The 144,179-nt window shown below is 46.6% G+C and overlaps 6 protein-coding genes and 1 long non-coding RNA gene across 15 annotated transcripts in view; 5 read left to right on the top strand and 2 right to left on the bottom strand.

Annotated features, from left to right (window-relative positions):
* Positions 1–34,345: 34,345 nt before the first annotated feature.
* Positions 34,346–98,539, top strand: LOC121599400 (putative protein kinase C delta type homolog). 5 transcript variants are annotated; one of them, XM_041927209.1, is made up of 16 exons: positions 34,346–34,463; positions 67,194–67,716; positions 67,786–68,141; positions 68,286–68,422; positions 69,579–69,664; positions 69,745–69,874; positions 82,009–82,110; positions 84,459–84,656; positions 89,169–89,305; positions 89,378–89,551; positions 91,323–91,477; positions 91,576–91,723; positions 91,794–91,973; positions 92,060–92,206; positions 93,268–93,413; positions 94,837–98,539. In XM_041927209.1, exons 2-16 carry the CDS (start codon positions 67,621–67,623, stop codon positions 94,925–94,927), a joined length of 2,283 nt encoding a protein of 760 aa, XP_041783143.1. In that variant the 5' UTR covers positions 34,346–34,463; positions 67,194–67,620; the 3' UTR covers positions 94,928–98,539. The 5 variants fall into 5 exon arrangements, with proteins under 5 accessions (XP_041783143.1, XP_041783137.1, XP_041783150.1 ...); XM_041927203.1 differs by lacking the exon at positions 34,346–34,463 and adding an exon at positions 40,984–41,539; XM_041927216.1 differs by lacking the exon at positions 34,346–34,463 and adding an exon at positions 41,152–41,539 and having other exon boundaries at positions 68,307–68,422.
* Positions 69,123–69,858, bottom strand: LOC121599430. The gene is made up of 3 exons (XR_006005674.1): positions 69,776–69,858; positions 69,370–69,587; positions 69,123–69,291 (listed from the first exon to the last, which is right to left on the bottom strand). It is a non-coding gene; the product is annotated as an uncharacterized LOC121599430 (long non-coding RNA).
* A 3,327-nt stretch (positions 98,540–101,866) lies between the features above and the next one.
* On the top strand, positions 101,867–103,219 carry LOC121596552 (hydroxyacylglutathione hydrolase, mitochondrial). Of its 2 annotated transcripts, XM_041921613.1 has the most exons (3): positions 101,867–102,003; positions 102,175–102,224; positions 102,289–103,219. In XM_041921613.1, exon 3 carries the CDS (start codon positions 102,339–102,341, stop codon positions 103,134–103,136), a length of 798 nt encoding a protein of 265 aa, XP_041777547.1. In that variant the 5' UTR covers positions 101,867–102,003; positions 102,175–102,224; positions 102,289–102,338; the 3' UTR covers positions 103,137–103,219. The 2 variants fall into 2 exon arrangements, with proteins under 2 accessions (XP_041777547.1, XP_041777538.1); XM_041921604.1 differs by having other exon boundaries at positions 101,867–102,224.
* A 17,809-nt stretch (positions 103,220–121,028) lies between these two features.
* Positions 121,029–131,953, top strand: LOC121598080 (uncharacterized protein K02A2.6-like). Of its 4 annotated transcripts, none has more exons than XM_041924645.1 (5): positions 121,029–121,390; positions 123,457–123,508; positions 129,192–130,004; positions 130,113–130,261; positions 130,984–131,953. In XM_041924645.1, the coding sequence occupies exons 1-4, from the start codon at positions 121,379–121,381 to the stop codon at positions 130,136–130,138; spliced, it is 903 nt and encodes a 300-aa protein (XP_041780579.1). In that variant the 5' UTR covers positions 121,029–121,378; the 3' UTR covers positions 130,139–130,261; positions 130,984–131,953. The 4 variants fall into 4 exon arrangements, with proteins under 4 accessions (XP_041780579.1, XP_041780562.1, XP_041780571.1 ...); XM_041924628.1 differs by lacking the exons at positions 130,113–130,261; positions 130,984–131,953 and adding exons at positions 127,340–128,301; positions 128,441–128,609 and having other exon boundaries at positions 129,192–129,275; XM_041924637.1 differs by having other exon boundaries at positions 130,113–131,953.
* Positions 131,954–133,943: 1,990 nt separating this feature from the next.
* Positions 133,944–134,915, top strand: LOC121594908 (5-hydroxyisourate hydrolase). Its single transcript, XM_041918738.1, has 2 exons — positions 133,944–134,660; positions 134,747–134,915. The coding sequence occupies exons 1-2, from the start codon at positions 134,217–134,219 to the stop codon at positions 134,834–134,836; spliced, it is 534 nt and encodes a 177-aa protein (XP_041774672.1). The 5' UTR covers positions 133,944–134,216; the 3' UTR covers positions 134,837–134,915.
* LOC121594904 (prostaglandin reductase 1-like) lies at positions 134,895–136,203 on the bottom strand. The gene is made up of 2 exons (XM_041918723.1): positions 135,983–136,203; positions 134,895–135,902 (listed from the first exon to the last, which is right to left on the bottom strand). The coding sequence occupies exons 1-2, from the start codon at positions 136,086–136,088 to the stop codon at positions 135,007–135,009; spliced, it is 1,002 nt and encodes a 333-aa protein (XP_041774657.1). The 5' UTR covers positions 136,089–136,203; the 3' UTR covers positions 134,895–135,006.
* Positions 136,204–138,182: 1,979 nt separating this feature from the next.
* The window catches only part of LOC121597621, a 7,644-nt gene continuing 1,647 nt past the window's right edge, over positions 138,183–144,179 (top strand). Inside the window, exons 1-5 of the mRNA XM_041923513.1 lie at positions 138,183–139,614; positions 139,705–140,892; positions 142,380–142,531; positions 142,609–142,825; positions 142,906–144,179. The exon at positions 142,906–144,179 is cut by the window's right edge and continues 1,647 nt beyond it. Coding sequence (XP_041779447.1) covers positions 139,318–139,614; positions 139,705–140,892; positions 142,380–142,531; positions 142,609–142,825; positions 142,906–144,179 — 3,128 coding nt within the window. The 5' untranslated portion in view covers positions 138,183–139,317. The remainder of the gene's footprint in view (positions 139,615–139,704; positions 140,893–142,379; positions 142,532–142,608; positions 142,826–142,905) is intronic.

Here is a 144,179-nt window from a genome sequence, read left to right as displayed (position 1 = left end):
TAAGTAGATGTGAAATAGTATTTTGCACAACTCATACATTCACTGTTTTTATTTATCTCTTATGGATTATCCGCAAATCGCGAAAAACGACTGTCCATATAGTTGTGGTAGGCGCTGTTTTTTGACCCTTATGTGGTTTTTAACTGAGAATCACTCCAGTTAACGAATTTCCACTTTAAAAAACTCCAGTAAAACACATCCAGTTAGCGGTCACCTACTGTATAGTGTTTTGCATCCAGCTATGGAGCGCTCAGTTGTAACGCTGTACAAATTAAATTGAGATGTGTTAAAAAAGAACCAAGTGATGATTTATTTATTAATTTATTTATTTGTACCCATATTCGTCTTGCTTGATGAATCCGAATAAATAAATGAATAAATTTAAAATTATTTTTTTGAAAATCTTTTCACTTACTTTGGTGTGTTTCGGACAGTAGTGCGATATACAAACCATTTTTTTAATTTCCTATATTAAAAAATACAGTTACAGATATAGTACAATTTATTCTCTTAAAAGTCATTTAACCTCAAAAAATAAAATTAAACTTTTTTAAACTCGTTAAAAATCAATTTCTGTAAAACCTTTCTTAATGCATTCGTTAGTACAATAAATTTAATTATTGAAGTGCCTTTATAGTTATGACATAACCCCAAATTGATTTTTCCCAATAAGCTATTTAATAACGGTTTTAAAAATTTTAATAAAAAAAAATTTGTATGTAAATATATTTAATAGTACAGCGCCTACCACAACTATATGTACAGTCGTTTTTCACGATTTGCGGATAATCCATAAGATATAGATAAAAACAGTGAATGTATGAGCTGTGCAGAATATTATTTTACATATTCGTATATTTTTTGTAAAAATTTTTAACACGTCTTTACACGAAAAACTTATGACGAAAAAACAAATTTATGGTCTTACCATAACTATAAAGATACTTCGAAAAACAGGTTTTATGTGCTAACTAACGCATTTAAAAATCGTTCAAAAATATCAATAACATATCCCAGAAAGGTTTTAAAGAAATATATTTTTGGACGATTTTTAAAAGTGTTTTTATAACTTACTTTAAGGTTTTATAAGTTTGATAAGAGTAATTACCAAAATGTATTTTTAAATATAAAAAAAATCAAACCTAATAAAATAAAAAAAAATCGCCTGTAATGATTGTTTTAAAAATGCAAATGCGTTAGTTCGCACATAAAACCTGTTTTTCGAAGTGTCTTTATTATTATGGTACGACCATAAATTTGTTTTTTCTTCATAAGTCGTGTAAAAACGTGTAAAAAAAATAAAAAAAAATAAACGAAGATGTAAAATTGTATTTTGCACAACTCACACATTCACTGTTTTCATGTATCTCATCTGAATTTTCTTTTAATCTCGAAACACGACTGTCCATATAGTTGTGGTAGGCGGTGTATGGAATTTGACAGTTGGCGACAGAAATCATGTCAACAATCCATACAAAATCATATGCAAAACTAGCCTCAGATTTTCAGTCTAGATTATTTCAGTCTAAAAATATGTAATAATGAGTCTAATAATTTTGGGTCATTAAAAGTATAGAGACCTAGCCCATTTTCCTGTAATCTCCTGCGTTTAAAACTAAGAAGGGCATTGCATGAGTATGTTGTCCTGAAAATTTTAGCTTCTCACTTAATACTCCTTTGTAAGTTATAATAATAGTTATAAATAAGAACAGTTTTTCCTCGTGTTTTACTCTTTTGCTTGAGTGATTATTGCGTGGTTCGAGCTTATGACTTTACCACCGGACCACCCAACGGGTGATATATATATATTGTTTCCCTGACGGACTGAAATTTTGGCTTGTTGGCTGCAAATAGAAAACGGAAGTATAATAGTTGTTGCGATGTTGCTTCTCAGATCAGATGCACAGGGTACAAGGTACGAGAGCGATAAGAGCGTTACTGTTGACTAACGATCGTTCAATCTCTTTTGTTCAGAGTTCATGCAGATTCTGGAATATTTTTTATATCTCTCTGTCTCTCTCCCTACCCCCTGCCACGTTGCTACGACGATGTACAGAAGCGACGATGTTCAAGAAGAGCGCAAAACCGCGTCACTGCTTCAAACGGCTTAACGTGCAATGTGTAAAAAAGATTGATCTATGAACTTTACCGCGTGTAACTTCATCTCCAGCAACCCACACGCAGGGCCTGGTTGACTGTCGTGCTATGGAGTGAAGAAAATGCAGGGTTTTTGTCACACCAGCTAAGCACCACGAGCACATGTTTTCAATACATGACAAAAATGCTTTAACTCGAACGGGTTGTTATTCGTAGCTAGAACATACATTCGTCGTGGATGGATGACAATGTTGAAAAAGACTTTTTTGGGAATCTAAAATTAAATTAAGTTTGGTAGAAAATCCCTGCAATTCCTCTCAGCTCAGTCAGTCTCAATGTTAAGTTCATTCGTGTCGATCAGGATGACGATCAGGGGTCTTCTCTACCCACTACTATTGTAGTGTCAATGAAAAATAATATGTACAATAATACCTTAACGATTCAAACACAACAATGGAGCAATAATTTCTAAACTTTAATTTAAAAAATCTGCTTTCTGATTTAACAAAGCTCGCTCCAACAGGCACACTACAAACGGCTTCGCTTAACTTAAGTCGCTTAACCAATGTTTATGCAACTTTTCCGATTTTGTTTTTGCAGTATTCGTACCATTTATTGCTCACAGAGAGAAGCAGATTTTTGTTCCCATCAATCCAACCGTTGTATGCTGACGAAGCCGCCAAACACTCCGTCACTGCAAGCGGGGCTGCCCATAAAATCAAATTACACGTAACGCATGCATCCGATATTTTATGTGTTTTAATTTCCTTTTCAGTGATTTGCTGTCGCGGATGCGAACACGCAACCGCTTCGGCACGACGCAGCTCGCTTGCAGCGCACGGCACACAAAGGTATCGTCCGTGCTCGAGCCGTGCATAGCCATAAACGTTGCAATTATCTTTTTTCATGTTTTGTAGTGATTGATTTATTGGCCAGCTATTTTTTGAAGCAAGCATTGTAAAGCCGTAGTTGTTCGTTTAATTTAATCCTTGGGTGGCTGGGGAGAAGATTTCAATGCAAGAAAAGTTGAAAACACCAATTCCGAGGCCCAATAAAGAGTGTTAAGGTGGGTTGAACATTGTTCAACTGTAACTAAACATTTGACGTTCAGCTGAATTGTGGATTCTTTTCCGATCTTCTCAGTTTTCAAGCTATCAAGATAAATTATTGACGAATACCTATTTTTTCAGGTAAAGCCAAACAAAGAGACAAAACTGCATGAAGCAAACGGATCAGCCTAAGGGTATTAATGAAGATTGAAGAATGTTCAGCTAGGCATCAGTACATCAATTGGCCATCAAATGTTTACTTACAGTCGAACAATATTCAAAAAAGACCCCAAAATACTTTACTTGGGCTCGAATACTGTGTAAGTTTTTTTTCGTATTTCGTTTTCGATGTGACTTCAGCAACTTGAATGAGCAACGATTCTTCGGTAGTTTTAATAACAATAGTTTCTATTTTCGTGTCAATGCTTGCGACATCGCTGAGACGCAATAAACTGCCTTTATTGCGCATTACGATCACCTTCAGAAGGGCAAAGCTGCTTCTTACCTTTCAAGGTTTCTCAACCCAGCCGATTCGTAGCAATAAACATGGCTAGCTGAAATTGACAGTTAATTTATCATTTACTTAACAAACGTATTACTTTTTTTGATTGAAGAAGAGATAAATAAATGAATAAATAGCAGGATAGTCAGTCTACGTAAGGCGGCACGGTTGATTTTAGGGCTTGAACCCATGACGGGCATGTTGTTAAGTCGTACGAATTGACGATTGTTCCACAATAGCTTGTTTTCCATGTCGTTCAGGCCGTCAAGACGCAAAAAACTGACTCAATTGCGTATTACGATCACCTTCCCAAAGGCAAAGCTGCTTCTCATCTATCAGGGTTTCTCAACCCAATCCAACACGATAGGAAAATGATACAAATCCATCGAATTCAGTGTTGAAATGGGGATTTACGGTGCAGAAATGGAGGTTCCAATGTTTAACTTTTATTGGAAAAAATCCCATGTGGCGCCGATAGGCTTAAAGTATGTATAAATAACCTTTAAAAGAAAATAAAGCAGCTGAGCAGGGTGAGCAGGACCAAACACTCTCATCTCACCTCAGTGAGATGAGCGTGAAGGGCACTCAAATTATGCGCGAAAGCGAAAGAGCATGAGTGCCGTAAAAGGGGAAAGCTCTTCCCCTCATTGCCACTCAGAGAGGCCGACGAGGGCACACGCGCGCCCCTCCACTCTCTTATATACTCAAGAGGCCATGTTTGTTTCTCGCTCTGTTTCTCTTTCACACGCACGGCATTGCCGTGCCAACCGGTTGAAACGGCACGATCGAGCAATGGCCGCATGATGGCATTTATCTTCCATCGCGCAAAAGTGCGTGCAACGAAGCGAGCCAACCGTCTATGCTGTCGGCCACATTTCACCCACACACATGCAGCCGTATACGTATACGGTCGTAAAATGGTCGCAATATTATGCTCTCTCGCGAGAGAAACGGGCTCGCGAGAGAGCGCGGCCGAGCGTGTACGAGTCAAAAACACATCCACCTCCTTCACATACCTTACCCCTTATAACCCTTTCCCTAGGTTTCAATGATAGTCGCTGAATCACCGTTTGTTGGCTCAAGGTCTGTTCTCCAAAGAGGTTTGTTCGGCAAAACGTCAATTTTCGCAAATGCTTGCTTAGTGAATTTCTAATGTACGACATATTGTACCATATTTTTTACTATATCGTGGTTATTTTCGCTGGTTGATGAAGAAAATGATGTGAATTTAATTCTGGTCTGGTACTGCAAGGACTGTGAGGCCTGTCATTTAATGTTGTGCATTAGCGTTACAACCGTTGTCGTGTTTTCCGAGCACATGCGATTCCAAAATCTTAATGTGAAAGATCTGCGTTGTGCAATCAAAGACTAATTGTTTGAGAATGTTGTTGCAAGAAAGAAAACAAAAGGAACGTGCAAAAAGCGTGAAACAAACTACCAACAGCCAGCCAATCGATTGCGCAAAACCGTACAGCAAAACGAAACAGGAACCAAGTGTTACAGGCCTTCCCTTGTACGGAGCGTACCCTTTTTTCCCCCCCACAACATAACAAAACAAACTGTCTCTGGAGAAAATGGACAAACAAAAACGCAAAACCAGTCTTCGCGAAGAAATGTGGTACATTCCCCAGTTCGACACGGGACATCACGACTTTTATGGTTAATCTGCCAGTCAGGAGTTGATGATATTTTACCGCGGTGTTGGTTTTGTGCCTTTTTCTCTGTGCCCTTTTGCCAGTTTTTTATTTTGGATTTTGTGGTTTGTTGTTGTTTTTTTTTTGTTTTTTTGTTTTTGGTAAATAAATCCCAAGTAAACGACAGACGTTTTATACAATGAATTAATTGCTTCCATGTACGGGATCTTTACCTGGCAGCAAGCAGCACGAGACCATGTGAAGGCAGGACCGGGAATTAACGTGAATAACGTGTTAACAAACACAAATTAAGCCTATGGCATCTATAAAAAAAAACAAGAAGAAAACTTGGCAAATCAGAGGATAGTTAACGGGCCCAATGGATAACATTTTACGCGCTATTTCCTTCCAAGGTGGGAGCGTTGGTTTTGTCATAATGGCTTATTCATCATAAGACGATTGCGTTATTTGCCTTAAGCAAGAGGTGTGACTGCTTTTTGTGGGGATTTCTTTTTTTTTTTTTAATGGCCCACTCATCGTAAGGCGATTGTGTCGTTTGACTCACAGCAGCGGGTGTGATGATGATAATGTTCATAATGATGTTGCGGTGCTTGATTTTTATGCTCCGGTGGGAAGGTGTGAATCGATTACTTGTCTGTTTTATGGCCCTCCTTATTCGGCAGATTGCTTGTTGTGGCGTAATCACTATTTAATTAAACCCTAATTGATGAGCTGATTGAATAATTGCTTGTATTTGGGATTGGGATGATGTAGAAACTAGTGATGTGAGATCAGCTCCGGATTCGTTCAAATGATCCAAGCTCCCCGAAAGTTTCCTTTAATTGCTTAATATATTACGTTGCTCTATAAACCAATATCAACCCTCGATTTTAAAAGTTTTAAAAGTTTTCAATTTTAAAAACTCTATGTTTAGTTTGTTTGTTTGATGCTTCTTTTAATTTTTTGACCAGTTATGTATATATGTATCTACCATGTGATGTTTAGGATGGGAGTATATACTTTTTTCTCTTCATAATAGCTTGCCGATACATCAACAAAGCACAATAACGCAGTAAAATTCACCGCCCGCGGGCCACCGGTGTGATGAACAGACATGTAGGTGCTTAAGACCGCATACTACGCTTTATTGCCATGCCGATAGACTAACCACCCGCTGGCTTCGTTGGCGTAAGCGACGAACCGGGCGAGTAGCGCACGCGACCAATGCAGACAAAAGAGCCATTCTATAAAAATCTATTTAAACTATTTATCAAATCAATAAACCAATAAACAAACATCGGTTACGGAAATAATAAAAAAAAATTATTATTGACCGGTGTTTAGGATGGGAGCAGTGCTAATGTTTGCTTTATGGCTTGACTGTTTCGATTTCATTGAGATTAGGTAACGATAGTTTGATGGTCAATCTGTCTATTGTGGTTTTTTGAGTACAAAAATTATTCATCAAACGCTTCTAGATGCACCCGTAAGGTTTTCAACATATTTGGCTGATCGAGTGATTTGACTCCAGTGACGGGTTTTTTTTATTAAAAAAAATATAATAAATGGTGGTCTTGGGAGTAGTCAATAATCGCAATAGATCAACACAGGCTGGCTTGAAAAAATTAAACGAATCAAAATTTAAACATGCATGCCTTAAACATGCATGTTTAATGCATGCAACATTAAACATGCCTTTTACAAGAAGGTTTCAAGAACCAAATAGAAAATCCACCAAACAGTAAAGACATTCCATAATTTTATACTTGCTTAGCGCCAATAAGAACTGAATTAGAATTTAAATGATTGATATAAAAATAATCCATCCAGAGAAATTTACAAACAAACAAAAGATTCGCCTCCCCTGCCACACATTCAATCCAAAATAAACCAGCACTAAAATGGAACAGGATATGGCGTAAGATTAACATCAAAATGAATTTAAAACAACGAAGCTATTATTGTCTTTTCATTTGACGAAAAAATAGTGCCAGAAGAAATGAAATAAAAATTCGGAATGAAAACCAACCCGTACTGTGAGAAATGTGGAATTATCAAAGAACACCGTTAAATAAGTAAAACTATTAGTTTCAAATCTCCGTTTTCTCCGATATTTGTCGAAACTAACATTTATGTACCCGTATCATCTAACAAACTTATTCGACACGTACGTAAAAAGCAACCGAGACCCTTAAGATACATCAAATCGAATGCAAACTCGGTCGTATTATGTTTATATTAAATTATAAGTATTAACAAAATTTTCCGACTCCGATTCCGGCAAAATCAAACAGTTCCACTCGGTGCCGTCCGAAGCCTATAGAGCCGTCTAGTCATTCGGAACCGCTGGAGTCAACGGTTGTCGCACGCAGCGGCTAGTCTGCAATCAGAAATGGCTCCGGTAAAGGCTTCAGTCGGCTCCGAATGGCTCCAAATGGATCTGCACGGCTCCTTAGTACCTTAGTATGTTACATCTTTGATGTTCGATTGGAGCCACCTCCGTTTTTTCATAATCATGCCGCCATAAATTCAGTTAATATCCAATATGTACGTCTTATCGAAAGCGTTTGTAGCCAAGTTGAAATTATTTGCATCCCACATTCTACAAGACGAATTATTGTACTTTCCAACCTCCCCAAAAATCCAAACCAAAATGAAATGATTACGCTTATGATAAAAGATTTTAGATTAAGGATTAAAATAAACGAAATGGCGAGGCCCTGGAGTACATAGCTTATTAATAGGTTAGCTCACACAGTCCATACCGTAATTTGCGAATAATTTCCCTTCAAGTGTCAAAACAATATTTGCCAAGCTTTTTGGGTCAGCGCCGCATAACATTATCGTAATTTATCAAAATTATTCATAAAAAACAGGTTCTTGTTAAAAGAAATTAATACACCCCCAGAACATCTGGAAACGATTCTAGATTTGAAGCGACGAGTGCAAAAAGACAATTTGTTTGACAATAATGATCTAAAACAGTATTCTATATGAACATTGGGGTATATTTTTATTCTGCACTTTGCAGCCCACGAATTACTGAAAATTTGTATTTTCAGCCCTCTGATGAAATGAGTTTGACACAGCTGGTTCTAAATAAAGAATTTGTAGCCATTATCCAACTATCTTGAAGATACTTCTGGCCAAGCCATGCCCTATCTATCGATCAGGGAAAATTAAGAGCGCACTCGGCAAGCGACAAGACTAGCGGTGTTCAGATTGCGCTTTATTTCGCATGGAAGTCATTCAAAGACTACTTATTATGTTGTTTATCTGCACTTTACAAGTAAATGATGCTTAAAACACATATTAACACCTTAGATTGCGAAAATAACAGCGAGAAACCCAATTTGTTTACTTGTAACGACCAAAAGGACTGTTGGAAACAAAGCATGTTCGTGGTACAGCGCCTACCACAACTATATGTACAGTCGTTTTTCACGATTTGCGGAAAATCCATAAGAGATAGATGAAAACAGTGAATGTATGAGTTGTGCGTAATACTATTTTTCATCTTCATATATTTTTTGTAAAAAAATTTAACACGTTTTTACACGACTTATGACGAAAAACAAATGTATGGTCTTACCATAATTATAAAGATACTTCGAAAAACAGGTTTTATGTGCTAACTAATGCATTTAAAAATCGTTCAATAATATAAATAACACATTCCAGAAAGGTTTTAAAGAAATACATGTTTGGACGATTTTTAAAAAGTGTTTTTATAACTTATTTTGAGGTTTTATAAGTTTTATAAGAGTAATTATAAAAATATATTTTTTTAAATATTAAAAAAATAACAAAAATTTTTTGCCTGTAATGATTGCTTGGAAAATGCAAACCAAAGTATGTAAAAAGATTTTCAAATATATTTTTCAATTGCCTTATCAGAGCCTTATCAGTTTTGTGAACAACTTTTCCGAACTGATCCGAGCAAACAAAAGCGACAACAAAAACCTCAACAGCGAATTTTTACCAGAATCGAAATATTTGCTGCTGTTACATAAATAGTTGAGGAATGTAATCCTTAAAAAATTTAAAAAATATACAAAGATGTGAAATAATATTCTGCACAACTCACTACATTCATTGTTTTTATCTATCTCTTATGGATTTTCCGCAAATCGCGAAAAACGACTGTCCATATAGTTGTGATTGGCGCTGTATAGCTAGAATTGGAAGATTTACCCCAGTCAAAGACGAATTATATAAGACTCCAACATTTCAAAAGCTTATCAAACCATATAAGAATAATTTTACCAAAGCAAAAAAAAATATTTATTTTAAAAGCAACGGTACAGAGAAAATCGAGTTGAAAAGCATAATTTATTCAACAGTAAGTGAAATAGATTTAAGCTAGTAAATGCCATACCTTTGTTATAAGTGTCAAAACACTGTTCTTGGTACGGGCAATGAGACCAGCAATTGGGCCAACTATTTTTCTCCTGGGCTGACTGTGTTCTCCCTGGCACGTGTCCGAAGCGAGCGAAACAGACAGCAAACGATAGCGAATAAAGGATCGTAAAAGCTGACTCACCGCCCATGCGAAACCGTTGCCGCGGCCACGTACGGGAGGATCGCACAAGCAAACCAACGCAAACGGCTGATGTCATCGATTTCGTTTGAAGCAACTCGGGCCAATAACAGAATTCAAAAAAAAATGTTTCGTTGTTTTTTAGAACATTGTTTTTATTTATCGAACATCGAATATATAATGGATTAGTATAAAAATGTAAAATTACAAACAATTGGTGTTAGTAGAATCGTTGAAATGCTTCATGTGCAATCATTGCAATACAAAAAATAGTTGAGTGAATAAACTTTGAAATGTATATAAAAAAAAATTGAATGTTAATTGAATCAATGGTGAAAAGCAAATGGAGTAAGCATAGCCGGCATCGTACATCGTCGTGCCCTGGGCCGCGCAATACATTGATAATTACAGCTGTGCGCGTGTGGGCGCGTCGTCCTTCTCAGTCCTTCTCAACCGGCGCACTGGCTCGTCTCTCGCCGCAGCCCTAGCGACGGGCGGAACCGCGCAGCGCACGGTAGGTGCGGCCAGCCAGCAGCTGCAGCCGCTGCCAGGCGCTCGGGCGACGGTGTCTCCGCTGGCCCGGGTAGCTTACGTGCGTTACCTCCCGGCCGACGCACAGCTGGGATGGGACGGGCCGCTTCATCACCATGCAGACAGTCCAGTGGCCGCTCAGGATGCCCACGAACGAGGTCCCGGTGCCCCAGACGTTCCGGCCGATGCTGTACACCACGCCGTACGGCTCGATCGCGTGCAGCACCTGGTCCACGGTGACCAGCTCGGACAGGTCGTACAGGGTGACGTCGGTCGGCTGGTCGACGAGCGTGAGGGTGATGCGGCGGTCGCCCGCCTCGAGCGGCGGGTAGCGGTGCCGGTTGGTGTGGTTCGCGACCAGGCGCTGCGCCTCGATCCAGGTGCTCAGCCGCACGTACAGCTGGTGGTTGTTCGTGTTCCACTGCATCCGCTCGACCTTCTCGGGCGGCAGGTCCAGATGCTCCTGCACGAACTGCACCATCTCCGGCAGGCTCATCTCGCGCCGCAGAAAGCCAAAGTCGGCCCGGACGGTGTTGATGCGCACGCGGCCCTTCGTCACGTAGTGCGTCTCGTCGGCAAGCATGGTTCGTCGCACGAAGGAAAACCGTCACCGGTCCAAACACTCTCTTGCGCACAGGCGCAACTGGTACAATCACCACAGTGCAAATCCACAAAGTCACACGACGGAGCTTCCTGCAGCCTGGGCCGCTTGTGCAATGGGCTGAAGAACGTTTCACTCGCGCTGGCGGCAGAACAGTACACACGAGAATGGCAGCTCGATCGCTACTGACGTCGCCCTTGGTAAGCAGCCTCGAGCGAACCCGCGAACGATGCCTTGCTGGTGAAGGAGCACGGAGAGCGGCCAGCAAACCGGCGGGCGTAAGAGTGATGCGTGCGCTTGCGCGAGGAACCATTCAGAAGAAGAAAAAAACACAATCACAACGATTCAGCAATCAAGCAGTGCCCGACCGAAACGAAAGACTGCTCGGGAAGGATTTTACATACATTTTATTCCAGGCTCTGTGTATGTGTGTGCTTTGTTCGGTTTTGTGCAGCGGTTATGCTCACGCCAGAGCTTGAAACTTGGAGCAGAACATCAGACTACTTCTTTGTTTCAAACTATGTAAAAGCTAATATTACTGTTGATCCGTTTTACGAGCACGATGCAGAACGCAGCAACTGCCCGCACAATGACTCATTGCAAAGCTGTCGATCCGTTCGAAGCTGTGGTTTTTGATGCATCCCTTTGTTTGATGCGTGACTCAATGTGTGGAAAATGTCAATCATTATGCTACCCGCGGTAGCTATGCGCCCACGTGCAAGGCTTATGTAAGAATTGTTTTTGCTGAAAGCAGCTTATATATATTCAAATGCGCATTTGCTTGCATTTACTAGCAGTTGTTGGAAAAGTCACAATCATAAGCAACAACCAAGCAGCGGTGCATTCCAGAGCCGCCTAGCGAGCATTTTGACACCATACTCTTCACTTATTAGTATTGCTCCGCCCATACCACTACCACGCACTCCCTGCGGCAGTTACGGCAACGCGGCCACATCACACAGCCGCCACTATCAAAGCAGCGCGCCAGCAGCGATTACGCGGGCCAATTACGGCCTCAGCATCCAAATTAGACACTGGGAGGGCAAGGGTGTGAAGGCCAATGCAGCCAGCGAAGAAGGAAGGAATGAAGAAAACCAAAGAACAACGCCCCCATGGTGCTGTAAAGCGAAGCGGAGAGCGGACGAAAACGCATCACATTGCTTCTCGCTTGATCCTTCCTTTGCTGTGGCGTTTCGTACGGTGCAAGTGGTTTTTGGGGGTTTGCGCTTTGGTGCAGCCTTCTGTTGTTGCCGCACCATCGTGCTGACATTGGACGGGGTGTGCCAGCAGGCGGCGAGGAAGCCGAACGCGAAGAAAGCAAGAAAGCAGAAACACCCATGATTGCGGTGTCCCCGGGCGTGTCAAATGATTCGCCTGTTTGAGGTGCTAACAGCCTGTCATTAGGATTGATGCGATCGAGATGGCAAATGATTGTTCTATTGCAGTGAAGACACAGTGCAATTTGTGGGGTGTAGTTCGTTTGGCTCGGTCTCAGAGTTTCGCAGTATAATTTTGGCGATATTGAATAGCCTAGAGATGCGCGCCAGAGGAGAGCGGTTTTTTAGGACAGCGCAATTCTCAAGTGTAAAGTAAATCCAAGAGGCATATTAAGTGATATTGATAACCAGAGCACATACCGATCCTGGTACTCTTCTCAAACCCATGTCTTGGGTCTCTTACATAACTCGTTCCCAATCTGACACTTGTTCCAGGACTTATAGGTTAAAATCATTAAGTTACACAACATCTGTAACTGATCCATATCCCATATCCATATCCAGGAACCCATACAAGCCCTTCATTTGATCCCACACACATACTGATTCTGAAATTGATGATCCAATTTGCACATTGATTTTGTGAATGATTTCGCCGCCAATTCTGGAAAAGATCCTGGAACCTAAATTGGATCTGGATAGCTCCCGAAACCACAATTCTTGAAATTGATTTCTGCAAAACACTGTAATTTATGCTCCTGCAAAAAGCTAAGGTCGTTATCTTGACAAATCTCAGAGAAATATTAATGTAGGGTAATCCTCTGCTAAATGACCTCGTAGCTTCCGAATCACGACCAAAATGGTGTAGAGAAAAAAGGTTTCTTACGTTTCCTACTAATTCCTATTCCTAACCCTTATTTATACTACTACTTTTCGCGCCAAAATTCACCCTACGTTGTCCTATTGGCCAAAAGTATTTATCTTAAACATATCTTATCTGGCTATTAGTTTATATCCCTATCCTATTGTGTCCTTTTTCCTTATATCCTATCCGTATCCAGCTAATGCATTTTTTATCTAATTTACATGCTATAATTATTCCTATCCTTCCACTCATTCTATCATACTACAAACGATTGCTACCATAATTGATTATTCCTAGTATTATACCAATTGACTTATATTCGTTTACTCTACAGTGGTGTTGAAATAGACTAGTTACAGTGTTCAGTCGTTAGCGTATTAGTGATGTTAGTGTAGAACTCCAATTCAAAAACCAAATGGCTTTGCTTAGATTTTTCAGATTTTCTGGATATCGATATCATTTTGTGCATCATCCTAGCCAAGTAATTTCCATAACACTATATGCGGACGGTATTCCGATGCTGTTACATGGCCTTAAAGAACTGCCCCGAATGCCTCGTAGTGGACGCACATGTATGGTGTAATAAACATAATAAAATAAAAATAAGTCCCCGATTTGGCATTTCACAAGAGAGAAGATCTTCTTTTCTGGCGAGCATTGGAAGCAGTTTTCCTGCCTTGCTTTACTTCCTGCTTTGAGCGCTGCGCTGTTTCCTTTCGAATTGCCTTTTGCAGCGTTTTCTGCCAAAAATAAAAACTCTTCTTTCCCTTCCCTTCAGCTCGGTAGGACAGGAAGGTAGGCATTTGCTGTGGGCCTTTTTTTAACAATTCTTTCGTATGTCTTCTTCAACACCGATGAGGTTCGCTAAGTATTTACACGCAATTTATTATTGCAGTGCGAATAACGCTTTATTAAAACGCACCGTTAACGTTTTCATCAAATGTGTAAAGGTTTCTGGAAATAATTATTGATCATTATTGTTACACCTTTGGAGAGTTCTCGCTCCTTCGCGAGGCTGGCGGACAAACATGGTACAAACCTCGTACGAAAGGTTCGATTGCTGGGCAACCGAACGCTTGCAGCCAACGAAACTGAGATTTCATCACAATTGTAGTTTTGCGAGACCTTTACTGTGACCCTTTGTCACCGTTAGACCGTTGTGGGGCGTGCGTTCGAAAAGGGCTGAAGGAAGAGCAAACGAGCGATGCTGGCATTCGGCGGGGGTGGCTGGGACAATGGCTAGCATTAGCATGACATCATGCACTCCCATCCCACCACCAATACCATTCAAATTGTCCCACCACGCAAGCAGCAAAGCGCCCTCAAGCGAGTATATACTGCGAAGAGTCCGAGATGGTTGCAAACACAGAAAAATAATATACCACATAAAGCTCGTCGTTTGAGGCACTACTACTCGTTTTTCGCGCGTGTGTGTGTGTGTACTCCGTATACTCCGGAGAGTGAGACGGAGTGAACCATCCGGTCATCTGCCCCCCTCCATCCCTGCAAATGTTTGGCTCTAACGCTTTGAACGGGGAACACTTGCGCCGGGAGAGGACGAAACGCGTCGCTTGTCTTTGTATACAATACTGAAACACATACAGAAATAGAGGGAGAGAGAGAGAGAGAGCGACATAGAAAGAGCAGTACTATTCGGGTGCTGAGTGTTGGCTACCCCTTGTCGTACACAATACGGGGCAGGATGTACGTGTCTGAAAGGGGGAGGAAGCAGGGAGGGGAGAGCCTGGCAAGCTATTCTTTTGTCGCCGTTTGCCGTTAGTCAGATTCTGACAGTATAAGCATGTGCATCCAGCCAGACCATTTGGACGACCCGGAGCTGTTCTTGCTGGGCCCAGAGGCCCCGCTTTGGCCGCCGGTCGAGGAGGACCATCCGGGCGCGGACCATGATTCGGACGAGAACAACGAGTCGTCGGTTGAATCGTCGCAGGAGGGCGAGGCACTGCTGATGCAGGGCGCGGGCGAGCAGGACCGCGAGATGGAGGAGCAGATGGTGGAGCCGGCCGAGGCGGAGCAGCAATCGGGCGCCGGGCCGTCGGTTGAGCCGGGACCGGGAGAGCATGGGCAGGACCAGATGATGCCAGAGCCGGCACCGGAAGCGGCTGGAGCCGGGTCGCAGCCGGGCACAATTGTGTCCGGGGCCGGGGGCAGTGTGCCACCGCTAGACATTGGTCCGTACGAAATCATGCAGCTTTCGAGCCTGGTCGACTACCTGCTGGAGCAGTTGGAGGATCCGGACGTTCAGAGCTTCTACAAAACCCGGCACGACTTCATACTGCTCAGATACGTCAACAAGGAGTGCAGCGCGCTTGAAGCTTACACCATGCTGATGGATCTGCAGCACGAGACGTTGCAGCTGTGAGCACCTGGGAGCGGTGTGTGGTAGCGACCGGACGCAACTGTGAAGCAACTGTGCTACCATGTGCAAAGAAAAGCACCAATAAATCGATCGCTCGCTTTAAACGACAATTTTAGAGTGTTTGTTAATCTTTTCTATCCGAAAGCTGTGCAGTTCTACCAAATCAAGACACGGGTAGGTTTTGCTTCCTCTTTCTTTGTCTTTTTCGGCTTCGGTGTTCTAGTTGAGGAATTTTGGTGAGGAATGATGATAACAACGGATCTTTCTGAAGATCGGCTCAATTCTGGTTCAATTAAATTAGGTGATCCGGATCATTTGACTAGTCATTCCATCGTTCATTATCTTCTCAAACTGTGAGTCAAAGCTGATTCTGTCGTATGTTTTCTCTCTCTCTCTCTATCTCTCTTTCTCTCTCTCTCTCTCTCTTTCTCTCTCTCTCTTTCTCTCTCTTCCTCGCTGTTTTAATCCTACTACTAATCGTTTTTTTCTGAGGCTGGCTAAGGCAAAGTACGAGACGAGTTGCAGCGTGCAATGTGTTAACGAGCGCTCGAATGAGAGAGCCATAAATGCGTACTTGCGTCATCATCCTCATCACCGACGAGTGAATTATACAATTGCCAAAGCTGCATCCACACGGAAAGTGCGAAAGGGTGTGTATTGCAACCCATTTTCAGGGTCAAAATGAACAAAATCGTGATGTACGGGATGTAGCTGTTTGATTACTCCTGACACCTTATATTCGATTACAAACAAAGACAGCCTGGTGCACGGGTATTCGCAATGATAAAACTAGATAAAATAAAAAGGATTTATCAAAGGAATAAATGCCTGAATAAAATAAAAAGGATTTATCAAAGGAATAAATGCCTGAATAAAATAAAAAGGATTTATCAAAGGAATAAATGCCTGAATGGAAAAAGGAAGAGGTTTGGCTACTAAGGTGAACTGTTATGTTACTCACGGTCGAGGTGTAAGAGGATCACTTACTTCTAGAGCAGCTGCAGCAGACTATTGCACTCGGGAGCTGGATGAGACTTCCGACCGACTCTCTGTCCGATTTTTAAAGCTACTAATTAATTTGAGTAGGTGACAGAGATGCGCAAAAAAATAATAAAGGTCCCGTGTTCTTTGAAGTGTACGCCGAAATTCTTCAATTCGAAACCCAATTCAATCCAGCATCTGATGACAACCTCTTAAAAGACTTAAGATCAAAATCAAACTTACACCTGTATAGACACAGGTACATTACTTATTTTGGTTCAGGAACTGATCATGATCTCATACCGATTCTGATACCAATCCTGAACCCATACCTGTCCTGGAACTGATCATGATTGGGTCCTAGAACTGTTCATCAAACCAATTCGGTTCTGGAACTGATCTTAACACGTTGACTGCCCTGTTACCCGTATCAGGATGACGGATTATATTTCTCTTCTGCTTTGAATTTGATACTCAATGATTTCTTTTGAAACGAATGAACTAGGAATGCAAGAACGTGAAAAACATGTGCTACGCCGCTTATCGCAATGAAACAAGAAATTGTCGCTCTCATCGCTCTCTCGTCATGCGCTATGTGCTCACTCAAAACACTGGGAGAGAGCGAGGAAGACATCGTGTTAAAGCCATTCCGGTCCTAGAACCGATCATGGATACACACCGGTCCTAGAACCGATCATGAACCCACACCGGTTCTGGAATCGCTATTGAACTCATACCGGTCCGGAGACCGTTAGTGAACCCTCAACGATCCTGGATCTGATCATGAACAGATATCGGTCCTTGAACTGCTCATCAACTCATACCGGTCCAGAAACTGATTATGAATCCATACCGGTTCTGGAACTGCTCTTAAACCTACAATGAATAATAGAGATCCTTGAAAAGATCATGAACCCAAACCTGTCCAGGAACCGATCATGGACCCATAACGATCCTGGAACTGATCATCAACTCATTCCGGTATTGGAACTGATTTTGAACCCACACCGGTCCTGGAATCGATCATGAAACCATACAGGTCCTGGAACTGCTCTTGCATCCATACCGGTCCAGCAACCGATCATGGACCTAAACCGGTCCTAGAATCGATCATGAACCCATACCGGTTCTGGAACTGATCATAAACTCATACCGGTCTTGGAACTGATCATGAATCCATACCGGTCCTGGAACTGATTATGAACCTATACCGATCCTGGAACTATACCTTAGTCCATTCCGGCGCTGGAGTCGCTCTTCAACCCATACGGGTCCTGGAGCTGATGATGATCTCATACCGGTCCTAGTACTGATTATGAATGTATACCGATCCTGGAATCGTACCTCAGTCCATTCCGGTCCTGGAACTGATTATGAACACATACCAGTCTTGGAATTGATCAAGAACCCATACCGGTCCTGACACGATCATGAAGCCATATTGCTCCTGGAACCTATCATGAACTCGTACCGCTCCTGTAATTATTACTGAACCTATACCGGTCCTTGAGCCGCTCACGAACCCATACCGGTCCTGAAATACCCATACCGTTCCTGGAACTGTACCTGGACCTGTTACGGATTCGATCTTGGTCTGGAACCGACAGTTTAGGCAGAAAAAGCGATTACGGGTTGACGAATCCGATGAATCATAGGAGAGTTTTCTCAATCAGTCAAATATCGTTTCCAATAAAAATAAAGTTTATTATTGATACTCTATTAGTACTGCTTTATTGAAAAAAAACGCCATTCTTGTCACTACGCAAAAAGGCAGAGCACAAAAAAAACACAAACGGATACAATTGGCATCCCGTACGAAGTGCTGACGACAGGCGACGAGACGCTACTTGTTCACTTTGTGAGCAAGTAACGGGACCGGCGAAGAAGCACCAGCTTAGCTTAACACTTAAATTTAGTTTTGATGGCACTGAAGGTACACACATACAGCCCCATCTGCCCACCCGTTCCGGTCACGATTAAAATATATGGGCGGTGGCAGCTGCGGTGGCATCGGCACCATCGGCGACATCGGCGACATCCGCGGCATCGGCGGTATCGGCGGTGGCATCTGGGGCGGCATCGCCAGCATCGGTGGCATGAGCGCCAACGGCGGCATCGGCGGCATAGGCGACATCGGTGGCATCGGTGAAAGCGGCGACATCGGCGGTGACAACAGCGGTGGCATCGGCGTCATCGGTGGCATCTGCGGCAACGGTGGTATCGGCGGTGGCATCTGGGACGACATGGGGGACATCGGTGACATCGGCGCCGGGTCCGACAGCGGCTGGTACAGCGCATGTGGAGCCTGATTGAAGCTATATCCGCCAGCAGCATCAGCAACAGGTGCCTGCAGCATTCCTGCAGGCAGTTGCGGCGGCGTGGACGTCATCGGCGCGCCACTGCTACCGAACTCGCTCACGAAGGTAAACTCTGTCCCGAAGGGATCGCACATTAACATCGGCATGCCGGCCGGTTGCTCGGTTGCCGGCGTGTTGTAGGCTGCACCGGCTGCCATTGGCGGGTAGCCGTTGGCCTCATTAGGATCCGGCACTACGCTTGCGTTGCGTTCTGCTTCCGAAATTTCGATACTTTCCAGCAGTGCGCCAAGGTCCGGGAAGTCATGATGCCAAGGGCCGTACAACTCCCCGGTTATGTCCGGGCTCACACTGTTAACGTCCTGCACACAGCATTCGGTCACGTTAAACGATGGTTGTATCCCGCCGTCCACCTCGTCCATGTTCGTCTCCAAATGCGCCCGTTTTGCTGTAGAGCTTCGAACACTTTAAACAGTTTACGCACCAGGGAGGAGAAGTCCAAAAAGTATCGTAAAACACAACTTGGCGTATTCACTTAGCGCCTGACCGGGATACCACTGTACCGCTAGATGATTACCCGTTGATAGCTAGTCGTAGAATGCACGGGGCGTTCCCTACCATGGACCGCTTTACATCATTCACGGTGTTCCTTCTCTGTCGGTATCAACGCCATACTCCGCTAGACTTCACTTGTCCACACAGTTGTGTCTGTTCTACCCTCGCTCGGGTTGCACTCTGCATTACTTTCTACACATGTATTGGTTGCCATGGAGAGACCGTCATCCGTCACACCAAAATCAGTGAGTGCTATCACGACCTCGGATCGGCTCACCCATACCTCTTTATTGAAGTTCATACAGCTTCCGTGGCGTTGATATCACCGTCCACCGCATCCTATCCCAGTGATGTCAAACTCGTATTGAGTTGCGGCTTGAGTATTTCAATACTTGATCTATTTACAAAAAAAAAAAATTAAAATTTAAAAGTAACTTTACCCAACACTCAGAAGGATATGGTGATTGAGGAGAATATTTGTCGTTATTTCAAATGGTTTAAAAAAATTTATGATTAGATGCCCACATGTCCATATGAATGTTTCTTTCGTCATTTTGTTAGCAAAAAAATATTAATGAGTTTTAGTTTTTTGGTCTCTCCTACACCCACTGCACGAACATTATCACTACCGTTTTTCTTGTCTTATCCGCGGGCCGTATGTTTGACACGCCTGTCATAGACGAATGCCATGGATGAACTGCTGAACGCACGGGAATAGCGTGACCCGAAGCATCGACACTAGAAGCTTGCCGAGACTCCATCTCGGGTAGATCCTGGTGATAGCTGCTCCATCGGGTATGGCACATTTTATGCTAGCTCAGCAGAAAATGTGTTCTGCGATTTGTCGCTGTGCAGAACCGCGGGAGAGTGCTACGACGATCTTGCGGTGTGGTTCTTGCAACAGGAAGTAAACGTCTGCTTTGCTTCCGTTTAGCTCGAACTACACCCAATGCGTGTAAAAAAAACTTTATATAAAATTCTATTCTATCTATGTATTCTTTATGAATTGTTGGTTAATTTAAATAAAAACCAGACATTCAAAAACAAATCCAAAACTGTGCAAAGGTCGAAGACGCAAGACAGTGAAGGGATAAAAGGCTCACACCAGCGGTGTCAAACTCATTTGACCATGCGGATCAACATGCGACTGCAAATAGTAGCACGGGCCGCAGACCAGTTTTTAAATGATACTAGGTAATTTGGCCCGGTTACAGGGTAATGCAAGATAATTTCTGGGGTATATAACAACCTAAGAATGCGTGCAACAGATTTTTTAAAAGACAACGCCAATTCCATGTTGTTTTTTGAATTCCATGTTGTTCTTAAATGAGTTTCCTTTAAGTAATCTACCAAAAAAGGTCAAAATTCGCCTATCCAACTGAGTCTACAGTCGCTATACAGTTTTTCAATCAATATTTTCATCACTCAAATTAATATATTTTTTACGGTCAAATTTTGTAAGAAATCATCATTAAGGATGTGATTCTTGCTGCTTATATGAAAACAGCTTCAAAACTAAGTGCTATATATATTATACCAAGTTTTTGAGGTATCTTTGTTTACCAACACTATAGTAACACAATACGACGACTTTAGGAACCATACCACCATTATAAATACAATGAAGTCATCACAAAAATATTCTTTTTTGTATATTTGTTGAGTTTGATGGTAAAAATTGTGATTGCGAAAATATAACATGTTCCAATTGTTCTTTGTTAAAATGTTCACTTTCTGACACTTTAAATCTATTAAAGCACATATGTAGCCGTACACATTGCACCACTATCGCTACATTTACCCTACCGGTACTGAAATTGTATATATACCGGTATAATGGCTCCAAAAACCGTACCGGCACACATAACGGTCCTGAAACTGATCCTGACCCCATGCAGATCCTGCAACATACCTCTCCGCAAAATACTTCCTGTGAAAACCTTTCGGTACTGGAAGTGAACTCCATACTGATCCTTCAACTGATTAAGAGTCCATATCAGTCATGGAACAGATCCTGATTCTGGGCCCTGATACTGCTTTTTTATGTTTCGAGACCTGAATAGTACCTGTATGTGACGCACTAATGAAACCATCCAGTCCAGTTTTATTATTTTTATTTCTTGTTGGATCGAGGGATCCCACGGTACTATCGTCAACTAGGTCATCTTAACAACATGCCCATCCCATGGACCGTCACCCTAAGCAAGGATTGACTATCCGGCTAAGTGGTAATAAGTATCGAAAGCCTGTATAGGCCGGCATGACCCGCTACTCCTTAAAGAAGGTTATTTGTTTCCGTCACTTTTTGTGTGAATGTTTTTCCTACGTTTTCATAAAACCGGATTTACATTGGCGGCCACCTAAAGTATGCCACCTATATTTTGACGTTGAGACTTGCTGGACAGTTCTTTGGACCACTTTTTGGAAAACTTAACTTTACACGTCGTAGACGATATTCTTTAGCTATGCTTCGACCAAAAATTATGTCCATGTATAGCAAAATCTCAAAAGTCCACGGAAAAACGTTCAATTATTAAATTCTGACTGTTATATGTAGCATTCTTCTCCATACCTTTCAAAACACTAAAAACTAAGTCGGCGTTGCGTTTTCTGTAGTTAGTGTGGTTGCCATTGTATGGATGTAAACTAAGCAAAAAACATCCAAGCTACCGCTGGAAAGTAACGCTGATCAGCCTTTACTAGAATTTCATAATAGAGATTATATGATACAATAATTAGATCGTTATCAGTTCTATTGATTCCATTTTGGGATAACAGTTACGTTACTATGGTGAAAAATTTGATATAAAATAATGAAGAAAAAAATTAAACAAAACTGTAGCAGATTATTTTCAGTTTGCCATTGTCCTTGGATAATTTCAAAACGTGCATAGTTCTGAGTCATTACTGTAAACATTGTAATTGTAAACAGGTAGGAACAGTGAATTCTTACTTTTAATGCTGTCCAAAGTCCATTACTACAGGTCGGTTCGTCCAGTCCCGTCAAGACAAATCTTCATTGGACAGTCGGGGAGTGCAAGCTGTCATACAAGTCCTTAGCAACCGTTACTCCCTTCCTTCCTATCTCCATAGAAATACCTTTTAATTATGGCAACTGAAAACAGCGCTATAAGCTCACATGTAGCCTATCTCGTCTCCTTAGTGCTGCCTCATGGAAAGCTTGAAATTATTCGTCCTAACATCCTATTAAAAATAATACGCGTTTGTGCTGACAGCTCTGATTTCAGCTGATTTCTAAACGTTTTGCAAAATTTGAATGTTCTTAGCTGCAATATATGCCAATATGCCAAAATAGTGTTTCATGCCGCAGGTCTGACAATTGGTAAAAAAAACCACAACGAAGATGGAATTCTCTTCCTAGTTTAGGAGTCCAGAATTGACTTACATGTACTGTGGAAGCAGAAATGTGTTCCAGTAATATCTTTCAAAAGAGTCATCCGTGAGCCTTTGTAAGTCTCTTAAGTCAGTAGGTTAATAATACATCTTGCTGTAGATTTTTAAGCAGCGTATAAAAAAACGGCTTTAGAGACAAGGTTGTGCTCGGTGTCCCCTTCCAGCTCCAGCCCAAGTAATCGGCTTAGACTCTCTGGATGATCCACCTATGATTGTTCGTTCATTAATAATAATACATCTTGCTGTAGATTTTTAAGCAGCGTATAAAAAAACGGCTTTAGAGACAAGGTTGTACTCGGTGTCCCCTTCCAGCTCCAGCCCCAAGTAATCGGCTTAGACTCTCTGGATGATCCACCTATGATTGTTCGCTCACTTAGTGTACCTGCAATTCATGCTGTGCATTAATTATCAACAATCATGTGTGAAATAATGCATTAATGTTCAATCAACGTATCATTCATTCATACCCTCAGCGTAGCACAGACACCACACACAAGTATGGCATTCAAAGGCGCTCAAACCCGAACGAAGCTTCGCCACTTTTAGCACCAGACAACCCAGACCAAAGCGAACCTTGGTTGTACGCAAGCAGAATGGTACGGAGCTTTTGCTTTTCCGCCGATGCGCAAAAGCAATTCCGGGGGCAGATGCCACACACATGCATAGTCACATAGTACGTTGGTGGGTTTGTTTTTGTCCCCGCTTGCATACATATATCGGGATCGAAGAAGAGAGAACGAGAAAGAAAAGGGTATTATAAAAAAGCGAAACACACACACACACAGTGCACATGTCCCATTGTCGCATCGGACCCGGTCGCCCGAATTCATTCATTAATTTCACCCCCCCAAACAGTCAACAGCCCATTCACCTTTAGCGGGCAACGCGCGCGCGTGACGTTCGGCCGTGCCGGCGGGGGAAATAAATTTTGGTAACCCCAATTTTCTGTGGGTTTGAGAAAAATTTAATGCCCCTGCCACCGTGCCCCCCTGCTTCCGTCGTCGGTCACGACACTTTTTCGAGAAATATTCGTGGCAGCAAAATTCAAACTCAAAAAAATAAAATAAAAACACAGAACCAAACTGTCTCTCGCGTATTGGTTTGCTCTCGCAGCAGGGAAAAACACATACACATGTTTATGAAGAAGAAAAAAACTGCACGCATTTAAACATCTCCAACCGGTCCGCGACAAATATAATTTTGCTCCACATTTGCTCTCGGCACGGTCGATGTTTGTTTGTTTTTTTTTTACAAGAAATTTGAACCGCCAAAGTGAAGCAGAGAGCGCGTAGGAAGAGATGGAAAATCTGCCCCAAATGTGCGTTGGCTGTATGTGGGTGTGAGTGTGTGTGTGTGTGCTTGTGCGTATTTTCATAGTTTCATAGACTCGTGAAAATTAGAGAATCTGCGAGAAGACTGAGCGAGCGCAGAAAAGATCGAGAGAGAGAGCGGCTGTGCATTGAGAGCGAAATGTGCGGTAGGGACAAATGTTAAGATCGAGAACGAGGTTGGAAGAGATATTATGATTATTTTTAGCTTGCGATCTACATTCAACACTAGCGATGGGAAAACACACACACACACACCCGCCTAGTCGCATGTTCGGAAGATGGGTTAATTTGCCCAGCGCGACTGTCTGTACGGGAAATTCCACACTGCTGCCGTTGCCGTTGGATCATGCAAAACGAAACAGAAAGCGGAAAAAACTGACCCCGTCCCACTGCATACTGCTGGAGAGAAAATCGTCCAGCGCTGGAGGGAAAACTAAACCGACAAACCAACCGCGTAGAAGCCAACTGACCTACCTCACGCACCTTTTCACGGAGCATTGTGTTGAGCCCTGGTAGCATAGGCGGCGGATTCTGCACACTACTTAATAAGGCAATTCAAACGCCTCTAGTGCATATCGCATATATAACAGGGCTTGCTTTAGATCTTACGTCCACCGAGTGCAAGCACAGTTTAAAAATCATCCTAAAGCCTTTTGGGGATATGCTGATAAACGTCGCAAATCTAATGATATCCCTTCTCATCTGACTCTTGGCAATCTCTCTGCATCCGGTACTGACGGCTGCTGCAACCTTCTAGCTGAACATTTTTCAAGGGTGTGTGTGCTGAATCAATCAAAACCAAAGCATCAATCTCTAATAGCACTCATAACGACAACGACAGTAATCTAAACGTACACCTTAGCACAGTTTTACAAGCAATAACAAATCTGAAACAGTCATATAATCCGGGTCCAGATGGCATTCCAGCAGCAGTATATAAGTAATGCAACACTGTGCTTGGTTCTCTCCTATTAAAACTGTACCGTATATCCATTAATTCATGTTCATTCCCGGACACATGGAAATTAGCTCATATTACTCCTATCGCTAAGAAAGGTAATCGTGCAAACGCTACCAATTATCGTGGAATCAGCATCCTCTGTGCAAGCTCCAAAATATTTGAATCTATAGTTCACTCCCATATCCTCTTTATTGCAAGAAACTGCATTATACCTCAGCAGCACGGTTTCTTTCCTAAACGTTCTACCTTGACAAACCTTATTTCCTTGACTTCCGCTATCACCTCTAGTTTAGACATCGGTTCTCAGGTTGATATCATTTATACTGACTTTAAACCAGCCTTTGACCGTATTCCTCACCCTATCCTTCTTGCGAAGCTATCCAAAATGGGTTTCATTTACTCACACATTCGTTGGCTTGATTCGTTTCTCTGCAATCGCTCTTTTCGTGTTAAACTAAACTCCTGTTTTTCCAAATCCTTTTCATCCAAATCGGGAGTGCCTCAAGGTAGCGTGTTGAGTCCTTTATTGTTCGTTTTATTTATCAATGATGTTAGCTCTGTCATTCCACACGATTGTTTTCTTTGTTATGCAGATGACGTAAAGATTTTTAAATCTATACCGTCTGTTGATGACTGCGTATCGCTCCAAAACACCCTCAACCGATTTGCATCATGGTGCTCATCGCACCAGCTAGTTCTATGCCCCGAAAAAAGTCAGGTCATGTCCTTCAGTCGTTCACGTTGTCCCGTTACGATTGCTTATAACTTCGAGGGTATAGCAACAAATCGTGTACTCTCGGTAAAAGATCTTGGTGTAACTTTCGATAGCAGGTTATCATTCCTCGATCACATTGACGTTACCGTTAATAAGGCTCGTAAAACAATCGGTATGATAAATCGTTTTTCAATCCGCATAACCGACCCTCTGCGTTTAAAAGCGTTATATTGTTCGTTAGTAAGACCGATTTTGGAATACTGTGTTGTTGTTTGGTGTCCCAGCTCATTTACATCGATTGACCGCATGGAAAGAGTGCCCTCCTGCTCCTTATACTCGGTATATTGTCAGCACAATGCCCGGCTACACGTCAGATACCCTACCGGATTATGAGCAAAGATGCCATCTGTTGGGTCTGGACTCATTGGAGAAACGCCGTCACATTTCCCAAATAATGTTTGTTGCCTCGCTCTTATCTAATGCTGTGGATTCACATATCATTCTTTCATCCCTGCATTTCTATGTTGCAATTCGTTCCTTACGCCCTCCTGCTCCTTTATTTGTTCCAAATCGACGCACTTCAGTTGGTTTAACTGACCCTTTATTACGTGCTGTGAGATTGTTTAATTCGTGCGCACACCTGTTTGACCATCACCTCTCCTTACCATCCTTCCGAACCATCCTCCGAGCAAATATTTTATAAGTTTAGTTGATAGGTATGTTGTTAAGAATTCAATTCGGACAGCAGCTATGTAAATAAATTTTGTTTGCATTTTCCCAAAAAAAACGACTGACTTTAAAATGGGCAGCGAAGAAAACATGAAATACTACACAATTTACCCACTTATAAATCATCGCTCTTCCCCCTGTAAATCAGTCGCTCTTTCCTCCCCCGTTTTAGTCGTGTTCGGCTGAGAATCAAAGAAACTGATTTTTCGCTGCTCTAGAACTGGTTCGGAGTGTGCGTTGCAGGTGTTGCTCATGCTTGCATCACACCAAACTATAATAAACTGACCTACCCGAACCCCCGCTCCCGGCGTGTCCCCCCCCTCCCCCCCTTTGGTGCAAGAACAAAAATAGTCAGAAACCGTGCAGTCGTTGCAGCTTCACTAGCGCTGTGCGGCCGGAACAATAAAAATAACCTCTCCGCCTCCAGCAAACCGTACATCATACGGACCGCTTCTTTGACTGCTTGCAAGACGTGCTGCACCAAACACAGCCGGCAGCATGAGCACATGAAACCGATTCGCGGTGCTACTCGCTAGCGAACAGGGGAAAGTCTAGCTTTGAGCCATGTTCTGTCAGACATGCTCCTGGACCGCCGCAATCTGCCCGGTTCGATTGCAGCGTGGTGTAGCATTTCACTTTCCTCCAGCTGCATACCGCGCGTTTTGTTGCAGCACGGTGCAAGTGCGCGTCTCGCCAAACTAACCTTGCTGACACTATTAGCCCAAGAATTGCGCAGAATTGCCGAGAACAGACGGAACCGGCTGCCAGCAAATGGGATTGTTTTCCACTTGCAACGATAGCCTCATTTGCAACCAGATAAACACATTCCCCAGGCGAGAGCTAGTTGATATGCATTGGCACCGTTGCACCTCTAGGTGCTGCGGAATGGATGAGCAGCAGCCCGCGCGGATGGAACGCGACCGCCGCGACGAAGAATCGCGAGAAACAAAGCAATTAGGATAATTTTGCTTTTAAATAATATTCAGCAGCGGGGCGAAGGTGAGCAGACCCCAGCCGATCGCCTGGGGCACCCCGTGGGTAAAAAAGGGGTACAACTTAATATTCCTTTTGCCGATGGAACTAAACGAACCATTACATTACCATTGTAATGAGTTTTTAGTTGCGGTTGAGGTTATCGGGCAAATTATGGCCTGCATACACAAACACTTTTTCACCTCTAAATCAAGCCAAACATTGACATCTTAAAGCACCTGAGCAAAGACCAACCAATCCTCCGTGCAAATTAAAAATATGTAAGGAAATAAGTTTTTTGTTGTTGTCAGCAGCTACCAGGCTGGGTTTGTTGGGGACATATCCACCAACAACCAAATTTTTACTCTACGGCAAATCTTCCAGAAGTGCCAAGAGCTCCAACGCACTACCTGTTCATCGACTTCAAGGCGGCATATCATGACATCATAGACCGGAATTAGCTATGGAGCATCATGCAGCGGTAACACTTCCCTGGGAAGTTGATCCGGCTGTTAGAGTCCACCATGCTCAAGGTGCAGTGCAAAGTGAGAGTATCGAAATCTAAATCAAGGTCGGACGAACTCTCCTGTCTGCTTTTCAACATCCCCCTGGCAGGTGTCATTCGAGGCGCGGGGCTAGACAACAAAATTCATGGCACGATATTCTACCGGTCTCTCCAATTTCTTGGGCTCACGGATGACATCGCCATCATCGGCAGGACAACAGCGAAGGTTTATGGGGCGTACTCAAACGCGAGACAGCAAGAATTGGATTGAGAATCAATGCGATGAAGACGAAGTACCTGCTTACCGGAGGCTCAAACCGTATAGCAGTGTATTAGTTGACGGCGACAATCTCGAGGAGCTCTGCTATCTCGGGACGGTCGTTACTTCGAACATCAGCATTGAAATCCGGACACCCATTGTGTATTGTGGAAATCTGTGCATACTATGGGCTTCACCGACTGCTGAGATCCAGAAGATTTGGAGATCGCACGTAATGTGAGATATATCATGGAGAAGACTGGTAGAATACGCTGGCAGGGGCATTTTATGAGGATGCCGGACTCATGCCTCACTAAGAAGATGTTCCACAGCGATCCCCAGATCAGCACGAGGCACAGGGGAGCACAGCGAACTCGATGACTGGATCAGGTGAAGCGAGACCTACCGGAGATCGGCTGTCTGCATAGATGGGAGGCAGCAGCCAGGGACTGAGCATCCTAGAGGATGATTGTTGCCCGGCTCATGTCACATCGATGTGCTCTATCGTGAGCAGGTCAACAGGAGAAATAAGATAAGGTAAGGAAATAATTTTCCGAAAAATATGAAAATTACTAACTGAGATCTTAAATAATTCCTTAAATAAGTATATTAAATGAATTACAACATCTTAACAATGAATTGAGAATTATTAATTATAACAATTGTTTTCAATTACGTCTGAATTGTTTTGAGCTATGTTTGGATTTTGCAGCAGCTGCGCAAATTTCATTGCAGCACATCGTTTATGCAGCGACCGCTCGACGTTCCCCACGATTCTCTACAGAACAGAAATCGGCTGTAAAAGCAATAATTTCGTTTCGTTCTACGTTTAACCCAACTGAAAACATGTGTTGAACACCCATATTCACAAGATGAATAACATTTCATGGATGCATTAAACCACGGATGATTTCTAATCACTAAAGACAATTGTGAAGGTGTACCGGTGGGCTTATTGACAGATGTGTCGTGGTCTACGCATCAGAATCGATTTCCAATCGAACCGTTCCCCTGTGGCAAAGAGTGTGGAAGGGAAATGAGGACTGAATGACTTCGTAGGTCCATTACAACTGTTTACGTAAAAAAATAGTGTGCAGGTTTGTTAAGCCACATAGCCTCATGAATTTTAAATATGTTACCCATATGGCCCGAACAGAACTTCCAAAAACTGTCCCAGCAGACGGTGACGCAAAAATTGTGTTGCATAGAATTGTTTTTTTTTTTTAACTTTCTCTCTCTCTGTAACATTTCCGTTCCTGTTTGTGGTGAACCAGAAGTCTGAGGTTGATTTTGTGAGTGTTATGTCTAGCACAGTCGGGTTTTTACTTTCCTGTGCAGATATGGCATGCATATTTACTTTTCAGTAATGACATTGCTTGTGTTACAGAAGGGGTGACTGATCTTCTGGCGCGACAGAATGGGAGCATAAAAGCAAATGCACCAAACCTTGAGCCGAAATGCCTTGCTGGTCGAAAACATTCATCAAGGAGCAATCAATGACGTTTATTGCATCCAGGGTCAATGTTCACATCAAAATGCATGCGTGGCAAATTAGCAACGCTCAAAATTTCAATTACATCTCGAACGAACGCAAAAGAGACAATATAAAACCGGCAAACAAAGGCGCGCGGCAGACAGACACATCGCCGCATTGCTTTGCCTGCCCACGTGCATCTCGCACCGTGTTTACGCAACGTGAATGCGTGTCGTGGTTTTATGCATCCTGTTATGCTTGCGTCGAGACGAGATCGTTTGAAGCGGGCTGATGCAGCGGGCGTTGCCGGAAGGCAACCATAAGTTCCAGGTTCCATCACTGAATGCAAATCGGTCACATCTTGCGACCAGACTTTCGCAGCGCTTGCAGACGCTGCATTACTTCTGCGTGAAGGTTCCCTAAAGATAATTGTTGCAATAAGTAGGGCCTGGGCAACGGTTTCCTTTTGCCCTGTCTATGAGTTGGCGTGCTGAAGTATTTACCTCTCCAGTGCGAGAGCTATTCACCCTTGCCTTTGCCGGGCATTGTCCTCATCTTACGCAAGCGTCGTACTGCCGGAAGGCACTGTTTACCGTACGGGACCCAGGAACACATCCATACAAATGAGGTCACACATGGTTCCAGTTTGATGAGTTTTACCAGTTTCTTTTCTTTCTTTTTTTCTATCTCTCTCTCTCTCTCTGAAACACCGAAGGTGATGTCTAGCCACGTCCGAGATAACCCAAAAACCTTGAGCCACCCTCGTAACAATTGCCAGCCTAATGGCACGGGAAGGGTTACCCATCTGTCCGAGCCGGCCAACGCAATCAAGGGAAGATATGTTATGCCCGCACACTGATGGCCCGCACCGGGGTGTTATGATTTATGCCCGAACCTCCTTGTCCATTGTGCGCCCAAAAGACGCAGCACCGGATCATAAAAGTGAAATCCAGCTCCGGCACATCATCGCGCGGATGCTGACCGGGACGTTACGTAGCGAACAGTCCGCTTCGACCGCTTCGATCGGTCCGGCTTCGACTGGCTTCCCTTTTCAATGCCATTTTGTCGCGTTTTTCCTTTCAAATTGTATTCGTACGATGTTACAGGCCGCGGTTCAATTAAAATTAAAATTTGCCGCTCTGCCCAAACGTTTCTTCTCGCCGCCAACAGGGGCTGGGGGATGATGCGGCAATAAAAATATCAAATCAAACTATCAAGCACTCGCAAGGCGCAAGGCCCGATACCGACGCAAGGCGGACGATGCTGATGACGAGACACTCCGTGAGGCTGTTTCTGTGAGTGTGTGTGTGTGTGTGTGTATGTGTATGTTACCATGACCCTGAACCCGATTGCACACTCACCGAACCGAGTCCCATCGAAATTGCTAGAACCGTTAGAACAGAATGGAAGGGCGCAAACGACCGTTTGAAAACTGGTGTCGGAAGCGAACTTTGCCGAAAGGATCAGCACAAACGCTCTGCAGTCTTGTGGTGGCCCGGTCGGACGAATCAGTGACGATGAGGTTCCTGGGAGGAAGGCACGGAAGCAAACGAAAAAGAAGTACACCTTCATGGCAGTGTTGTTATCGCGAGTGCGGGATATACGGTGGACGGTCTGTGATCTCAGTGACATGGTGCAAACGTGGTTGCAACAATCGTGGAGCAAGCAACGTAATTAGTTTAGTTTAGCTTACGAGTAAGCACATTTGGTCAATGATCTAGTAGTATGATAAGACAAAGACCACAAACATTTTGTCGTCAGCAAAGCTAATAAGACATTAGGTTTGAACTCTCGCATGGCTTCAGGCTCTAAAAGTGTCTGTACTAGTGATGACTCCGTTCCGACTCTGGCTATTGTTAAATTCCGCCCGGAGTCGGAGTCGTTTGGAGTCGCCCGGAGTCGTTCGAAATCGTTCGGAGTAGCCCAGAGTCGTACAGAGCTGGAGTCGCCAGGAGTTGGAGTCTTTCGGAGTCAGATAGATCGAAGTCGACTGGAATTGGAGTCGATCGGAGTTGCGTGCACTTCGTATACAGGCCTATGTTTCCAAGGCCGACTCCGGCGATTCCGGACGACTTCGACTCCAACTGATTCCGGATGACTCCGAACGACTCCAAACGACTCTGAACGACTCCTGACGACACCGGATGACACCGGACGACTCGGAAGACTCCGGATGACTCCGGACGACTCCGTTGCGACTCGGACTATTGTTAAGTTCCGCCCGGAGTCGGAGTCGGTTGGAGTCGCCCAGAGTCGTCCGGAGTCGTTCGAAGTCGTGCAGAGTTGGAGTCGCCAGGAGTTGGAGTCCTTCGGAGTCAGATATATCGAAGTCGACCAGAATTGGAGTCGATCGGAGTTGCGTGCACTTCGTATACAGGCCTATGTTTCCAAGGCCGACTCCGGCGATTCCGGACGACTTCGACTCCAACTGATTCCGGATGACTCCGAACGACTCCAAACGACTCTGAACGACTCCTGACGACACCGGATGACACCGGACGACTCGGAAGACTCCGGATGACTCCGGACCACTCCGTTGCGACTCGGGCTATTGTTAAGTTCCGCCCGGAGTCGGAGTCGGTTGGAGTCGCCCAGAGTCGTTCGGAGTCGTACAGAGTTGGAGTCGCCAGGAGTTGGAGTCCTTCGGAGTCAGATAGATCGAAGCCGACTGGAATTGGAGTCGATCGGAGTCAACTAGGCGCGTGCAGTTCGTATACAGACATATGTTTCGAAAGCCGACTCCGGCTGACTCCGGACTACTTCGATTTCAAGTGATTCCGGACGACTCCGAACGACTCTATACGACTCCGGACGACTCCAAACGACTCCGGACGACTCCAAACGACTCCGGACGACTCCGGACGACTCCGGACGACTCCAAACGACTCCGGACGACTCCGGACGACTCCAAACGACTCCGGACGACTCCGGACGACTATGAGCGATTCCGAACGACTCCGGATAATGCTAGGAGGACCTACCTTCCGGGGTCGATTCCGAAATTATCACAGTCACGTGGGAGTCGACTCCGGATTTTTGTCTACTTTACCTATCACTAGTCTGTACTGCTGCTGGGACTCCGCTAGTTATCAATTCAAGCCATGCAAAAGCATGAGAGCATACAAACGAATTTCTCTCGGAACGCAGTCCACAGATTCTTCCATGGCCTGTCTCATCGCAGAGTTATTAACTAATAAAATCGATGTTCCTTCACTACTGTCCAATGCTCCGTTGTATGTTTCGTCCCATTGTCTCCATGTCAGACTGATTTTAATCCCTCGCCGGCGTGTGAGTTCTTGAAGAAGTATTACAATCTGCTTAACTATAATCTTCCTTTATCCCGCTCTCCTTCTTGACTCTTCCTGTTGTATTCTCTGCTCACATATTTCCCATCCGTCCTACCCTCTAATGTTCAAGAAAGAAGTTGTATAACCCATTGAGGCACAAAACGGATAATAAAATAATATTCATAACAATAACATCTGGTCGTCAACCCGACGAAGTTCAGAAGGAGTTTACCCATTATAAAATTGGGTTTTACGAGTAAACTGCATTTTCAAACGAGATCGTTTGCCCAAGTTTCAAGGTCAGTGTGCTCAAAGTCCACCACATATGTCGGCGGTGGTCCCAGTGACGCAGACGTTTAAAAATTTCTTCACTAAGATATCGCTGGAAATATCTTGGAAAAGTAAATCACACTCCTTCTTGGTTTTTGTTTTGTTTTATATTCTTTTCACTGTTCACAGTCGGGCTAAAGGCATGTTCAGCATGAATTAATTTCCAATTCGCATAATCTATGTAAGCCGGTCGTTGGACCCATAAAACGGGTTTCATTGCCGCAGGATCTAAATAGCATGCCCCAGCATGGGTGCAACTGTCGTACACAATCTCGTTGGCTCGGTTCTTTGTGTCAATGTTGGCCAATACCCTTAATGATTCGCCTCACTCATTGCAACAGCTCCGCGGACTCTCCTCCCCACTGCGTGACACCCCACCTGATCGGCTGCAAAACTGCCCTCAGCATCAACAAACCTTTTTTTAACGATCGTCTTCGTCGTCGTCGTCGTCGGCGGCAGTTTGTTTGTTTAAACCTCCCGACGCGTACTATTGTGCGTGTTGGAAAACTCGCCCTCCACCGCCTTCCCGCTGCGCCGCACACATTCCCGTGTTTGGCAGACAGCGCGAGTGCGATTTCGGCCAGTTGGTACCATACGGTCACCCCGTTGTTTGCTCTGGGTGCTGCGCGCTGCTGGTGCCGGAGCGCTCGCGAAGCGCTCTCTGGCCCCACGGGCAGTCTCGTTCATCTTGGGCGGCTCTCAGCGACGCCAACAAAATTGGGACACCACACATTCCCACATTCTCGGGCCGTGGCCTGGGGCGGGCGGGGGCAGCAGGCTGCGTGTATCTGTGCGCGATCATCTACATCCCCGAGCTGCGGCCGAGTAAACACGGGCCACAGAAACGCCACACACGGCGCGGCCAGACCACGCACACTGTTACTCTCGCACGCGCGCACACAGCGACACCGGGCCGTGTCGATGCGATGCCCGCCAACCGACCAGCGGACCGTGGTGGGTGCGGTCGGCGGAGCAACGGCTGGGAAGGGGGGGGGGGGGGTTGGAAAATTGGTTCGCAACGAATGGAAAAAAAATCCCGCTCGCCGTTGGTGCGGGACCACCACTAGGGGGCCGCCCTGGCCACGTTGGTCAGTTGCCGTTCGAGCGCGCGTTCGCGATCGCGTGAAAGTCCGTATCTCGCGCGCACGTATCGTGAATTTATATTTATTTTATTTTATTTTATTTTTTTGCCAAAAACCATCCCGCCTCGCCCCGCGTACTGGTAACGTGAAAAAGTTTGCTCCCACCCCCCCCCCCCCGCCCCCTAGGACACCTACCCAACCCTACCCGCTCCTTCTTTCCCCATCCAGTCCCAGTCCGCCCGTTGTTGCTTCATTAGATTTTCCCTGCGCGTCGCGTTGACGTCGCCCTTCGCTGTGGTCGAACGCCTACAAGAATTATTGTGTTTCTCTCGTACTTATGTGTGTGTGTGTGTCTTTGTGAATGTAGCTGTGTATGTGTAAGGTGCTCGTGTGTATGTGTACAGTGAAAAACGCCACACACAACAGCAGAAAAGTCTAATGACCACAACAAAGAAAGAATTGCCACGCCACGGTACAACGGATTGGCGATCGTCGCGTTTCTAGCCTTGTCGCGACTCGCTATTTGAGTGTGGGTGGGTGTGTATGTGTGTTGCTGAATAGCCCGTGTAGGTGATGTGATTATGCTGGTGTGTTTTTTTTTTTCTTCCTTCGGTCCACAACAACAACAAAAAAGGCCCTAATAAAACATCTATTCCACATTTTCTTTTGGGTTGGTTCTTCAACCCTAAAGCCAACGGATCTCCGAAATGTGCAGTCCTAGCTAGTGAGCATAATGGTCAGGCACTATCAAAATGTGGAGCCACCGTACTGCGGTGTGGTAACCGCTGGAACCAACCTTGGGACGCACGCGGGACGTTTGGTGCATCCATCCCAAGGACTTTGAATGTACGCGCGTTCTGCTGGTGCTGGAGTCATCGCATGTTCCTTTGTCTGATGTCTTTTCCTTGCTATTACGTTGCTTATTGGTTCCCGATTGGTAGCCTGCTCGCTTAACGAGCCGTGAAGTGTTGACTTCCAAAAAACTGAAACGACCACGGCAAGCGAAAAGTATCCAAGTTCTTCCTTTTTGTTTCTCAATTGCATGTTGCTTCACGCGCACCTTTGTCCCACAGCGTCCTGGAACACCTTCAGCAGCGTCTGGATCTGGGTCTGGAAGAGGCAAGGATACGATTGTAGCTGGACTCGGAAGCGACGACAACTTCCACTCGAATCCAGCGTTCCGAAACCGAAAACTATTGGAAATTAATGAGTAAATTAAGGGGAGAGGCAAAGGCAAAAACCTCTTCACTCAGTCACGAGGCGACTGTGCGTGTATGCGTAGCTTGTGTGTGTGTGTGTGTTGGGTGGCCCTTTGCGGTGCGCACTGTTCGATCGTACCCGAAATCAATGTCTCGAATGGATAATTTTAGTTCGATTCCGATGCCTCCCTCCAAGGGTGACGGGATGGGGCACGGAAAGGGGAGGGAGAGCGGGGGGTTGAGGGTGATGATATGGGGTGCCGCGTGCGCGCGCGCACACACACACACACACTCCCGCCTGGCGAGGAAGAGCAAGAAGCAGTGGACGGACACGGTGCTGACCGAGCGGCGGGAAAAACTCGACACGGACACGGGAAGGGCGCGGGAGGGTTTGCGCTCGTTCTTTATCTTTCAGTAATAACAGGGTTTCAGGGTTGGGGGAGGGTAGGAGGAGGATTGCGTGCACGGTTTGGAGTTGGCCAAACGGTGGCGGCCGATAAGTCGATGGCGCACTTGAGATTGCACTGGTGAATTGCTTCATTGATCAACGCGAAACATGCGCACATATGTATGTGTGTGTGTGTGTGTGGGATGTTCTACTTGTTTCGGCATGGGTTTGTGAACTGAATTTCGGCCAAAGTCGCCGTCCTGAGAGCCGGAGAGAGAGAGAGAGAAGAAAAGTCCGTTTTGTGCAAGAGAGCGGAAAACCTTTTTTTGTTGCTTTTTTTCGATGTGCACAGCACATTTGCTTTTGCGAGAGATCTGAAATCTGAAAATTCACCCCCATTTTGCTCCTTCTCTATCTCTCTCTCTCTTTCTTCTTTTCTCGCTCTCTCTCTCTCTCTCTCTCTGTCGCTCTCCCGACAGCGGGGTTTTGGGCGGCAGATAATTATATGAATCAATGCAGGTGAAGGAAAAACAACAAATAAATATTGGAAAACAAACACAACAACATCCCGCCAAGCAGTGTGCCCGAGCGTACGGGTTCGGCTGTGCGGTTCGCAATAGCTCACATACGTACATGCACACACACACACACACACACACACACACACACACACACACACACACACACACACACACACACACACACACACACACACACACAGACAGCGTTCATCAACAAAATAAAAAAAAACGCAAAACGAGGAAAAGCGCGTTAAAAATATGTTCTCACCGCTAACGCAATTATAAATGTGTCGAGTGGGCGGCATGGGAGGGGGGGGGCAGCAGTGCGATGTGGAGCAGTGGGTGGAAGATTTTTGGTTTTTCACCACACACACACAGACGCACGCAGCGATAGAATGAAATGTAGGTTTGCAGTGATCGAGGCGTGTGCGAACATTGCTGTTTTTTTGTTGTAATTCTGTTGTCCAAATATTTTATTTATTTATTTTTTTATTCCCCATTTTGCATTCCAATCCCCTGGGGTGCAGGTACGGGGGGCACGGTGCAAGTGCGGGTGGATAAATAGTGCTAACGGAAGCGAAAGGCAAATCAGCCGAAAGCGCTGACCTTGAGCAGTATTATCAATTAAACGGGATCCGTTTTATTGCAAATACTTTAAATGTGTGTGTGGGTGTTTCTTTATATAGCATAAATTCAAACTGCACTTTGTTCCTATCATTTAGGAAGCCTTTTTTGGCATTCCGGCTTTATCCAAACTTCTAATAAAGAGTTATTTGGTTATTTGGCTGCATTTAAAAAGCAAATAAAAAATGAAATATATTCAAAAAATCGTGCAATTAAATATTTTAAACGATTAATTCAAATTGCTTGATGGAGTAACACAGCTGAATTGAATTGTTTTTTTTCTAACAGCTACAACACCCGTCTGCAACCATTTGCTAAAAGGGCCACTCCACTGCGCCCCCGATTGCAACCAATCCGCAAGCAGCCGGCCTTAAAAGCCTCAGCGACCTGACGGGTTTCGAACCGGGCCGTAGACAAACGGCACAACCGTGCAATCACGACAAAATGGAATGAATTAGGCGGACCGCGCTGCATGCGGCGCGTGTTGCGAGCTGGACCGCAACGGAACCGGCACACAAAGCACACGCTGCAAAACTGGTGACCCGGGCCCGCCAGCCAACCGTAGCCATCGTCCGCCACATTCCAGCGCGTGCGATTAAGAAGGCACGCGATCGTAACCAACCACGCCAAAACTAGTTTGCAATGGGGTTCGCTGTGCGCTGCCGCTACACACACAAAAAATTGTGAACATTGCTTGCGGGGCGGCAAAACAAAAGACACAAAAGAGAGTGTGTGTGTGTGTGTGTGTTTTTTTTTAATTGTAAGACCTCTCTAAAAACGTTCCTAAACGTGGGTTGCTGGGGCAAAGGTGTACATCCCACCTGCTTCCAATATGCACGCCCTTCTTCACTCTCGCCATTTTATCGTTTTCATTAAATGTTTTGTTTTATTTTTACAAACACAAACACACACACACACATCAGCACTCGCCCATATCAAAAACAAATGTCCCAAAACATTGTAGCCCTAATGGCGCACATTAGCCTGCGTGTTCCCATTGCCCAAGCCTTCGGGTGAGAGGTTCCTTCCAACGCTCACCATCCCTAGCACTCAAGCGGTTACAATGTATTTTCCTAGTACGCACGACTGCCTGTGTGGGTGTGTGTGTGCGTGAAGAATGGGTGCCGATACATTGTTGCACGGTGTAGCACGGCAGACCCGATTCGAAGCCGAGCCGACGCGCCGACAGAGCGCGTCCAGCTATGGAGAGGGACACATGCGTCGGCACGCTGGAGAGGCTGCTACCTATCTCCAATCAACCTATTGCTGCTGCTGCTGCTGCTGCTACTACAGCCTCAACCATCAACCACTCTACTATCAACCTGTGCAGAATAAATGGAATTAAAAAAGAACAAAGGAAGAAAATAGAAATGCATTTTTGTTTGAATTTCATTTCATTTCTACAATCAAGCTGAATTAAAACAGATTAGCCAGACATTGTCAACAATCAATCATTGGTGCAAAGCACTCACATCTTTCAACCACTGCAACACACACACACAAATAATGGGAGAAAATGCTACGAGCCGGTACAAGTTTTGTTCCGCCTTACAGCAATCACCAATCAATAGAACCATTTTAAGGTGTGTGTGAGTGTGACTGCTTTTTTTTTGTCCAAGTAAGACCTCTCTTACTTGTTAGTTGAGAGTTAAATAAGCCGTCGTGAGAATAAGCAAAGCGTACCTGGACACGCATGTGCAGATACTCCAGAGGTTGTGCATTTTTCTGGTCCAAAATTATGTAGAAAAAAGGTCCTAAATGTTGTGCCTTTTTCTAGTCCAAATGTTGTGTGAGCGTTTTTTTTTTTTTTGTCGAAGTAAGACCTCTCTTACTTGTTAGTTGAGAGTTAAATAAGCCGTCGTGAAAATAAGCAAAACGTACCTGGACACGCATACACTCCACCGATTAGCAGACACTCCAGAGGTTGTGCCTTTTTCTGGTCCAAAATGTTGTAGAAAAAAGGTCCTAAATGTTGTGCCTGTTTTCTAGTCCAAATGTTGTGTGAGTGTGTTATTTTAAATAATTTAAAATTAAAGAAGTTCTGTTCTGTTCTTTGGTCAAGCGCGTAAGATTATCGACATTGTGTAGTGGAGCCAGTCGTTTATTATTTTTTTGGCTTTCGCTCTCATCGTTCAGGCCAATGGCATTTGCATTTGCCAGTTGAGGAGCGCTCGATGCATTTATGGATGAGCGAACGGCACACCGGTTACAAATTGGAGCTGGTGCAATTAACTGTGCGAGCGAATGAGTGGTTTTTATTCAATCAACCATCCATCTACCGAAGTGGCACAGGCAGTGGCGAGAGCAGCAACTAATTGGCATAAATTACAGGCAAACTTTTACCACCGGTTTCGGCCCAAACGGCTTTGCAAGCTCTTCCATTCAGTGTATCTGCAGTCACAGGTGTGATACACCGGCAAGAGCAAGAACAACAAAAAAAGAACGAAAACATCCCAAAGCATCCCGACACTGTTCGGCTCGTGTTTGAGGCTGTGTTCGGAGGTTCCAAAATTAAATCCTTTATTGTAGTAAAATGTGTGCCATAAAATCGCAACATGCTCAAAGGAATGTTTGCTTGCGGCAAAAGGACCATCGCATGAGTCGCCTTCTCTTACCCTCTGCTTTGATTTGCCCCTTTGCAAAAGCGTGCCTTGGAGATGGGAGCGCTGGGGACGGGGCGAGAGATGCTGCGGCTGTGGCTCATTAAAAAAAGTGTGGAACAAGAAAACTTAAATTATGCACGCATTGCCTTTTGCTGGCAATGGCCACTTTGCCGAAACTGATCTGGCTTTGGTGCAGATTTCTTCATGCGGAACGCTTCACAAGTGAGTGAGAGTGAGAGAGAGAGAGAGAGAGAGAGAGAGAGCATAAAGAGCATTAAAAGTTTTGTATGAAATACGCTGTCTGGCAAGGCTGCGAAGCTAGAGCATTTTATTCCATTTAATTTATTTTGGTTTATTGGTACCCCTTTGAATCCTCCCCGACGGAACGGTCATCAAACAGGACCGGTGCCGGGTGTTTGAAATTCTTCGAAATGGACCGAGTCCTGCTATGAGCTAACCAACAAGTCACAGCTAGCCAAACCCAACAGTGATTTAAGGCCAAATACGATGGAGCCAGGTAAAACAGAACTCCTCACAATGCTACTATCCCCCACACACGATTGCTTGAATCCGGCATCCGCAGACTGGACTACTCCAAAACACGCCACTGAGCTGCCGGATCGGACCATGGCACTTAAAACTCTTCAAAAGCGTATCATCGTAAACTTATCATTGTCTGCGTTGTGCAAGAAAGCAGAGCTGAATCGGAACAAAAACATCCCAGGCTCTATGGTTTGCTCCAGCCGAAGGATCTTGGGGCACGAAGGATCACTTCTTGTACGTTTTTTGTGCCTTCAACTGTTGTACGAATGCTTTCCCATAGATGTGTACCAGTGGCTCACAAGTTCTTAGCTTTACTGCGGCGTAGAAATATTAGAGCGCACCCAAAACCGTGCGCTCAATTGTTCGCTGCTTCCTTTTCGGCTGTCTTTTCCACCCGAGGATGCGCAACAAAAGACGCGCAAAACGCGCCGGCCGATGTCCTTGAATTCGGGCACAAACTCCGCTACATCCGCAACGAGGCTGTGGTGGGAAGTGTGCAACGGGTAGTTCGGGTTAGAACAGTTGAAAACCAATCAAGAAATGAACCACCGTATTTTACGACTTTTTGCGGTAAAGGCATCAGACAACGGGAAGGTTGCGTATAGGAGCGGAGTGTGGTGGCTAGTTTTCCGTTTGTTCGTTGCCGCTTATCTTGGAGAGCTTTGCTGTTCTTGTAATCGCTATGTTCGCCACATTTTTTCTCTGCTTGCTTGTTGTTATTCTGTACGTGTGGAGCAGCGAAGGTAGGATACGCCACGTCTTAGCCCGATGTGTCTAGTTTGCAGCGTTTCCTTGCTTAAATCAGCCCACCACCAGAATAGTAACAAACAAGCAACAAACGATCCCCTTCGCTCCTATCACACCACACTGGGCCCAGCGCGACCAGCAGATTATGCGCAACATCGTCGAACGGCGCCGGAACCGGAACGCTAAATATTGACTTAATCGTGGCACGCCTCCCAGCATAATTGCGCGCGTGGTACGCGCGTGCCTGACATCTCGGTCTTTTGCCGTGTTTACAAACAAGTGAACCCCGCACACAAGTGTAATTACGGCCCAAGAAAGCAAAGCAAAGCTTGAAAGAAGCGTGCAAAGTGAAGTGAAAACGATAACAAAAAGCATTGAATGCGGTGGAAATTTAGCGCTTCCCTTTCGTGTCGTGTGTGTTTGTGTATGTGCTCGAATCAAAACGGCGGTATTTGAAGTGTGTTAAAGGGTGACCTAGGCCGGTGGTACGAAGCAGGAGAAAAAAGGTGCAAAATTAGTGCGAATGGCGAGTGAAACAGTGCAGTGAAGTAATTATCGGTGATTCGGGTTCAAGTGGCAACAATCAACAAGGTTCGTTCGATGCAGCAATCAATCAAATAACACCTACAAACAATGTCTGTCGCCCCTATCAAAGCATCAAAATGAGCAGCATATTTTCAGCCCACCTCAAGTTGGAGTGATACCAACAGCCAGTTCTGTAGCTATCTTCTAGTTATAATATTTGTAAAAGGCTAATAGGGTGTATTGCGAAGAATCTATTACGCTGCAGCTTTCCGTTGATGTGTTTAAATTCCTCATCCGACACTGCTTGAATCTGCAATCTCAGAGATAATTATTTTGAACACACAATGCACACCGAAGATGCATACAGTTAGCACACACACCCCATGCTGGCCCTTGGGTCATTAATGTCAAACTTGTATAAAATCTAATCAAACAATTTTCACGGCCTCAATTGCACCCGTGACTGCTTATTGATGCTTCGTTTCATTGATGCCGCTAGATGCGACGGGCGACGGGTATTTTACACTAGGGTGTGCAAGTACTGCTATTGCCTTGCCTCGTGCTGTCTCGCATTTCATTCAAAAGGGAACCACAATGGCACACTATTCAAAACGGTACGTTTTATCGCGTGCGCTTTAGAAAGGGTGACAGATTAAACCTTTTGATTAAAAGAGAAGGGGCCCTTTTTCGGTAAAAGAGAAGAGGACACTTTCCCTTAAAAGCATACTAATGATTATTATTCAATTTAGGAAGTACCGTATTTTTAGCGTGTCATATTTTGTTATTATCGGTAATTCTAATGAACCATAATCATAGGTAGAGAAAGTAGACATTCTCCAATACGATTCATGTTAACGGTGCTTCGCTATTCAGTACGGCACTTTTGCTGTGTCTTTTCATACACAAAGCATCTTTTTTATTTAAAGATGATGTGTGTTTCAAATACTTTATGTTAAAAACAGCACATCTTTTAAGCATGATTGTTTTTTTTTTTACTTTTAGAGTATTTGAGTCTCGTCTCTCTTTTGATCATTTTGCCAAAGCACTGTCCTAGAAAAATGCAGTTAAAAGTCCTCTAGAGCCGGCTCGAAACTGTTTAACTTTTTTTCTAAGTTACTTTTAACGTTAGCAGTGATTTTTCAACCCTTATGTGTGATAAAAAACTAGCCTGCAATTTTCAGTCTAGATTATTCTAGCCACAAAGCTAGAATTAGATTCGAGTACCTGCTCGAAAACACGGTGTTGTTTACATTTACCCCAAGGTGCATTTAAGAGATCACGTGGTGGAATCTAGAATCAAAGTGTATGTAGTCCAGGTGGTTTCATAGCATGTTTTTTATAACCAAATTTGAATATCACTTTTCGACAGGATGGATGAAAACTTTTGTTCAAACAAGCTTTCTTGAGGCTTGACGAATACTCAAAACACTCTTAAAATCTTCATTCAGAAGCAGAAGCGATAAAAATTAGCCTTATAAATTCATACACCTTGGGATAAGCCCACCTGTATATTATACCTACTTAGAAAGCTACTCGAAAACTGCTATACAATGCAGACATCTGACTGGCTGAAATTTCAGCCTAAGAACTTACAACGGAAAGGGCCCCATATATAACTAATAATTATGTATAACAAACAATCAGGACAGTCTAAAATGGCTTTTTATTGTTTGATAAATGCAATAGTGTAATTATTCAATAAACAAATCAAACAAATAAAATACTGTTTGACTTTTGAATAAGATCACACGTTTTTACAATACTTTGACCAAAAATAAATTCACAATAAAAATCAAATATTCTAGATAATAAACCATACTTGAAGTGAACTTGAAGTTGATTCAATGTGATGGCCTCGCCTGTTAATTTTATTGTTATTGACTGTACAATTAGAGTAGAGCTGCGCCCGTATAAAGCGAATTAAAGTTAAGAATAATTTACCTCTATTCAACAAAAAATGTGCATTCTGTGCTTTTAAAAATAATTTGTGTTATGAAACAAGGATTAATTGAAACCCACTTGTATTGCTGCAGTAATACCAATGGGTAGGTTAATTGTAGCATTAAATTGAACATTAAAAGGTCTGCAAGAATTTTGATAAAACAATATCGCAGATCTTAGTGTCTGTAGTCTAAGGAGCTCATTTCATAATCCCAAATCGCTTCCCGCGGCTTATAAGAGTATAATTGTTACAGATAATTACAACACAAAACACGAAACGATACAGAATGATTCAAATTATATATTTGATGTTTGGGGAATAGGAAACGTTATGTTTATAATGCACTCAATGAACTCATGGCATTTAATTGATTTTAGATAAGAAAAATTAGTTAGGAGATCATAATGTAAGAATTATGTTTCTTGAAAAGAAATGTTAAAGGTTGTTTGCAATTATGTAAGGAAAGTTCAACAATCGTCGTGGCTAGCTCAGCGAGTGTTTCGTGACCGTATATGCACAACTTCGTAATAATGTATAAAATAACATTCAGAAACCTAAGCATTTCCTATTAGAAACATCAGAAATGATCGAATATGAAAACACTGACATAGTCACAATTTTATACAGACCTCTATGTCATGTTAAAAGTGTGTGGCATAGTAGTAGAAGTGGTCTGGTAACATAGCACACATTACGAAACCCTTTATGAGATGAAATAAGCCTTCGGAAGCGCTCCTCGATCCATATATGTTTACTCTTTCAAGCAATTCACTGTATGCTTTCAATCATTATTTACTGTCAGATTGATCATCATTATTAGTTGAATGTAGTTTTAAACCAAGCATTTTAAACCGAATTCAAATAAAAATGGGCCAATAACTGCCTTTATTTTTCTTAATTGGAATCTATATTTCATATTAGCGGGTCAAGGTTTATGTCATCTCCCCGCAGCTCGTCCAAAACCAAGGGCAAAATCTGCATGCCATACCGGTCCGCGGTGAAAATCAAACGTCTCCATTCCTCGACTCGACACGTCGATTTCGATTCCAATGATCTATTTGGGCCTTCAGCGTATAAATCATTCATTTACTGCCCAGCCGGCGGAAGACGAGAGGACCAGTGATCAAAGCATAATTTGCGTGACAAACTCAAACCCCCGACGCCAGCTTCGTAATGCTTTTGTGGTGGACCGCGCAGTTAATCAAAGTGGGCTCCAATCTAAAAAGCGATGTGATTTTTTGTTTGTTTTTACTTTGATTTTAAAAGAGCAATCGATCTTTTGGGTTTTGCTTCACCTTCAAACACCTTCACCTTCCGAGTCCATCCTGATCCAGCGCCGGGGTTCACATTCGTGTTTGATTTGGCGGTGGGTCCGTCAAACATGTGTTTTGACTGCCCCTATCGTTGTTCGATGACATTTAATGCCCGACCCGGGCTCTAAGCCTGTTTGCCTTTATTGCTGCTCTTGCTGCACGGCTCACCGGGCTGGCAGCACCGGCGGCTTCCCTTGCGCCCTGGAGAGGATCGACCGAACACATATTTTATGAGCCACCTTTCTCCTGCTCTCACGCTTCTCGGTAAATCTGCATGAAGCCGACACTACTGTGGCTGTAGCTAATCGGCCGTAATAGCTGCACTAACAGGCGTGCGATGATACTTCCATTCCGCCTGCAGGCGATCCCGGCCAGAAACTGGAATCTCACAACACAACTTCGCGGGCTGTACGGCATGTACCGCCCCATTCATAATTGGTTTTATTGCGGCACTGAACGTTCTGCGACACTGCATGAAGTTGTCGGTAGAGAAAATGAAGAGATTAAGAACGCGCACACGGACACGGGAATACAGCGTGATTATAACTTATGTTTATGTGTCTTCGAGTGTCGGTAACGGTTCCATAGCCAATCATCGGTGCCTGGGTGGGAAGAGAAAAGTTTTGCTAGCTGCAGACAGCATGATTTTATGTTTCACAATCGTCGCTTTGAGGGCCGGGAAAATTGTTCAATTTATAAGCTAGCCAAAAAACAATAAACAAATATTTCCCAACGCCTGGGCACCGTTCGCACTTCGTGTGCCCGAACGGCCGCAACAACAAATAGAGCCATTGTGAGGAACGAAAATCAATTACAGCAAAGGGCTGGGCATGTAAATTTCACTGCCAGCCCTGTTGAAACGTGAAATTGACTCTGGCCCGAAATGTGAACCGCATGTCACACGTCACGCGCAATCGACTTTACCCGCTACTGGGCTGCACCCGGTACGAGCGTGCACCCAGTGGCAGTCCCGGGGCCATATTTTACGATCCTAACGCGCATCCACCCGCACTGGAAGCGTTTGTTTCGGCCGTCGGCTTGTTGTGGGTTTTCGGTTAGGTTTTGATTACAACAATCGGACCGGGGATTGACACAACCCGGGACTGGACAGTTCGAGAGAAATGGCGCAGCTAGATTGGGAAGCGAGCGAAACCCGACACCTTCCAGCCATAAATCTTACCCGCCCCTTCACCAATTGGACACTTTTGAAGGGCTGAAACGCTGGATACGAGAAGAATTTTAACGACAGTCCGATGAGCGTTTTTAATCACTATTTTTTTCTCTTCCTTCTCCTTTACTTTGCTGCATAATTGTGAAGCGCACAAAGAGCATCCCTTTATTCTGTATTTTAACGCCATACAGATGAAGAAAAGGAAAAGACCACATGAGTAAGGTTATTAAGGAGAATCGGTGGGAACATATTAGTCGACAAACAATTACATCCATCGTACTGACTTCAAGAGAGAAATGCGTCCAAGGCGTTTTGTAACTCATTTATTTACTAGCAGATTTAGCCGGTTTCACAGGCGGTAGCATTTATTACCATTCGAGGACTACAAAAACTATTCCACAAAAATGTTATCCCTAAGCTTCATTTCTTCTTATTTAACGTAATAACCATAAGTGGCCTAGATGTACCATAGCTAATCATTGCCCTGAACATCAGTGAGTTGATTGTTGTAACCATATAGCTGAATAAACAGTCTTGCGTATCAGGAACTATTCAAGATTTGTGCCGATGAGAGGCATGGTTGAACTATTCAAGGAATGAATTTATGAATTGATTCCATTCAAGTCTGTTTTGTTTAAACATGATGTACAACAAAGGCGCAATGACTTATGGCAACTAAACTAAATAATTTTTCGTCTTGTTCAAATCAGGAGCTCCGCTGAGAACAAACAACCTCTGAACAAAGAAAACCTTAGATCTAGCAATCTATGGAATTTATCGCTTTGGATACGTTACTCCCATCGGATATTCAAGACTGGTTTTATTGGTGTGCTTGGAATTTATTGCCTTTCTTTCTAAAACGGTCATTTTGTTTATATAAACATCGGTGAGTTCATTGTGCACCTAATAGCGATGTTCTCACCGATCTTAGTTGCTAAAATAGCTTCCACGTAATCTTCCGATGAGCGCAAGGTTTTCAATAATGTGTGACTTATTCTCCGTAGTAAGGATATTAAAATGAGTGATATCAAATGATGTATAATGTCTTCGACGGTAATGATAGATCTGATGATATTTGCTAGCATAAAACCATTTCTTTGCTAGCGCGTGGTAATTTAAGCGGTACCTACCAACACGGAGTTTGGCATGTTTAATACCTTATTGGTTTCGACGGCTGCCTTCCGTTCTCCGTTTTGACATCACCATTGTTGCAGTAGTCACTGACACGTCATGGACAACCCAGAACAGGGTCTAATTTACAAAAGAAGTACTCAATCCATAAGCTTAAATGAATTAGTTTCATATGTTCTAAAACCAACCAAAATATTGTCATACATGATATACTAGTGAGAATGTCAGGAATGGTTCTACAATCTATGAAATTAGTTTCTCCTCTTTCTCTTGTTGCCATGCTCACGATGAAAAAACGTCATAGTGACATGACTTGCTCAACAATTTTTCTTCAGGATGCTCGGTCCTTGACTGCAGCCTCCCATCCATGCAAACACCCGATCTCCGTCAGTTCTCGCTTCGCCTGATCCAGCCTTCTAGTTCGCTGTGCTCCCCTGCGCTTTCTGCCGAGCTGAGGATCGCTGTCGAACACCTTCTTGGTGGGGCATGAGTCCGGCATCCTCATAACACTACCCAGGTATCGAATCCTGCCAGCCTTCACCACTGTCAGGATACTCGGTTCACCGTACAGCTCAGCAGGCTTACGTGGTTCATCCTTCTCCTCCAAACTCCATGCTCGAACACACCGACAAAGATGGTCCGGAGGATGCGTCATTCGCAAAGTCAAGAAATTGGAGAGACCGGTAGAATAACGTACCATGGATGTCGTTGTCTAGCACCGCGCCTCGAATGACATCTTTCAGGGCGATGTTGAACAGCATTTCCAAGTTCATTTAAACTCGCTCGTCATTCTACGTACCAATCCAACTACGTCTAATTGGCTCTTCTAATCATATCATCGTAGTGCTCACGCATTGATAATTTTTTGTCTAGTAGTACACGTCTAGATTACAGGTCTTATTAACACGTTGTATTGGAACATTTTTTAGGCAAAAATGAGCAATCCGCAAGCAAATCCGTAGGGTGTTATCAAAATATCAAAGTTCCTATCACTACTCACTGCAAGAAAATTCTGCGGGTCAGCAGTGTACATTAAAATGCTGTCATGGAGTTAGCACATATGAAAATTTTGTACACATAGAGAAGAAATAGTAACGGGAGAGCTCTTGTGAGCAATTGATGTGCTTCTTGTTGTTCCCTCTCCAAAAGCGTTGTGCCAATCCAGAAAATGTTATTGTCCTGCAAAAATCCGCACCGTGCACTTTTAGACGGTCGATGATCGATTTGCCACGCAATCTCCAAGTTGCAAGCCCCAAGCCACGGTAGTCCTGCAGTACAGCAGCTTACGCACACACAAAGACAGCAATCTCTCAAAAGGGAGGGCCGGATCGAATCGAGCCTAGAAAAAGCCAAGGTTCACGGCAGGCCAACGCGTTTGATTGTTCCAACGCGTCGTTCTCGTCGAAATCGCAGCTTTCCAATCCCATCCGATCCGGTCATCTTTGAGACGGATCTAAGTCCCGACAAGTGAAGGGAAGATTTATGGCCCAAACCAAACACTAGTCTGCGGATTGGCGAACCTTTTCCTTCTCGACGGCCGTTCCTTGCCGTGCGTCCGTCTCGCTCGCGCCGGACCGCTACCATTCGGTGCCATTTCTGTGTCCGGCCGTCTCCGTGCGCGACCAACGCGACAACAACAGGCATCCACCGAGTCGGGCATAAATTGCATGATAATAATAATAATACAAATAATAATGGTTTTTACACCGCAGGCGCAAATTTAATTTATGCATTGATTTTCTGTCACCCTTTTGTCACGCAATGAAAGGAATCCCGCTTACTCCCACCATGGAGCACTTCGGGCGGTGAGGCTTTGTCGGTCAAACCGTGGCTGGGGATGCAAGATCTCCGTGTGTCCCATCATCAGTCACACGGTGCTCCGTAGCCAATGTTCTGAGTAGAAGGCATGTAATAAACCACCAACCCCTTTTCACCAACTCTGTTGTGAGGCCATGGTCCTTCGTTGAATCCCCGATAACTTTATCCCCCAGGGTGAAGAAACTTTTGCAAAGCATGGTGTGATTCGTGGCTATCTCTGCTTGGAACCCACAATCAAGGCTGTCAATGTTTTTTTTTTGTATATATTTTTGTTCCTATCAATTCTATTACAGCAATGAATTATATCCTTACACTACCCTAAAGCTTATCTTACTTCACAGAAATTTTGTGCATACATTACGAGAAACATTTATTTTCTTCCCAATTATAACTTGAACTGTAAGTTCATCACCCTGGTGGAAACACCGATAGGAAGGATTCCACGATCAGGGTTTTCGTAAATTTGATTTGATTGATATGAATAAATTTTGATTCACAATAAGCACAATCATAAAAATCAGGCTCTCGCTGCAAGATCCGTTTCGAACGATCATCCCTCGGACTGATCCTGTTGTGCAGTTTGCTTATGTGCCGTCTGCGGTGTTTTATGGTCCACGCTAGGCAGTTTGCATGCTGTAGCTTTGATGCCAACGGGTTGCTTCTCAAGGATAAGGATCCTCTGCTTTGGAAAAAGAAACCACCTCACACCGCCACGCAACGCAACGAACAGACGGGGCTGGAACCCATGTACAGAACTGCATGTTTATTGCCAGGCTCATAAACGGCCATCAAACAGCATACAACTATAGACAAGGGGCAGATTGCGCAAGCTAAACGCTGACTACTCGATGGGTTCACCGAGGGCCGGCAGCGTACCGGGATGGAGTGTCCTTGAAGATAAGCCACCGAGCTAACATCGATGCATTCCGTTGCGCATCATGGGGATGTTTATTAATGTGGGAGTGGGTTTTTTTTGCAAACAATCAAGTCTTTAGAATGCGCACTAGTTAAGCTTTTCGTACTAAATTTAATGCCAACCAATATACGAGCAACCTAAAGACGGTCTCAGCCTTTTTATGTTTTTGTGTTGTTTTGCTTTGGATCATTCGAAAAGGTAAAGGTAGGCAAGCCGCATTTGATGGAGGTAACGTTCAGATTTTTTACCTATCGGTGGGTCTAACGTCTAGACGACACCGACATTTTGGTACGACAACAGAGCTTTTTTTTCTAAATATTTCTAAGAGATTAAATCGTTTCAGAGAAGCTTTTATATCCCTAAAATATAATTTAGGACGTCTGAAGCTGTTTGGGTCATTTTTGCAACGTGAGAAACGAGCCAAAGAAGAACCAGAGCATTTGATTTTCTCGGGAATTGTCGTCATAAACCAGAATTATGAGATTTAATTGCTAAAATGAACGATCGCAGCAGCCAAGCTTTTCCAGGCAGCGCCTTTCGTTCGGTTTGTAGAAGGGAAGCAATCTCTTAGAGGACGTAGCGCACATAAACTTTGTTATTTTGGCTTCTTCCATAAGCACAACGTGGGTTATTTTTCACTTTTCGAAGTTTATTTACAATCCTTCAAAGACTCCAAAGATTCCAAAGAGATCGCTTTTTATAGGCATTTTCGTTTGATGATGCCTTGGAGGAGCTATTTTGAAGAGGATGTGACAACATTCCCCAGAAGCGAGAAAAGTTTTTTTTTAAATGTATCCAATTACTAGGTTTGCTTATCGAACGAACGGTCAAGCGGACCTTGGTAATAGACTGGAGACGTTGCAATTTTTGGCAACGACAATTGCAAGCTTTGGTCACATTCGGTTGCCTAAATATAAAGGCCTATCTGTATCTTCATTCGCTGCAGCAAAGAACCATCCGGCTGTTTTAGTGTGTGTCTCGATATTAATTGAATAATTTATTTAATTTCAATTTCAAACTGGTCCAAGCAAGTACGTAAAGAAACAGTGCGTCTAACTAACGCTTCACACGTCAGTAATTTCACTGTACCCTACCACTGTGCAGTTCAGAAATGTAGAAACATCAATTGGTGCTACTTAGCATTCGTTGCATTTCCTTCTGTTAATAAAGGGGACGAAATGTCAGTTCGAATTGGGACGACACCTCCCATAAGTGTCCACAAAGTGTGCCAAAACATTGTCAGCAGGCGAGCCTGTTTTTTGGAGCCATTTGACATTGACTTACAAATTCTAATAAAGCTACGTTGAATAATCTGATTGCGAAAGGCTATCGAAACACATCATTACAGCGGCTCCATGCTGTGACTGTGCCACTGTATGGCTCTGCTCTCGGTAGCGCAAAGAAATAGGCCGTAGTTCTACCAAAGCGTGTTTGAAGAGGGGCGGTAGCTGCGGTAGCATCGTTTCATTTAATTCATGTTAATTTATGCGACACGATATGGGCAAGCCGGTTTGCGTTTTCTTTAAATACTGAAAGCTACCATTGATTGTTATCGAACCGATTCGCACTGCGCTCATGTTTGAGAAAAGTGGAAGAAAATCCTATTATAGTCTGTAGCTTACGGGTGCCGTTCGGATGTTTGCAATGGCCACCCAGAGCAATGTGCTTGAAGCGTAATGTGTGAATAAAATAATCAATTGAGCATGACGAAAAGCGGCTCTTGCGAAGCTGATTTGCATACAACAAATAGTTTTTTTTTAGCTAATTTGTTTGTGTTTTTGCTGCTATTGCTACAAGCGTATTACGCCGCATACACACGCACAGATCCATCCGTTCCATCCAGCTGACACTAAACATCGAGCGCAAAGTGATGTTGATGAGTCACCGCAGTATGAGGAACGATTGGCATTGGATGGAGTAGTAATGATGATATTGATAATTCTTGAATTTATTGTTTCTGAACCTTTTAGTATGTTTTGACACAAGCGCCGCGTCAAATGAAAGCGAACGACAGCTTTGCTCATCGCTCAGATTTGTATCTGACGCTCAGTGATTCTCTTTAGAACGAAAGAATGAAACAAAAGAGTGATAACGGTCGCTTGCCATGCGCTGCGTGCTCTCTCGAAAACCCGTGACGTCAGGCAGGCGGTCACAGTGCTGAAATGTTCACGAAATAAACCCGGCAATACATTTTCATGTAGTTGGTGCATTCCCAGCAAACTTCCCTGGGCTTCAAGTACTAGTCGACTAAGCTGAAAACCAAACAAAAATATCTCTCTCTATCTCTCTCTCTTTCTCTTGTTGTCCTGCTCAAGCTAGAGCACGTCATAGTGACATGAACTATTATTCTCCAGGATCCTCGGATCCTGACTTTAGTCTCCCATCTATGCATGTGACTTGTGTCCATACAAGATCACCCGTCGAATCAATTAACGATATAGCTCACATTTCGTGCGGGTTTGTAATCTTCTTGATCTCAGCATTCGGAGAAGCCCATAGTATGCACAGATTTCCCTACATAATGTATCTTTCAGCGGAATTCGCTGCTGATGTCGTTGTCCGAAGTAACGACCGTCCCGAGATAGCAGAGCTCCTTTACTATCTCGAGATGGTCGCCGTACACTAATGCACTGCTTCCCAGATGGCATGAGTGTCCGGCAAGCAGCTACTTTGTCTTTGTCCCATTAACTCTTAATCCAATTCTTGGTATTTCGCGTTTGAGTCGGATGTACGCCTCGCACACCTTCGCTGTTGTCCTGCCGATGATATCGATGTCATCCGCCAGGCCAAGAAATTGGAGAGACCGGTAAAGGATCATGCCACAGATGTCGTTGTCTAGCACCGCTCTTCGAATGACACCTTCCAGGGCAATTTTGAAGAGTAAATAGGAGAGTTCGTCAGCTTGCCTTAGATTTCGATACTCTCACCTTGCTCTGCACCCCATGCATGGTGGACTCTAACAGCCGGATCAACCAGGGAAGTGAAACCACTGCATGATTTAAAAGCTCATTCCGGTCTATGGTATCGTAGGCCACCTTGACAAAAATCTTAAAAACCGATGTTTTTGAAATAGTGGCAGTCTTCTAAGTTTGATATTTCATTCCTCAATTGATTCTGTTTCGGTTTATTAAACTAATCTGCGGAGTTTTCGTTTCCGATCCATCTTTCGCCAAGGTTCCGAGTTCAGAGCGATCAGCTAGGATCGTTCGTTGAAATTCGGTTATAATTCCACCACAGCATAACAACAGCGGTTGAGCTCTGAATGGTGCTGTAAATAACTGTCAATAATTGCTTTTTTTCTTTGGTTCTTTCCTTTCCACTGAATTGCTTTGCACGAATGCCTCTCGAGAAACAACGCCGAGAAACAAAACGAAGGATTACTGTGCCCCGATTTCACTCTCCCTTTGCCCGTTTTTTTGCTACGATCCAAATGGACACAAAACATTGGTACGGCGATGTCCATCATTCCAGCATCCTTTGACTTATACTTTGTGTTCCTTCAATTTTATAACGCCAGCTTTCCAGCAGTGATGTCAAACTTGCGGCTATAATATGGTTTTCCCTTCTGCTTCTATAATATGTTTGGAAAATAATTAGTTTTCCCATGTACCATGTTCCATGTTCCAATTTCAGTGAGAAAAAGTCTTTTAAAAAGAGCGCTAATCCAACGGGAGTTCAAAATGCAAGCTATAGCTCGCTATTTAGCATGTCTTTTCGGGCATCTTTGGTTGGATTTATAACCTTTTATAACGAGCCAGCGCCAAAGATCAGCATTCAACGTACCCAAACTCTGCCCGCACTCAATATGTGCTGAAACAGAATAGCTATCCAAATGACGCATATATTGATGGATGATTGGCAACGGTCACGAATTTTCGATGGCAAATCAGCATGGCCAAAACTTGGTTCCCCTAGACACCATAAAACATATCCATGTTCCCTCCCCCTTCGCACAACCAAAAGCATAAACGCATCGCATATTTTGCGCTGATTTGCACACGTCTCTTTTCAACCGTCCATCCGCATTGCAATGCGCCTCAGACTCACCTCAGATTTCGTTGCAGCATATTTTTTGTTTTTTTTTTTTTTTGGAACCTATACCATCTCTGCGCTGCTCGCGAACACTTTCGGCGTTAATTTAGGGGAGTGTAATAATAATAAAAATGTAGTGCAGTTTGTACGATGCTTTTTGCATGTGTCTCTTGTCGTTGTATCGCCCCCTCGGGGGAACAGCAGGCCGTGTCGAGCCGTGTCGAGCCGTGTAGGATTTACTGTCCGAAAACTTGCGGCTCCAGAATTTGCCATCGGGCAAAGGTCTACGAAGCTTAAGCGAGTAAACGTCGTTGTTAAAAATAATTCAAAACGATTTAACGCAAAAACGCAAAAACCAAAACGCATCTCCGGTGTCTTCAGCTTGAACGAGCAACACCGGTCAAGGCTATATATGGTATGGGTAAACAGCTTCCAAGCCTTTCGCCAAAACCGGTTCCGTGCGTTCCTTATCTATCCTTGGGCTTCACTTTATTGTCTTTGTAGTTTACTTCTATTTTTGTGTTTGTAAACCTAAACGACAATTGTGGCCTGCGCGTCCTCGCTACGGACGGTTTGCGTGCGGTCTTTTTGGACAAGTATTTTCCCCCCTGTGAAGAAGCGGAGTGGTGGGAATGGGGAGAGAGTTACAGAAATGTGGGTTCTCTAGCGACGATAACGGCCCTTGTCTTGCTGTGAGCGATTTTGGGGCAGGAAACGGGTTTCTGGTGACACAGGCACGTTTGGACCGACGCCATCGCTGTTGCTACGTAGTTTGCTTGCCGCTGGCCACCCAGAACGACCCCCCCCCCCCCCCCATCGCATCCGTGTCTAGCAAACAGGGGCTACTGTACTGCCACCAGGCTGAGTTGCGATACAGGAAGGAAGAAAAAAAGTACAGAAGGAAGCAACACAACACTTCCATCTTCAAAAAAAAACGATACCACGCATATGTCACACCATGCTCACGAAAGCCAAACGCGTTCCGAGAATTTCTCGCACCGAAGAACGCGTTCACCCTTTTTTTCCGGGAAGCTGAATGTTTTGTGGCAATGCTTCGGTCCGGTTTGTGGCAGCTTCTCGGCATCATCTCGGTACCATGTTTGTCCCGTGTCGTGCCTTGAGCGGCATAACTCTACCCCAAACACGTCTGAACACCTTCTTTCGGGGCAGTAATGAAGTCGATCGAACAGTCGCATCGCAACCGAAACAGATGCAATGCTCGATAGCTGCTACTCCGCACGCTTCGATCCGATATGCCCATATTCGGCTAGGTTGCTGATCGAGCGCTGAGAAGACATGGCAGGCGAGCTGAATCGCTATTTATTAGTATCGCTTTACAGCCCGCAATCAAATTTCGCCCTAGGGTCGGTCAGAATCATCCAAACCCATCTTCTTACCGTGAGTGCACGCAGGGCGGGAAAGAAAGTGCTGCCACACTGTTTCCCCACCGCGTCGATGCCAAATGGAAGTTGAACATTAAATCGCGGTTTACCGCGTGACGGGCGCATCCGTCATTGACGCGCGGCCGCGGTCGTGTTCGCATTTGCTGCGCATCGGCCTTGCGAGGGAGAATCGGATCGGCTGCAGAATTATTGCACGTTTCATCTTGGCGTTCCTTTGCCGGCGTGTTTCTGCTGCAGTGCGATGCACTTTACGACCCAGCGACGGTGTGGGAAAGGATCGGAGTGGCAAACGATCGCTTGCAGCGCTGTGGCCAGCGGCGGGTGGCCAGCATTTCTGATGATGAGTTACGCTCGCCCGATAGCAAAAAACACTTGCGAAGGAATGTAGGCCCTCCTGCCGTACGGTTGGTTTGTGTGATTAAAATAAGCGAATTAATAAAAAAAAAACACCCCTCCCGTCCGCCCTAAGCGGCTTGCGGCAATGGGACCGCACGGTGCTCGCATTCGGGGTGTTGCGTTGCATTGGCCCAAGCGGTGCAGCCGAATGTTTGTAAACATTTAAACATCCGCCCGCGGTCCCGTGCTACAATAGAGACCTCCGTGACAATTTTATGGCGCACCCGTTTGGAAGCGCAACCCATCCGGGAGGCGGTTTCTTTACGATCGACCGTATGGTGATCGCTTGCAAACAGGTTCGGTTTCTGAGGTCGACCAGAAATGTTCCATGACGCGCGATCCGGTCCTTTGGCCATCTAACGATGATCCATTCGGTTGAAGTGTTAGATCTCCAGAAACAATTAAATTATGTTCCTGCATCTTCAGTCTTCGCTGGGCGAATAAAGGGGTAATGCGCTTAAGTGTTGCTACTTCCTGGCTCCATCCTGTTCCCGAGATACTATATTTGTCCGCCGAATGTCTGCAGTGATTTTCCCGCCCCTTCAAATCTAAATAATTCCCTGGGTGGCCATGGAGGCAGCAATGCCATTGATGTAGACGATTGCGGAAATTGCATTGTGAACAGACAATGAGGCCCGATCGCCAACGAAGGATGCTAACCGATCGAAATCCCGATTAAATTAGCTGAGAACAGTAAACATCTCCAATGTGCACTGAATTTGTTTATGTCACGGTGTAACGCTGATGGTAATGATGCTCTGCATAGATGCGTTTTAGGTCCTTCTGTAGAACTCGCTGCCGAGTCAGCTTCAATTATCAAACAGAGACAAAATAGCGCACTGATACGTTTTGCAATCATTCGGCATTTTGCACGACGCTCGACCCACTTTCACTCCGCTTCTCGAAAACATTGTTGCTAGAGGACTACTAAGCTGGATTATTTGTTTCTCGAGTTTCAGTTAACTTCTGTTCTTGAATATAGAAGTATTATTAGTGACCTACTGACTGATCCAATGAACTAATCGCAATGGAATCAATTCAGCGGAAAGCTACTAGGTTTGCCGATAGAGACTCCTTCCCTGGCGTGATGTACTATCGACTAGTGATGGGAATTGTTCTGAAAATTGTGGAACGAAACGATCCGGCCAACGCGGATTACGGGTTCAAAATAACCTGCTCAATAATCACACAGTTTCAATTATCGATTGTGAATATCTATTGTGTAATACATTTTATGTTCAATAATCGCACAGTTTCAACGCAAACAGAGCTAAATAATATTTTATTGAATGATGATGATGATGATAAGTCCCACCTCTTACCCCAACATAGGTTTGAGAAGGACGAAAGTATCTATAAGATAATTCTACTCTAATAGATGTTATGAAATAAAAAAAAAAACGAGCAAGTGGTGGCTTCGGAAAACACTCAGAGGAACCGTCCGAGTCATACACACACCCAAGATGACCAACATAGTTTCATCAAGAAAAAATGGGTCCATCGAATACAATGGTATTCCCTAGCATCCTTTACGTAGCCCGCCAAGAACCAATTAATGGATCCGGCGCACCACAACTGCGACATGCATATGGCCAGTACCACTAGTGCCAACCGCTGACTCCAGGGTCTGTGGCACCAATGGCTGGCTCCAGGGCACTACCTGCCGAAGCAGGAGAATTTAATGTATCCCTTACGTAGCTCGTCAAGAACCAACTAGTGGATCCGGCGCACTACTTATCGTAACACAACTGCGACATGCATATGGCCAGTTCCACTAGTGCCATTGGTTGGCTCTAGGGCACTACCTTCCGAAGCAGGTGAACCTAATTTGTTTATTTGTTTATTTGTAATGGAATTGTATCTAATGTATCTAATGTATCTGGAATTGGCCACTTACAATCATCAATGAGTGAATCCTGTTGTGACCTCCCAGACCGTGTGCAAACCAAAATTCCCCCAAATAGATCCCGAATGTCCACTTCAACTGGCCTTTTAAAATTTAAAAAATAAAGATCATGGTCTGGTATACAATCCTCTGCTCTACCGACATCCATTGAAGAATATCCAGCATAACAGTGGTCGGCGTACGTCGACCGCACCCTAGTACTAACCTCATGATGCGATTTTGCAACCTTTGAAGCCTTTTAATTTGCCCTTGTTGCCATGAAAAAGAATGGACGAGCAAAAGTCAAAGTACGGCGATACCAATGATTTGTAGAGGTGAACTTTCCCAAAGAAGTCGAGATCGTTCGCCAATCCACTTATCACTCCACACTTCTTAGCCACTTTAGCGATGACCCAGTCAATGTGAGCGTGGAACTTTAACCTGTCATCTAGGATTACCCCTAAGTATTTAGCCCGTCTAACTCTTTGGATTCGTTCCGAATTTATCACAATAGATGGAGGTTCGTCCAATACACCCGCAGACATCACCATGTAACAAGTTTTGTTAATGTTTAATGCCAGCTTTTTGTGCTTCAGCCATCCATCCAGAGCGTTTAAATCGATATTAATCAGAGACTCTGCTTGCTTGATATCTTTGTGCGAGATAAACAGAACAGTATCGTCGGCAAAACGATTGATCGCACAAGCCTTCCAAACCTGTTTCATGTCATTGATGTACATGATAAACAAAGTTGGTCCAAGAACACTACCTTGCGGAACACCAAGGGTGTTTTCTATTGGCTCTGATACAGAGTTACCAAATAAAAGTTCTCTGAGTTCTGTCTTTTAAATAACTTTCGAACCAACTGAGCTCCCTCCCCACAATACCAAAACGCCTTTAGGTAGAAAGCAACAATGCGTAAAACTATTCTACTTCTTCTTCTTCTTTGGCACAACAACCACTGTCGGTCAAAGCTGCCAGTACCCACTAGTGAAGTGAGCTTGGCTTTCAGTGACTTATTGTTACCATAGCAGGATAGTCAGTCCTACGTGCCCCCATACGGTCTATTCGGGACTTGAACCCATGACGGGCATGTTGTAAAGTCGTTCGAGTTGACGACCGTACCACCAGACCGGCCCAAAGCTATTCTACTACTAAAATAAAAAAAACGCTTAATTTAAGCAACCCGCTCCACATTGCATTTTTAACTAAAAGGTCAAATCATTCTGTGGTTTTTGTTTCTAACCTATCAAGATAATGTTTCCCTTTTTTAATAATCAGAGCAAAATGTCACTATCAGTGTCATAAAAATAATTTGACTGAAACAAAATCCATGTCAGCGTCACGTACTCAATGGTGATAATCAGAGATCATACTGAAAACAGTTGGTGTGACCAATTCATGCTTCGTAGCGTTTTTTGCGACTGACGATTGGTCAGTCACTATTTCATGACTTTTTTACTGTGATCAAATCTGCAAAACGTCATTTGATGATAGTATATACTCGTCAACTCGTACGACTTAATTACATGCCCGTCATGGGTTCATGAACAATGAATCTAACACAGCCCGGAATAGATCAGGCCCCTATACGTAGGACTGACTATCCTGCTATGGTAACAATAAATCACTGAAAGCCAAGCTCACTTCACTAGAGTGGGTACAAGACAGGTCTTGACCGACAACGGTTGTTGTGACAAAGAAGAAAAAGAAGAAGATGATAGTATCATGCGATTCGCAAGTGACGACACGTGATTGGAAGCAAATGGCACGAGATGCTAATCCAACTCCTTACAAACCCACTTCGTTTCAACAAATACATCGAAAATGCGGCCGAATCTTCTGAAATCTGAAAACATTACCGACTTTGTTCGTAATTTGTAAGGCATGCGTAACATATTGAATATCAAATGTTATGTGACATAGAATAATTAGTTTGATGATGGTACAATATTTAAATGCCAAGAAACATTTCTGGTAAGATGGACATATTTATGGAGAACCAGCAAGATGGCTGGATAAAATACGTGTCTTATGATGGTGATCCAAGAACATTGCAAACCGTGCTGAGGATCCGATTATCAGAATCTTTTAGAGTTTTATTGCTGCATGGAGCAACTTTTCTGCACTTGAAATATAATGTATTTTTTATTCATTTGAAAAATTGTGAATATAAAAGAATTCCAGAACAAAATTAAAACATGAAAAAATCACAAAAATAAATTTATTCAATAAACTAAGCTATTGGAGCTATTGCTGTTGGGGTACATCTGTCGTAATTTGGGGGATGGGGGCTTCTTCCAACGTTAAAGTTTGTTACGCTATGTAGAGAGGCGGTCGGAAATTAACAATTTGTGTGCTACGTAATTGATGGATAACGCCTAAATGTGACACTTTTCTTTCCACTTTACAACGAGTACTTTCTCAAACCATTCGTTTAATATGCAAGATAGCCAAATACACCAAAACCGATCTATATATTAACAAAAATGGTCTTTTTTATTCGCATTTTAACCGGCAAGCAGTAAACGCTCGTTGTACTGCCCCGCTCTGCCACTGCTCTACTGTCGCTGTTTCGCCTGCATCTTAGCCCGCCGTTTTTGTTTTGCCCGGAAGTTGATCCGCATGAGGATGCAGCATATTATGCTGTCGATCATCTCCATTATTTCCACCACCCGGGCGCCGGCTACCGTGCGCAGGTCAGACGCAACCTGATTCAGTAGCCACCGGTGGTACCTCACGTAGCGTCCTGGCGGGAGCCGCAAAAGCATCCGGCGCGTCTGGACCATCAAGTCCAGGGCTTGCTGTTTCAGCAACCGAGAGCTTGTCCGTTTGTGCGATACCTCCGTTTCATCGCGATCCTCGTCCATGGTTGGTTTGCTTTCCGTATGTTTACTCTCGCAATGCTCTTTCCGTCTGTCCTTGTGGTGTGCACGGCTGAACGACTGGATACAAAGTGAGCTCCCTCGTAGAACCGTGCGGAACGTAGCAAATAACCGTAGGACGTGCTGCCTCGGTACCCGCGTCCAAACGGCGCCCCTGCCCGTGCCCGAATGAAGAGCTAATAGCGTACGATTATATCTTCACCATTAACATAAGAGGGATAGGCTTATCCTACGAACGTGCCCGAAAGGTATGCATGGATCTACAGTCAAAGACAAGGCAAAAGAGACACAGAAAGCTTTCCTCACGGCTACACATGTCCTCTAGACGCGTTGTCCTATGCGTCTCGCTCGGTATCACAGCGGCATACGGCAGGTAAGCAGTACAAATGCTGCTATCAGTTACGCACACATGTTTAACGAACACAACTATTTGGTTCAGCTCGGTAAACGTCGAGTGGACGCCAGAGCGCAAAGGGACAGACTAGTCGACTAGTAAAGCTTTTTCATGATTTTGTATGACTTCGGCTGTTTTGGACCACACGTGTGAACGCAGACTCATTCTGCTCTCCTCTACCGTTTTGTTTGCGTATGTGTGTGTGTGGGTTTCGAAGGAGTTGCGATTACGCTAGACACATTCAACGAGCGTATCACCTATCTTTTTATCTTTTCCTTTGGGTTTCGGAGAACATTACGAATCAATTGGCAGTTATACTGATTTCGCTCATCAATTGTCAAATGTAACTTAAATTCCTCTTTTGAGACGTTTTAACACTCATTTCAAACGGTATAAAATTGTAATGTGTATCGTATAATTGATTAGTGTCTAAAACTCACTATTTAAAACAAAAATTGCACGAAATTTAGAGATATTTTTACTGATACCCCCGAAACTCGGCTTACTTGAAAATTCGAGATACACGGTTTGCTTCTGCTACCGGCGCTGCCGCGATCGATTTCGATTGCAGGCTATTTTTCACTCTCCTGCTGTGTAATTGGGCTCAGCAACATCTCAACAAAACGTATTGCTGGTGGAAAGAAAGAAACTTTACTAGAGAAGTGGAATCGTCTCTAAAGGTCGCTTTGGACCTTGCGTGAAAGTGAAATTTCGTTTTTTTTACTATATTCCATTAAATATTTATCAGAATATGGTTTACCGTACCTAAAGAAATTATATTCAATTCTCCAATTATTTAGTCCGTAAAACATATTGAAATTATAAATAAAATTTATTTCCCTGAGATACCCCGCTAACCGTTATTTTTTCACCGTAAACAATGCGACGAATTACAAGGACACGATTTTGAGTAAATAATTGAGACTCAAGTAAATTAATCGTTCCTCAATGAAGTTCAAAACTTATCAAATTATTTTGCAGTTCATCTACTCGGCCATTCACTGGCCGATTTGGACGTCCGACCCTCAAATGAAAATTTGTGAGGCCGTGGACAGTGTATTGACCAGTGGCTCTGGACGCTACCGGCCGTGACAGTTAGATACTGTCTGAGACGAGAATAAACACAGCACCCCTAGGGATCAGTATCTAGCAACGATATGGATTCGGAATCGGTTTCAGAACTAATATCCGTCCAATTCCGTTGAGAGTTCTGATCTTGTGCCGGAAGCTGTGTGGAGTTTTGAACAATTTTACCTCAGATAAATGTTCTGAATTAGTATATTATAAGTATAACATTATAGTAACACGGATTTAGCGATCAAGTGTTTTGTTGTATCACAAAGGCTTTAAGTTGTTTAAAGGGTGCACTATGTTTTGGAAAACAATTGTCTGGTTTTTTTTTTTTTTAATTGTATGTTACGATAGTGGCAATATTTAGGTTTTTGCTATGAATTTTGTTTTTTTTGTTGTTATGGCAATGTGCTCTGACAACGGTTTTTTTGAAATATCCTGCTCAGCACGCCATGTCACCTTGGTATTGAACTATCATTTCTCAACAGCCCGGATATACAGAATAAAAGGGTAAAAGGTACCTGTATATACAGCGTTCCAACATATTTTTGAAATATATTTTTTCCGCCCGTGGCGCTGTTTTAAACACCCAAAATTAGCATGCCTAATGAACCAGTTTTTCTGAAACTGTGACAGCATATTACCGAACCTTCATTATGGTAAATAAAAACGTCGGACTGCCATGGGTGGCCAAGGAGGCAGCAAATTCTCCATTGACGCAGTCCTTTGAATGGAAACCGACAATGATTCGTTGTAAATGCTTAAAGAAATGCTTCACATTTTTTTCGTTTCATTATTCCTTAAATATAATGCAATTGTGAATACAAAATCTTTTTTTTTTTTGGAGCACGGGCATGTCATGCTTGCGCCAAAAACAGAAACCTCTTCGCGACGGAGATTCTCGCCGTTTTATGTGCCCATAATTATCCGCACATAAATCAACAAACATGAAAACAGAACATAAACTTGCTCATTTGATTTTTGGGTGGTTCCTGTAAGCTAACGAAACGGACACACGAGCTGCTCCAAGAGCATCGGGCAACGAAACCTTTGGAGTCGGATCTGCGGATAAGGCGTGTAACAGAATCGAAGTTATTTCAGAAGTTAATAAGGTTTTTTTACGCCAGAGAGACATTTCATTATACACCGCCTTCAATGCTCACTTCTGTAAGCGGTTTCGTTCTGTTCCGAGGTAAACTCCAAAATCCTGCGGCGTGTGCGGCCGAGCAGAAGCAGAAGGAGGGTTTGCTCCTGCATCCGGGCAGGCGGGCGCAACTTTGCTCATTTCAAATGTAATACCATGGATGATGACTCCAACCCAAAAAAAAATTGTACCATGTACGCCCGAGGCTTCCGGGCATCCCTGATGTCGTCCTGGCGTCCGCATTTAAAATATGGCCTACGGCAATCGTGCCTGGGCACCGTCTGGACCAAATCTCATTACCAGTTTCCTAGTTCTGTGCGACTCGAATGCTTTTTTTTCTGCACACCAATTTGAGGATCCAATTTTCATCGTAATTGTTGAGTGAAAGTTTTAATTGCATTCCACATTCGCTGCTCCAAATTGTCAGACATATTTGGAGTGGATTGCATATTTTTACCGGTTAGCAACCAATCTTGTAATTCTATTTTGACTATTCATCCACCAATAACATACGTGAAGCAATGAGCAACATTTGGGACAAAACGATAGAAAGATTCAGATCGATTGTGTGGTATCATCAGAATCCTTAATCTAGGTCAATAGATCACGCTGCTTAATATCTTGGTGCTGCGCAAGATTTGGTTTATTGCTTCGGTTGGTTGGATTTGGTTTTAGCTTCAAAGACCCCAAAACGGAAACGAAATAACTCTCAGCACCTGTTTCAACGCTACTAGTCGCTCGACGGCATTCCTCTAGCAAATTAAACGTTTCCAAGGATTCAACGCAATAGAGAGCGATGCGATAAAAACATTGTGTAGCTTTTTTTCGTTCTTGTCCAAAAATATTCCTGGAATGTTCCCTTCACTAAATCAATCGAAATGTCCCTCCACCATGGTTTCGTGCAAACCGCAATGGACCGTGTGCGAGAAAACACGTTTGACTTTTACGACCGTTTGCTGCTGCCGTCCCGCATCTCGTCCCGCTTCGAGCGGGCCTTTTGTGCAGCCAGTTTTCATCCACCGCACCCAGGAACCGCGATAGTGTTCGATAGAGCCACTTAAAATTCCCTTCGCCGAATGCATTCGGTGCATCCAGCACGGTTCGAAAGCGCGCGTGCGCGCACTCAGATTAGCTCGCAAAGCTCATCTTTTCCCCTGCCCCACTCTCTGTCATTGCGGAATGGATAAACAAACCTAACGCGGCCGAAATCCCTAACACTATGCGTCGTGACCTTGGGCGCGGTTACGTTCCCGGCATAAAAGATGATGTCCTGCCAGTACAGCTGCTGCAGTTAGATCCACTAGGTCGCTCGATACACAACCAGGCTGGGCGCGGTTGTTTCCGTTTTTGTTTCACCTTGTCCTGGGTGACCTGTGTGTGTCCGGTGGTTTGCCAGTCGGGTGGCATCGTTTGATCTTAAACCCCCGAAAAGGTGCAAGTGTGCGTGTGTTGATTGTGAGCGCAATTTTTATTGGTAGGCGTCCACGAGCAGGTAATTAGTGTTTCGTTTCGCCGATAAAACATCATTAGACTGAACACTCCAACCTCAATTTGAATTAAGGTTTTTTTTCGGAAGTCGGTTGTTTTGAAGCCTCATCAAATCAAAACGGGTTGTTTTTGTTTTGTTTGTTGTGTCTTCTCTTTTCTGTTCTGTTCTTTTCTGCTTACCCCAGCATATCCAGCGTAGGGTTTATCAAACTTTTATTGCAATGGGTTTGAGCATTCTTGTTGGACCTGATTTCTTGCCGGTTGATCCAAGATCGGATCGAAATTTTATGATACAGCGTTTAATTTTAACCGTGCTGCTAGCTAACAACAAGCATGTGCGATAATACTGAATCCCCGTGTGCAGAGCAGCATCATCTGCGAGAGTAGGTTTGTTGGATCGATTTATGAGGCCTTAAATTCTTCGACACGGGCTCAACAGGGCCTCACCTCAGCACTCGACCGATCGCTGGGACCGACGCGGAGTCGGTTCGGTTCGCGGATGTTTTTGATAGATTTTATTAATTTTTGTTGTTGTTCTTGTTGCTACGTATCAGCACTTCAGGTATAGCTACTTTTACTTCTTACCATCTCATCATAATTGCACCAGGCTGTCTGTACCATTGAAATTCAGCGCCTCTGGAATTCCTCATGCATCTTCTCGCTCGACACTTCAGAACAGCCTTCATTCGTGTGACCGCTTAGGACCTCTCTTTGTGTTAATTCGCCACCGGTTGTCATGTGGGGATGCATTGCGAAATTAGTTTCGCTATCGACTTTTCACCGTGTCAGACTCCAGACTTCAATAGCATAGCACAAACCACCGCCACCTGGAGCGACAGCGTTCTAGCGCGGGATGGATGCACAACGTTTTATTGCAACCGCGGAACCCGAAGGCACGAAAATGCACCGATCATCTGGAACGAATGCCTAGCCCACGGATGCCGGCCGTACCACCCACGATCAGTACAGGCAATAGCCGCGACGTTCTAGGTGAACGTTTTAGGTGCAATAGTTCTGCAGCACACTGTTACGTTCATTGAAACATTGCACGCTCGAAGCGAATGCGCGAATAAAGTTGCAAGGAAAAAGCGTGCCAAACATGCTGCAATAATTTTAATTTACTACAGTGCTCACCCAACCCCTACAATTGCACAATGGTTGTGAAGCCTTCGGGGAATCGGTGCAGCTTACAGCTGTGATAAAAATAACAGAAATAGAAAACAGAATGACCACTGAAATGGTAGACGAAAAAACAATTAGTCAGCAAATAATTATCCAATTCACAAACTTTTTTATTTATCAATCAATACACATCAATTGCTTGGGAAGGCGAGTGCGTACAAATTATACGAAATTACGTTATAATGCAGAGGAAGAATGTTTTTATAGATCCAATTGACGTGTTTGGTGTTCCAGGGCGCTTTACCCATATCGTGGTAACATAACTCCAAACCAGTTTGTTTCATTCAAACCACGTGAAGGAAAGAAGGTAATGCAGGCATCACATGAATGGGTGGTTATTGTTTTCTGTTTTTTTTTTTTTATAAATTCGTGCCCACTTTTGGAACCAGCAACGTAACGGGCCAAAAATCGGTTACCATGGGCGTTGAAACCAGTCTCAATAGTGGTGTTTCGACAGCAACAATAAACCCACTGGCCCATGTTTTCGATGTATAGTTTTACGATTTCGTTATGCTTTTTTATCATTTTCATCGGGCCATACACACCTGAGCTCATCGAAAGCGTACGACATTAATGGGCAATTTAAAATCGCCTTAATACATGCTCAGCATGAACAGAAGGGTGTTCATCAACCCCATACGAGGCACGTTACGCGCATTTTTTCGCGTTTCTCGCTTGTAAGCCTCGCAAGGTGGCGCCTGAATTTATAGTGAAAACATTATTGACAGTTACGACGTGTTCATATAATTTGCAATTAGTGTCACACACGTTTTTTTTTTTCTTTTCAAACATGAGACATTATATCCAATTATACAGCCACAAATATTGAGTCGAGGTGGGTTTTGCGTGAATGTTTAACCGGTTTGGAAGCTATGAGTTGCAGGTTGATGTTTGAACACGGTGTTAATTTGTTTATTAACAGGATTTTAATCCCTTCTCGATAGATACATGATGATACACGTACTTTGAGCTCGAAGTTGTTAAACTAATTATTGACTCATAATTTAAGCATTAAGATACGAATTTTACTATAATAGTTAATTTATTTGCCTTTTACATCTTTACTGTACCTCGCCTAACTCGAACAACAACTAAAATAACAGAAATGCCGTCATGTACGTGGTGTTATGCCCAGGAACATGAGCCAGAAGTCGCGAAGACGAACGTTTTTCGTGTATCCCATGTGACTTAACATCTGAAACTAAACAAACAATTTATTAAATAAATGAAGTTTTCTTTTCTTGGGTCAAAATCATTCGCAGTCAAATGGGAATCTGATCATCTTTATTTTGAGCTAAAGTCAAATGTGTAAACCAGTAGTGCATATTGAAGTGGACATTTTAAACCATGTCTCAACTTATAAAAGATGTTGCAATAAAAAAACACCTCTTTTCACATGATTTACGCAACGAAACTGGATGTTCGTGTGTGCTATAGAATGAATAGAATTACGCAGTTCTGCTCCGCATGTGGCATATCCGAATCTAATCCGACAAAGTATCACTAATAATTCGCAGTCTTCTCTCGCTTCTTCCAAAAAAAAAAACAGAAAATAAATCAGGTATAATGCCAAAGACAGATAATTGTGTTTAGCAGTGTAAAGAGTGTCAGTGCAGTGTGCCGAACAGTTGATTGATCGTGCCAACAGAAACCAGTGCAGTGGAAAACCATACCAATATCCCACACACACCACACATAGTTCAAACTATCAGCAATTCCGCGCCATGCGGCTACCTGCGGGAAAATGGCCCGCCGTATGAAACTGCCGCCGACTGCTGGTGACGGGAGCTCTTGGACTTGGAGTTGGGCTGCGGCGACAAGCCGCCAGCCGTGTGTGATTGTGTTGTGCGGTGCGGCCGGACCGACGAACCCTTGTCAATCCGTCCCCCGGCCCGCAGTAGTGTGGTAGTAGTGTTTTGACGGGGAGGGCACCCGCTTTTGTTTCGACACGCGCTTCACCTTCCTTCGGCTCCAGGATGATCTTCACCGGTGCCCACGGCCGGCGGCGTGCAGGCAATGGGCAGAGTAACAGTCAGCGGAACGTGCGCGGCTCCCGCAGCAACGCGCAGGAGGTAAGCACCAGACAGCCGTCTCGCAAACCAGCCGTACGATGGGCACTAACTCTTGCTTTCCTTTTACAGCAATCGCGCGGCCGCAATCAGTCCCAGCGGCCGTACCTGTCGCGCGACCAGCAGCAGCTCTCGCTCCAGTCTGTCCTCTCGTCGACCTCCTCGTCGTCCGCATCGAGCTACTACTCGGCGTACAGCGAGCACCAGCCGCTGGTGCGCACGTCCTCCTCCTCCTCAGTGGCAACCGTCGCACCGCTTCTTCCGCTCGGCTCTAGCGCCGGCAGCCAAACAGCCCAGCAACAGCAGCAGCAACAGCAACAATCACAAGCTATACAACAGCAGCAGCAGCAACAGCAGCAGCAACAGTTCGTCCAGAAGACCAAAGCTCGGGACATTACCAAGCGCCGTGGTGCCATCAAACATCAAAGGTACGTGTCTGCCAAAACGGGAAGGGAGATGTCCAGGGGCTCAGAAGCAGGAATCAGATCCCGGTTCCATGCTTCCGTGCAGTGGCCTAGGCCCTACCAATTGATCTGTTCTGTTGTTGTTTGGTGTCGTTCTCCGGTCATTAGAACAAGATATTTCTCTTGCAGAACGCACGAGATCAATGGGCACAAGTTCGTCGCCAAGTTCTTCCGCCAGCCAACCTTCTGCGCATTCTGCAAGGAGTTCCTGTGGGGCTTCGGCAAACAGGGCTACCAGTGTAAGAGTAAGTGTGGCTTCCGAATGTGCGTTCACAGGGCGAAGGAATATAAATGAACAAACTGACAAACATACATCATACAGACACAGATTTATCATGACGAGATCTGCTTTGATCATGTATAGACGATAACTCGTTCAGGAACCGTTTATATAGAGTGGTTGCCGTTGACTTTGTCGACTTGTGCCCCTGTGGCTCGAATTACTAGTCACTAGAAATTTTCATTTTTCTTTCAAATTAAATTTCATATTTTTGTCACCGAAAATTTGTCACATGTTTTACGTCTCCTCCGTTTATTTAGAGTCGTTGCCGTTTACTTTGTTAACTTGTGTCCCTGAGGTTCCATTTATTAATCACCTGAAATTTTCATGTTTTCTTTTACACTCAATTTCGTATATTTGTCACCCAAAATTGTTAGATGTTATGCCATCAGATAGCAATATTTCACGTTAATTTTCACGATCACTTTCAAGCGATCTAATAAACTCGTAGTTTACTCGTAGTTATTGATCTTCTATCCTAACAATATTTTTGTGTGAAAACTAGTTTCCTCATTCAAAATATTTCAATTAATATTTATGAAGGGAGTTGCGTTAACCTAAGTCGCACTATGAATGATTTACGCAACATTAAGTGTTATTATACGATTTATGAACTAATTTTGAAGGCTCCAGATGAAACCTTTTAAGTGATTCTCCGAGTGATGGGTATACTCACATATTTGCTCATATTCCGCACATACCTAATTTGCACCCAGAATCCAAAAACGAAGAGTTGCTGGTAAACTAAAGTTGATTTACACTGTCAAAATGTGATACCTTAGCTGGCAAACACTGTCAAACATTGGTGTCTTGGGAGCAACAGCTAGCAAACGACTGTAAATAATCGAACTGTTAGACAACGATACAGACAATACAGCACTACAAATCACGCACTGCCAAACAAAAACCCACCCGAACGTCCCAATACATCCATTGTACTGTCAAAACATGCAACCTGTCGAAACTGCACAATCTGAGCCAAAAAATTTATGACCGAAAACGATGGAGAGTAAACCAGGCGAAAAATATGACAACAGCAGCCCGGAACCGCTCAAAATGCTGCCTCATTTCCATCCCAGCTCTATGTACTACTAATGATGCTTTCTTCCTCTCCTCCATAGCGTGCCAAACTGCGGTACACAAGAAGTGTCACGATAAGTTGCTTGGAACCTGCTCCGAATCTAGTTTTAATTCCGAAAGTACAATTGTGAGTATGGCCATGGTAGCGGTAGTGTTTGCTGTTGTCCCATGCTCACACCAAGCTATCCTTTTTTTTCTACTTTACAGTATTTAAGGGAACGGTTCAAAATAGACTTACCGCATCGCTTTAGAGTTTACACCTTTATGTCGCCGACCTTTTGCGACCACTGCGGCTCGCTGCTGTACGGCTTCTTTCGCCAGGGGCTGAAATGCGAAGGTAGGTATGAACACGCTGCCACTGCTTTGCCACCGTGCCACATTGCGCCACCGTTCCGTTGATGCTAGGGTCTGATAAAAAAAAAACCATCAAGAGGATTATTCCAAGCTTCGCCACCATTGCCGTTAGATGGCTCTGGCGTGCCACATTTCGCATTCGTTTTGTCATTTGCAGGCGAATATTTCGCCCCAGTTCGCCCCAAGAATACGTTCCCAAAATGTGGGCAAGGGGCGGGTTTCCCCCTGGCTACCTGCGAGTTTTCCCACCCGAGATTTCCCAGTGTGGTGCGAATGACATGCACCATGGGGAGAAGATTTCTCTAATCCTCTCTCAATAAGTCTCTCTCGCTCTCTATTACTCTCTCTCTCTCTCTCTCTCTCTCTCTCTCTCTGTAAAAATCTTCGAAATTTCTTCTTATTTTTTGTTTGCTGTTGTCGTGGGACGAATTCGCTCTGGCTCAATTCACTTCCTAGATCGCCGTTGCGCGCACTAACCGCGCACGATTGCCTCGGTTGACCGCTAGGGGCGCTGACCGTCATCGTCCCCGAGTGGACGTAAATAACTTTGGGGCATATTTTTAAACACACATTCACACACACACACACACATACATACTCTCTATTCTTCCCACACAACCTCCTTCCCTCACCACTCCCCCTTCCCACCGCATCCTCTCTTCAAACCCACAAACCCTGAATGTGACAATCGTAGCGTCCATCGCACTAGGTGGTCCTGCTCGTCTGCGGACTCGTCTGTGACGTTAGTTTTTGCACAATTGTAAAGTGCGAGGTTTGATTTATGTTCTCCCCCTCACATGGGATGGGTACGGGTGACTTTCCCTAGCAAATGTTTTGTCAGCGCCCCGCTACCAAATGGATTCTGCTGCTATAGACCCGTCCCTCTCTCCCCATTAGTTCGCTTGCAAGTGCAAGTAGTGCCTCATTCAACTGACGCACTGACCTCCCTTCATCCCCCATCGCCCCCCGCCCGATGATCTTGACATGGAAGCGGCTAGCAATAAACAAAAACGCGCGTGAACTCACGCCGATTGTCGTCACACGCACGCCGGATGCTTCCGACCGGATCTAACAACCCCAATACAGTGCCAAAAAACACCGCCCCCCCCCCCCTGCACCCTGCTTCAGCAGCAGTGCGATCGAGCGCGCGCGTGCCATGAAGGTTGCTCCCAGGCAGGCCCTTATCGAGCGCTTGCCAAGCGTTGCGGATGTGTTGTAGTAGCACTAGGAAATACCAAGCCGGTGCTTTACCTAGCCGGGCCGCGGGGCAGACAGACGGGGTCATGGCTGGAACACCGGGGTTGGCCCCATCCCGCTACCGTTACGACCTCCCCTTGCCCGCAAGCCGACAATGCGAGTCGATGATGCTGTTACGGTATTTCTATTTTGGTCCCAAAACGAAGTAAGACATAGATGGAAGATGTCACCGCACACCGGCCCATGGTGGTGTTGTTGGCGGTGTTGGCCCACTGTTGGGTCGGCCGACTGCCTTAAATCATCTGCCAAAATGCCAAGTGGCTCGAAGAAACCGAAGTTGACATCGTTGCGTCGTCGCCGTCCGGTGCATTAGACTCGACGGTTTTGCGGACAGTTCATTTACATGGCGACACGAGTTGAGCCCGCAAGTCTGGCCAGATTTTGGGCTGAAGTTGCAGGGGTTTTCGACCGATCCAGTCGACACGATCTCACACACTCTCTCTATCTCTCTCTCTCTGTCGCTCGCGCGCTCGCACATTCTCAGGCATTCTGCAAATGGGTTCGATTGCATCACCGACCGACCTGAGCACCTGAGCTGGGTGTATTTATGTACAAGGGGGCCGTCCTGTCTTGCGCGCGCGTCCACTCCTTGTCACTCCTGACGGATGATTCACACACGCGCGCACGGCGGGCTGCGTGAGCGCTACCACGGCACGCACCGCACCGCAGTAAGAGCACCATTGTCAGCTGTTCGGTTCGGGACGTCATGCCCGTTCACCGCTGCGCGCCACCCGCCACGCCAAACACTCCGGTTTCCCGCATTTAGCGCTCGGGGATCTAGAGCGTGCCCCGCGCGGCCGTGCGCGGCCAAAGCGGGGGAATGCTATTTTGAGGAATTTAGCCGAAAAATGCGCACACTCCAAGAGAGCCGAGAGACACACACATACACACCGAGGGGTTGTGTGAGCGCATCTCTCGCGCGGCTGTCTCTTCATGTCTGCCGTGATTTTTTGGCCCGTTTTCGTATGGTTTTCTTCCCTTTTTTTTGCTGCTGCTGCTTCGACGGATACAGTACACGGGACACCCATCGGGACAGGTGGATTGACCGCGGGGCGGGATGAACCGGGGGGCGGCAAACACTCTCCCGGTTGAACTAGCCACACTACCAGAAGCAACAGCACAAAAAAAACGCACACACAGCGAAAATACGGCCGATACGGTACTGCTGGTCTTTGGCGGCTCAGTTTAAAAGTGTCCGCCGCCAGCAACGGTACACCAGGGCCAGTCCCTGGCGTGTGTATGTGTGTGTGTGTGAGTGCGTGTGTGCGTTTGTCCCGTACCGTTTGCCGTGTCCTGTGCCGCTCCGGTAGCAATCAAAGTGAAAGAAACACTGAATTATTATTACGACACTATCTGGTCCGACACTTCCAACACACTGTGACGTGTGGTGGTAGCTTATCGCCTGATCCGTTGGGCACCAGCGAACTACCTGCAAGGTGCGCGTGCGGGTCCTTTCCGTTGACCGCAAGTAACCTTGCCCCTTGTCCAAGCGGCTCGCCGCCCGTTCGACTGGTCTGGCTCTGTGCGCGCGTGCTGCTGTGTGTCTTTCTGCGTGCGCGCGTGTGTGTGCATGTGTGTTTGGTTGTAGGTGTCTATAAAAATAAAAGCAGAATGAGCAGACGCGCTCGGGCAGCGCGATAAGCGGGCAGGAGCGAGTGCACCAGCGGGGTGTGAGAAGATAATGCCGAATTGATGGAGGCGGTTGATGCTCTCCGCCTGGTTTGAACTGAAGCGTAAATAAATTCTGCTGCTCGGGAGAAAGACTGCGTGTGCTACTGCCCACCACTACTATCAACCGTGCCCGTCCGTCACAAAGCGGGTGGCTGTGTGTGCACGGCGTGGAGCGCCGGACGTTTCGCACATACGATACTTGCTCGCACTTTGCCTTACGCTCGTGCCGTTGTGTTTGACTGCACAAGGGGAACCCAAAACCCAAGCGACCCGCCCGTGTGCGCGTCAAATGTGCTTCTCCGTGTGCGTGCGCGCGGCTCGTAGTATCGGCTCGACTGTCAGTCTTCAATCAAGTGTGCGGTCCCGCGGGGGAATGTGCCACTGACGCTGAGCCTTTCCCCTCACTGCTGTGGCCGTTTTGTCAAGTTGCGCTGCAACGATGCCACTGTACTCGGAGCTGTACCACAACTTCGTCGGCAACACGCCGATCATCCCGTCGCCGATGGTGTCGGTCGGTTCGTCCACCTACAGCCCGCCGACGTACGTCGGTGTGTCGCGGGCATTCCCGAACCCCCTATCGGTGGCCGGGTCCCGCACCGCCCCCTCCTTTGCCCGCGGGTACGTCCCGAAGCTGACACCGATCACGGAGACGCCGCTGACCAGCACCCGCATCGCGGCACTGGGGCGCGTCAGCTCGCCCAAGTTCCTGGCGGGGGCGGGCCATCACCACTCCCACCACACCCACGGGCATACGGGCTCGCCCACCTACCAGAAGCCGCGACGCATCATCAACACGGCCGACATTGACGTGTCCGCGTCGAAGTATGCGGGCAGTGCGCGCAGCCCCGCCCTGCACACCACCGCCACTATCAGCCACCGGGCGAGCTCGTCCCCGACCAGCTACACCGGCCGGGCCGGCAGTCCACCCGACCACCCACTGATTGGCACCAGCGGTGGCGTCACCACCACCACGATCAACCTGCCGGAGATGGAGCGGCCCTCACTGTCCGCGCGCGACCAGGAGCTGAGCGAGCGGAGCGAGCAGCGGCGCGCCCGCTCCACCATCAACCGGAACCGCACGGTCGTGCGGCTGAACACGATCCGGGCGCGCAGCAAGTCGCGGGGCAGCCGGGGCAGTACCGAGGGCCGGGACCGGCACGCCCTGCCCGACGCACCGACGACCGAGCCGACGTTCGACGAGGAGATGCTGCTGCTGGAGCTGCCGGCGGTGCGGCCCGGCGGCACCACCTCCTCCTGGCGGGACAACTTCCGGGACGAGCTGTCGCTGCGGCCGCGCACCCGCACCGAGCCGAGCAAGTCGCCCGGCGAGCTGCTGCTCGAGAAGCATCTCATCCGGGACGGCGACCCGGGCACGGTCGAACCCTTCCCGCCGACCATCCGGTCCCCGGTGATGAAGCGGCGCGGCACGATCCGGCGCAAGAGCGCGGTGAAGATACCGAGCTTTCACGAGATCTGCGCCGACATCAGCTCGGACAAGCTGGACGACGATCTGAATGCGGGCGAGCTGCGACGCCGCGCCTCCCAGCTAATCGAGGACGAGCTGCTCCAGTTCCAGGAGGAGCTGAAGAAGGCGGCCGGCGGAGCGGCCACCCTAGCGCCCGACACGCTCGAGGAGCGGCTGAAGGAGGCGCTCGAGCAGCAGCTCGCCCAGGACTCGGGCGTGGAGGTGGCGGAAAAGCGCAAGCTGAAGAAGATCAAGCGCACCCGGACGAAGGTGCTGCCGGTGGCGTCGGTGCCAGGGGCGGATGTGGAAGCCGCGCCAGAACCGAAGAGGGAGGAGGAGGACGCGGTGGTGGTGGTGGAGAATGCGGTGGCGCCGCGAATCGTAGCCGAGCTGGAATCGATCGAGGAGTGCACCGTGTTCAAGCTGCCGAAGAAGAAGAAAAAGCAACCGGACGAGGGCGGTCCCGGCGGGGCGCGGAAGGACGTGCCAGAGGTGCAGGTCGTCATACGGGACCGGCCGGAACCGAACGGAGCGCAGGGCCCGTCGAAGCAGGCTTCGACGGCCGGCGCCAGCGAGGCAACTGTCGACGGGGCGGGCCCTGTTGATGCGACGACACCGCGCAAGACCGCCAAAGCCGGCATCAAGACGTACGTGCGGAAGAAAACGGTTGAAGCACTGCCGGAACCGGTGCAGGTGGAGACGTTGAAGCTCGTGGCGGAGCCGGAAGCGAAAGTTAAGGTAGAGCCGACGTCGAACGGGCTGGCAAAATCCGTCGAGACGCCACCCCTTCAGAAGATCCAGGCAATGGACCGGTCCGTTGATATGGGTGACAAGCCGGCAGCGAAGAAACAGCCAGACATCCCGACGAAGCTGGGCGATGACAAGAGCTCCGAGGAGCTGAAACGACGTGTTGAAGGATCTTCTGCCACCACTGTCGATGGTAGCCAAGCAAAGCTACCGGAACGGAAGGCCCTAACTACTGAGGCAATGAAGCTGCTGACCAGTGAGAAGCAAGAAGTCACGCCGAAACAAACAGCTCAATCAATAGAGGTTAAGAAGATGCCATCCAGTGAAGCTCCGATTCCAAAGCAGCCCGAATCACTCGCAAACCTTGCCAAGAAACCGGCAATGCCTTTGCAAACAGATGGCAAGGCTCCATGCGCAACTACCGAGGCATTGAAGCTCGTGAACAATGCGAAGCAAGAAGTGGCACCGAAACAGACAGCTCAATTACCAGAGGTTAAAAAGATGCCACCGAGTGAACCTCCGAGTCCAAAGCAACCCGAATCTCCTGCAAGCCTGGCGAAGAAACCGGCGACGTTGTTGCAACCAGACAGCAAGACATCGGCTGCGGTAACTCCCACCATTGCTCGGACCGACCAACAGCCAACCAATGAATTAATCAGCAAGCTGAGTCAACCAACCAAACCCAAACTAGAGCAACTGCCTGCGGAGCCGGCAAACAAGTCGCCACTTACCAAACCGAAGCTCGAGGAACCCCCAGCAAAACTCGCACCGGCCAAGCTGGGCCTGGTGCGCAAGAAGCCGGCCGACCTGAAGCGGTCCACCGACGAGGTTGACTTTTGGAGCACGATCGGCACGCGGGAGACGGTGTCGTTTGCACGCCGCAAGCAGCAGCTAGTAGCGCTTCGCTCGACCGAGGAAGAGGAATCGCCGCCGGCATCGCCCAGCCAACCGTACCAAGGTATGCCGGGATCACCGAAGGTTGGGCTGGCGGACAGGGCTAAGCAGCAGGTAGCCCAACCGGTCGGGAGTCCCAAAAGCCCGACGGAGGGTAAAAGTGTATTCACGCTTCCCGACCCGAAAGCGACTGAAGCGGGAGGTCCTGCGGCTGGTTCGAAACCTCTGGAGGCAAAGCTGGTACCGATACCGGAGCCGCTAGTTCCGAAGGCGCTCACTACGACACCACCCGAGACGCCCAAGCTCAAGCCGAAGCTTAACTCTTCCCTCACCCTGGACGAGACACCGCAGAAAGTGAAGTTGCCGGAAGAGAAAACAGTTCTGGAGTCAGTACCGACCAAGGCTAAACCTTGCACACTTCCGGGAGCGTCTGCGTCGAAGGAGACATCAGAGAAGGCTACAGCATCCGCTGTGTCAGAGCCGACATCACCCAAAGTGAAAGTACCAGTCACTCCAGAGCCTACATCACCGAAAGCAAACGTACCAACAGCTCCAGAAGCTACATCAATAAAAGCGAAACAATCTATCGTGCCAGAGACAACAAACACAAAAACAAAAGTACCAACAGTTCCGGAGCCTTCCTCGCCGAAAGCAAAGCAGCCTACTGCTCCGGAGCCTTCCTCGACGAAAGCAAAGCAGCCTGCTGCTACGGAGCCATCCTCGCCAAAAACAAAGCAGCCTACTGCTCCGGAGCCTTCCTCGCCGAAAGCAAAACAACCTGCTGCTCCGGAGCCTTCTTCAGTAAAAGTGCCCACTGTTCCGGAGCCTGGTTCACCGAACACCAAACAACCCACCGTTTCGGAGCCTACATCTCCAAAAGCAAAGCAAGCTACTGTTCCGGAGCCTTTCTTGCCGAAAGCAAAGGTTCCTGCTGCTCCGGAGCCTACTTCACCGAAAGCGAAAGTACCGACAGTTCCGGCACCGGCTTCACCCAAGTCAAAGCAACCCGCCGTTCCGGAACCTACTTCACCCAAAGCAAAGCAACCTTCCGACCCCGAGCCTTCGTCGCCGAAAGCAAAGCAATCAACGCTCCCAGACAAACCGTTGCCCAAGGTTAGCCTCGCCAAAGTGCCTGGCGGGCCGGATGCAATCCCGATCGCTCCACTCGACACCAAGAAACTGTCCCCGAAGGAGCTGATCAAAGCAATCGCTCCCAACATTGCGGCCGCAGCCGAAAAGAGGCTGGCCCAGGAGAAAACCAAACCCAAAGAGCCAAAGCCCGAGCCGACCGGTCCCACCACCAGCTCGACCGGCACAACCGTGCCGGTGACTACCACGGCGCCTGCTGGTCCGACCACCGATGGGAAGCAGCCGGACGAACCGCCGACGAAGAAAGTGATCGTCAAGAAGGTGGTGAAAGTGGTAAAAACGAAAGTACCGGCCGGTTCGAAGCCAAAACCAGAACCGGAAGCGGATGCACAGGCCGAGCGCGAGCAGGAACAGCGTCGACTGGCCCAGCAGCAGCAACAACAGCAGCAGAATCTCGAGCGCATGAAGACGAAGCTCAACCAGATCACGCTCAACATGGGCGTCAAGGGGATGGAGGTGGAGGTGAAGGAATGCCAAAAATGCCAATCGGCGATAGTGTCCGAGGCGCTTCCGGTGCCGGCAGCCATCGTGACGACGCCGAAGATGACGCCCGCGCCACCGAGCGCGACGTCGAAGCAGCCGAGCGCAAACGGGGCGAAGCTGACGAAGAATAAATTCGGCACGCTAGCCAACCTGAGCGACCTATCAGCAGTGGACGGTCACGATCGACACACCACACAAGCAGTGCAAAGCAAACAGAAACCACAGACACCCACAGAGCCACAGCAGCAGCAGCAGCAGAAGCAGCAGAAAGTGTTCCTCTCGAGCAGTGACGAAGAGAACGGGGAAGCAGCGAAGCAGAGACCGGCCGCCGGTGTCAGTGTAGGAGCCCGCGTCGCGAACGACAGTGCCTCGGAGACCTCGTTCTCCGGCGTGGAAGACGACTGGTCATCAGAGGAGGAGGACGACGAGGACGACGAGATGGCGAACGATAAGCCGGAGAAGAAGAAGCCGTTCGATCCGACCAAGCGCGTCAAGCTGAACTTCGAGCAGATGCGCAAGTGCTACTCGAAGGAGGAAAAGTCCCCGATCGTGCTGGTCGCCCGGCCCCGCCCGCTCTGGAAGGTGAAGCGGCACGGCCACCGGCACAACCGGAAGGCGGACCTGACCAGCAGCAGCAGCAGCGGCAGCGGCAGCAGCAGCTGCAGCGAGGACGAAAGCACCAGCACGTCGACGACGACGAGCAGCGGCGCGACGACCAGCACGACCGGCCGCACCTCGTCCGAGGCGGTGTCGACGATGGACGGTGCCACCTCGGACATTGCCACCGACAGCAGCGTCAACTCGAGCACCGGCGGCAAGCAGGGCAAGGGGGCGAAGGGCGCCCAGGCGAAGGGCAAGGGGGCCAAGGGCAAACCGGACCCGTTCGGGGACATCTACGACAACCCGATGGTGATACCGCTGCACGCGGAACCGCGCACCAGCAGCCGGAAGAGCGGCGGCTCGTTCGTGGCCCCGCTCCGGGACGAGAACAACAACACGCCGGCCGACCTGGACGAGGACGAGCGGGCCCGGTCGATCGGGGCCGGCCACGAGGTGCGCAGCGCCAGCACGAGCAGCCACGATTCCGGATTCTACGGCGGTGGCACCGCACCGATCAGCCCGAAGAAAGCGCTCGGTAAGTCCCAGCGGGCAGGGCAGGGGTCCCCTAATGACCGTCCGTATCACACCGTACGCATCTCATCCATCCAATCCTGTCAGCATTCATCTGTGTCCATCTCTGTCAAAAACAAAAAAGTACAAACACAACAAACAACAGAGCGGTGTGTGTTGGATCTTGGGCCGTCCGGTGCACACAGAGTGTGTGAGGCTGTGAGACGCAAAGTGAAAAGTGCACGGTTAACGCTCGGACGATATTCGAACAGATTCGGTATAACACACGGTGCGGCTACTTCCTACCACAGTGCACAAGCCGTCGTTGCCGTCCTATCGGGCTAAAAATAGACGACAACCAGATGAGCGAGATCGTGTACGTGCACATCTTGATCAATCGATTAATCGATCTGCACACACACACACACCCACTTGCACTCCCACACATGCCCAATTCGTTCGAGCCACGATGGTGGCGGCTGCTACGCTCATCATGAAAGTCAAGTTCAATGTCACCGTTGACGTTGTGCACTGATGCTGTGTGTGTGTGTGTCGGTGATGGTGATCCTTTTCCGAACACACGCAAACACTGCGAACATCGGGAGTTCGCGACTTCCTGATCGAGTGGCAACAGGTGGTAACAGAGTGTTGTGACCCTGGAGCATCGGCAGACAGTCGCGTAAATACACCCAGAGCACACCGACCTTCGATCCTGCGATCCGGGCCTTACAGCACCGCTTCCGGGGCTGGACGTAGGCAGCGAGGATGAGGTGACAGCTTAAAATAGATCATTCGGCGTATGGGGAAGAAGAGCGGTCAGGCTGTGTCAGGGTATCACACGCATCGGGCGACTCTTGTGGATTCACGCGACCAGGCCCCACTAAAGCAGCTCATTTAGCCGACGCGGTGCGCACGCTTTGTGTTAACAACTCAATCTCTCGAACCAAGCGCCAGTTTTCGGGCATTAGCATCGAAACCTGTCGAATCGCGTCCGAGACGACCGTACGGATGGTGAGGTTCATGTTGCGGATGGTATCTTGCTGTTTTATGACCCGACAACCATCGTCTGCGAGCAGCTTCTCGCTTTCACGCTACCCAGGATGCGGATGGCGCAGGGGATAGATGATGACCCTGACAGTAGTCCGAGTCACATCTTGTTGGGGATTTTGGGGATTTTGAATAGCAAATTTTATTGGCCCCCGGTCCTAGCGAACGGTCGTGATCTAACATTTCCCTCGGTTTGATAAGCTCGACCGTGGGTTAATAAACAGGGTTAATAAACAAGCGCCGCATTGATTGATCTTCTATTGATTTATTGTACCTCCGTTTGTGGCGGCTTCAAAAAAAATCCCTATTGCCCCACATCAGACAGGTTCTGCCCGGTTGTTGGCGGAATTCCCGTGTGATTCGAACATCTGGCAACATTATTGGCGATCGGCGATCTCACTGACATAAGCGTTCAGCGGCAGTAGCATCAGATCCGCGCATCAGATCTGCCCATCGGCCGTGTTTACCTTTGGTCGCGATACGCTTCGCGAACAGCGTAACCGAAACGGTACCGAACGTGTATGGAAAAACAGTGTAAAAGTGTAAAACAAAAATAAGTCTGCACCGAAGCAGACGAGCGGCCGTTTTTCACGTAACACAGTGCGCTTCATCTGGGCAGCGGGCATCCGGGCGTGGAATTTGTTTATCCGTGCTCGTGCCGGTTTGCTTGCCATGCTCCAGTTTCGCTGGACCGGCTAGTGTCTAGTGGCGGTATTTTCGTACCGCCTTGCACGGGGATCAGCCACCGGCGGCTTGTCTGAGCGGATGGATAGACGGCGGATCGAGTTCAAGATCGCGCTCGGTTTCGTAGCGCATTCGAGATGTAGTTGCAAATAATTCCAGTGTGCCAGATGGATGAGCACAGCTGCTAGGAATGTGTACTTTAAGATGCTGTACAAATCAGTAGCGTGACCGCTACCTGCTCTATTTGCGTATATTTGGGGCACAACCCTTACAGATGCTGAGCAGCGTGGTTAGAGCTTTGATGTCGAAAGTCATTGGAATTTGTTGGGACATTGGAAGTTGTTGGAGTTCAGTCTTAGGCCGAAGGCTTGCTAAGGCATTCTTAGGGAGCGGGGTCTCGCGATCCCACAAACTCCACCGAGAGCTCTATGCATCCGTTCTTCTGATCTTTTGAAAATCTTTTGAAGTCACTCTCTGGATCAAGAACCAAGCCCTCAAGACACCTTTCTAGAGCATTGGATTGTCAAGAGACCGGACAACGCCCCCTCTCTTCTATTCCGGGGGTATCCTATACGAAATCTCGACTCGACGAAAATCGGCCCCACCGCTTTCCCAGATCCGGTAAGGCAGAGTCCATCGATCTTCAAGTCGGCCGTCGGCCCACACACTCCACGAGCTGTGCTGCTACACGCGACTCCTAAAACGTTCCACAATCTTGTGTGACATTTCACCCGTTGTGAGGTGTGGGATGCATATGCACAACGTTTGGATGCTCCGAACGTTCGAAGCGAACATCACACGACTGTCCCACATATTGGAACAGTCGCAAACAAGAAAACAACAAAAAACCCTCCACATTCCATTCTTCCGTTGTGTGGTAGCAGCATACCGCACCCGAGGGCTGTTGCAATGTGTTGCACCAGTGAAGGTGGGGATGTTTTCCTCCACTCTTTTCTTTTGTGACGAGTGGATGGCTGAGGTGCGGGTATATCAACCGCGAAAGATCAGGCTCGCCGAATGGTGCCGCCGCAACCCAGAGCGAACGCCAACTGTCCATCATGGTCGGTATGCAATTAGGCTAATTAATTCTCGATCTATTTCTATTCGAAATATTTATTCTTAGGTTCCTTACTTACAACGCGACTGCTGGCGATACTCTCACACACACACATACACGGTCTGTTGTGTGTCCCAACTCATCGTGCGGGGGTATCGTAGGTGCCCTACGGTAGCGCACGGGGAAAGGAGATGTCATAAACTTGTTGACTAGTGAATACGCCTCACTTATAATTTCTGCACCATTCCCCGAGGGCTATTTTAATGATCCATGTTTGGGTTTGCCGCATTGACACGGACAAATTAAACCACCCAAATTGAGGGAAACAGCAAGAGAGAGAGAGGGAGAGAGAGATAAAGAGAGACGAGAGAAAGGAGAGACGAAACCCCAGTGACAAAACAGCAATTCGGCAACGAACGGTGGCGGCTCATCGAACCGCTTATGCGCTTACGCTGCTTCTCTTCTTTCTTTTTTTGTAATGCAAAATTATATCTTATTTCACCTCCCTTATCTTGCTTACCTCCACCGGCCTGTTTCCCCTACCGACCGACAGACTGCGACGTTAACTGTCACAAGAAGTGCGAAAAGCTGGCCGCGAACCTGTGCGGCGTCAACCAGAAGCTGATCGTCGAGGCGCTCTCGTCCGTCCGCCGAGGTTCGTCCAGCATGGCCCAGCGCACTGGGCTGTGGCCTATCCATCTGGCGCTAGAGCCTCCAGCTTGTTTGGATCCGGGATCGTGAAGAGTCAGGCGTCTCAAAGGGATTGGGAGTCCGGGTTTCTGGGGCAGGTCTCACGATCTCACCGTCGGCCGGCCGGACTTTGAACCGTCTGGATGCGTCCAAAACATACCCTGTCCATGTGTGTGTGTGTGTGTGTGTGTGTTTAACCACAGTTTTTCACCTGCTGCACGGGCTGGTTTTTCCTGCACAGGCGCGCGACGCGCACGAAGCCGAAGAAAAACACCCACACGGAGTGCGGCGAAGGAGAAAATAGCGACGGTACGACGCAATATTGGATGCGCCGTGTGTCCCGCCTTTGACGTCTTCGAGCTTCGTGCCCGCCATATATTTCACTTCCTCCGTTTTTGTGCCGCCCCTTCTTCCCTTCACCTTTCAGGCATCGGATTTACAGGGTGAAATTCTAAGAAAAATTGTCTTTTTCCTTTTTTTTTTTTTGAGGGACAAAAGTGTCTCGCGGCAAAATCGTTCGAACAGTTGACACGACCCAGCAATTGGGTGCAAATGAGGTGTACATATTTATCACACCCTGCCCCCCCCCCCCCCCCCCCCCCCCCCCAAAACCGACCTGTCAAAAGAGGCAGAAGAAAGACTCGGAAAAGACACACTCACACAAAAAAAAGGTTTATGATCTCACAAGCAACGATAGGAAAAAACCAAACACACAACACTAGCAATTAACCAAAAAAAATGCAGCTATCAGCACCGCTTTCGTTTGGCCCAACCCGTTTGGGGTTAATGGTCTAGGACGCCCCGCCAGCGTGCCAGCGAGTGGCGTCCTTTTTTTTTTTTTATTGAGTTTCGAACCGAGGCGCGTCCGGCTTGCAACGGTCGGAAAAGCGGCTGTGAACACCCGCTGCCAAGGGTGGCCGAGGGTGGCAGCATCCTAACCAACACTCCACTTCCACCACCCAACCCATAGCGCAATGCTTTCGGTCGCGCGTAATCGCGTCATCGCGCGGCCACTAATTTCGCTGCAGCGTGTCGCGTTAAATAGCATTTGTTTTTTTTTTAATTTATTTCAATCCTTTTTTCTGTTGCTTCTTTACACCATCCTCCCTCTCCCCGTCTGTACCACTGCTGGTCTGTATCGGTATCTTGTGGCTTTAAAAATGATTGTAGAAGGAAAAGAAAAACAAAACATTGCGCGCGCGAAACAGGACGCGCAATAGGCCGATGCAGACACCGAACCAAGCAGTGGCAAGGGACGGGGAGGGGAAGTAGTCCGGCCCAATCAGTCCCGGGGATCGGCAGTAGCACGCACACACACACACGCCCAGGGACACTAAAGGTACACCCGTCGACCTTTATGCTTGCGGGGAAGTCGAGCGCGCGCGCAACACCGCCCTGACACCAGCTTCTCCCCCGCCGCAAAGGGGAGGTGCTAGTGGAAGGTAAAAATAATGCCAAGCAAATTCGGACACTTGAGAGAAACAAAAAAAAAAGCACAAACACTCACACACCAAGACGATGTGGAAAATCGGAAAATTACACCATCGCAAAATCGATCGGGAACGACTTTTGCTTTTTCGTCTTTTCGTGTTTTTTTTTCTGTGTGCAATCGCCGTCTGCAAAGCTAGACGGGAAACGTTGTCACGAAAAGTAAACTCCTGATTAACGGTTAAGCATCGCCGTACCGAATTTGTGGAATATTTGCCAACAAAAACCGGCCCACCGCGCTCGGAAGACGAAAAACTAACTCTCGCTCGCCCCACAAACAAACACACAGCCGCAGCGGGCAAGGCGTAGTTTGACGCCCTTACACCCCATGCACAACCCCCCCCCCTTGTGGAATGCGGAATGAAATTGGTGTGTGTGTGTGCCGCATCGTGCGAGTGTGTGCCAAGCCGAACGAATTCTTGTGCGAAAGCAGGAGATGCTGTATGACAGCGGGGTGCGGTTTTTTGGGGAGGAAGTGACCAGTGGGGGATGATCACGGGAAAAGTCGACGCAAGAAACAAGACACACACACGCACGCACAGGCACAGAGAAAAATACACGGTCAAAGAAAACGTACGGCGTGGTGGCGTACGTAAGTCTCGCACGGCGAGAAGACAGAAAAAATCTTCGCTGGGCGTACTGCTACTGGGAGCGTACTGTTCTCCTCCCCCTCCCCCCCTTCCCAAAGGCTTCGAGAACTCTTCACCTTCCCACGGATCCACCACAGGCCACCCGGAGGCTCCAGCTCCAGGCGCCCGGGAGCTCCAACCCTTACGACAGCCCCTTTTTTTTCTCTCCCTCTCTCTTCAAAAATCGCATGCGCAGGTGTGCATGAGGCGCGCGACTCACCGTCGAAGGTGCCGCCGAGCGCCAACCCGGCCTACCGCATCGAGGCGCCGGTACCGTCCGGTACGGCCGCCCGCTACGAGCACGACTGCATCGAGGGGGGTGGCACGGCCTCGACCAGCAGTGGCGGCGGCGGCGGTCCGGCCCAGTCGTCCACCGCCAAGGAGGAGGAGATAGGTATAGATATCGGGCACGCGCGCTGGTGTATCGTGCACTTCCCAACCTGCACCCCGCCCCACCCACCCCCTGCAAGGGGGGGGGGCGGGTGGGTTGGCTGCGGCGGACAGTGCACGGGTACACGTGGCAGCGTTTGCACTTTCTGTTTTTGGCAAATTCTCGGTGTCAATATTTTTAGTGTGGTGCCTGCGGGTTGATGTGCTTTACTCTTCCACTCTCTACCAATCTCTCTCTCTCTCTGTCTCTCTTGCTGTCTCATAATCACTTTGTCACGTAAAGTTCGGTTCACTCTTGTGTCTGTCTGTAAGAGTTTGTCCTCTGTGTATGAAAAAATTAAATCTCATACCGATGCCGATTAGAAGCGGTTGCAGTTATTTCTTTTTCTGCAGGAACTACGTCCAATACCTTCGAGATACTGTTTGAGTGTTTGGGGATCGCCTGGGTTGCACCAGCACTCGGCTTAACGGAGATATGGGTGCTTAACTGACAAGACATTGCAACTACGACCCAGACTCGGGCAATTCTATGAAGAGGTTAGAATAATTCCTATTGGACAACTGGGCCATAACACAGCAAGTACAATGAATTCCAACGACTCGCAGCCGCAATGGATTGATTGAACGGCTCTTCTTTCACTGCGAAAGCAGATTGTTCTTGAATGTTGGAACATCTTAGCTATTTCTACCGTCTTCAGACTGGCTAAGCAAGCAAATATTTTCCATTTCGAAATGTTCAATTAGCGGGAAACCACTATTACGGCACTTAAAGCCTGCATTCTGTACCTTGCGCTTGTACATTGTTTGGCGTTGGAATTTAAATTGCATTTTTCATTGGAAGAACCCTGTTGGAAGCATTCGGTAATTAGATAAAATTTAAGGACCATTTTTAACTAAGATTTTTACGTACTAAACGCCAACGCGACTTTCAAGTGGGCACGTTACGCTCTACAAAAAATTGGAATTTTCAAAACACCCAACTATTGCGACGCAGGCGGCTGGCCTAATCATATTGCCCAATTGTCATGTGTGGATGCGGAAGTGTGGGAAGTGTGTCCCTTTATTTCTATCACTTACTCTAGTGTTTGGCTTTGTTGCATAAGCATCAAAATCAATGTGTTGCTTTTTGCAGCAAGGTCATTTAAAGTGGTGCAAAATTAGTACCTGTAACACACCTTTCGCTTCTTGGACTTGTCCGGCAAGGTCATGTTAGCGCGTGTTCAACACGTCCGCGTGTGACATCGTGCCACGTGTCGATGAGATGATTAGTCGCGAGTTCAACCAAGATCAACTACTCACCGGAATGCGGGCAATAAACCCCCCCCCCCCCCTCTCTCCCAAAGCTCCAGCAAAGCATTGTCAGCTCCAAAGCGCACCTCCAAGCCGGTAGAGGGTAAGTCAAGGAGATGAACTATTCAAGGTAGCTAACTAGCGATCTATGAAGATGACGCCATCGGAACTGCAAACGCTCCTGATTGGACGCCTCCGGCTGCAGTAGTAGAGTACAGATGCAGGTGAATCAGCAAGCTCAGCGTTAGAGGCTGAAAATAATTGCCAGATGTGGCCGGATGACCCAGCCAGCGATAGGTCAGAAGCGATCTATAATTGTCATCTACCTGGATGACTCCATAGCAAGCACAAAGGACGCCCAACGCGTGCACAAAAAAAAACGTTGTCGATGAAACGACCTGCAGGCAACGGGCAGCTCAAAATCAGCGAGGAAAATTCTTTGAAAGACTGCACAGTAGCAACGCGGGTTTGCTTTGGAAAAGCGCTGCATCGAAAAAGTTCCACCGAAAAAAAAGCACACACACACACACTTGAACGGTTTTAACATAATAATGCGTCGAAAATATCGCAAAAGAGCGCAAACACACTCACCCACCCGCCCGGTCGATGGGTTGGGAAAGCCGACACCCAACGGGGGGGGGGGGGGGGGAAACTATTTAGGTCGCATGCATCATTTCCCGGCAGCGCGGCCCATCATGCCGCATCCCGCCAGTTCGTCGCTTAAAGCGTGCGCTCGTAGATGTGTGTGTGTGTGCATTTTTTCATCTTCTACCAATCACTCCGCACAGCTCTATCTCTCTCTGTCTCTCGCTCTCGCTCTCGCTCTCGGGAGTCTCAATAGAACCATTTCCCACATGCCCGCTTCGCTTTGTTGTGCCGCTTCCGTCCAACAATGTGGAGGGTTCGTAGGAGCAGGCTTAGCGGCAGGTGTAGAGGGGGCGTGGACCTTCAGGTGACCTGAAATAGTCGGTGCGGATGCTGCTGCTGCAGTGGGGAGGGCAGGGATGAGGGCGGTGTACTCAGGGCGTAGGCGCACGCTGAGCGCACTCACTGACAGCGAGAGCAATAGATAAAGCTGAACACGACAACTCCAACAATTCTGCCCCTTTTACCAACAAACGAGTCGAAGGGGAGTCGGGGCCAGGGACAGCAGCACATGTAATGCAATCGAATATGATGATACCAACACCATCAACAACGATAACAACGCGCTACAACAACTACGACATACAAAAGAGATCAGTAAGAGGCCGTCGCAGAGCTACAACTACTACAGGTGCAAAACGCTCGAGTGTGTTCTAGATGGTATAGGTGACTGTTGCTATTGCGATCACTAGGTAATAGGGATACCTTCCAGTGTTAGAAGAGATGCACATCAAACGACGAGCAGGTGAGTGCTGCTGAGTGCCAGCCAGAAGCGGCGTCACGGGAAAGGTGAACCCTGCAGCTATGTACAGCCCAACCCCACCCCGTAACGTTAGATGTACACACAGAAAAAATGAACCTCAACACACACACACACACCAAAGCCCACTGTCGTAGGAGCGAACGGTTCCAGCTAGAATGCCGCGAATCACCTGAAAGTATGGTGGGGATGATCGCCTGGAGACCGCGACCCCCTTTGTAGAAGCCTAGCCGAGTGACGGTGGCTGTGGAAGGTTTTGCGCACGGTCGCCCAGTACCGTACGAGCCGTCGCCAGCTACTTTTCCACGCGCAAAGTGCTCGATTCCAGTGTCCAGAAATATCCTCCAGTTGTTCTGTGTTTGTGTTGTTTCCTGTGTTGGTTCTTGGACGCCACCCCAAACGCGCTGAGCCTAGCATGGATCTGTCTGTGGAGCTGTCGACGCTGAAGCGCCGGAACCGCACCAAACTGCGCCAGCAGCAGCAGCAGCAGCACAGTGAATACGATTTGCACGACCCATCAGCGACCCCGATGGTCACGAGCCAGGTAGAGGTAGCCGAGCGGTGCGAGACCTCCACCCTGCGTACCATGAAGCTCACCGTTACCGGTCCGGACCAGAAGCTGCCCGCAGTTCGCCCGGGTACGCCCACGCTAGCGACGTTCGACGAAGACTTCGAGCCCGACCGCGATGAAGCGAAGGAGTTGGCGGCCATCGACAACGAGCTGTACGAATATTTCGCCCGGCTCGATTGGGAGGAGGTGGCTTCGATACCGGAACTGGAGTGCGACAAGAAACGTTTGTGCCTGTGGGAACCGATACCGCTAGAGGACCCGGATTCGCTAGAAGACCCTGTGCCGCTAGAGGACCCGGTACCGGCAGGGGGCCCAGTACCGGCAGAGGACCCAGCACTGCCAAAGGACCCAGTGTCGCTAGAGAATCCGGCACCGGCAAAGAACCCAGCACCGCTACCGGACCTGGCACCGGCAAAGAACCCAGCACCGCTACCGGACTCGGCACCGGCAAAGGACCCAGTACCGCTACCGGACCCGGCACCGGTAAAGGACCCAGTACTGCTAGCGGAGCCGACACCGGCAAAGGACCCAGTACTGCTAGCGGAGCCGGAGCCGCCAGAGTACTGGGAAGTGTACTCCGAAACGACCGAGCCGGTCGCTCCCAACGGCTGGATCGCGTACAGTCGCTCCCTGTTCTGCAGCTGCTTTCCGTGCGTGCTGTTCTTCAGAGGTGCTGACCAGGCCGAGCATTAAGATGTGACATCAGTAGTATTGTTTTTGTTATGTTTTTTTTTTTTACTTTTTTGTTGCCGCACCGGTGTAGTTGTGTGAGTGGGTGGATGTGTGAGTTCTTGTGTGTGCGTGTCGATGTGTGTGTGTGTGTGTGTGTATGTGTGTGTGTAAGACGATAGTTAGTGCTTGCCAGAAAACAGTGAACTTCCAGAAAGTTATGCCAAGTTATCTGTGACGTCAAACGTTTTACACTCTCTTCGAACGCGCGCGCGTGTGTTGATGTTGTGTATGTGTGTTTCAAATACGATCGTCCGATACACGTGTCATGCAAACAATATTTGAACACAAAAAAAAAACTAGTAAAGCACCTCACCCTACCCGTGTTCTCAATGTGGCATTCATTACCGCGAGAGCGAGAAAAACAACCGCGCAGACAGAACAAAAGCCGCCACTGATTGACTCTGTTTTCCCAACATCTTCTGCCTCCCTCCCCAACATCTCTCTCTCTCTCTCTCTCTCTCCCTCTGTCTCTCTACACCCACCAACCCACCCTCGTGGTCTGTGACGTCCCGCAACAGAGACGTCCTACACGTACGCCCAGTTCCAGAAGACGGGCAAGCTGACCGCACCCGCCACCGTGATACCGCGCTTCCGGAAGTACAACGTGGACGATTTCCACTTCCTCACCGTGCTGGGCAAGGGCAGCTTCGGCAAGGTAAGGACGAGCGATTTTCGCGTGCCTTTGCCAACCGGGATTCGTTCACCCAAACCCCCTCTTCTCCGGCAGGTGTTTCTGGCCGAGCTGAAAAACTCCGACTACTACTACGCGATCAAGTGCCTGAAGAAGGACGTCGTGCTGGAGGACGACGACGTCGACTGTACGCTGATCGAGCGGAAGGTGCTCGCCCTCGGCACCAAGCACCCGTTCCTGTGCCATCTCTTCTGCACCTTTCAGACGGACGTAAGTAGCGGCGTGGCGGGACGGTTCGCGGGGCGGCGGGGCACACTCGGCGGGTTACTCAACCTTTGCGCGGCGGTTTGGGCGGCCCGCAAACGAGGAAGTGTTTGGCTTCGGCCGAGCGCGCTCCTGCGGGAACATGGCGCAACTGGCTATTTTTAAAGCGGTGCAGGAATTCGGCCAACGCTCTCGTACCGCACCGGCTCCCGGTTCTATTTTGCGTGCCGTACAGGCTCCCGTGCGCGCGCAAGCGATTGGCGCGGGTAGAATGCGCCTACGGATTGTACCCATTGACCGACTTTCTGTCTGGGGCGGGATGGGTCTTTTTGTTGCTGTTGGGAGCGTTTGCGATACGTTTGAAATAGGCAACAGCAAACAGGGCGAGCAAAAAGGGACAAAAAAGGCTCGAGTGGGAAGCCCTGTCGCCACTTGCAAACAGGGCATTGTCCGCGCACTTGCTTTAACTAGTTTGGCATCGTCGCTGTACAAATTGGGCAAACTTTTTTGTAGAGCCGCAGCACATCTAAGTCGATTGTTGTGTTTAGAAACTACCAGTGTGGTAGTAAAATCTATTGCTGGATTGATATAGATCTGTTCTTTGACTGAAAAACGTCCAGGTACAGTTCTTAAACTGCTTAAATATTCTTCATCAGTTCCACTACCAATATTGTGCTTCAGGATCAATTTCAGGGCCAATAAGAGCACTGGATCAGTTTTTATTACCAATATGAGTTCGGCACCAGTTCCATGGCCGATACTGGTTCATGATCAGTTTTTAGAATCGTTATAAGTTCCGGGTTAGTTCTAAGGTCCAAATGGGATCAGGCTCTGCTCCTGAATCGATAAGAATGCAGAATCCGTTCCAGGCTCAATAAGAGTTCAAGAATAGTTTCAACCCCTACAAGGATGCAGGCTTATTTCCAAACCCGGAAGGGTTCAGGATTAGATTTGATATCAATTTGAACTCTGGATCGGTTGTTGAATTAGTAAGATTTTATTAGTAGTATCCGGACCGATAGGAGCTCAGGGTCTATTCTAAGACAGTGTCGGGATTAATTTCAAGACTAGGGGCTTCGAGGGCGTGGGCTCATATGTAGGTTCAGAGAAGGTTCAGGATTTGCTTCAAGACCAGCATATCAAGATCAAGATCAATTACCAGACCGTTAAGGGTCTTTAGACCGTTTCCCTAGAACAGGTCCCGTGATGATCGTTACTGGTTCACGATAGGTTCTAGCATCGGTATGAGTTCGGGATCAGTTCCAGGGCTGACATCTGTTCATGTGTCAATTCCAAGACCGCGATGGGTTAAGGACAAATTCCAAGACGAGTAAGATTTTGGGATCAATTCTATATCCAGTATGAGTTCAGGGTATGTTCCTGAGCTGGGAAGATTTAAGGAGGGTCTGACCTGGTAATATTGTATATTCAAGACGGTTTCGGGATCAATTCCAAGACTGGCATGGATTTGGACATATTCCTACGAACAGACTCAGGATCAGGTCCAATACTGTCATAGGTTCAGGTTCTGTTCCAAGATTGCAATGTGGTCCGAATCTACATTGATTACGGGAGCAGTACCAAGACGAGTATGGTGTTGGGATTAATTCTTCGTCCAGTATGATTCCACGATCACTTCCAAAACCGGCATGAGCTCAGGATCAATTGCAGTAGCGCCGAGGACTCGGCAACAGTCCCGGTACTGGAGTGGCAATCTAAACGGACCACAATTCACTTCCATTTTCACACAAACGGCAACGATTTTCCATTTGCGCAGAGTCACCTGTTCTTCGTGATGGAGTACCTGAACGGTGGCGACCTGATGTTCCACATCCAGCAGAGCGGCCGGTTTCCGGAGGCGCGGGCCCGCTTCTACGCCGCCGAGATCGTGTCCGGGCTGAAGTTTCTACACCGCAAGGGCATCGTCTATCGGTGAGTGTTGATGTGTACCGAACTCGCCCCAAAGCAGAAAAAAAGTGACACTGCAACGCTAAACCTTTTCCACCCCCCCTACCCAACCCGTTCCCCAGCGATCTGAAGCTGGACAACGTGCTGCTCGACTACGACGGGCACGTGCGGATAGCGGACTTTGGTATGTGCAAGCTCGAGATCTACCTGGACAAGCTGGCGGACAGTTTCTGCGGCACACCGGACTACATGGCACCCGAAATAATCAAAGTAAGTGCAAACCCCCGTAGCAACGAACCTTCACAACACTTCCCGCGCTTCCTCCGGTTTTCTTTCGCAGGGGCAAAAGTACAATCAAGCCGTCGACTGGTGGTCGTTCGGTGTGCTGGTGTACGAGATGCTCGTCGGCCAGTCGCCGTTCAGTGGCTGCGACGAGGACGAGCTGTTCTGGTCGATCTGCAACGAGATACCGTGGTTCCCGCACTATCTCTCCAAGGAGGCGTTGCGATTGCTCCAGTCGGTAAGTTTCCATCGAAACCGCTCCTCAGGGTGGTGAGCAGTGGACAGTCGTCTAACTTTCCTGTCCGGTTTTTTTTCCCCCGCCAGCTGCTGGAAAAGGACGCCTCGATACGGCTCGGTGTGCTCAACACGATGGACGAGGAGAGCGACATCAAGTATCACCCATTCTTCAATAGTATTACCTGGGACAAACTGGAGAGACGCGCCGTCGAACCGCCATTCAAGCCCCAAGTCGTAAGTAGCCGAAAGGTTTTTATTATTGTTATTATTGTTTTTAAATTCTTTTTACCAGTGCTGCAAAATGTCACTGTCATTGTCATTAAAAAATTTGACTGAAAAAAAAATCCATATCAGCGTCACGTACTCAATTGTGATAATCAGATGTGATACTCAAAACGGTTGGTGTGACCAATACATGCTCATGACATGTTTGCGACTATCGCTTGGTCAGTCACTATGTCACGACTTTTTTTTTTGCTGTGATCAGTTTTGCAAAATGTCACTGACATAGTCATGACAAAATTCCGACTGAAACCAAAAAAAATGTCAGCGTCACGAACTATAGTGTGATGATCAGAGGTGAGACTCAAACAGTTGTTGCGACCATCATATGATTGGTGACATTGTGTGCAACCAACTCTTGGTCAGTCATGGGAGATGTGATCATCGCGACGCATGCGGTGCGTGCGAGTGGTTCCAAGAAACAAAATGAGCATGTTTTCTCGCTCTGTTTGTCCCGACAGATAATCAAAACAGATAGAAGGAGAAGGCATGCTCATTTTGTTGTTAGACCCCACGGGCCCAGTTCATTCCAAGAATGTCGTGATTATCACCGACAAAAATGTCGTGACCAAGTGAGTGTCCAAAAGTTGGGTGCTAAACTAAATGTCATGTGATAGATTCTCCAACTGTTTGAGTACCATCACTGATCATGTCAGTTGTGTACGTGATCTGATTTGCGCTTCGTTTCAGTCATGAGTGTTGGTGACTGAAACCAGTGGCATTTGGCAGCACTGTTCACAGCCAGAAAAAAAAATTCATGATTATGCTTGCGCCAGCATTAAGCTAAGTTTGTCAGTCAGAGTATCGCGTTGGACTCAAGAATTCACATGTCGCGTTGGGCGCGTTATATGTTCTGTACAGAGAGCTTGTAATTCATCAAGCTTAATTCTTTGCTGTATTTGTATTTGTTGGTTTTTGTGTTTAATGTTGTTACATCCCAACAAGAAGGCTTATTTTTTATCTTACCATTCCTTCGCCGCTTCCCCTCTCTCTCTCTTTCTCTCTCTCTGTAGCGACATCCACTCGATACGCAGTATTTCGACAAGCAGTTCACGCGGGAGCGAGCGCGACTGACGCCCATCGACCGGAACATCCTTGCCTCGATGGATCAGGCCCAGTTCGAGGGTTTCACCTACACCAACCCAAACAACACGCTGACGTGAATATCCCAATCATTTCTCATCCTCACACCCCTCCCCCTGTGCACTTCCTTCACCACGTTTGCCCTACGTTTTGTTTGCACAATTTCTTCTATTTTCCACCCCCTGTTAGCGTCACCCCGCTCGTAGCGCTGCTTAGTGTACGTACCCCCGGTGGTAGCTCACTTGTGCGGCTGGGTGCGGCTGGGCATTGTGCCAGCGAGTGTTTTACGGGCGGCGGCCCTAGTTGCCGCCCCCAACACTTTCACCCATGCACCACTATCCTTTCCAACAAAACTTTGTCGTTGTTTTTCTTTTTTGTTTTAGTCGGTTAAGCTCTACGGTAGTTTTTAATAGTATTTAATTATCATGTAATTTGTATTGTTATCACTCTATCACACCCGTGCGCCCTTCCTGCTCCAACCCAGTTGCCTCTCCTGCTATTCCGCATTTGTCCCCCCCTCCCCCACCCTTTTTAAAGCTGCTAGTACCATTAGGTGGTGCCCTAGTGCCTGCAAAGTTTCGGGAAGGGTTGAAAAGGTTGCAGTTGCGTTTATGCTGTCGTGTTTTGTTTCTTCACACATACGCTTCCATAGTTTCGCTGTTTGCCGCCTCATCGCCCCATCATTCGTCGCCTCACCTTTGCCCCGGTCCTGGAAAGGACGTTTTGTGTGTGTGTGTGTGTGTTGTTTGGTTCTTCTTCTTTTCCACTTCTTTTTATTTTCTTTTCACTCGCTGATGTCGCCACACCACGGTAAATCGCACCTTCGCACGCATTAAGCTGGGTGCGTCCGCATTTCGTTTCACGTCATGTGCTTTCGACCCATCCTATTACCTTCGTTCGTTATCACCTGTTGCTATCTACACATGCGCGACTGCTCTCCTATCTCTCTATCGCCTCCCCGTCTTTCTCTCGCTCGCTCTCTCCTTCTCTCTTTTTTTATCTTTTTCGGAGCATAAACGTTAATATGTTTTTCTTTCTTTTCTCTCTTTATTTTTCTTCTCTCTCTCTCTCTTCTTTCTCTCTTTCCTTCTATGCCTATCATCCCTTTGATCCGTTCCTTTTGAAAAAAAAACACCAAAAACGAAAAACCACCACCACCACCAACGTTAACAAACTGTCCGTATCAACCCGTCAACTCCCCGTGTCCTTCCTCCTTACTTCCAACTACCTACCCCCGCTACCCTTCCTTCTCGTCGTCTGTTTCTACCACCTTCCCCAAACTACCACAACAAAACTCCACCCCAAACCACCCACTCCTGCCGCCCACCAATACCCTGATCCTGCTCAACCCGTGCCGTCACCGCGTGCCCCCCCCCCGCAACAATATTTGCCGGGCGTTTCGATTTCGAATATGGAACCGCCCCAAAACGCTCCCCGCCACCCACCCCCTCCGGTCGAAAAAAAAAAACCTGTGCACACACACACACGCACGCACGCAGCAAGATGCGCGAGAAGCAGAAGAAAAAGCAAAAGAAGATGTACTTCTGCCCGCAGTGTGGCGATATCAAAGTGACGTACAACATTTTTTAGCTAAAGCGGGGCGTTGTTGAGCCATCTTTTTGTCCTTTTTTTTGTTAATTCTATTACTACTCCGTGGCTCGGACCATTCGGTGCCTTGTGTGTAGAGCGACACAATGGTTGTGTGGGGCGAGGGCGATTGCGCGGCGATGCGATTTAATGGGATATATAGCGAGCGTGTGCGTGCGATACGTCAGCGTGTCGGTGGCAGTTGGTTGCACCTTGCCAGTGCGAAGCCGAACGGTCGCATTGTAGTAGGCGCTAGTAGCAGCAGCGGGCAGCACCAGTAGCAGCAGACACAGCAAACGCCAACAGCAGCACGAGCAGCAGCAGCAGCACCACCACCAGCAAAGCGTAAAACAATGTCGCGATCGTTAAAAAAAAAACAGTCTGAGCGTGCAGCAGCAGAAGCGGGCAAGAGAGTAGCGACCCCGTACGGTCAGAGCACGGTCGGTTGTGTGCACTGTGAGCATTTCGGAGCTTTCGAGGAAGCAAACAGCGATGGAGCTTGTTCCATTTTTTCATTTTTATTTGCAAGGATGCTTTGTTTTTGTTTTGATTGTTCACAATTGAAAGCACAAGAGAAGAGGATTCGGTGAAGCGAAGGAAGCTTGACGGCAGCCCTTGCCAAACGCTTTGGATATGGGGTTGCTGACCCCTTATCTGGGTGGTTTGACCCTTTTTTTTCACCCCGCTCTTTTTATCGTTTTTCCTATTTCCTTGGCAACGCAAGTGTTTACCAACAACCCGTACCTTGCACGGGGTGAAAGAGTTTAGCGCCAGTTTTTTTTTTTCCTTTCCTTCTTTTCAATACTCCCCCCCCCTCCCTCCTCCTCCCACGCCAACCCTTCCATACCTTTGCTTTGCTCATCTGACTCGCCCCTGCCGGACTGTCTACCGAAACCGTGACGCGGAACAAAAACAAAACTAAATCGACAGACCAAAAACAAAAAGAGAAAAACCCATCCGGACCGAAAGAGAAAAAAACAAACAAAAACGGGACGAACGAACAAACGCACCAAACGAAGGGCGGCGGAAAACAGGCGAACGACGCGACCGACAAACGGCAACAAAACGAAAACAGCAAACCCCTGTGCCCATCCTTTTACTGCTTCCTAATATCCCTGACGACGCACGTCACCGCAAACGCTCTACTGGAACGGGTAACCGCGAAACCGCGGAGGCACACAGAGCACGGAGCAGGGGGGAAAACGCTCCCTTCCATCATCCTGCGGCTTTCACCAAAACAGCCAACCAACATAAAGCGACACCCTTTCCAATGTGTCCCCTACCTGTCCTGGCCCCTTCCCACTTTATTTCGTTTGTTGTTTTTTTCTGTTCTCCCTCTCTTGCTCTTTCCCTTCCATTATTCCCTTTGTTTTGTTTTCTCCCATTTTATTGCCTTTTCCCTTTGTTGTTTTGTTTGCTAACCCGTTTCTTCACCGCAACGATTGGACGCAACACCGACCCGAATTGGACGCTTCACCGTATCTCATTCATCCCTTCCCGAACATTTCACACCAGTGTTCTTTTCCGCTCTCTTGCCTACTTTCTTGCGATGGCGCTTCCATGTTTCCATATTGGCACTCCATTCCCTTTACCCTCCCCCCCCCCCTCTTTGGCACATTATTCCAAGGAACGAGAGAGTGATAATTTGATCTACTGGTTATCGTTTCTATTCCCCCATCTGTTCTGTTTTTCTTTTATTATTATTATTATTATTATCAATATTGTTTATATGTTTTGCTCGGTCGCCTCTGATTTTGCTCCGATTTTAATTCTGTTTTGAACTTTCTTTTTTTTTTTCCTCTTCTGCTTCTTATTCTCCTTTTTTTTCTTTCTCTTTTTCCCTTTCTTCTTCTTTTTCCAAATGCTTTCCGTTGTCGATGTTTTCTATTTCTTTTAACTTTATTGTGTTTTATCTTTTATATATTTTTGATACTTTTTTTGTTTAACTATCCCTATTCGCGCACAATGAAAACAAAACTGATGTGTTTTTTTTTTGCAAAACAATCCAAAAAACCCAGCCAAGATAATGCAAGGCTTTATATGCTGCTGCGCAGCAGATACGATTAGTAGGAGTGATGCAAAGTGCACCTGGGGTGTGGGGGAACAAAATATGCACGAACTGAAAAACCAACCAAACAAACGACTTCAACGGTATTGTAAGAAAAGGCTTGATAAACCCTTTGCCCAGCCTTTGCTAGGCAAACCCGCTAGGCAAACCACCTCCATCCCTTTCTCCCTTGGCTTGGCACCACCTTCCAGCTATTCTATCCTTTCTTTTTCCGCTTTTTTTTTGTTTCGTTCCCTTCTCTTTCCCGATTGGTTTTCCCAATTGATTTTTTTTTGAACTTCGTCTCCATATAGGCATATATTGAATTTAGCATGTTTAAGTTTGAATCATATTCCCCTTCCCTACCCCAATCCCCCTACCCCCTCCACCTCCCCCCCCCCCTCCCCCTATCACGTGGTTGATTGTGAAACGGTCCTAGAATTAAGCAAGTAGATAAACAAACCCTAGAGAGTTGCGCCTAACAGTAAGGAGAGCTAGGAGGAGTTTGGGCGCACCAAACTAATGCGCTGGCGAAAGCGCCCCTCAATCATTTGTCCCGTCCCATTTGTTTTGTAAACCGTGCCCGTGTGTACGCCTCCCTGCCAAAATGGTGGGGGGGGGGTGTCCCCGCCCGCGGTGCTCGGAGTTTGGCGTTCGGTTGGTAGGGATCGCTGGGAGCGATCGAACATGTCTTAGCTACAACTTTGCATTGGGCCATCACCACCAATCGTGCCCGGAATCCCCGGAACTCCAACAGGGATGGGGATGAACGCGGTGCGTGGAGAATTGTGATCGGCCGTGGTGGAAACAGTGAGGAACAGGAAGGGGCAGCATCGCGAGGGCAGCGCGCATACACATTTTTTGCGAACACGAGCCAGCAGCTCCAGGGTCGCCTGGGTCGCCTGGGCAGGGGCAAAAGTGTGCGGTGTGAAGAGGAGGAAAAGTACCTTGGTTTTTGCCTTGCCCCTTTGCCAGCTCCCACTCCCCCAGCTGGCTGGCCCGCGCTCGACCTTTTCCACGCGCTGGCTGGTGATGCAGCTGTTCCTTTCCTTCTTTGTCGCCCTCTTTCTTTGTCGTTTATTGGTAATTACATGGTAGCAGCTAGAAGAAGAAGAAGAAGAAGAAAAGTCCTGAAAATCAGCAAAAAAAACACACGAAACCATCACACCAATAATCACTCGGAATTGCCTATACCAAGTTTTTTGCGTCAATGCTATGTGAATCGTTTAACTGTATGTTTTATTTAAATATTGTATACTAGGGTAGCGTGCCTTCTTTTAAAAAAAAAGTATAAGCTAGACAGGTGGAGTGCGAGCGGCTAGCAGGAGGCAGTAGCACGCTATATTGCGAGAGATAGTTTAGGGTTAGCCACCGTCTACTAAACATAATCTACACTCACACACACACACACCTACACTCTTTCACACACTCACACATGTACTTACACACCAAACAAAAAAAATATTATGAATTCAGATTCCGCGCAGAGAGGTTTGTCAAGAATACGACACAGTTTTGCTAAATAAACAAAGCCCAGCATTAAACGCATACATTATTTAAAACAAAAATGTGCTCTAATAGAGGAAGCCGTCCTGTCTGCGTACTTATTCTGTACATTCGAAACACCAAATCAGGGCGGGAAATCCCGCAGTTCTCCCCTTGACGTTGTGTCAGCAAATGTGGCTTTTCGCCGCTCAAATCGTTCCCTCGCTTTGGTCCTTCGAGCCGGATTTAGCAAATGGTAAGCAAGTTCGCTACCAGACATGGAGTCGCAGAAGTCATACCACAGATCGGATGAGTGGTGCAGGTGGTTACAGCCGGATTAAACGAGATATGGTAAGTCGATCGAGTTGCCTGTAAGTGTTAGAGCAATACATACCTTATTTTGATTTATTCATTATTATATCTTAATACATCTAAAGCCTTCACCACTCGTAAGCTTGATTGAGCTTGATTGGACCGGAAAGAAAATGTCCAGTCCACACGAGTTTTGAATCCCCGACATTACAAAATCGAGCTAATAGAAGAAGGGCACAACAGGCACAACGGTCGTGGATAGGGACCTGTTGCCCCAGTGAGGCCATGTCTCTTTTTTTATGGAAAAAATCTGTATCTGAGTGGTGAATTTTAGTGAAATTTTAAACGAATTTCGAGGAGAAAAGGTCCTCGCAAAATATTGTTACTATTTTTTTTTTTTTTTTTTGTAGATGATGATGGCCTAACCCTTTTCTCTTCATAGGTTCCAGAGGAAAGAAATTAGCTTTAAATTGATTGTATTTATTACTGTAAATTAATCAAGTGAATGATATGAGACACAAGAACCTCACCAAGGAATCCAACACACCAAGTTCCATCATCTTCTATGACCTATGTACATAGACTACTTTCTCGAATCTATGAAGACTCTCAATGGTATTTTTATTATATTAATTCAAACTAAATTTCTAAAATAAACCTTTTCAGAGTTATCTAGTTCAACAAGGAAAAATAAAACAAAATTAAAATTGTAGAATGTTGGTTGGACGATTTTTTTCAGTATTCACTGTACCGGCCTCTTATGGAATTGGAATGTGTTTTGATTCACGATTCGTTTTATTGTATCCAATATATGTATTTATAACATTTCTCCACACCACAAGCAAGCTGTCTTTGTTAACTGTGGTGTTTATGTTTCCTATAACTACTAATTTTGTTTTTTAATTTAATCTTTTTTAAGATAATGCTATGAAATTGTTTGGAAATGGAATGTACGATTTGGTTCTTCAGGATTTATTATTTGAACAGGTTGAGAAACAACTGATATAATTTCATTAATTGTGTTTGTGCCGTTTATCATTTATTTATTTTTCAACGATCACAACTTTGTTCACATTATTTTGAGCTTCAAATTTTACTCCTAATATGAGTTTATCCGCTGGTTCTGTCATAGTTTGCACCACATTTCATAACCATTGATAGTATTTCTTGTTTTTCATGGTTTTTTTTCTTTGGTTTATGGTGTACCCAGGCACTACTTGTTATGAGAAGTTTGTTAGCATAATAATTTCTAACATTTGTGAAACGTTTACTCCTGAATAAAAAAAAAATCATGAAACGTAGCCACCATGTGATGAGACGTTTTGTGTAACATTTGTCTTTCTTTTCTTTTATTATTATTTATTTAATCTTCAACGAGCCGTATGGCCTAATTAAGACATATTTACCTTTTATTTGACATATTTTACTGGACTCAAATTGACCGTCCATAATTATTATTTGAATCTCAAAAATGCCATCGAAATGCGGTACCAGTGCAACTTGGAAACAGTATTGCAAAATTTGTACATTGCGAACATGTGCAACTAATGGAATTACCAAACGTATAAATTGCTATTTAGATATTTTGTTGTTACTCGTTAAAATGATCCGATTACAGAGCTACGCTACGAAATTCCAAGGATCCCCTTTACTATGAGGTTCACACCAAAAGAACTCCAAATAATCCAAAAGATAAAAGATGAGAGGTAAACCTAATTCAAATCAGGAACTGCTCGCGACATTAACATTAACATTCCTAACATCTAAACCAACCCTATGACGGTCCGGGAACCGATTACAAACCCACATTGATTTTGGACCTTATACTGAGCCTATACCGGTACTGGAATCGATCATAAACCCATTCCGACCATGAACTTGACACTGAATCCATACCGGCCCTGGAATCGATACTGACCCCATACCGGTCCTGGAACCGATTACAAACCCACATTGATTTCGGAACTTATACTGAACCTACACCGATACTGGAATCGATCATATACCCATTCCGACCCTGGAGTTGATACTGAATACTTACTGGTCCTGGAATCGCTACTGAACCCATACCGGCCCTGGAATCGATACTGAACCCACACCGGTACTGGAATCGATCATAAACTCATTCCGACCCTGGAGTTGACACTGAATCCTTACTGGTCCTGGAACCGATACTGAACCCATACCGGTCCTGGAACTGATTATGAACTCATAACGCTCCTGGATCCGATTGTAAACCCACATTGATTTCGGAACTTATACTGAACCCACACCGGTACTGGCACACTGAATCCATACTGGTCCTGGAACCAATACTGAACCCATACCGGTCCTATTGCTGTACCTTTACCAATCCTAAAACAGCTCTCAATTTGTTTCCGTTCCTAGAGCTGTACCTAGACCTGTTCCGGATTCGGAACGAAATGTGTACCTGTTCCCAGTCTAGCCCAGTCCCAGTCAACTGATATAGTTCCTGTACTAACCCAGTTATTGATTCTGCTCGTCAACGAGTAATATCAGCAGTACATGAGCATCCAATAACAAGTAAGTAAGTAATAACAGCAATTATCCACTTATACGCGATACTTAATGTACGCAAAGTCGCAGTACACAAATGTTTTCAACTTTATTCCTGTGTTTTAGTTTTAAAACAAATGTAATTTGTATGTTATGCTCTTTTTCATTTAACAAACACCTACAAACTATGGTTTACTATGTTTGCGTACAAAATAACCTGGTTTTGCAGTTGATATATTTTATTTTCCAATTTCTGTTTCGGTATTTTTCCCTCGACCCATGACTTGGTATTGTAAACGGGTTCTTCAAAAAAAAACGTAAAACTGAAAATACACTTTATGACCACTCATGGAACAACGACACCCCAGTGTGGGCATGAAGCCAAGCTCTGTTCCTGTGATATATGGGAATAAAAAAATTGGAGCATTAAATTGAAGCATAAAAAATATTCATGATACTTAAACTAATAATTAAATCAATCATCAGAAAAATAAAATGACGCAAATGAGAAATGAGAATCTTTTTTCAACCACCATCACAGCCCATAGTGCGCTTTAGCCGCGGCTGTCAAATTCACTGCACAACAAAACAAACAAACACCGGCAAATTATCACCACCAGTGCCCGGATTCGCCTTATCAACACACCCCACAGAACTGCTGTGTAATCGTAGGTACGGCGTAAAAGCAACAGCAAAAAAGCTAAAAACCCATCCCACCGTAAGTTAGCTGTCCGGCTTTGCCTTTGCGCCCCTTCACCAGCATCCCTATCGCCCCGTGTTGCTGTGGTGTGCGGCAAACCCGATGGGAGGTACCGCCGTTGAGATATACTAACTGCTCTGTGCCCGCTCTGCTTTTTCCTCCGCCGTGGCCGCGTATGGCGCTGCTCAGCTTTCTGCCCCACCGGCTGTCCCAGCGACTGACTGCCCTGTACTTTACCGGTAAGCACAACCGTGTTTGTTTTCCGTCAGTAGTGTGATTCCGTTTCCTGCTCCGGTTCCACAGTGTCCAGCTTCAGCCTTCAGCGCCGGCCCCGCACAACACAGACGACCGCGATGGCGAGCATGACGGTGACGAAGATACCCGCGCTGAAGGACAACTTCATGTACCTGGTGGTGTGCAATGCGACGCGCCAGGCCGCCGTCGTCGATCCGGTCGAGCCGGCCCGGGTGCTGGAGGTGGCCCGGGAGCAGGGCTGCAAGCTGAACCAGCTGCTCACGACGCACCACCACTGGGACCACGCCGGGGGCAACGAGGCGCTGTGCGAGCAGTACCGCCAGCACGCCGACTGGGGCCAGCTGACCGTGTACGGGGGCGACGACGAGCGCATCCCCGGCCTGACCAACCGGGTCGGGCAGGACGACACGTTCGCGATCGGGCAGCTGCGCGTCCGGTGTCTGGCCACGCCGTGCCACACCACGTCGCACGTCTGCTACTACGTCGAGGGCGGCGACCGGGGCGAGCGGGCCGTCTTCACCGGCGACACGCTGTTCCTGGCCGGCTGTGGCCGCTTCTTCGAGGGCACGCCCGACCAGATGTACGACGCGCTGATCGGCAAGCTGTCCGCCCTGCCGGACGATACGCGCGTGTACTGCGGGCACGAGTACGCGCTGCAGAACCTGCGCTTCGGCCACCAGGTCGAGCCGGACAATGCGGATACGCGCGCGCTGCTCGAGCGGGCCCAGGCCGCCGACCTGGAGGGCCGGCGGGCCCTCGTCCCCTCCACCATCGGGCAGGAGAAGCGCATCAACGTGTTTATGCGCGTGCACCAGCCGGCGGTGCAGGCGTACGTCGGCAAGGGCACGCCGCTCGAGACGATGCAGGCACTGCGGGCGGCCAAGGACAAGTTTTAGGCGCTGCAGTGTTTTTGTTTTTGTTTTTTTTTTGTTTCGGCTAACGGTTGAATAAAACCAATCCGGAACTCCAACAACGATTAGCGATTGCATTCGAGGTGTGTTTCACAACGAAGAACCGAAAAACCGAAGAACGACATGTAATGACGCTTGGTTTTATCGTCCGAAAAAAAAACACGTCTTCACTGCTGCTCCGGCCAGCACGAGCGCTCTCTCTCCTGCTCTCGGTTGCCTTTGTATTTATGTTTATGGTTATTTATGCCCACCAAGCTTCACACCCGGTCGCCGCCCGGCCCGTTCAGGGTTTAAGGTTTTATTGCGCGCTTCACTCGTTTTTCCCTCCCGTGCGCTGCACTTCGCTCGCCGCAGGGGTCATGCAACGGCTCGGAATGCGAAGGCGATCGCCCGGCCGGTTCGAAAAGTGTTAGCTGTTAACCGGTTCTGCAAAGCGCTTGCTCCAAACTACGTGGTTGAATTATTTTAAAGATGGAAATTGGAAATCACAATCATAATCCAATGGGCGATCGGGCGACAGGGTGTGAAGAAACGATTCGTAATAGCGGTTGGTTTTCAGTGCCTTTTTTCTTTAGGAATTCTAGGCGATGCAATCAGTAGGATTGCAACTTTTGGCGGATTTTGGAACCATCCTTTAACATCATCTCTCCGGCGAAGGCTTAAAACACGCAAACGCGTACCTAATTGTTTGGTGTACAGTCGTGTTCCTGCTCATGCTTACCATCTCCTCTAGCTGCAATTAAATTAGCTTAACTCTACTTCAAACGACCCGCTGATCTTGATGTCCAATCGTCTCATAAAACCCCATCGAATCAAAGATGGTTGCCGCAGTCGAATCAATGCGGGTTCGTCGTCTGCTTGATCTGCTTGCTGTAATATGTGATGTAATGGGGATTTTTGCGATTTGCTGCTCGTCATCGGGTCATGGGTCCTGCTGGCAGTAGAGAAAACAAATCTTCGGGTGATGGTGTCGGTCCGGGCTGTACAGGAACCAGGGAAAAAGGCTCAAATTACAATGATCGCTCAGAGCACCGAGGGGTGTGTCACCTAATTTCGAACGAAGCATTTCTGAAACAATAAAAAAAAGAAATGTCTTATGTCACAATGCCGTTGATTCTCCTCGAAAGGGATGCATTTATTTTATTTTTTGTTGTTGTTATCCTTTTTATGTCTATCTCACCCCTGCGCTTTTCTTGGTCGCCATATTTCACACTCTGCTCTCGATGGAGGGCTTCACTTCTAGCCGACGGAAACTAATGCCTCATCTCGTTGAGCATTCCATCGCTGGCATCAAGTGTAAAGCGTAAGCATAGTACACAGTGCTTGCACGACGCCCAGCAAAGGTGCCGTAACCAATAGCAACGGCGAGCAACCGTTGCGCTCGGGCCGTGCTCGCCGCGGGGCAATCACTTTGACACAAGCCTTCGTCGCAGCGAGCAGCACTTGAGCACCAGCACCGCCAGCCAGCCGTTTTGTACTCCGCCGTGCTACCCAGTGACCCAAGTGACCGTGCCCGCGCAGGACAGCAAACCGCCAGCACCGAGATGTCGCACCGGCCGACAGAGCAACAGCACCGAGCATCGCGCCAAAGCGCCCGGGCGTGCGAGTATCGGCGGTGCGTGCACCGCCGGGTACCGGTAGGCCCGCGCGAATCCTTCCAGACCACGGTGCACCACAAGCAGCTGCGCCTGCGGGCGGAACAGGACTGGCGGCGGCTGCACGCGCACGTCTGCCTGGTGCTGCGGCCGGGCAGCGCGCACCACGAATTCTTCCTGCACCAGCTGGAGACGCTGTGGCGGGAGCAGCTGGACGGGCGGCGGTACCTGCGCCCGAGCGACTACGCCTGGGTGCAGCACCACCTGAACGATCTGGTGAACAACATCGACTCGCTGGACCGGATGGGCCAGCTGCACCTTAGCGACCCGGACGTCGACATGGAGGTGGATCCGTCGCCGGAAGCGGAGCAGCCGGATCCGCACAACGACTCGGGGCTCGGCATGGCGGACTGGTACTGAAGTAACCCCAACATCCGGTACGGGGGCGGCGGCGCAAAGGGAGCAGGTGCCAGCGCGTGCGGGCGATGGGCGAGTGGTGCAAAGCGCTACACAAACTCGATGTAAATTTTTGGTGTGTACATATAATTATTAGACAACTTTTGGCAAAACACTGAACGCTTTTGGGTGTAGCGTGAATATAATAAAACAAAATAACTAAAAAATAAAACTCGTGCTGAGGTTGAGTTGTCTCTTTTGCTCGTTTACCCTTTTTTTTTGCAATTTTTGCTTCGCTCGGCCTGTGTCACGGTACGGCCCGCGTGACGTATGCCCTTTCCCGAGCGCCTACCCACACCGACACACACACACACACACCCGGAGAGGGGGAACACGCGGACACACACACGCGCGCGCTCGCGTTGAGAGCAAAAGAAAGATGGCCTCCCGTGTCCCGGAAGGGTCGCGCGTTTGCGTGAAATATTTGCATTTGTGTCAGCGCTTTTTTGTCTCCCTCTCGCGCGCGCGCGCGTTCTCTCGCCCGCCTTGGCCACTTTTAATGGAGCCACGCTCTATCCCTGTTTGCCGTGCGCTGGCACTGTTTCGCTCTTTCGCCTTCATCGTGAGCCACCAGGCGAAGCTGCTGCTCGGTCGCGGCGGGCCCCACAATCCGGATTTGTCACGAGTGCATGTGTGTGTGTGTGTGTGTGTTTGTGTGAGCAGGGCACTCATTGTTCCTCGTGCGCAATCGTTCAAGTCCGCTCGAGCCGGTCCGCTTATTTCCGTTTGAAGCGCTCATCGGTACAGTTCTACCATTGCTTCGGCCTGCTCCCGGCGTGACTGTTTGGCGTGTCAAAGGCAAAGCCTCAACCCGTTCGTGCTGCTGTTCCTGCATGGTGCTGGTGTTGGTGTGTTGCTGCGCGTGTCTGGCTGTCTGGTTCCTGCGGTGCGTGTTGCTGTGAAGGAGTCCGGCCCTTTATCGGCAACGAATTCGGTGACTGTTTGCTGTGTTCCTTACCCTTGCTTGTGTGTGTGTGTGTGTGTTTTGCCAACCCGTGAACCAAAACATCCGATCCGAAGGTGAGGCGAACCCCCCCCCCCCCCCATATGTGCGAGAGCCACCTGCAGTGCGAACGTAACGCGCGTGCCGTGCCGGAAGCGTCCTCCTCCCAGTCGCTGATCACCGCGTCCAGCGACAGCTTCGTGTCGCTCGCGTCCTCGACCACGCCGCTGCTGCTGCGGTACCGCCCGATCCGCGATGATCCGGCCCGAGAGGATCCGGCCCGCGCCGATGCTGTCCAAGGACGGGCTGGTGGTGGTCCTGCTGCTGGTGCTGCTGCTCATCTCCACGGTGGTGATGTGCGAGCTGCTGTGGCTGATGCGCCAGATGCTCGAGCTGCTGGGCGTGCTGGTCAGCCTGCTCGACCAGATGGAGCTGCTGGTGATGGTGGAGGGATATTTGAACCAGCTGCCGTCCCCGTCGCCGATGCCGGACGGCGCCCTGAATGTGACCCTCGGGCAAAGCCTCAGCGCGTAAGACCGGCCCGGCTGTTCGGGCGGATGGTTCGCCGTCTGTTTGGCGGGCGGAAGAAGCACCGGCCAGCGACGGCCAGCGACGGCGTGCGCAACGAGGGTGCGGGAGAGTGAGCGGCTACGGGGCGATGTGGCGACGAGATCATCGGGTGGAGCAATCGAAAACGTCACGTTTGGAAGAATACTGAAAATTTGTTTCTAAATTAAATTCTAAAACCAACAGCCATTTTGTAGTTCGTGTAGCGAAAGATATTGGCGAATTTCCTTCTGGTAAAGTTCTGTTTTTTTTTTTTGGACAATAAAAAATCATTTGGCAAAGAAGAAAAAAACCATTGTTTTTTTGTTAAACATTCTGTAGGTTTTGGGTTTTCTGCGTTGTTGTTTTTTTTTTGACATTTCCGTTGAAGGATTCCCTTTGATTGATGACATATCTGCTCCCTCTGCTCCCTTGACATACCTTCCCTCGGTTCCCTTTACTCATCTCTCTTCTCTCTATTTCTCTCTCTCTCTCTCTCTCTCTCTCTCTCTCTTTCCGAGAAAAAGGGAACGTTTGTTTGCGAATGCGGCTTCCGAATTTCGAAGGCATGCAGATATTTGATGCCCGTATGGGACAGCGGTGTCCAATCTGTTCACGACAGGCGGTCCCCGAGATACTCGGTACCTCTTACACGCGGATTTCTAAATTTGACAACTCTTTGAGCAAATTGTACTGATTTGACACATCCATTGTAAATTGCCTAATAATTTTCGTTTTGATTGAATATTAAGCACTATTACAAAAGCTTTGATGCGCGTGTGTGTGTGTGTGTGTGTGTGGTGTGTGTGTGTGTGTGTGTGTTCTTTGTCATTTGGTTACTTTCTGGGTTTGCAGACGAGCCAGAAAAAGTCACAAAAAAGTGCCCCATATGCTCCAAAACAAATCGTGCTCTCCGTGGTGGTGGTGTGTGTGTGTTTTTCCTGCTTTTTTGTTTCTTGCGGCATCTCTTTTGCAAACTTATCCGTCGCTATCCTCGAGCAACGACCGGCATTCGGTACGACAGTACGCAGGAGGGCTGGTTTTAGGTGAGTTTTATGTTTACTAATTGTTGGGGGGGGGGGGGGGGGGGGGGGGGGGGGGGTGGATGACGGGTGAAGCACTGGTTGAGCCTTGCTGTGGCATTTTTGTGACGTACATCTCGTACCTTTGCAACGTGTGTACCATCTGACAACGTTCAGTGTGTGCGTGTGTGTGTGTGTGTGTGTGTGTGTGTGTGTGTGTGTGTGTGTGTATCTGCAGACATTCTTCCAGCGCTATACAAAGCGGTGCCTGTGACATAATCGGCTGAAAAACAGAAAGTGTTTGACAGAACGATTGAATTCCATTCCGACGCCACTGTGGTCTTTGTCGTTATTCTCAGAATTTCCGCCTAATCCGCGAAGAGTGAACCGCCACGCACCACGTCAAAGGTAAACGAGCAGCGGGATAATGCAGAATTGTGCCACACACACACACACACACACGCACACAAACAAGTGAGATTTTTTACGCGTGAAGTGGGTGAGCCGTGGGAGGGGAAGAATGATAGATTAGTGTAGTGTACAGCGAGTTTTTGCAAAACGGCCCAAAACAGACCCCGGAACACATTTCCCCAAAAAAATCCCTTCGCCTAGTGGACGGCAGAGAATGTGGCGTAAGGGAGGGGGGGGGGGGGGGTTTGTAACCCGTGCACAAGCAGTATCCTTCCACCGTTGTGGCACGTTCACCTTGGAGCTGTCAAATCGGGTGTGTCAGTTTACAGAATTGCGTCAGAAGGTTAATGCTGTAGTTTACTATTTGCTCCAATTAGATTTTAATTGGAGTGCAAAAAAAAAGAAGACACATCGGGCCCGCTCGTCTTACGGCTTCCTTTACGCACCTTTAAGCCGTCAATCAGGCAGGTAGCGTGGAAGGTGAAAATGTAACGAATTTTGGGGAAATTCATCCCCCGATAGGCGCCATTACAACCAGCCACAAAAGCCGTCCTCACCGGAACCCTCGATTGTTTCTTTTTTTTTTTTTTTGTTTGTTGCGCTTCACAGATGTCGATGAAGCCTCGTCTGCCCCGGTTCGGGCGCAACAAGCACCGGTGCTTCCGGGTGCGGGCCCGCATCTGCCCGCCCGGCCGCATGGTGCACGGCTACATGACCAACAACCAGCAGTACGAGTACAACAACCGGCTGCTCTGCGCCCTGTTCGTCACCGTGCTGGCGGCCGCGATCCTCGGTCCCGTCCTCTGGCTCCTCGTCCGTGCGCTGTGCGCGGCGTGGTGATGCGGCGGCGACCGACAGACAGCAACAACCAGCGGAGACCTCCAGCGTTCTGCGAAAACGTCCCGATGTGTCTGTAGGCCCGTGTGGGGCACTAGTGCGGCGCTTCCTTCTGCTAGAGGGTGCAACATTTCACCAAAATAAAGCTGGATTAGTACAGTTGCAGCAGTAAGCAGTGGAGCCGTTTTTATCACCATTTGTCGGGGAACGTTACTGTGCTCAACTTACGCCCATCAAATATCTAGCTGCTGCTGGATGGTAAGTATCGGCTATTTGGGTTAGAATGTCTTTCACTGTTGATGCACCAGCAGACTCTGTCGTCAAGGGTACGGTAAGAAACTAATCAACATACTTTAATCCCATGAGTCAAACACCCGCGTGTTTATTGCATGTCAGCATGTCATTTTTCATCTTTTGCACGGTGATGGTGGTCGTCCAAGGGTGACAAACAGCATCAATCGGTTGGTAGGCACAGTCCCCTTTTCCGCTGCAATAAAACTTATTGGAGGGGTCTATTATGTTATCAGCTCGGCCGTACGTGACTAATGTCATACGATTTCTCCATTTTATGACTTGACCCTTTTGACCCACTCAAAACCAATGTCTCGACGGGCGTTTGCAAAATATGCGTACATCATCTTCTTTTTTTTTTCTCCTGCCACTTTCGTTACACCTCTGCAGGGTCGAAGCTTTCCCACGCGCGTCTTGAAAACCAATCTGTCCCTAATTTCCAATCCCCCTCTGCTCGAGCGCAACTGCGCAAGTCACCGCACCGTACGGCACAAGCTCCTCCCTTTCTAACGGCAGCGTCGTTAGAAGTAGGGCACTGGCCGCACGACGGCCACGATTACAGGCTGCAAACACGCCACGACCAATCGGGGGGCAGAGTGTTGTGTTTTTAATTCAGCCAAGCGGTACGTGCGCGAGAAGAGCGCCGATACGCTTCGCTAGCAAGCAACCTGCCTGAACGTCTGCCATTACTAACCGGGGGAAGATGCCATGTACGGTACGGCATGTTGGTGTCCATTGATTTTTTTTTTTTTTTTGCTGCGGGTTTAAGATACACTGCAAAAGGGGAAAAGATGTCCCCTTATTTATTTATTCAACAATGTTATTAGCAATGGTTCGCATTGTCGGTTTAATAATGGTTCGTTTCTTAATATCGATATGATTCAAATTACGGAAAGCCTGAAACGCCGGACATTTTTCATTTTTTAATGGAATTTCTTCATATCCACCTCGTAGCCCTACTAGAATCGAATGGGAAATGTGTCTGACTCCTAGCCAGAGGCTTTCTGAGCAGTTTTGCTTCAACCAAACCACAGGGGAATTCCTTCGATACTTTCCATTAATCCGATCTCAGTGCATTGGCACAAAATTCGACACCTCTATCAGACGAACTCTAACCCTGATGGCCAATAGAGTGAAGCAACTTCGTTTAAATCCGTGCGTGCGGCAGTTTGTAGACATCCCATAATCCTATTACGATATCTACAACATCGTAGCACTGCTAAACAACAATCAGAGCATCGCAGGAAAGCCCGCTTCTTAATCCCAGAGCGACAAGAAGCTCCAAAGGATGCTGAAAATAGAAATCGAGGGACATCAAGGTCGATGCAACCAGCACATGAACATGAACACACATATCAAGGAGCAGTAACCAGTGGACGCGATGGCCTTCGCAGCGGCAATCACTGGTGCCCAAACTCAATGGTTCGACCATTTTTTTGGTGAATGTAGGAGGAATTTCAATTAGACACCCTAGTCCACGAACATGGTCCAACATGCCCAGACTGTGTTGCATCTGATTTTTCTAGACAAATATGATGCCAAAGCTCCAACTCCAACAATTTTGTTGCGAAAACGTAGGAAGAGTTGAACAAAATCAAAGGTAAACCTTAAAACATGCCTACATGCGTGTCAGACACCTCACAAGGTCGTAGGTCTATTTTAGCAAGTAAGCTAAGAAGTTATCTCGCTTAGTTTTTTCTTTCATTTTTGAATGCCAACGTTATTTGATTATGTCTGAAATTCGAAGCAATAATAATAATTATTATCTTTATTTATTAATAAAGCCATCTAGCCTAGACCTACAGAACAATTCTCAATTTTTACATACACTGGCTAACATTGAACCTAACTGAAATTGACATCAAAGAAAATTTAGTGGTAACGAGTTACAAACAGGAAGTTATGGCGAACGTTGAAATTATAAATAAATAGAAAAATAAAGAACTCAAAGCTTCTGATCATCAATATGTGCCTCTAAGAATAATTTTAAGATTATTTACACTATCGTTAAAATCGACAGTATGGTTTAAAGAGCAATATGCATTTATCATTAGAAGTAAAGGGTCTTTGGAGTCTGAACTTGAAAAACAAAATCCAGCAAAGGGTTAAATTGTTCAAAACGATACTAAAAAATACAATCGCAATCAAAAGCACAAGCTCCAAACCCAATCTGCGAGGCATAGTTCAGTACCAGGCAAGATGGGCTATTAGCCGCTAACCAGCGCTCTAACTGCTGCCCTCTAACACCAGCAAGTAAAACAATAATATGACACACGCATCTGTTTTGCGCGCAAAGGTTTGCGTCAGCGTCGCTATAGAGCACAGCCACCAAGTCGCCGATCACACAAACACACACGCTGCCCGGGTTGTGGAACATTACGGCGAAGCGGTTCTCGCTCGCTTGCGGGGATTTACTTCCAGCCGAGCCCTTGACCAGTGCGGTACTGTTTTTTTGCGTTATTATTATTTTTTTATTCGCTTGTGTGTGCTGCCTGTGCGTTTGTGTGTGTGTGTGTGCCACTCGAAATAAGCAGCCAAACAAAGGACAGCAAGCCCCGACGCCTGATGCGAGACCTGGACGACCATGACGCCGTACCGCCCAACGATGTCGACGTGTTGGCGCAAGAGTGCGTCATCCGTTTTCCGGCGCGGCCGGTGGGCTGCCACCGGGCTCTACTGTCTAAGTCAGGGCGCCCGATACCGCTCCAGCCGTTGGCATGGTACCTGCCAATGCAAACGATCCCGGAGGATAGGCCGTGGCCGCCCGAGCGCCCCACCACCAGCCCCCCAACGTACGTACCAGCAGCCGAGCGCGGAGCCGCAGGACGCCCGGAGTGCCAGCCGCCGCAGCCCGGTGCCCGCAATCCTGGGCATGATTCGGGCGAGCGTAGTGTGCCTGCTCGCCGGGTCCGGGATCGTCTGTTCGTACGCACTCTACGGAGCCGCCGGGGTAGCAGTGTTCGCCACGAGCGCGATGGTCGTGGTGACGGGCGCGGTCGTCGCTACTGCGATCGGCTTGATCATTATCATCCTCCGCGGCTAGTGGGCTCGATCGTGGACGAGTGGCGCCACCGGCCGGACGGTCGGCTGGTGGGCCGGATGAGCCGGGCCATCCGGGGGTTCTACTGGCAGCTGCGCGACCACATGATCGCCACCGTGCGGCGAATGCGCCCGCAAAATGACACCCAACCGCTGCTGCGGTGCATGGCGAAATGAGGGGCGCGGTGGGGGGGGATGACGGAACATTGGACGCCCAATAAACTTCGCCCCTGTGCCCCGCGGGGCACAGGGGCGCACATTTAGAGTTTTGAGCTGTTTCTTTTCCTACTGCTTTTCTCACTTCCAACAACGTCTCATATCACACACCACTCGGCAGGTTCTGCGCAGCGAAGATGGTGACATTGTTTACACAAGGCGATCCTCCTCTCCATCCTCCTCCAAGAGGAAATTCGGCTCTCGATCACGTATGGGAAACGGGACACCATTTCCTGGGCAAACAGGGTCCAAACACTCATCCACTGTGAAGCGCAACGAATACTCGCTGGCGTCGTCTGGTCCGTCCTTTGTCTGCTGCTACACGCACTATCTAGCGCGCAATTATGTTGTTGGGGGGGGGGGGGGGGGGGGGGGTGAGACGAGCTCGCCAAGACTGAAACATTACTGGCGCCACCAACAGTTTGTGACGCTGGCAGAAGCACTGAAACACGAGCAAAACAGGAAAGATGTAGTAGTCAAGATATGAAAGAGTCAATCAACCCTACCGGAAGGCGTTCATTCCCTAACCCAAGCTCAACGTTCTTCCAAGTAGCGAACTGTACAAACCATCCACATCACAGAAAGAAGTGCGCTGATGTCACCCGCTGACAATTTGACTGCGAACGGCTCAGCGAGCAAAACTGTGGCCGCGAGTGGGCTTCGCTGTTTATTGTGCAGGCTGCACTACGCAATAAACATTAACTGCCGATTTACTCCATCACGGCCATGCGTGTGTTAATTTGCATTATTAAGTATGATAGTCTAGCAAGCGCGCCATATAGGTACCGTGTACGAAACTTCGTTTAAAAGTAAAGCTATTGAAATACGTTAGTAACTGACCTCAGAACCGATAGGATTTGAGGGTACGCACAAATATCACATAAATCAGTACAGTAAAGCCTCCTTTGTGTTGTATGAAGCATGATGAACCAATGCTGAGATTGCCGTACGATCATCTCTCAAGACGAAGAGAAAGACCTTCTGCTACTTCAACACTTGCGTTCAGTTTCCAACACCTCCTCCAGCATTGTGTCTTTGGCGCTAAATGATCTGTTCTGCACCAAGAGTGCAAACAACACATTGGGGGGTTAGTTGAGTTTGTGAGTGTGACTCACCTTAGGCAAGACGGCTACTTATATAAAATGTAGGGATTTCTTGAAATTTTACCAATTTTAACAGATGTCGTTGCATTGAAATGTGCTGCCCAGATGATCGCTGCTCAACGTAAACGGCTAGTTGAACATGCATTACCTTAATTACAGCAATAAAAGTGACTAGGCTGGAGAATGCCATGCGCTGTATCGACTCTCATGTCGAACCAACCAAATTGCCGAGTGGGGCGTTCAGGTTATTACGGAGTTAAGCACTGTTCCTATACATCATTACGAAAGCAAGTATTCGCCTATTATATCACAGTTTTCATGAATCACTGACCAAGTTCACGAGCCTCCGTTTACCGTGCGAGCGGAGATGTTGTCACGAATAGAGATTTATGGTTTAGGGTCGCTTGTTAAGGGGACAACATCCGCCACTGCTTAGAGTATGAAATGATGGATGGAAATCGAACGATAGCTTCAAAATCATTGCATACAGTGCTGATTTGACCTCCGAACTCCATGCTTGTGATGGGTTACGTTGGAAAAAATCCCGAGTCAACTCCGATCCGACTCCAATAATGTCGGATTCGACTCCGGCAGGTACGTCCATCTAGCATTATCCGGAGTCGTCTGGAGTCGTCCGGAGTTGGAGCTGTCTGGAGTCGTCTGGAGTTGTCTGAAGTCGTCTGGAGTCGTCTGGAGTCGAATGGAGTCGTCCGGAATCGGTTGGAGACTCCGACCAACTCCCGACGACTCCAACCCAAACGTCTCTGGATGACTCCTGACTACTCAGCACGGCTCGGAACGACTTCGGACTCCGACTTCGGACGACGCCGGGCGATTCCGAACGACTCCGGGCGACTCCGAACGACTCCGGACGACTCGAAACGACTCCGAACTACTCAGCTCGGCTCCAGACGAGCCTAGATGACTCCGAACGACTTCAGACGACTCCGGACGATTCCGGACGATTCCGAACGACTTGGACTCCGGATGGAGCTAGTGGTTCGGATTTTTCCGTAATCGGATCGGAGTCGTGGGTGCGCTCCAAAGAGCGTCCTCAAAACATTAAAAAAAATTCAGATTTTTGAGTTTGAATTTGAGATAAATTCGTGGACATAGAAAACCTAGATGATTTAGAGATGTATATTTATTACAAAAGGATAGTCAAATAGAAGATAAAAGTTAAAATGGTCGTCTGTTGTGTTCGTATATTATTCACACACGGACACACACTTTACCCAGAGCCACCAGACTCTGTCTAGATACTCTTTTGATTATTCAAATGGTCAAATGGTAGGTGGTTCACTTATTCATTAAAACCTAACTGCCCCAAATTTCGCTACATCGTCTAAGATACTGTTATGCAGGTAGGTATAGATAAGTAAGCTTCGTCTAATTTGGGCCGATTTTCAACAATATTTGAACATCGGAAAATCTTCCAGAAAAATAAATCCTATCCCACCAGACTATTTCTACTAAAATTCCACACACAACGATACAATTAACTTAACCAGTGGAGTGGTAATTGGTTTCATGCAACAAGCTTTTTTGTAAAGCATAGAGTGCAAATTAGTGTGGCATTTAAGCAGATGAATCTTAATTTTAATCTCGGAAAGCTCTACTCTAATTGCACTGTCAATAACATAAAAACTACCAGGCGAGCCTATCATCTTGAAACACTTACATTTCTAGTGTAATCGTGATTGTATTTTATTATTAGCGATAATATTGTTAAAACTAGGTGAGGCAATCATTTTGAAACGCAGTGTACAGTGATAGTTGCATTCAACTAAGGGGAATGTAATTTTGGTGCAAAACAATCAAGTTGGAGCGATGTACATTAGCGACAAGTAAAACACATCCTAATCGGAATCACGTTGTTGTTGTTGACAAGTTGATTTGGCTCCAATGGGAATTTTTTCGCGTATAGTGGGAATTTTTATTCAATCTGTGACAGAACTACGCCTATATGTGCTCATCAACATCATCATGATGAGAATGAATTGAATCTGGGTTCAAGCAAGGTCCTAGTTGACAAAGCAATGTTGAACGCTTAAAATAACACCCCGGAAGGATATGTTTGAATGATTTTTTTTTTCTTTATTTTTATAGAGACTTTGAGCCGATTGAACTGAATAACATGTGACCTTGACGGTTTGCTCTAAATTGCACAAGCCGATGCCTACGATTAGCAGTTAAATTACACCACACAGGAAAAAGGAAAGAGAAACGATTGGATCAATTTGTAAAAACATATACATTTTTGTAGTGTAATTGAACAGCAACGAAGTGGAAAAAATACAAGCTTGCTTCATGTTGAATCACCCATCACCAGGTAAACCCTTGACACAGCCTTCACAGCCACCGTCACCCCCGTGCCTTGTCCCGTTATCCCGTGAGATGACCGTGAAGCTGGTCATTATAATTCCTCCTACACACCACACCTCCCCTAATCAGCCCCTTCGACCGGGCAGATCGATAGGAAACGTACCTTTTGTTCGATAAATACGCAATTGTCAGGTAATAGTAGTAGTGTACCAGCCATAGGTACGAACTAGACCTCCATCCCCCATTGCGATGCACCTGTGTACGGGCTCAAGCCAATCAGAACCGTTTCTGATATCATTCTAATCCCGAGCCGAGCCCGAACAATGCACAGGTAGATTGATGATAAGATCATCTAGGTGCAGAGGAGCGTGGGTGTGTGTGTGTGAGTGCTCGCGAGTGAGCACGCGCGTCAAATTAATCACAAGCAAGGGGAACGCTTCCCATGGACACGCAAATGCCATCGCCAACATCTACCACCATGGTAAAATGGACGTACTTACATCGTACATCGTACTTACACTCGCATGCACTCGTATAGCTCTTACTGTTATAGCTCGCCCTTTTTTTTTGGCAAATCAAATGGCAAACAAAAATGGCCCATTTTCATTTCAATGAATAAAATCAAACTAATCAAGTCAAACACACTTTTCATGTTTGAAATTACAGCGGAACCCCTCGTTACGAGTACCTCTTATAATGAGTAAATGTGAAAGCTCAGCGAATACCTCTTTTAACGAGTTCTGGATACATTTTTTGGGAGTCTGCAAGGCAATTAAGATCCCAATCGATTAACACTGAGCAGAAGCGGATTTATCCATCTCGGGGTCCTAAGCCGAGAGATCGAAATGGGGCTCCTAGTTTCCTCAAAAGTCACCAAAATTTATCAAAATATAAAAAAAATAATAAAAAAAATGTTCCCATTTTTTATGAATATATTTTTACGAATGCCAAATACATAAACCTGAATTTGTTAAGCTAAGCTAAGAGTATTTTATATGGAAATGAAGCAAACAATGAAAAGATATACTGTCGTCATTAAAACTCCAGACTTATCCAAATTCAGAATTTGATCCATTTGGTTTACCTTGATGCAGTTGCCCGGACCTTGGTCTTGGACAGTTGGTCTCGTCCACTTAAAAGGCATGTTTAGAGATCCTGAAAAAAAAAACAGATTTTACTCTTTTGTACTTTCGTACTTGTAAAGTAGATTTTGCTGCATGCAGAAGAAGATACATGCTAAATCATGTATACAAGAGGTAAAAGCCACAACACAGATTTATAGTGATTTCCTGTTTCACAGATACATTAAAATTGCCCGAAATCCAAGTGTCCGACAATGATTATCTTGTACTCGCGTATTTGTAGACTTGTCGTCCTTGCAATCGAGATCATCACGGAAGTTCTTTAAAAAATTAAATTAAACGTCCCAGGAGCTTTTTCATGCTTTCTTGCCATGAGTGATTTTATTGCTAATATGAAAAAGTGAAAGTTCTTCTAAGCCTTCTAAAATTATTTCTAAAGTTCGTAATAACTTTTGTTGACTATAAACGTTATCAACACATTCTACACACTTACTCGTAAGAAGGTACTACTTTCAGAAAGATTTAGTTTTCCGTTCATTTGTACATTATTAATAATAAAAAAAAATCAATCGCTTATAAAAGTGAACTAGCATGTGGAAATTTAGTGAGTAATTCTTTAAATGTTGATTATTAGATGAGCAAGTGTGTTGCAGATTTCATGCAACGGAATTTATGAAAATGTTTGAGCACTTTATACTTGTTTATATTATGTATTCGTAAACATTATTACAACAACAAATTGTCATTTGACAAACAGCGGAACAACTAACTTTACCTAGACACTAAAGGAAACAAGTTCCTGTAAAACCCGATCTTTTCGAGAAATATTAAAGAATATAATTAATCAATCGATTATGATTTCAAAACAAAGTTCAAAGATATTTTCCATTTTCACCAGATGCGTTTTATGCCCACTGGCGGTCCTGGAATCGCATTGTTGTACTTTGCATACAAAAAATATATTGCAAAGAGTTTCTCGCATAATAAGTTTTTCCTATAACGAGTGAGTCACTGGAACGCATTAGGAGCGAACGTTAGAAGCGGTCTCACCATGCCTCACCAGGTAAAGGGCAGGATGTTGAATAATGAGTGAAACAGGTCAAACAGATCAAGGCCAAGCACGTGCTTTATATGGCCGATGGCCGATGACCAAACAAGCTTCCTTCTACAATAGCCGTTCACCGGAAAATGGCACGTGGAGGGGTGCGGTAATGCGCAGGTAACACTGCGACTTGCGCTAAACTTGCGCTGATGATGCCATGGTTGAAGTATTTGTCATTGTGTACGTGTGTTTTTTTTTTGTCTCTTTTTGATGAAGGCTTTAGTAAGGCATTGAGAGCTCATGGCTAGAAGGGTGGACCAACACGGGGAACGCTTCAAACCCTGTCGTGCCGCCCCTTCTCTTGCCTCATCGGCACGTGCACGCTGCTAGAAAAATAAAAAGGTAAAATACTTCGACGAAACGAGTTTTTTTTTCCTATGCCACGTAACTGCGCACCGAAGGGCATCCTGGTTGGGTACGTCACCGCTGTCCATCACTTAGTTTGAATTGTATTAAATTGTCAAAACATGCTGATTTTCTATTACGATTTGTCTCTCATTTGACGTCTCTAACTGAACGAAGGACATGTGCATTACCAGACTCAGCTATTAGTTCAATTTGGCAACATTGGGCCTGATCGGGAACGGCAGCCGATTGTCGGTAGTCGATCGGTTAGCTAAATTCAAATGGTATCCAATTGCATTTTCTCAATCAGAAACTTTGCTAACCGATCGGTGTTTGCCGCCATAGCAACGTGGTTAAAAAGTCTAGCAGTGGGATGTGCTGTTGAAAACTTCATATAAAAAAAACTCCATTTCAGTCGGATAGCCATATCTACTGCTCCATCCCAGTTGCTATAACAGTGGAAAACTAAATAATACTAAAAACCATGTTTAACAGCTCGCAAAAAGGATGTTTTATCGCTGTTTGAGTTATGTAAGATGTTTTATCTACCGTTTAAGCTAAAATATTCTTGTTTAGAAAATATAAATTTTTCTGCTTTTTTATAAAGAATCAAAATACATAATTTTAGGTTTGTAATAGGTTTCTAGTCTTTCTAGTCTAGTCTAGACCGTTATCAAGAAATTTCCAAGGCTACAATTTTCACAGGCTTTCATGACATAGCAAGAAAGCGGGTGACGGCTTGTTAGAATCGTTTCCGACACGTGGATGCAACGAGATTGAGAAGACGCGAAAGATCACCAGGTGCAAGAAAGTATAAGCAACTCCTAAAGAATTACTCGCCAGGCTTCAGTGGACAGGCCATGCTATACTGCATGGAAAAGGACGACCCAGTCCGTAAAGTGTTCTTAGGGATAGTGGAGGATTTAGGGTGTTGACTCTAAGGCCCAAAGCGGTAAACGGAGTGAAACTACTGTGAACCTTACCGTTAAATCCGCCACCGCGGAGGGGGCGTAGTAGGTTTCAATTTAATTGGCCAGATGACTTGGAGGCGTCAGCCATTAAGGTCAGGATAATGAACTGACGAGGACGAGAGGCCGTGAGCGGTTGCGGATACTCCTTATTGCACGGAGTAATTGTACCCCGTTGTTTCAATATATTTTTGCACGAGAGCGTATCCAACGGACGTTCACGTATCCAACGTTCGCGGTGGCTGGAGTTGATGGGCGCACATGGTACATGTCAGCGAAGGCGGCAAGTGCAGAAAGGATTCAAACCTCGTCTTCCAGCGCATATGATGTTGTCTAAACTTGTTTTCCCGGATTGTTTGAACAGGCCTACAGTCGGTACTGTCTAAGGCCACATCTGGTCTGGATTCTTCACTAGATGGTCCGTAAATAAGCCAAATTTACTATTTAATTCATTCCACATAAACAACACCTTTAAATGTAAACATAAGTGTAACTGACAGATAGGAAAAACCAATGGCTAGTCGAATCGGAAAGAGTTATCGACCAGTGGAGAAAATTACCCACCGGGGGAAAATAAATTCCCCCGGTGGATTCGAGCATATAAACCGATCGGATAAATTTGATCGACTTTCGTTGGCGATTAGGCCCATTGTCTCGGGCTTTTTTTCTTTCTTTTTTTTTAACGAAATTAGAGCTATCGCACAATTTTCGTTCGTTTCAAAACGTGTTGCTGGGACTCAGATTATTGGCCCTTATGTGGCACGGACCGAATGTCATTGAACCGAGCCAGATGCGCAACAGTACGATGGAACCGCCGAGTGGACTACCCGAAGGAAAGACACAACGAGCGTTATTGTTGCTTCAGAAAAAGAAGGCCAAAACCTCTCCACTCCTCACTGCAGTGCGTAGTCGCCGGGAAGTATTTTTCACGTTTCGTTTTCCATTTTTTTGCTGTTGGTCCTTCAAAAAAAAAAAGGTTTTGCTTGCAAAACCCTCCAGCCGACGGTAACGTACCAGAGCGCACACGAAGCTGCAAAAAGTCATAAAAAAGGGTACGCAGTCGGGTCTTGTCGTTTTTTTTTTGTTGTTGTCCTCGCTGCGGTTTTGTGCTGTAAATATGTATATGACTCAAAGCCGAGTTTGTCTTCCCACCTTTGCAACCGCCCGGCTCGCCGGACCCCCCCTCCACATTATTCCCATGGTTCAAGCTAATGTCTCGAGGAGGCACAAAGGAAGCTTCTCAGCGGTCGACGCAATGCAGGGTTGGCTGGGGTGAACGCGCAAGCGCAAACATACACTATGGCCCCCTCCAACTCGTGTCCAAACATGTCTTCCCAGCACCAAAGAACGCCCTCCCCGGCCAAGTCCTGCCAACTGCTATACACAGCTGTCTATAGTGCCGCGTGTACGCCACACAAAAATTGCGCCAGTATTGGAAGCATAGCTCACGCACGCGCGCGCGCACACACACACACACAGCCATACGGTTCTGAGGAGCATCGCTCTGTGTGTGTGTGAGTGGGCGAGCGTGTAAGTGTCGTTTTTGCATAGATTTCCAACGACACGATCGCGTTGCATTACTCGTATTCAGCCGCTCGTCCAGTGTGCATCATTTGTTCAGCGATCTCGTCCCGTTCTCAGTGTTGGAGTGGAGTCCGCACAGTAGTTAGTCTCTCGCTGCGTTTGGTGCCTGCCTTTTCCATTCGGTCAGCCCCATCCATTCGCCTCGAGCGAGTGTTTTTCTTTCGTTTCGCGGTGGAAAATCCCATTTCCAAGCTAGTTTCGCTGTGTCTTGCTACCCGTTTCCAATTAATTTGGGGTCAATTTTTTTTTTTTGCGTGTATAAGTGTGTTTTTTGGTGTCTACTACAACTTCCGAACGGCAAAATTTTGTTTCTGTTGCGGCCCACTACGAGCCAACGATCAACATAATCTGCAATCATAATCATGAATGAGCAGGTAAGTACTGTGTGTGTTTGGATGTTCTTTTTTTTAATATACATTTACCGGATAATGAGTGAATCTGTCGTTAGAATTCGGTTGCGCGCGGTGTTTCGGTTTCAGCCCCCATTTCGAAGGCAAGATTAGTGGGGCTCGGCGCCGATTTTTACGATCTTACGAGTGTAATCGGTTTTGCTCTATTAGAATTTTGTGTTTTTCTTTGCTCTATTGGAATTTCGTAGGGAGTTTTTTTTTCGCTCTATTAGAATTTCAAGGGGGTTTTTATTACTTAAACCGAGCAGGCAAACATTTTTAGGGCGATTCTAGAAACACCACTCGGGATGTCCTTCTTTGGTTTGCAGTTTTATGTGAATGCGAAATATGTGTGTGTGTGTTTTTTTTTTCTGTGCATTAGAAGTGATTAAAATTAAAGCAACAGGCTGTGTAGTGGTAAATGTATGCAAGAGTGGTGCAATTTGTAGTAGGACAGATATTTATTTGACGAATTTGCCGTATCCAGAAGGATTTTAGTTAATAACTCAACCCACAGCTTTGTGTTCTTGCATAAAGTGTATTTTTTTTTAGTGCACAGTAGAAAATGATCAACGCGATACATCAATGCCGCCAACTGTTTTCTTCGTTGTTGTCACATATTTCGTTTGTGGAAGAACGAACAAAACTGTTGCTGTCATTGAGCAGGCCTACGTCAGCGTTCGCGTTCAGTGTTGAGTGGAAAAAATGCGAAACGAATTTCGAGAATTTCCCGCCGAGCTAACGATCACGCTGTTAATTGCTTACAACACTACCCCAAATGCTGGAAAAGTGCGTAACCGCGCGGGCAAACCGGAAGGCATGATTAATTTGGCTCGAATTAATAAAGGCACGCGCACGCAGGGACTGGGCCGGTTTTACGATCTTCCATTTTACGGCTCTGTTCGCGCTATCCCAAGGACCGCTTGCAGCGTTGCGTCCAGTTTCACTCCGCCTTTTCCTTTTTTTGTTTTGTTTTAAATTGCATACTGTGCGATAAGCATAAGTGGGAGCAATTTGTGGTTTTCGTTTGTGATTTTTGGAATGGAACTGGAATCACTATTCGATTTGTTCATGAAATCACACAAATCGAGCCTACAGGCATCTGGTGGAGTAGTGCTTTTTCATTATCAGGAAGAAAATCATCCAAAATTTAACCAACATCATCATCAGGTTTATTTTAGACAGGCAAGAGATTGCGAAAGAATAAATACTTATGTTTTCGTTCTTTTTCCGACAAATGGAACAGTTAAAAAGTATTGCTTCATTCACCTCAACAAACCTCACATACTTTGTTAGTTGCACAGGAAAGCGACCACGTCTCATGCGACCCTTTAATCGCAACGATGAAGCAGCCAGGGTTTTCGCAATCAACTCCGCAATGCTACCTGCCAGACCGGTCACATCCACAGCCCAAAATCATCCTCTGGATATTAATGATTTCACCAATCTAGGCAGTGTTCTCGTTTGATTTATAGAAGAAAACACGACCCCGATTGCTGTAGTTATTGATCATCGTAAGACTGTGCACATCATTCGGTTCGCATTCACTCCCGTTCGCTAGTACGCTGTTGAAAATTCGAAGGTTGACTTTTAGTTTCTCCCAATTATTTATTTATTTTTTAATTAATTAATTTATTTATTTTCCTACACATATGCCTTGCACTTTTGTGGCTGATACAAAACGATTACTTCAACCCGAACTTATTCCCCTAACGTCTGCCTCGATGCTCTCTCATTTTGACGCTTCTCACGAAGTTGCTTTCATATTGTCCGCACGGCTAGTGGGCTTGGTGTGATGAGCTCACCGCGAGTACCACAGTGAGTCACAGCAGGCGCCGTAAATCCGATCAGAAGTGAGAAGTAGAAATTGTGCTAGCTATGGGTTCGCGTCGGGCGTATCTCGCTCGGCCTCACCACAAATGATGAAAATCTCTCTGCCCAAGTGGCGCTTGCTCTACCTCAGTATTTACAAGCTGTGCTATCTGGTGCTGGTTTAATGGAATGGTTTAATTGTTGTGTTTTTCCCTCCCCCCTCTTCGTTCTCGTTCCAGCACGATCCTATCGGACTGTTGTCCATGATCTTTGGCACGGAGAGACTCGAAGGTAAGTGTCGCAATGTGTGAAATTTCCTTTTTTTTTTTTATTTAAAACCAACCGTTTTCGATTTCGCCCTAGACGGTCGTGAGCCTTCTCCGACCCATAATACCTCGCTGGTTTGCATTGTTTGAATCGCTTGAATCGTAGCCGTACTTACTAGGGCACTGGTCATTTGCTTGTTGCCGCTCAAGCTGTATTTTTGACATTTTAGCTCAGACTCTTTACACGATTCGTAACGAGCTTGATCCGTCGGATTCTTAAAAATAATATGTGTTCATAATTTTCCCGTTTATGAACCCAAACGTGTGAGTTAGTGAAGAATAAACCGTGTTGAAAACCATTAAGGTTGCGTGTGTGCAAGTATGTGACCTTCTGCTATTATGTTGTGGTATTTTTACTTCTCGCAAGGCCTAGCAAAAAAAGCATTTTAAAATCGTTATGTTTTCAAACACATTCAAACGTATCAAATTAAATATTTTTTAACTTTTTGGAAAAAAAATGTTTGATTCTGCAAAAAAAAATCGACCCTGCGACGAAAAGGCGTTTATTTTCATTTACATAGTTTTTGGATAGTTTGGTTTAGTTTTGATTGTTGAAGCTACTTCAGCCGCCAAGTGTCAAATTGCATACAAAAAATCGCTGGCTTGAATCGTAAAACTGCTCAACTCAAGTATAACAGATGGCACTGTGCAACCCGACATGCCGCGACAACTTCACGCCGCGAAGCGAAGAACAGGTTGCCAAAATCTACATGCCGGAAACATGTTACGCCTAAATGTATGTAGTCGAGTGCCATCCTGTGCGGTGCGATGAGTTTCGATGAAATGCGAAACTTTTCACGTCCCTACAATATAGGCAAAGAGGCATACAATTACAAATTGCATACAATTACAAATTGCATACAATTTTTCCCACGGGGTGCTTCGTAAATGCGATGTTTTTAGCGATCGGAAAATTGTTCCAATCACCTAGTCCAGCTACAGTGATTTGAAATATATCAATGTTTACGAACCGCTATCTCGAAGCTAAAAGCCGCATGCCGTTCCTGAGCCGTACTTTGCACCCAAATTAGTGCAGATTTTGGGTTTCATGATTCTTTTGTTAGTCTCATATTGGCAAAGTGTCGAAAAATCTGTAAATTTTCTCAAAACTGCCTGTCAACTGTAAAAAAGAGCTTTTGTCGACTGCAAAAAATATACACATTGACAAAACAACAAGAACAAAAGTTCAGACCTCGAATATCGATCGATATTTTTACTAGAACGTACTAATCAGAAGCATAAATCGATCAGAAACATTCATTTTAGCAATATTAACTTATCATCGGTTCACAACTGCGCCAGGTAACTGTTTGTTAACGCTTTTACACGAACGTCAAATTTGGTCACTTTTTATTATCTTTTGTCCACTTTATTTCCTGGCTGCTCCAGGTTACGAAATAATGACAAAAGCTCACATGTCAGCATTTTGTCACTCCCGTGAAACCCTGCCCCTTCGCCATAAATGAAGCTTAAACGACTGGAAAATCAAATATCCATAGACAAAAAAACGAAAGCTCCATAGCTTCATTGGTTTGCTCAATGAATGGCGTGTGTATTAGAACTCATTGCATTCCTTTTCTTGCAATGTGTTTTGACAATCTATGTCTAATCATTACCTACATAGCCTTCTAACTTTCCGAGCAAAAATCCATGTGAATGGTCGTGTGGTCAGATACGTGTGTATCAACACCAGCGACCATTACTCAAATCTCACTTGCTTCAGTACTAATAGCTCTTATTGAAGTTTAAGTATTTAAACAATCGTATCGCCGTTCTAGTTTTAGCGATGCATAACTTCAACGCGAAACCATACAACAGTAAAGACGGAAAGAGAAAGCTCTCCAAGCGAGGGAAGCTCCGCTATCCCACCAACAGAAGGTGTTTTTTTTTTTGCTATGTTTAGAATGCATGAGTCGTTTGCCGTCTGCTAAACGAACGGGGCGACTATGGGCTTCGAACGACGAGATCCGTTCGCCGCGGTTGTCACTTGGCGCTCAGTTTTAAAATAACGTACCATTGAGAGACCGTAAGAAGCGCGTGAAAGAATGAGTTCTACCTGCCGGGGACGAACGTTCCCGTTTGTATGGGGAGAAATCCGCGAGGTTTTGCGCTCCGGATTTGAAACGAATGTTGTTTTCAATGTAACGGTTTGCTTTAAATTTTGCTTTAAATGATTGAAGTAAATTGAACTTAGAGGTATGTAACATTTTGAAAATGTTTTGTGATCTATATATATAATATTATATTATATTATATACCTACAAATATAAAGTACATAAAGTATTATGCAATAACATAATAATATATATAAAGATTAATGTTTTTCGCATTAATTTGTTACACTGCTGAAAACTTTATAGAAAAATATTGCAAAACATTTTCACCATGTAAATAACGTTAATAACTCTTTAAAATAAAATCAATCAGTATTTTTATACATTTTTATAAAGTAAATCCAATCCTGTCGTCCCTCCTAGATTTGAACTAAGTTCAATTAAAATTTCAAGAAAGTGAGTAAAGCTGCCTTATAATTGATAACAAATCATCCAATAATGATGTAACGAATGAAATCCAATACCAACGGCAAAACAGATCAAAATTCAAAACTTTACCATCCTTGAATCGTAGATATAAACGTCTTTAAATGATTGACAGTTGTATTTCATGATTCTCATTCTCTCATGAGCGTCGAACGGATTTCGTCGTTCGAAGCCGGTACTCGCCCCGGAAGTCTCTTTTATATTCCGTTTAGGTTGAGAGCTTGAGTCGTTTAGTGGATTTGTGGCACTTGGGTAGAGATTGATGAATCTATCGAGATATATGAAACTTTAGAAATTCATGAATCTTTAGAGATTCATGAATTTTTCGAGACTCATAATCTTACGAGATTCATAAATCTTTGCAAACGAGATTCAGATTCTTTGAATCATTTGGAATATTCATTCGGACTTATGAATCTGAATCAGATTAACCCAACACAGTCTGCACTAGTGAGTAATTCTAATTCAGATTCATAAATCTGAATGAATCTTTGAATGAATTAATACATGGTACATGAATCTATGTGATTTATGAATCTCCAGAGATTCGTGAATCTTTAGGGTTTCATGAATCTATAGAGGTTCATGAATCTTTAGTGATTCATGAATCTTTGGAGTTTTGTATTTAGCGACACAGAATTTTATAGCAGCATATTTCGGTCACGTGCAGAAAACTTAACTGAAACTGAATACTGAATGTATAAATGGAATTAGCACTAGTAATTACGCCCCGGGCTTAAAAGAAATCATCTGCAAAATATGAATTTTAACCTAAAAAAAAGTGCACAGCGAGCTGACTGCAACAATCAGCAAGATTTGTAACGTTGTATAATGCATATTTGTTAGCGCCACATTGAATATCAGTGCAAGATAGAACAATTGGCTTAGTTTTCTATAAACTATAATTAGGCTGCGTCCACGATTTTCATAGGATGATAGAAAATTAAGATTTCATGTTTATGGCAAGCTAAATGAAAAGTGCAATAATGGGTTTCAGCCGCGTTTACAGCTTAGTCTAGACACAAGCTGTTAAAAAAAAAAGATTTCAATAGTAGTACTGTATTTCGTAGCGACACTTGCTGTAAAGGATAGATGGCCTAGTGGTTGGATGGAAAGAGAGAGCTCCATCTATCCATTATATCTATCCAAGGATCCAACACCTGCACTGTTGTAGCGGCGAAAGATTTCGCACACTCGGTGTTTGACAGATATGTACCTAACGTCTTGGCCATTCCGATTCCCTCCGCTCGTTGTAGATGCGAACTTTCTGTTTGATTACCAGCTGCGACTGCTGTACCATTCGTTTAGATCCAGCTGGAAGACGATCGACTTTTTCTCATCGGAGATGGCCTGCTACCAACGCCAGCACAAATCGATTAAACTGACGAGCCGTTGCATCCTGCTTGATAATCGGGTGATAGTGCCACGCCACCTTCGGACCCAATGTCTGGAATACTTGCACCGGGGCCACACCGGGTACACGGTGATGCAGCAGCAGGCAGACCAGTTCCTGTACTGGCCGACGATGGATTACGACATCGTGGAGTTTATTCGATCATGCGCCGTCTGTGACAAGATTGTACCGTGCATCCCCAGGAACTACTGTAGCCTGCCTTGGATGCAGTTTATCGTGCGCATCTTTCCGCTGAAATCTCGGTTCCTGCTGGTGGCAGTCGATACGTCCTCCACCTGGCCGGAGGTGAAGATCGTAATGAACAAACGGCCCTCCGCGATCGTGTGCGCGCTACGGTCGATGTTCTCCCGGTTTGGATTGCCGAAGCTGCTCCTCACCGATCCCGAGGACCCGTTCAACACCACTTACTTCCAGTCCTTCTGCCGGGAGGAAGCGATCCGACAAGAGCCGAGCATTCCGATTCCGAACTGCCCGGCGGAACATTTTATTACCGGCCTGAAGTGTGCCAGCCCTTTTATCCACACCGCCGGGCTAACGCTCTCGGCGGCCATGCAGGAGTATTTAGAGATTTATCGCACCACACCGTGCACCTTCCTGCCGGGCAGCCGATCACCTGCCGCAGTGATGTTGGCCTACCCGCCGAAGCCGAAACAGATCCCGTCCCACTTCTACAGTGCCATGCACGCGATTTTGCGCATACTGATATCTTTTGGGCCGCTGGGGCACCAATTCTTACCACAGCCGGCAAGCACAAGCAAACCACGACAGCACCGAACGAACGGCCACTAGCTCATCGGCCTACAGGTATGCGTGTATGTTTAGGGAAAGCTGCACGTTACGCACCTGTTCCGTGTAGCACATCCCGTCTGCGAGCACCATGTATTAATGTACTTATGTTTGTTTTCTCTGTTTCTTCGTTTTCTTTCTCGTTTCCTTCTGTTAGTCGCCCATCACGTCGCCACGATTGGTTTATGTTTTTGGTTTTTTTTCCACACTAATGTTTAATTCCCGGCCAGCCTTTTAGGCGAAAAGCTGTTTTGCCCTGAAAGTAGTTTTGTTTTAATGTTGTTGTTGTTTTTAATTCGAATCATTACACTAGCATCGTAGTTGAAGTAAGTAGAAATGATTATTTTCCTATAAATTATAGGCTTAGACTTCTAGACTTCTAGACCCAATATTTTATCACTCACTAGTCAGCAGACCCTTTTCCCGAGTAGGAATTAAGGTAGCGTGGGCGAGGAAATTAAATTCTGCATCGATTGGTTGATTCTCGATCTGATAAACGCCTTTTTTTTAACTGTGTATACTTGATTTCGCAAGCGTAGCAACGATTAACGCCGCAGCAGCATTTGACAGCACAAACACAACAGTTGTTTTTAGAGCGTCATCACGCTTAAGACAGCCTTCGCACTTCACACGCAGCAATTACGCAGCGTCGTTGACCTATTTGGAAACAGTGATTGCACAATTTGTTGTACACGCTGGTTTATTGTCAAGTCACTTATTGATCACGTGGTTGGCAAAATATTATGAAAAAAATAGTTTTACCACAAGATGTACATTTTCAACCGCTAAAGTTAGATCAAACAAATGCAACTACTGAGCGCCCTTCTGCCGGAACCTGACCCTGGCACTGTCGTGCTGCACAACTAGCAAGCATTACATCCTACTCCTTTTCTTTCCTGCTTTCACAGATTTAGTGGCCATATCTATGATGCTACTCGGCGTAGCAAGCATCTTCATCTTAGCCTTAATCAATCTCTCGCGCTTCACACCCAGCTACAGCAAGCTGTGTGCGCTCGTGCACGTTCTGCTGGCAGGATTCGGGATAATGATGCTATCCTTTGGCCGGGTGCTGTATATGTTCGTGTACTGCGACACAATGTCAATCGCCCGCTTCCTCATCTACGGCTTGGAACTGCTGACAATCATAATCCTCGGCTTCCAGTGCGTGCTGGACAGGTGCAAGCGGTTGCAGTACAAGGTGCGCGTCGAGGGCCGGGTTACCCGGGTCCGCGCCGACCTAACGAAGGACCACCCGCTCACCAGAGGCGGCACGTTCACGCGCAGCTGCCAATCGTCGCGCAGCGCCCTAATCCCAGCCGAATGTGACCGTCCGGTGGCAGCGGTACGCCGATCCGGCCGTCTGCCCATCACCACCGCCACCACGCTCAGAATGCCTGGCCTAGCCGACGGTGGCACCGAGCCGGGCATGGCAAAACCGTACGCAACGTCACCAGCCGTCCCACCAGCAGTAGCAGGACCATCGAAACCGCGCCCACCATCATCGATCAGGGAAGCAACCGAGCTGGGGCCGAAACCGAAACGGCCAATAGTTTTTCCGCGTACGTCGTTTCTCGATACAGACTCCTCCACAGAAGAGAGTGGTACGGTGGTGCAGACAACGGTTAGCGTGCATCCGGTACCCCCTCCTGCCGCCAGGGAAGTGCCCTTCCTTCCCTCAACCGACGGGGAGTTTGTATCGTACAAGACAAGCGACGGATACGGTAAGGCAATGTGCTTAACACTGCCAGACCTGTTTTTTAACTAAACTGCGATTGCCTTGTTTTTCTCCTTCCCTTTTTCTTGCTCTCTTCGCTTTTCTATTGTTTCAGTTATCATGAAGTCTATAAAAAAATGATCATCTGAAAATGCTTCACCGACGTTGGGCCGGGTGGCAAATGGCGCGCAGCAAGGAGATGCCAGCTAACAGCCAAAATGAGCGCTTTTTTGGCGTTTTGAAATTTGGAAGCACAGACAGTTTGTAAGAGAACCATTTATTTTAATGTTGTAAACGCAAGTGGCGGCATCTTTTTAGGCGACTGAGCAAGTGAGCTGAGCAAGTGAGCTGGCCAAAAATTTTATGAATTATACACACGAAACAATTATATTCAATATTCTATTATATATATATACGAACATACACGAAGTTCGAATGTACGAACTATTCATTATTATAATGCTTTTAACTTTTACTTTGGGTTTAATTTGGTGAATTTATAATCTTTTATCACCCTTACGCGTTTATGCGAAAAAGTATGCTTTGGGCGTTGGATCTAGTTTAGCAACACAAGAACGATAAATCTTCAATAATTCACGATTGGGAGAATGGTAAATTTAGGAACTTTGGAACACACTAAAAGAATAAAAAGCCATTGAACATTCAACAATCGGGAAATCCCGAAGGCAAGATACTACTGGTCGTATGCGCATCTTTTATGTAGAACACCAGTTCCAGACTCAGTTTTGCATGTATCCTGTCCCCGATATATCTGCGTAGATGTTAGAAGATCAGAAGTCGACAGCATAGATTGCTTTGCAGGATTTTTTTTATTCATTTCATTTGACTTATTTGCCATATAGTGTAAGAACATTTTGTTTAGACCTAATGGTCAACACAAATTTAAATACAGGGTTTGCATAGCCAATTCGCGATTGTAAACTAGTTACAGGTTTTTATTATGTTTCAATTTCACGTCTTTGCAGATGTAAGGGTTCAACGCAAAGGAACCTGTGCCCATTTGAGGGAGTTCGACGCCAAAGTAAACATCAACTATTTTACAACAACGTATTGGCCATGAAAACCCTTTAAATAATAAGACCAATAATAATGATATATTAATCAGAATTCAGAATTGTTTTTCCCTTCAGAGTTTAAGGCAACAACTTTTTTTAGTAGACACATAGCTTAGAGCTTTATGCTAATCTTAACAACATTTCGGTACTGTCAGGTAGGCAGCCCATGCACCCTGGATGGAGATATTCTTGTAGGGTCTGTTGATATCACGATCTTCAACATGCCACAGAAATCGATGGAAGAGAGTACAATCTAAGACTTCAGGTTTTCGCAGATTGCCACCGGTGAGATCGGTTCGAATTGGCAAGCTGCTTGACCAGGAAGGCCAGCTCCACCAAGCCTCTCAAAACACGTGAGGTGAGAGTTTAGGAGTGTAGGAGTAGATTGACTGGCAGGGAGAAGCCCATCCCAGCCCATTTCACAACATTGGGCGACACACTTCGATCCGAGTGTCAACAACAGTGCCGATAAGATAGATCCTTCCAGAATGTACGTAGCGATAGTGACGGCACACACGTGCATTACTGCCCAATTCTGTCCGACACTAAAATATGATTAGATCGAAACCGAAAACCAACAACGGCAGTCAAACAGAACGGTAGATAGCCTCCGAGAGAGAGTGTGTATGTGCGCGTGTGTGAGATATAGAGCGCTTGCGAGAGCGATGATGCCACCGTGCCGAGCTGTTCGGGTCTTCACGGACGACCAAAACAAAACAAGATAACGCGCGAACGGTTGGGATCGCTGTACGGAAATGTGGAGCAATATGGGCATGGCAAGCATGTTAGCCAGTACATCTTATTACTAATCATTACAATATTTAAATTTTTTATGCTTTCAATGTGTGTCTATTAATCAAAATAAATAAAAAATAAATAAAAAAACACCTTGACTTTGTTTTTATAAATACAAAAAAATAGTATTAGAAATAAGGACCACACCAATAACGCAGAGGTAGTTGACAAAGCGCTTACGCAAGCACCATGAAATGTTGTTTCTTCTCCATCTTTAGGTTAGCAACAGTATATGGGGCAAAAAAATCTTAAACATTTCTAATAGTATTATTTCATATTACAATCGACTAAAGCGGCCAGCGGTATGCTTAAAAAAAATCTATTTTGCCTAAATTTTAGACAACATTTTCAACTCTTTGAAAATGTAACAGAGTTACCGCATGAATACAATTTTAATTCAAGGTATAAGATTTGTTTTTTTGTTTTGCATCAAGTAACTGCTTAGGTAAATAGATTCTAACTAAACTACAAGCTGTAAAGAGACGATTCATTCAAACATTCTCGTGGAACCTTTCGCACTCAACATTCAAATTTTGCTTTGCTACTATCATTATTTCTACTTTAAGCCGCGACATCTCTTATCCACATACGACATTCCATGTCGAACAAAGGTTTTTCCAGTGGAGCAGTACTGTTCGATGATAATGCCATTACCATCTTTTTGCACTTTTCCTTAGCACGCGTGTACAACGATCTGTATTTCTTTATTTATTATTACGGTATCGAGCCTCCATGGTCTACATATACAATTACAAACTAATGTCTTATAAACTATAGGTTCCTAAAATTTGACGTAATGCAGTCTCGTATGACACTAGAACATTTCGGTACAATAAAGGACAGGTCTATAAAATTTGAAAATAAATTAAAATTCTTGGACATCAATAACAACGGATCCCTAGCACAGAAAAGACGATAACGCAAATCAGTTATTAAAAATTGTCGAGTTCTTAAAGGTCTAGTAGGGACAGACAAAATTTACATTACTTAGCAATAGAGGTGCGTCGATTCTACCAGTTAATAGTTTAAACATAAACATTCCTTGGGCAACCATTCTTCTCTTTCCAAGAGTTTCAAGCCCTAACAACTGACACCTCGTATGATAAGCCGGTAGCACGTCGCTATGTCTCCACGGAAGCCGCTTCATAGCTACCCGGGTAAATTTTCGCTGTATCCTCTCAAGCCTCTCAATTCTAGTAACTTGCTCCGGAAACCAAGCAACTGAAGCATACTCAATCAACGGACGAGCAAGGCAACAGTAAAGTGATTTTACACAGCGAGGGTCATGAAACATTTTGCTACTTGTAATCCGATGTCCGAAGTCCTATTAGCCCTAGCAATAAAGTCGTCTAATTGTTTGTCTAAATAAAGTTTCTTGTCTAATATAATGCCTAAAGTCCCTAACAGTTTCATATCGAGGCAATAAAGCGGCTGTAACAATATTTTTTCTTCAACTCCTAATCTCCTAAGCAAACATTGATTTAATCAATGCCCAATGTTGGTCAAATAAAATATTTTTCTCGAACATTAACAAAAAGAGGTAACATGTAGCTAATGATTGGTTTTGTAGGAAAAATAATTAAAAATTAAGGAGGGTGTTTCGTGGTACAGCCGTCAATTTGCACGACTTAACAACATGCCCGTCGACGGTTCAAGCCTCGCAAGGACTGACCATCCGGAGGTCCCAAAAGTTTGTATAGGCAACGCAGGTCGTTACGTCAAAAAGAAGATGAAAAAATAATAATAAAATACTAGATTCTATACTGATTGGCCCTGAACTGTTGAGAATGGTTGTTTGGTTGGTTGTTCTGTTTATACCGACTTTTGAGACTCGCGACTGTTGAAAATAACAGCTTTTAGTATGCTAAATTTCAACTCGCATTTTTCTTAACTGTTGTATAAAAACGGGTGTTATGAAGGTCACATACAGTGTATTGATGTGATTTTCGCTCTCTAATGAATATGTGATGTGATTTTTATTAGCTTGCCGCGGTATAAAAGGTAGGCTGTCCACGTTGCCCCGTGTTCCCATTCCAACGCCAAACCGTTCCATTCATGGTAGGAAAAGCTTCCAAAAAATCTCAAACCACAGCGATGTGTGCGTGTGCGTGTGAAAGACCTATCGTGCGCCCTTGACCAGTGCCATCATTCCATAGCCTATATAAATACAACAAGTGCGTTTGCAAGCTCCGTTTGAGCTCCACACAGAGGACAACAGCAAGAGTCCGTCCGTTCAGCTATCAATCAAACAGGGTACAGGGTAGCCTGTAGACACAGTGCACGCAATCAAAGCTCTCCTACCCTTCCCACCCGGCTTCTCTCTTTCGATCAACCAAGCGGCCGATACGATGCGTTGCGCACGACGCCACCAAAGCCGTCAACATCTCGCGCGGACGGCACTGTCAGTTGCGCTGACGGTTCTGCTTATCGCCACCACCGCCGCAGCGGCAGCCGTAGCAGCAGCAGCATCAGCATCATCTGCATCATCATCCACATCCGTGCCGCCGACCGAGCAGGGTGACGCGACCGACACGATGCAGAACCTCTCGACGCACATTCTCGACACGACGCGGGGCAAACCGGCCCCGGAGGTGCCGGTCACGCTGTACGTGCGCGCCGCGAGCCAATCCTGGACGAAGGTGTCCACCGGCATCACCGACGGGGACGGCCGGTTCCGCAGCTTCTTCGCCGACGGCCAGCCGGGGCTGGCGGCGGGCGTGTACAAGCTGCACTTTGACGTGGGCCCGTACTTCCGGAGCCGCAGCGTCGAAAGTCTGTACCCGTTCATCGAGGTAAGTGGGTCCGGGCTCGGTTTGCTGGCTGGGCTCGCTCGCTCGTGTGTGAGTAACGCCTTGTCCTTCCTTCTCTCTTTCCCCAGATTGTGTTTACCGTGGCCGATCCGACCCAGCACTACCACATCCCGCTGCTGCTCAACCCGTTCGGTTACTCCACGTACCGTGGCTCATAGTTAGCGTGTTTGTAAGGGTGCTCTTCCCTCCCAGCCAATAAATCGCTTGCACCACTGATCTGATTTGCACCAACGAAAACGGTACTCACTTTTTATTCTCTTTTGCGCGATTGCATGTGTGTGTGTGTGTGTTGATTGATGGTTGTGTGTGCGTGTTGGCGTGTACGTTTTTACACCTTGACGACCGCCTTGCCCGTGTTCCCCCCGGTCAGCATGCTGACGAAGGCGGCCGGCATCTGCTCGAACCCGTCGGTGACCGTTTCCTGGTAGCGCAGCCGGCCCTCCTCGATCCACTGCAGGTTCTGCCGGATGCCCTCCATCCACCGCTTCGCCCAGCGCGTCACGATGAAGCCCTCCTGGCGCAGCTGCTTGAACACGAACAGGCGCTGCGGGTCGGCGACCTGCGCCCGCTCCGCGTTGTAGTTCGAGATCGTGCCGCACACCGAGACGCGCCCGTACAGGTTCATCTGGCCGAGCACCGCCTCGGAGATGTAGCCGCCCACGTTGTCGAAGTAGCAGTCCACGCCGCCGGGGGCCGCCGCCCGCAGCGCGTCCGCGAACGCGTCCCGCTCCACCTGCCGGTAGTTGATGGTGGCGTCGAAGCCGAGCTCCCGCAGCCAGCCGCACTTGTCGTCCGAGCCGGCGATGCCCACCACCCGGCAGCCCTTGATCTTCGCGATCTGGCCGACCAGGCTGCCGACCGCACCGGCCGCCCCGCTCACCACCACCGTCTCGCCCTGCTTCGGCTGGCACAGCTCGAGGAAGCCGAAGTAGGCCGTGTTGCCCGGCATGCCGAGCACGCCGAGCCCGAGCGACGCCGGGTGCGCCCCGAACGGGGGCAGCACGTACGGCCGGCTGTCGGCGGCGCCCTGCTCCGGGTTCACCAGCGTGTGCGTCCGCCAGCCAAAGTTGCCGAACACGGTCGCACCGACCGGGAACTGGGGGTGCCGGCTGGCCGTCACCTTCGCCACCTGGCCCCCGATCATGACCGTGCCGGCCGGATAGCTGGCCATGTACGGGCGCATGTACGGATCGACGCTCAGGAACACGGCCTCTGCAACAAACTCTACAATAACAAAAAAAAAAATACACAACAGAAAGGTCATTAGTTGAATGGTTTTGCGCACACGCCCCATTTCACCCTACCATTCTCGCCCGGTTCCGGCAGCGTTTCCTCCTCCAGCCGGAAGTTTTCGTCCTTCGGCAGGCCCTCGAACGGCTTCGCGTAGATCCACTTTTTGGCCACCACCATTTTGTGCTGCTTTTTTTTTTTTTGCTTACTAGACACGGGACACGCACTCGCACACACGCAACCGGCAACAAATCACGACGACTACTAGCGCACCGGCGAACGATGACACACAATTTTATTTCAATCCCGAATCCCTTTTTTGGATGGAGATCGTGGTGGTGGTGGTGTACGATAACACTTATCTAGGGGCGCTTCTCTCGCTCTCGCGCACTTTTTGTGCATGTTTCTTGCGCACTCTTTCGCTCGCACGCTTTGCGCTCAGATGCAAGCTCGCAGAGGGTGTTCCGTGCAGCTTTTGCGTTCGATTGTACATGGTTCAAAAATCAGTATTGTTTTATTTTAACTCACTTTTTGTGCTGTATGTTAGTTTAGTATATAATTTATAAAACAAAATATGAAAAAGTAATAATAACGATTTTTAATATTTTAGACAACTAGGTGTTTGAAAGTGAGTCCCAGCTCGGCAGAAAGCGCAGGAGAGCACAGCGAGCTCGAGATGGCCGGATCAGGTTAAGCGAGATCTGTAGGAGATTGGGTGCCTAATAGGCTTGGGCAATTCGGTTCATTTCAATGATCGTGAACGTACTAGTTCTTTCATTCAGATGAACTGAACGGGAATCGCGATTCATTCGTTCATTTCAGGTGAAGAAAATATGGTAAATTGTTTTATTTTGCAAGAAGAACATAATTGCATCTTGAAAATTATTAGGCAGACCAGAAAGACAGTATTTAAGAGCAATTACTCATTTATGTTATTTAAGATTCTTTTGAGCTTTCTCAAGCGCTAACTAAAGCAACTGAATGATTCCTGAATGGGGTTCTAAGCGACTCAAGCTCCCAGCCTTAAAGGAATTCTAAAAGACTCCGTTTAGACGGGTTTATAAAATAACAAAAACAAAGCTGAAAAGCGCCTTCTCTTGGTGGGAGAATATATTTACCTGCCAGTGGAGCTTACCTTCCCTTTGTCGTGTTATATGGTTTCATATAACAGGCTTGTATTGAAGTTGTATTGAAGTTGTGCATCCCTGGAGCTAAAAAGGGTATCCGATTGTTAGAAACTCCAATGGGAAGCTTATCAGTACAGAATTAAGCGACAACAGAGAACAGCGCTATTATTGAAATATGCTTAGAATGTTAGAAGGCTATTAGGTAAAGGAGAGCAATAAACGATTATTAAAAAACGGCTTATATTGAGCAATTCAGTGGACCTTCAAACTTATTTTGTGGCGCTTGGGGTGGTGCTGTCGTCAACTGGCCACTAAGCTCATTACAGGGCTTTCCAGGAGTTCTCGTAGCTGAGGGTCACTTTATTGACTCTTTCTTACGGGAAATGAACTTATTGTAATGGGAATCGGACTCTATAGCACCATTGTTGGACAAATCCAATATTTCCAACCAACCTGTCCAAAAAGAGTGCATTAGTGGACTTTCCATCATATGGAGTTCACTTCCTATTAGAAAGAGTCAATAAAGTGTCCCACAACTATGCGAACCCCTGGAAAACCCTGTATGGACTTCGGCAGCCCTAAACCCTATAAATCGAGGCGTCAAATAAGAAAATGATTTCACTAGTAGATTGATAACATAAATTTTGCAACAAAAAAACATTCGAGTTCTTTTATGGTAAATAAGGTATGTCAGGTCAGGTTCTGGGATTAAAAAAAAGTTTTTTTTTTCCACAACGTCTAGCTTCAATCGACCAAATGTCTTACGGAGCACCCTCTACTGCTGCGCACGTTAATGAGTTTGTTCAGAACTAAAGAAGGTCACCAGTTTGATCCGCTTATCGTTTCTGTTAAGCCCCTTCTTTTTTGTGGAGTGTGTTTATCAGAATCGATCATAGTTAACTGGGCTCGATAAGCTTCCGCACAGTCAGCGTGCTTTGAGTTTTGAGATTTTCTATGCTAAGGGAGCTATAGGGCTACATATAGAAAGAGAAGGATAGGGAGAGAGAGAAAGACAGGAAGAGAGAGGAAGAGAGAGAGAGCGAGAGAGAGAGAGAGAGAGAGAGAGAGAGAGAGAGAGACTAAGAAACTAAAATTAACGAGCAATTTAAATGTTTCTTCCTTTCTAGTTAAATATCCTAAAACTAGCGAATATTACAATAATCTCATTATTAGACGTAAAGTAATATTTGGAAGCCGCTTGTTTTCTGCTCTGCTGCAAAATGCAGCTACGGTTGCAGTACGTTTTGTCTGGGTTAGCTTATCTATCCCCCGTGGGGAGGCGTAGGCCTTGCATGACAATCATAATTAGGTGCCCTGCTCATAATTTCTAACCCATCTATTTATATCGCACGGATGATGTCAAACAGCAAAGTGTATCGATGAAAATGATGTTATTTCCTCATCGATTTGTTTTGAGACGATAGTGAGTTTGCTAGATAAGACTGAAAGCTGATGTTCTTTAATTCACAAAAATAGGTAAGATGTCTCTATACTTCTCGTTATTTGTTTTTTTTTGATTTTTTTTCTTTTCCAGTTCAGAGCTCTTTTAAGTCGTGATCCATGGCTTCATGACCCTTCAGACATTGAAGTGAACATGCTTTGCTATTTATAGCAATATCTGGCTTGAATAGGTTATTATCTGCCTTCCCTACCTCAAGAAACTTGACAAGTGGTTTGTAAAGGATGTCAATTGATGCGAACATCAGCTGTTATTATCCTGTTTTGAAAGAATTCAATCACGCCATTGGGCACAGGATATCCCTTAACATGTGCGCATGTGCTTTCCGATTCTAGTCACAACACCCATATGTTGGGTTCCAACTATTGGAATTTTTGGAATTCTATTGGAAACTAGAGTCCTCCGCAAAGGAACACTTTTGGGATCTTGAGACAAAAAAGGTGCCTACAGTTCTTTGTTTCCAATTATTCTCTCTCTCTGAGGAACTGTTTGGTTACCATCGCAACGGCTACAACGGCACCCCGCTCCATTCACGGATAACTACCAGACCCGATGTTCCGATGTTAGATCGAACATTCGTTGCCATGATGACGCGTAGTCTGCCGCAGAGACACCCTCGGTTATGCAAGCGTAACTAGCCAGCCACGAATTTTGCCCCATTGCGCAGTGCGACCTATCCGGTGCTGGATGTACATCTTCGAGTTCAAAATTTTGTTGAAAAGATTTGTTATTTAGAACCAAGCATTACGTAAAATCAGTGTAAGATTACGATTACGAGTGGTGTAGACGACGTACCTTTCCCGGTCGGGCGCTCGCACCAACCATGGTGCATCTCGATCCGCTTCGGCTGTGCCGCAAAAAGCGCAAACTACCGCAGGGAGGCGCCATCCTTGACCAGGTGATATCGCAGTCCGCGTCCGCCTCGAACCAGTGTCTCCTGTACAAGATGGCGAACTACAAGCGGGGCGGCGATCTGATCGACGCGTTCCAGATCGGCGGCCAGAAGGCGGTGGAGCAGCTGATCCGCGAGCAGTTCGGCGTGTTCATGTACAACAAGGGCCGGGGCCAGATCATCAACCGGGCCGAGTACCTGCGCTGGAAGTACATGGACAACCATGAGGTAGGGATGCGAGAGCACCACTCTCTGTCGCTCTCACACACTCCCTGCCACTCTCAATCAACCTTCAACCGTTTTGTGTGCTGATTCTAGGTCATCATACCGATCGAGGCCTCGCTGTCGCCGCACGACCCGCTCAGCAAGTGGGACGACCATAAGGCCTGCTGGCAGATGCAGTACCGGGGCCTGCTGGGCGAAAGTCTGCTGCACGTGCTCATCATCTGCGACACGAAGGTGCACACCAAGCTGGCCCGCATCCTGCTGCGCGTCTTCCCGGAGCAGTCGATCGACGTGATGGAGGGCGAGGAGTATCTTGGCGCGTCCGCCCTCCACCTAGCCATCGCGTACAGCAACAACGAGCTGGTCGGCGACCTGATCGATGCCGGCGCGGACGTGTCCCAGCGGGCGACCGGGCGCTTCTTTCTGCCCCGCGACCAGCAGGGCCTGCGGCCGGCCAAGACGACCGACTACGAGGGGCTGGCGTACCTCGGCGAGTACCCACTGGCCTGGGCGGCCTGCTGCGCGAACGAGTCGGTGTACAACCTGCTGCTCGAGTGCGGCGCCGACCCGAACGCCCAGGACAGCTTCGGCAACATGATCCTGCACATGGTGGTCGTGTGCGACAAGCTGGACATGTTCGGGTACGCCCTGCGCCACCCGAAGCTGCCGTGCAAGAACGGCATCGTGAATGCGGCCGGCCTGACCCCGCTCACCCTCGCCTGCCGGCTCGGCCGCGACGAGGTGTTCCGCGAGATGTTGGAGCTTTCTGCGCGCGAATTCTGGCGGTACAGTAACATCACCTGCTCGGGCTACCCGCTAAACGCGCTGGACACGCTCATGCCGGACGGCAGCACCAACTGGAATTCGGCCCTGTTCATCATCCTGAACGGCACGAAGGAGGAGCATCTGAACATGCTGGACGGCGGCATCGTCGAGCGGCTGCTGGACGAGAAGTGGAAAACGTTCGCCCGGAACCAGTTCATCAAGCGGCTGCTCATCCTCGCGATACACCTGTTCTGTCTGTCCTGCTCGGTCTACCTGCGCCCGGTCCGCGTATTTGCTGATGACGAGGGCGAGGAGGGCGGAGACGCGACCGGTGACGATGGTGCGGACGATGGCGGGCCGATGGCGGTAGACGCGGCCGACGACGACATCGACCTGACGACCTGGGTGCGGTACGGCTTCGAGGTGGCCACGGTGATGGGCGTGCTGAGCTACGTCGTACTGCAGCAGGGCGACGAGATCAAGAATCAGGGCTTCTTCTCCTTCCTCAAGTCGCTGGTAAGTAAGCTGGCGGGGAGCGGCTATGGGTAGCTTAGTGGCTAGTGGCAGAAGTTCATGTAAGCGCATCCAATGCTTTTGAGCTAAATAACATGAACTTTGATGCCTCAAGAGTCTGTCTGATCCAAAACTATCTATTCAAGCTATACTCTGTTCGTCCAAGCTACTTTTTCCTATCGTTGCTTGTAGTTATGTGTAGTCTCATGCAATTGGGGAACTACTGGTGAGCCAGATCATACTCCTGATCTACTAGCGGGTGGGATAACACTTCCAATTTCAATATCTCTTAGCACCTTTTTTATCGTAGCAGCAGTTGCTCATAGTTGCTCACTGACTGTCTGATTAACCCGGGGACTCATTAAGCCAGTGTTCACATCAGTTCCATTGCTTTTAAGCGATGGGAAATGACTTGCTGATATACTACAAGCGTCTCCAGATGTTCTCGATGGTTTTGTGCAGGATCTTCATCGAGCATTGCCTGCAGAATCACTTCGTAACGGCTCTCCAGGAAGGTTTTTGTTAAACAGGTTACCATATTTGGAACTTGCAATTGCAATACTGGATCCACCGCAGTGAAATGACTAAAGGTAGAAAAGAAACCTCCAAGATGATGGCTTCAAAATAACTGTGTTGCCAGATTTCACCACAGAAAAATAAATTATTGACGTCGCCTGTAATAAGAACTTTTTGTGCTGTGATTTGACTTCAGACCCAGCCATTTCTCTGATACTCTAATTTCAGCTTATGGATGTACGACTTATGCTTGGGATTTTTTAAAATACATTCCAGAGTCACTACTACTCATTCACTACTTACTAGCAAAAAAATAATAATTTACTGGAAATGTGATGATTTTTGGGAAGAAAAAATCCCAATCTATCTTCAATATTTCATCTTAAGCTACATTCTTTGAGTTGAAATTTGAGTCTGGTTTAAAAATGTTAAGCTCAACTTCTCAGGATCCTCAGGATTCAAGGATACATACATTGTTCCTGAAGAAAAAAAAATTTTAAAACCAACTTCTCGTAGTAGTTGACAGAGGCGGATTCATCCATCTCGGGGTCCTACCTGACCGAGATATCGAAATGAGGTCCCGAGTTTCCTTAAAATATATTGTTTGTACCTGATGTACCTGATGCGCAATTTTATATTATTTTTAATGGTACCTAAAACATTGTTTTTTTTTATGTAATCTGGCTTACATTATGTAATACTGTAACTAATAGTTAATGTTATTCTTGCCAGTAAATGTCATTGTTTTATGTTCTCACTGAAGACATGCTCTAAAGACTCTCTGGAATGATTTAAATACATTGTTACAGCCTGTTTTACTTGATGTACTTTATACGACACCTGCCCGTAAATTACCGTATGTTTCTTTTTGAATTTTCCAAACGTCCTAATTCATTTGTATGGAGCTTTACAGCTTCTGTATGTGTGTAATTTAAAAAAAGCCTTCAACCTCCTTTTCGTTTACTCACCGGCAGAGTCAAGCACCGGCGAAGGCGATCTTTCTGATATCCAACATCCTGATCCTGGCCTGCATACCGCTGCGCATGATGGGCGACACCGAGACGGAGGAAGCCATCCTGCTGTTTGCCGTACCGGGCAGCTGGTTTCTGCTAATGTTCTTTGCTGGGTGAGTGTGCTCTTATCCCCTCAAATTTGTTTGTGGAGAAATCATCATCTTCAACGTGTTCCATCCGTTGCCTGCAGTGCGATCGGACTGACCGGACCGTTCGTGACGATGATCTTCTCCATGATCACGGGCGACATGTTCACGTTCGGCATCATCTACATGATCGTGCTGTTTGGCTTCTCGCAAGCGTTCTACTTCCTCTACAAGGGCCACCCGAACGCGGAGGACAGCCCGTTCGGCAGCTATTTCGGCACGTGGATGGCGCTGTTCCAGACCACGCTCGGCGACTACGATGTAAGTTCAAGAGAACCTCTCACACTGGGAGACACGTCCCATTTTTTTCTTTTTCTTTTTTTTGCACATATCTCTTCCAGTACGCCGATCTGAACCTTACCACCTACCCGAACCTGGCGAAGACGGTGTTTGTCATCTTTATGATCTTCGTGCCGATCCTGCTGCTGAACATGCTGATCGCGATGATGGGCAACACGTACGCGTACGTGATCGAGCAGGCGGAGAAGGAGGGCATGAAGCAGTGGGCGAAGATAGTGGTCAATCTCGAGCGGGCGGTGACGCAGGACGACGCGAAGCGCTACCTGGAGGAGTACTCGATCGGGCTCGGGCCGTCGGACGATCCGCGGTACGAGACGCGCGGCGTCATGGTGATCAAGAGCAAGAGCAAGACGCGGGCCCGCCAGCGCAAGGGCGCGGTCAGCAACTGGAAGAGCGTGCTGCGCGTCACGCTGAACGAGCTGAAGAAGCGCAGCATGACCGGGGAGGAGCTGCGGCGCATCATGTGGGGCCGCTCGTCCATCACGTCGCCGGCGAAGATCGCGAAGAAGAAGCGGCCGGGCGAGGTGGACGATCTGCTCGGCGATCCGTTCGCGATAACGGCCGCGATCGACGTGATGTCGTTCACGCAGGACATCGTGATGGTCAGCACGGACACGGTCTGCCCGATCACGATACCACCGGCGGCTGCCCCGGGCACGGCGGCCCCGAAGGGTGGTGGCACCAAACCGGTAGTGGTGGCCCCGCCGCCAGCAGCAGCAGTGCAGCAACCAGCACCGCCGCCAGCGACGACGCGGCGCCACTCGACGGCTAGCGCACCGGCCACGATGGGGCTGGGCGTGGAGGCGGCCCTGCCCGACTACAAGGATCCGCTGCGCGAGCTCGTCATCATCTCCGAGTCGGCCTCGGTCGACGAGAACTACGCGCAGAACGTGAAAACGCTCGCGATCGACGCGTCCACGCTGGACCACGTGCACGAGATCGACATCAGCGCGATGCCAACGCCCGGGCGGCGCGATCCACTGGCGCAGCCCGCACCGGCCGGTACGCAGCAACAGCAACAGCAGCAACAGCAGCAGCAGCAACAGCCCCAGCAACCCCAGCAGCAGCAGCAGAATCTCGGCCAGCTGACCCTCTTCCAGAACCCGAAGGACGTCGTGGATCCGGTGCGGGAGCGCGAGTTTCTCAAAACGCTCGAAGCGCTCGAGGACACGGACAGCGAGGCGGGCGAGAAGCCCGTCCTCGGCAAGATATCGCTGATCCGGCGGGCCAAATCGGCCGTCTCGCGCAGCACGTCGCGCAAGCGCAAAACCGACCAGCACCCGCTGTTTATGATCGCCTGGGAGGACAAGGGCGA

Source organism: Anopheles merus, chromosome X (assembly GCF_017562075.2).
Source record: "Anopheles merus strain MAF chromosome X, AmerM5.1, whole genome shotgun sequence".
Lineage (NCBI taxonomy): Eukaryota > Metazoa > Arthropoda > Insecta > Diptera > Culicidae > Anopheles > Anopheles merus.
This window is presented reverse-complemented; position numbering and strand designations above follow the sequence as displayed.

Excerpts from the sequence above, each read along its gene's own strand:
- LOC121599400 (XM_041927184.1), top strand. The coding sequence starts at position 73,259 with ATGCCACTGTACTCGGAGCTGTACCACAACTTCGTCGGCAACACGCCG. Across the intron at positions 91,478-91,575 it reads CGCAAGGGCATCGTCTATCG|CGATCTGAAGCTGGACAACG; the intron begins GTGAGTGTTGAT and ends CCCGTTCCCCAG. Across the intron at positions 91,974-92,059 it reads CGTTGCGATTGCTCCAGTCG|CTGCTGGAAAAGGACGCCTC; the intron begins GTAAGTTTCCAT and ends TTCCCCCGCCAG.
- LOC121596552 (XM_041921604.1), top strand. The coding sequence starts at position 102,161 with ATGGCGCTGCTCAGCTTTCTGCCCCACCGGCTGTCCCAGCGACTGACT. Across the intron at positions 102,225-102,288 it reads GACTGCCCTGTACTTTACCG|TGTCCAGCTTCAGCCTTCAG; the intron begins GTAAGCACAACC and ends CCGGTTCCACAG.
- LOC121598080 (XM_041924628.1), top strand. Across the intron at positions 123,509-127,339 it reads TGGCACGGAGAGACTCGAAG|ATGCGAACTTTCTGTTTGAT; the intron begins GTAAGTGTCGCA and ends CGCTCGTTGTAG.
- LOC121594908 (XM_041918738.1), top strand. The coding sequence starts at position 134,217 with ATGCGTTGCGCACGACGCCACCAAAGCCGTCAACATCTCGCGCGGACG. Across the intron at positions 134,661-134,746 it reads GTCTGTACCCGTTCATCGAG|ATTGTGTTTACCGTGGCCGA; the intron begins GTAAGTGGGTCC and ends CTCTTTCCCCAG.
- LOC121594904 (XM_041918723.1), bottom strand. The coding sequence starts at position 136,088 with ATGGTGGTGGCCAAAAAGTGGATCTACGCGAAGCCGTTCGAGGGCCTG. Across the intron at positions 135,903-135,982 it reads GCCGGAACCGGGCGAGAATG|AGTTTGTTGCAGAGGCCGTG; the intron begins GTAGGGTGAAAT and ends TTGTTATTGTAG.